The sequence below is a fragment of the Delphinus delphis genome, chromosome 4 (genome assembly GCF_949987515.2).
Source record: "Delphinus delphis chromosome 4, mDelDel1.2, whole genome shotgun sequence".
Classification (NCBI taxonomy): Eukaryota; Metazoa; Chordata; class Mammalia; order Artiodactyla; family Delphinidae; genus Delphinus; species Delphinus delphis.
In genome coordinates, this window is record NC_082686.1 from 115,477,884 (window position 1) to 115,599,970 (window position 122,087).

Below are 122,087 nucleotides of genomic sequence, written 5' to 3' on the forward strand. Positions count from 1 at the left end.
TCTGAAGTCGCTACTGCATACCCCTTAGAGTCTCCTTTTCTCCCCTTTTAGTAGGTAACTACCATTACTAGTTAGCCATTCTTGTTTTAAAATTTTCCTGTTAGGCTACCTGTGCAATGTAGTTTCTATCTCCTGACCTTGACTAAGTGTATATTAAAAATTTTAAGATAACCAATAAAATAGAGTAACAATAGAAAAATCAACAGAGCTGAAATATAAAACTTCCAAATCAGTAGTGAAGAAGAAAAAAAAATAAAGAGAAATTCAATACCCCCAAAAAAATAGGAAAGAAAAAAGTAGCATAGAAAAATATGATAAATAGAAAATACAAAAGAAGATAGGCAAAAGACTTCTAAATATATTTGTAATCACAATAAACCCACTATTAAAACCTGCAAGGGGGTCAAATTCCATGAAAATAAAAAGTACAGCTATATGCTATTTACAAGAGGTTCACTTCAAACACATAGAAGTGTTGAAAATAAAAGGATGAAAAAGATATACTCAAGGGTAGTTTAGATTTGTTTATAGTAATGGTAGCAAACATCATATTTAATGGTGAAACATTAAATGCTTTCCTTTTGAAATCTGGAATAAGAAAGGGCTGCTTGCTATCACCACTTCTACTCAGCCCTGTATTGTGGCATATGTAGTTGGGCAAGAAAAAATAGGTATATCTGACCAAAACTGTTGTTATATACAGATGATATGATCATGAGCATAAAAATCCAAAATAATCTAAAGGTATACTGCTAGAGTTAATCAGAGAGTTTCTAGCAAGATTGCTAACTGCAAAGTTAATATTTAAAAATCAACTGTAGTTCTCTGTTCCTGAAATAGTTGGAAAATGAAATTTTAAAAAGATAATTTATAAATGTATAAAAGATCAAATACTATGAATACATCCAACAATAACCCCTATGGGAAAATTATGAAACTTTATTAGAAATGTTAAAGGGAATCTAACCAGATGGAGAGCTATGCTGTATTTGGAGTTTGAAGACCCAACATTACAGATGCTGATTTTCCTCACTGATCCTATCCTTAATGAAAAAAGAATCTCAATATGTAGTGTGTGCGTGTGTGTAACTTGATAATCTGATTCAATACACATGGAAACATAAAGGGTGGGAGGCCGTCAACTGGATACCAAAGTTTATTTTAAAGTTAAAATAATGAAAACAGTGGGGTACTAGTGCAGGGAGAGACAACTGGACCAAAAGAATAGAAAAGAGAGTCCAGTAACAGACCCATTCACACACAGATATTCAATTCATGACAGAGGTAGCACTACGAGCAGAGGGGAAATAGATTTTTCAATAAATGGTGCTGAGATAACTGGGTATCTATGATGGAAAATGTAAAAATGGTCCTTTACTTATACCACATTTAAAAAATCAAACAACTGCAGGTATATTAGACTAAGTGTGAAAGGCAAAAGTGTACAGTTATAAGATAAGAGAATAACTTTACAACTTGTGACTAGAGAAAGGTTTCATAAGACACTTAGAGCACTAACTATAAATCTCTACATCTTTAACTATACTCTCTATATTAAAATTAAGTTTGTCAGTTCATAAAAAGAAACTAGAGGAAAATGGAAAGAGGACATAGAATGGAAGAAGACATTTGCAACACATATAACTGTCAAATGGCTCATGACCAGAATATATAAATAACTCTTACAAGTCAATAGGAAAAGACCGACTGTCCAATAGAAAAGTGAACCAAAGATACATACAAGCACTTCAAAAAATAAATACAAATGGCCAATAAACAAAGGAAAAGATGTTTAACTTCATTAGTAATCAGGAAAATGAACATTAAAACCACACTAAGAGCTCTATACACTATACTGGCAAAAATAAAAAATCTGACTTACCCAAAATTGGTCAAGATATGGAAAAATGGGAACTCTCATACATTAATGGTGGGAGTATAAACTGGTACAACCACTTTGGAAAAGAGTTTGGCATTTTCTTCTAAAGTTGAAATATACATTCTCCATCAAAGTTGCACACTATACAACCCCAGAGGCTCCATTCACATGGTTAGATGTGTTTTACTCTAGGACCCAGCAATTTTATTTCTTGGATATTGCTTCTAGAAAACCTGCACACATGCGAACAAGGATGCACATACAAGAATGTTCACAGCAGTAGCTCACAACAGCCAAGAACTAGAAACAACCCAAATGCCAATCTCTAGTAGAACAGACAAATGGATTATGGAACATTCATAGAGGAATACTAGACACCAATGAAAACAAATGACCTAGACCTACACACAACAACATAGATGAACAGTACAAACAATGTTGAACAAAAGAAGAATTAAAAAGAACATATACAATATGATTCCATTTTTATAAAGTTCAAAAATAGGCAAAACTAAACTATCTTGGTCTAGGTGTACACACAAAACTGGCAAAACTATTTAAAAAACCAAGTAAGTGATTAACATAAGTCAGGCTAATGGGGGAAGACACATATGGTATGTGGGGGAGGCCTTTGGGAGTGCTGGTGAATGTTCTGTTTCTTGATTGTTGCATGGGTGTGCACTTTATAATCATTCATTATACTTGACATTTATGGTTTTTATCATACTTAGCATATGTGTTATATTTATAACACACAAAACAGATTAGTGAAATAGGACTTCCCTGGTGGCACAGTGGTTAAGAATCCTCCTGCCAATGCAGGGGACACGGGTTTGAGCCCTGGTCTGGGAGGATCCCACATGCCGCGGAGCAACTATACATGTATGTCAACTATACATCAATAAAACTGTAAATAATCAAGAGCTAAACAATGGTTGCAGTACTTATATTTTAAATAATTAAAACTGGATAAAAGTAGACCTGATAGAGAGGGCCTAATGTTCTTCCTACTAGCAGCACTGTCCCTTCTCAGTGGCCCTCCAAAAAAACTCCTAGGCCTCTGAGGAAGAGTTTGAAAACCTCTGTTTTAAACTAAGAGTTAACCACAGGCTCTTAAACTAGCTGACAAAATTTAGATTAACATAATTTTAAAATTATATTTCTTCCATGCAAATCAAAACTATAATGAGGTACCACCTCACACCAGTCAGAATGGCCATCATTAAAAAGTCTACAGGGCTTCCCTGGTGGCGCAGTGGCTGAGAGTCCGCCTGCCGATGCAGGGGACGCGGGTTCGTGCCCCGGTCCAGGAAGATCCCGCATGCCGCGGAGCGGCTGGGCCCGTGAGCCATGGCCACTGAGCCTACGCGTCCGGAGCCTGTGCTCCGCAATGGGAGAGGCCGCAACAGTGAGAGGCCCGCGTACCGCAAAAAAAAAAAAAAAGTGGGGGTAGGGGGTGAGGGAGCAGCAGTAACCAAAAGTGGCCCGTACTCACAGATGTGAAGCCAAACACCTGTCCTTTAAGAAAATCAGAATGAATATGGAGAACAGAGGGTAAGTAGAAAACTACTCTTACGTAAAACACAGCAAAGGTGAACCAGGAAGGGTGCCCAAGGAAGGCTCAGCCTAGTAAGAGAATACGACTCATTATCGGTGAGGAATACAAGTAAGTCACTGAGAACATTTAGGTTTGGAAATTCATTACAAAAATTTTATTTAAGATTTCATGCCCTTATAAAAAGTACATCACATCAAGATAGCAAAAAGGACACTTTATGAGAGACTCACATCCACTCATCTATTTTACCTCATAATTCATTTCCTACCCTAACACGATAAAAACTTTTTTCCTTCTTCCTTTTGTTCCTTCTGCTCTGAAAGGGCAAGTGTCATGAGGGATATCTTAATAGTATGTGCCATTTCCTTGCCAGGAAAGCAACAGCTTCCTGCTGGCTGGACTAAAGAGAGCCACTGGCATTCCTTGTTCCCAGGCCAAAAAACTCTGAACTTAAATGCAACCTTTCTATTACTTGCACTCTCTCCCTGAGTGTCTCTCTTACACGCTGTACTTTAAAACAATCTTACATTTTAAGCACTCAAGAATTGCTTAAGAAATGATTAAAGGATCTAAAGTTAATTTAGTAATTAAACTTAGCAATGTTTTCTATAAAAGAATCTCAAAGTTAATAAAAATTATATGGATGGAGAAGGACCCAACAGAAAGAAGGGGGTGAATTCTGAGAGTATATACATTTTATAACCCTTGTCTCAGAGTAAGATCAATCCTACAAAATATTTAGAATGTTAAGAATGCAATTTACACAGTAAAAATGATTTGTTTTCAGCATGAAAGTATTTTTAATTTCCTTACTGCAGGTACAATGGCATCCAAGTCATCAATTTCTGTAACAGAAAAACAACAATAATAAAAGAATAGCTTTATCCACTGTTAGGCTCAGATGAAATGAGAATCTCTATTCAGAGGCAAACTTCAGACACAAAGGCAACATCACTAGTGCTTTCATGCACATGAAACTTTTCTCCAATAGTGGTGATGAGTGTATCGCTGATTCAGACACAGATGCTTCACAGGGCAAAAAAAAGGGTAAAAGCTATCACACACCTACAAAAGCACCCTCTGACTCTGATATTAATCTCATTAGCAGTGTGCTCTTATTAACAGATCCTACTAGCAACATTTATGATATTATGTTACTGCCTCTTTAACTACATGGGTGAGCCTACATGGTGAAATCCCCAGTAGAGGCACTATCTCTCATGGGCCCCCATCTAAGGACTTAGGGATTTCTTCTCTTGGAACACAGTCCTGTCCTAAATCTATGATAAAGATTTCTCATTAGTAGGATGGCTCTTAGGTCTACCTTTTAGGATGAAGCCTATCTACCTAATAAAAGGTGTGAGGTGTCTCAGAGTAAAATCTCAGATGCGATGTATTATAGAGCTTAGCCTGGTCCAGCCTACAAGATAGTTCAGGTTCTTCTCTGCCAGATTCTTTCTGAATTTGACTTCTCTTCCTAAGACTATCTTCTTCCAACCAGCCTAAGTTAGAATTCACCATCTGGAAGCTCCTAGCCACTAAGGAAGGTCCTTCCTCTGATTATGTAGACTCCAGCCCTACTTAAGGTAAACCCCAGTGGCAGGTTCTCTAAATTCTCACCACTTTTTTCTAGATTATTCTGCTAGTTCACTGTTCATAAACTCACTTCCTTTACATAAAACGTGATTCCTTGGATTCCATCTCTTTCCCTCCATGTTTAGCTGGATTTTGATTGTTCTTCCTTTAGCCAAAACACATGACCCATGCTGTTTAAGTTCCTGACTTCAGTCAGAATCCTTATCTGAATCCACTTATCAAAATATAGGAAAGGAAAAAAATATGAGCAAATCTACAGCAGAGAATTTGGTTCACATCTTACATTGTGGTAAGGTACAAAGATCAAGTTATTCCCTGACCTGCATTCTAAAATCACACCTGTTGAATTGAAGCAAATGATCCTACATGAACCATGCTGAGTATCCTATCTGAGGGGAAGTTTCTATAGAAGGATTCTGAAATAAGTGTTGCTAGCACACCTATTAAAATGTTTATTAATGACAAGAAACTCATTGTTTAATTGCTACGCCAAAGCAAGTAAAATCATATTATTGCAGGAAACAAGGCTCTCTGAGATACAAGGCAACACACTTATACAATTCCACATCTCAAGTTAAACTTTCAAATTACATTTTCCCAAACAACAACAAAAAAACACTTTCAATTTCAAATGAGCTATATGGGAAAAAAAAGAATTCATTAATAAATAAATCACTTTAACCTTTTTAAAAAGTGGGGGTTTTTTTGGCCACGCTGCGCAGCTTGCGGGATTTTAGTTCCCCTGCCAGGGATTGAACTTGCACCCTCGGCAGTGAAAGCCCAGAGTCCTAATGACCACTGGACCGCCAGGGAATTCCCTAAACAGTGTTCTTAACAGTAAGATAAATTATTTTTATAGCCATATATAATCACACTTAAAGAGAACTGGGTCTCTATTTTGCCTATGATTCCTAAGCTAATTACATTTTTTTTTCCCTGTAAGAGATATTACTACTGACGAATCCCTCAATCTGACCAAGAGTGTAAAATGTAACTCTTCCCTTCAACAGATTTATAAATTTATCTCCTTTCTACAGATGTTTACTTTATATTACTTCTCATCACCTTAGAAGGAAATTTAATTTGTATATCTAAAAAACACAGTAAGTAGGAACTATCTTTAAAAAAAAAAAAGAGAGAAGAAAAAGAAGGAGAAGGAGGAAGAAGAAAAAAAAAGACACCTTCCAAGATCATAAATTCTAAGGATATTTCTCATTAGCCAATGACAGAGTCAAGGTTACACTGGGCCTAGCCAGAGTAATGTCATTTCTCATTTTAAGGTCCTAAAACAAAGGCAGCCCCCAGCTCCTTAAAGGATATATATATGTTTCTCTGTTCTGCAGACTAATCCCAACCAACTTTAACTGCAAGTTAGAAGTTTGTTTCCAGAACTGTTAGTGGTTTCCAGACACTTTCTACAACTCTGGGTAAAAACACTAATACAGTGACTAAGGAGCACTGTTTCCTCAAACCCACTGACATCTTGAGACTCAAAATTTAACCACCACCAACAAAGATCTTACCTAAGACTTCAAGTAGATCATTAGTAAATGCCTGAAATGCTGGGAAAAATTCCTCATGTTCTTCCAATTTGTTGATAATGCTTTAAAAAAAATGCAGTTTACACTGAATTTCCAACTTGCATCTCACTGGACATAGAACATTTCAAAATGGAAAGAAATTGTCCTGCTAATTTAAATATAAGTTTAATGATCATTTACTGCAATCCATTCTTTTTCAGCTCTTTGTTCATCTAGTAACACTTTTCTAAAAAAAAAGTCTATTATCAGTGTAATCATCTGTTCTAAAGTTAAATCTATATAACATTCCTAATATAGGAATTTTCTATTTAGCTTGAGGATTCTTAAGAGACCATGCTTTTATAACATTTTCTAAAAAGAATTGGCTTTTATATCCTGTATTCTATTAAACATTAAGAATAAGTATCAGTAATCAGTAAAACTGTGGGAAGGAGAAAAAGACCAATAGTGAGACATACATTCCTTTTAAAAGCATTAAGTATCAGAAAACTCAAGGGTCAGGTAAGGGTTCTTGGAAAACTTGCAGAACATATGTTGAAGTATAAAATCTGGGGAAGGAGGGAGGAAGAGTATAGCTATAACATTTTGATATTTTAAAAAAACATTAGGTTTTATGTCAGAGATGCCTAGCTTTTTAAAAAAATCCTTAACATCTTCCTATCAAATAATACACATACTCTTAGTGATTATTTAGTGATCAGTGATTGATGGTAATGTACTAAAAATTGGACTTATATATTCTGAATTCACATAAAGTTGCTAATAAAGTATGAATTTCTCCATATATAATTTGGAAACAAGCTTATAGCAATAATGCTGGAGTCCTGACCCACCCTATGTAAACCTATAGGCCCTAGAGTCTACTTTTATCTTGAAAATACTTGACATTCTCTCCATCCCTAAGGTGTGAGATTATTTTAGATTGTCAAGTTATTTTAAAAAATGCTATTCCAAACAGGAAAGGTAAATAACTTATGAAGTTTTGGAAGTCTTTAATTTTACCACTCCAAACATTCTGGATGGTACTTTGCAACCTTTTCAAAATAAATACCTTTGGAGGTCTTCAGGTCCCAATACCTGCATAACCTGTTCATTCACATCTTCATTAACCAGCCTACACAATTTTCCAACTGTGCTCACCAGCACACACAATGAGGATGAACTATCTGCAAAAGAGAAATAAAAGGATAGGATATTTTAAAAGAGAGTTTTCAAAATCATTAAATCAAACACTTTATGCTTCAGTTAGCCTTGATTTTTTTAACTACTTTTTGTTGATTTATTAAAAATAATTCTTAAATGGGGGGCCAAAAAAACAAAGGGTCATCACCTAGTTCTAAGAGTTCCTGGAGGTTTCTCACAGCATTGTTCACTTCTCCAAGCCTAGTATAAACTTCATTCATTCGGGGATAGACTCCAGTTAAAGAAGGCACATCAAATAATTTTTGGAAGTGAGAAACAATAGCTTGCAAAATTTGAAAGTCTGGCATATTGCTGTCCTGCCCAAAAGAGAGAAAGAAAAAGATAGTTTACATCTTAAAATTATTCCAAATCTTTAATAAAAACTTTCAAAAGAGAAATAGAGTTCTAGTAGAATATCTATATCCATATCATTATTAGTTTCTAAGATAAAGAGTACATTAAAATGTGAACATTTATGTAAGTATTAGGTAGTATTACCTTTTCCTTATTTTCCACTTCTTCTAACATGGTATCTACTATAAACAACAGATCTTCAACTTTGACACCTTCATTTTCATCCTGCTTCTTTAAATTATGCCAAGGCACCAGTTCTGCAGATAGTATTTTCAAGGACTTATACAAATCCTTTACGAAAGAAACAATATGCTATTACTGATTTTTAAAGTTTTCATAATAATGCTAATAAAATATAATTATCCAAGCAGATTTAATATGTATATTAACCATCATCATTATTTTTTTAAAAAATACCATTATCAGTTTAGAAAAAGTCTGTTAAATTAGTTTTCTCCAGGCCTTACATATATATATATTGATTATCTGGAATCTGGATGTTTAAAGTAATTATACGTTATTTATTAGTAGCATATGTTATTCAAGTAATTATTTTGAAATATTGATGAATAAAAAATAAGCTTGTCCTTAATATTTTGCCCTTGATTTTTTAAATAAGATATACTGAGATGTAATTCACATACCATAAAATTCATCCTCTTTAAATGTGCAATTCAGTAGTTTTGACTTATTTACAGAGATGTGCAATCATCACCATTATCCAACTCTAGAACATTGTCATGACTCCAAAAAGAAACCCTGTATCCATTTACAGTCATTCCCCATTCTCTCCTGCTCTCAGCCCTTGGGTAACTACTAATCTACTTTCTGTTTCTATGGATTTGCCTATTCTGAGCATTTCATTAAAAAAAATGGAATCATACAATAAGCGGCCTTTTGTGACAGGCTTCTTTCACTTAGGATATTTTCAAGATTCATCCACGTTATAGTATGTATCTCCAGGAAAGTTTTTAATTCAAAAGGATGCCTGAAGTAATTCGACTTGATTTTCATGACAGCCTACTTAGTTTTCCTGGCCTAGATATGTTGTCCTAATCTATTTAAAACTGTGCACAAGAGGCCGGGCTCCTGGAATTTTAGAAGTCTAAGACTGGTCAATCTATAAACAAATATTTACTGAGCATCTACTATGTGCACGGCACAGTGCTTGGCCCTTTAGAACAATGCCATCCAGAAGGAATGTAATGTGTGTCACAGTAATATTGTCTAGTAGCCACATTTTAAAAAGTAAAAAGAAGTAGGTGACAATTTTAATAATATATTTAACCCAATATATCCAAAATATTATCATTTAAAAGATAATCAATATTTTAACTATTTTCCTCCATAATAACTCTTCTAAATCCAGTGTGTATTTTTATACTTGCAGCACATCTCAGTTGGGACGAGTCACATTTCAAGAGATCAAAAGCTACTTGTGGCTTAGTGATTATTGTATTAGACAGTGCAACTCTAGAATACAGAAAGAAATACAGGAAATTCTTACTTTTCTCAACTTCTTATTTTAGTCCTCCACTTATTTAACACTCTCCAATTAATACCCAGACCTCACATATTAATATCTTTAATCTTTCATTTGGTAAGAAGGCAGTTATCTATTTTAGCAATTCAAGGCAACACAATTCAGTGCCAAATAAATGTATTAAACAATACGTGCCACCAGAATTTGAAAAAAAGTCAGGAAGTCAGAGCATAACGATACTTTCATTAACCAATGTTTTTCATCAGTAAGGTGCAATTATAAAGAAAAAGTCTATGGTAAAAGCACATCAAATATAAAACTTTGCTTGAGAATAAAAGTATATAAAGCCCATGGACTCCTACAGATTTGCAAAGCCTGTAAAGAATATTCAACCCCTTACCTTTAAGGAAGCCAGCTGATCTGCCCACATTTCTATTATAGGAACAAGATGCTCAAATCCACAATCCTGAACAAGATCTTTATTAAAATGTTGGGCTCCTCCTTTGCTCTGTTTATAAATTATTACTGGAGCTCTTGGATTGTGAATAATTGAATTGATGCTCCTTAATACCTTTAAAAAAGACAGTGTTTTTAGTTGAAATGTTTACCACAGTCCTATCAAAGTGATATATGTTAAAGGAGTGCTTTACATATCAATGTAACATCATTACCGAGTTAGAGATTCATTGGACAGGATTCACCAAAACAAGTGTCTTTCAAAGGACTGTACAGAACAAGTGAGTGAAAAATGCTGTGTTATTTTTCTTTTTTTCCCATAGAAAGCTACAGGTCTCCTGAGAATTTGATTTCTGATGCTTATTAACAAGCAGTTTTGTTGTTGCTGTTGTTTGGTTTAGAACATGCATTTCAATGTTTTGCTTCTATTATATTTAAACTCTACTTTGAATTCCATTTTAATGGAAAAAATAATTAATTCGCCTTCATTAAATTATTAATGAGCACAGGAACATAGTATTTCTTCTCCCTCTGCCTCACACCAAAGATTAAGGAGGGCAGCAGAACTCCTAAAAGAAATCAGGGAGCTGATATTAGCTGAGTGCCAGAAGGTCATAGCACAATTCCCTTCCATGAGGGTGGCAGTGAACCAAGGGGGATTACATACATGTCTAGCAGTATGTATCCATACCTCGTAGTAGATTGTTAGCAAAAATTACTGCAATTATTACTCTTCCTTACATCCTCTCCCCTTGGCAGTATCACTGCAGGTTCTCCCATCAAGAGGTAGAGTATTTCCTGCTCCTTGAATCTGGGGTAATCTTGGGCCTTGCTTTGGCATACAGAAAAGGAAGTTATGGTGTGCCAGCTTGAAGCCCAAGACTCAAGGGGGCTTGATTATTTCTGCTCTCTCCCGTTGAGATCTGCTGCCACATGGACCAGCCCAGGCTAGATGGTGAATGATGAAAGACACATAACCCAGTCAACCCAATCACTCTAATACAACTCCAGAGCCACTTAGCTGACTTGTACCAGATTGCAGATGCATGAGGGAGCCCAGCTGCAATCAACAGAACTGCCCAGCTGTCCAAGCACCGTAATATTAAAGGGGTGTTATTTTAAGTCACTAAGTTTTAGAAAGGTTTGTTACACAGCAAAAATAAACTGATACGTATATAAAGTCAAAGATAGAATAGAGCAAGGAGAGGAGGCAGCAACAAGAGAAGTCTGCCCTTTTACTTCTTCTGGTATGGTAAGAATATACCCTGTGACCAAGTGGACACTTTGGAAGACAGTCAAGCTTTGCTTTCATGGAAAAAAAAAAAAAGCTACCTATAGCTGGAGGACCCTAAGGGAGTGTCACTTCAACAAGAGGAAGAGAGGGATTCATAAGAGATCAGCTGGAAAATGCATTGCCCACAGAATGAATGGTACGATGCCAAGGTCCCTAGTTGGTAGGGAGGAAATAACTGCACACACACACACACACACACACACACACACACACACACACACATTCTGTGATAGAGAAAAACAGGCAGTATTTGGTCATTAGCCACACAAAGGGCACCAGTGCTAGATTATACCAGCACCAGTCGAGAAAGATTCTACCCTTTTGCTTTGTGTTCTCACTCAACATTCACCCTCACTGACAACCTGGAAGAAGCTAGATATAGCAGAGGACTAGGAGTGAAGGGGAGCAATGAGAATAAAGAAACAGATCACACCCACTTGCCACACTGCTTATTTGGAGAAGCATAGGTCAGACATGAGATAAAGTAAGCATAAGGTAGAAGCCTTGAACTGGATGAGAGACTGAAGTTTTGACTGAGATTTGAATGACTTTTTCTCCCAACTTTTCAACAAGGAAACTTTGAAACATACAGAAAATAAAAAGAATATAAACAATAAATACTATATTATATAGTCAGTGTTCACCAGAAACAGAACCAATAGGATGTGTATGTGTGTGTGCAAATGTCTGTGTATTTATTTATTATAAGGAATTGGCTCACACAATTATAGGAGCTGACAAGTCCTGAGATCTGCAGTCAGCAATTGCTGAGATCTGCAGTCAGCAATGCAGCAATGCTGCAGTTAGCCAATGGCATAGTTCTAGTCTGAATTCCCACAAGCTTGAGACCAAGGAAGAGCCAATGTTTCAGTTCAACACTTGAAAGCTGGAAAAAAAATTGATGTCCCAGCTCAAAGGCAGTCAGGCAGGCAGAAAGTTCCTTCTTCCTCAGCCTTTTTGGTCTACTCAGGCCTTCAGGTGACGTGATGAGACCCAGCCACCACGAGGAGGGCTTTACCCAGTCCACCATTTCAAATGTTACTCTCCTCCAGAAACACCCTCACAGACACACCCAGAACAAGGCTTGACCAAATTATCTGGGCACCCTCTGGCCTAGTCAAGCTGACACATAAAATTAACCATCACAAGTCCACCCCTTGTCAACTTGGCACCCATACACTTTGCCTCAAACCATACTTAATCTCCAAATAAAGACAATAACAAGATCATGGATCACCTAACATGATACAACTGTGCTGTGTACAGCCAAAAATGTACTAACCCCTTTGCCAGAAGAAGAGGTAAAGTCCTAAAGTGAGGATTACTCTTCTCCTTGATACCCTGTAACTTAAAAACTATGATATAAAAATAACAGTACTCAAATATGATGACATAGTCATTATATGATAAGAGAATAAGAGCAGGAAAAGAACAAAGATATTTGCTATATATATATATATATATATATATATGTATTTACAAATATATACATACACCCATGTGAACATATTCATAACCAAATAAGGAGGAAATACACATGACAATTATAATCCTCATTTCTATAAGTCATCTTATGGTCACAGCTGGTATTTATCACTACTTTCTTCCATTACCTTTTTTTTATTATGTTTGCCTTCAGCAAGCACCTCAGCTGGTCCTGGTCCTTTACTTGCTGGGGTAATCCAAATCTTCATTCCTGAAGGGTCTGGGCCATTAGTAGTTCTGCCTAGACCAGGTTGTTGGAGTTTTCCATTGACCTTTATCACAAGGCATGGCAATACTAAGAGATGCCCTAAGGGATGGCCTGTATTCTAGACATTCTCTTCCTTTCCTTCCTTGTGGAGTGGTAGTACACTGCTCAAAGTTCTGCCCAGTGGGAGGATTTCCCTTCACTTCTTTCCTTCAGGGATGTCCCAGACAGAAGCTGTAGTGTTGCAGTTGTCTACTTTAATGTGGTCCCTACAGATTATGCAGAGCCACCTGTAAATCAGGCCTAAGTCTACCCTTCTTATGTCAATTGATCATAGGGAACTCCCCATGAGGCCACAGGTGCAGGCTGGGGGAGAGAAGGTAGTGCAGCAAGAGTGGGAAACCGCAGGCATTTGGCCACTGCTTCATGTAATTTATTGTGCCTTCAGGGCCTGCTCAGGCCCAATTTCACATGTACCACCTTCATTCGATGACAGAGTGCTGCTGTGCTCACCCAGTTTTATTGGCTTCGTGGGTCAGATGACACCCAGCTCATGACGGGTAATTCAAGTCACATGGTAACTTTGTGGCCCACCGTTAAGCCTTTTACTCAGGCCCCGCAGCAGGCCAAGAGTTATTACTTAAAAGGAAAGTAGTTATTTGCAGAGGATGACAGGATCCTTCTCCAAAATCCTAAGAGCCTGACTTATGATTCACCTACAGGGGCCGCCAAAGGCTACAAGCAGCATCCCTACCTGCCATGACAGTCTAAGCCCCATCGGATCTGCTGGATCCTGTTGTCCGAATGGCAGAGCAGCTTGCATGGCAGCCTGGACCGATGCAGAGCCTTCTCTTGTTCTGGGCCCCACTCAAAACTAGTGCCTTTTCAGATCACTCAGTAAATGGGTTGGAGTAACACATCACATGAGGAATATGTTACCTCCAAAATCCAAAGAGGCCTACTAGGTGCTGTGCCAGGTTTTTGGTTGTAAGAGGTGCCAGAGCAATAACTTATCCTTTACCTTAAAGGGAGATCTTGACATGCCCACACCACTTGAGCCCTAGAAGTTTCACTGAAGTAGAAGGCCCCTGAATTTTTGTTACATTTCTTTCCCATCCTTTAACATGCAAATGTCTTACCAATAAGTTGCTACTTCTTGCTCAGTAGGTCCAATCAGCGTAACATCATCAATGTAACTGGCCAGTGTGATATCTTATAGAAGGGAAAGGTGATCAAGATCCTTGTCAACTAAGTTATGATATAGGGCTGGAGAGCTGATATACCCCTAAGGCATGACAGTGAAGGTATATTATTGGCTTTGCCAGTTTAAGCAAACCACTAGTGGTGGTCCTTATTGACAGGTATGGAGAAAAAAGATTTTCTCATCTCATTCAGAAACATTCTCAGAAAAACCCAGAATAATGTTTGACCAAATATCTGGGCACCCTGTAGCCCAGTCAAGTTGATAAATAAAATGAACCATCACAAACACCCATATAATCACTACCTAGATTCAATAATTGTTAACATTTTGCCATATTTGCTCACTCTATCTATATTTTGAGCTGAACCATTTGAAGAAACTGCAGACATGATAACACTTCACTCTCATACATACTTAAGCATGCATCTCTTAAAAGTAGGCATATTCTTCTACAAAGTCATAATGCCATTATTATAAATAAGAAAATTAACAATAATTTCCCCACACACACACCTACAGTCAGTATTTGACAAAGAAGGCAAAATACACAATGGAGGAAAAAAAGTCTCTTCAGCAAGTGGTGCTGGGAAAGCTGGACAGCTGCATGTAAATCAATGAAGTTAGAACACTCCATCACACCAGAAACAAAAAATAAACTCAAAGTGGCTTAAAGACTTAAATATAAGACAGGACACCATAAGACTCCTAGAAGAGAACATAGGCAAAACATTCTCTGACATAAATTGTAGCAATGTTTTCTTAGGTCAGTCTCCCAAGGCAATAGAAATAAAAGCAAAAATAAACAAATGGGACCTAATCAACTTATAAGATTTTGCACAGCAAAAGAAACCATAAACAAAATGGACAACCTATGTACTGAGGGAAAATATTTGCCAATGATGTGACCAACAAGGGCTTAATTTCCAAAATATACAAACAGCTCATACAACTGAATAACAAAAAAGCAAACAACCCAATCAAAAAATGGGCAGAAGACCTAAATAGACATTTTTCCAAAGAAGACATACAGATGGCCAATAGGCACATGAAAAGGTGCTCAATACTGCTAATTGTTAGAGAAATGCAAATCAAAACTACAATGAGTGCTCGCTTCGGCAGCACATATACTAAAACTGGAACGGCACAGAGAAGATTAGCATGGACCCTGTGCAAGGATGACAAGCAAATTCGTGAAGCGTTCCATATTTTTTTGTTATAAAGCAGAAACTAACACACCATTGTAAAGCAATTATACTCCAATAAAGATGTTAAAAAAAAAGAACTACAATAAGGTACCACCTCATGCTGGTCAGAATGGCCATCATTAAAATCTACAAATAACAAATGTTGGAGAGGGTATGGAGGAAAGGGAACCTTCCTACACTGTTGGTGGGAATGTAAGGTGGTGCAGCTACTGTGGAAAACAGTATGAAGGTTCCACAGAAAACTAAAAATAGAGTTACCACATGATCCAGCAATCCCACTCTTGGGCATATATCCTGAGAAAACTATAATTCAAAAAGACACATGCACCCCAATGTTCACAGCAGCACTATTTACAACAGCCAAGACATGGAAACAACCTAAATGTCCATCGACAGGTGAATGGATAAAGAAGACATGGTACATATATATACACAATGGAATACTACTCAGCCATAAAAAAGAATGAAATAATACCATTCGCAGCAACATGGATGGACCTAGAGACTATCATACTAAGTGAAGTAAGTCAGACAGAAAAGACAAATATTATATGATATCACTTATATGTGGAAGCTAAAATATGATATAAATAAATGTGTTTACAAAACAGAAACAGACTCACAAACATACAAAACAAACTTATGGTTATCAAAGGGGAAAGTTGGGGGAGGGATAAACAAGGAGTTTCAGATTACCAGATACAAATTACTACATATAAAATAGATAAACAACAAGGCTGTACCGTATAGTACAGGGTACGGTACTATATTCAATATCTTGTAATAACCTATAATAAAAAAGAATATATATGGATATATACATAACTGAATAACTTTGCGGTACAACAGAAACTTAACGCATTGTAATCAACTATACTTCAAGAAAAAATAATAAAAATAAAATAAAAACCCAATAATTCCCTAACATCATCAATGCTTGGACTGAAGTTTAAATATACTGATATGTATAATATGTGACTATAACCCCCTTGCCAAAAGCTATGAGTTCTACTTTATATATTATTCAAGAACGGGAAAGGGAGACTCAAAACAACCACTTTAAAGAGAGAAGAGTTGGAGCTTCCCTGGTGGTGCAGTGGTTGAGAATCTGCCTGCCGATGCAGGGGACACATGGTTCAATCCCTGGTCCGGGAAGATCCCACATGCTGCGGAGCAACTAAGCCCGTACGCTACAACTACTGAGCCGGCGCCCTAGAGCCCATGAGCCACAACTACTGAGCCCACCTGTCACAACTACTGAAGCCCGCATGCTTAGAGCCTGTGCTCTGCAACAAAGAGAAGGCACCACAATGAGAAGCCTGCACACTGCAATGAAGAGTAGCCCCCACTCGCCACAACTAAAGAAAGCCCACGTGTAACAACGAAAACCCAATGCAGCCAAAAATAAATTAATAAATTTAAAAAATACTTCAAAAATAAACAGAGAGAAGAGTAAAGCCATTTCCTTTGTTTCCACCATCAAGCCCAGGCTATTTGATAAATAAAAATAATAAAAATAAATAAACGAATAATTCCCTAATATCAGGGAATTATAAAGTATAAAGACAACATACCGTTTTCATACTGAATTTTTGTCCCTACTCATACTTCAAGTTACAACTCACAGGTCTCCTGGTAATATGATTTGAGATGTTTATTTTGGAGCATTTTTATTATTTATTTATTTATTTAGTTCAACAGAGTGTATTCAACATTTCACTTCTATTTAAACACATTCCAGGGCTTCCCTGGTGGCACAGTTGTTAAGAAGCCGCCTGCCAATGCAGGGGACACAGGTTTGAGCCCTGGTCCGGGAAGATCCCACATGCCGCAGAGCAACTAAGCCCATGCGCCACAACTACTAGCCCGCGCTCTACATTTACTGAAGCCCATGCACCTAGAGCCCATGCTCTGCAACAAGAGAAGCCACCGCAATGAGAAGCCTGTGCACCGCAACGAACAGTAGTCCCCGCTAGTCACAACTAGAGAAAGCCTGCACACAGCAACAAAGACCCAACACAGCCAAAAAAAAAAGACCCTAAACACATCCCTTTAATGGAAAAATTAATTAATTCCCCTCCACGGAATTATTATTGACAACAGAGTATATTCTTCTTCTTTTATTTTTTCTGGGGGGCAGTGCTGAAGTATTAAAGGATAGCTTTATTACTTTGCCAGGCAATGGGGTCATACTGGACTTCTGCCTCGAAAACCTATGTGTCCTAATCCAGGAGGATTTTTTCTTTTTAATCTTTTTTTATTTTTTTAACACCGTTATTGGAGTATAATTGCTTTACAATGTTGTGTTAGTTTCTGCTGCATAACACAGTGAATCAGCTTTACATATAAATATATCCCCATATCTCTTCCCTCTTGCATCTCCCTCCCACCCTCCCTATCCCACCCCTCTAGGTGGTCACAAAGCACGAAGCTGATCTCCCTGTGCTATGCAGCTGCTTTCCAGTAGCTATCTATTTTACATTTGGTAGTGTATATATGTCAATGCTACTCTCTCACTTAGTCCCAGCTTACCCTTCCCCCTCCCCATGTCCTCAAGTCCATTCTCTACATCTCCATCTTTATTCCTGTCCTGCCCCTAGGTTCATGAGAACCATTCTTTTTTAGATTTCATATATATATGTTAGCATACGGTATTTATTTTTCTCTTTCTGACTTACTTCACTCTGTATAACACACAGACTCTAGGTCCATCCACATCACTACAAATAACTCAATTTCGTTTCTTTTTATGGCTGAATAATATTCCATTGTATATATGTGCCACATCTTCCTTATCCATTCATCTGTCGATGGACACTTAGGTTGCTTACACGTCCTGGCAACTGTAAACAGTGCTTCAATGAATATTGTGATACTTTTTTTTTTTTTTTTTTTTTTTTTGCAGTACGCGGGCCTCTCACTGTTGTGGCCTCTCCCGTTGCAGAGCACAGGCTCCGGACGCGCAGGCTCAGCAGCCATGGCTCACGGGCCCAGCCGCTCCACGGCATGTGGGATCTTCCTGGACCGGGGCACAAACCCGTGTCCCCTGCATCGGCAGGTGGTCTCTCAACCACTGCGCCACCAGGGAAGTCCACATGTCTTTTTGAATTATGGTTTTCTCAGGGAATATGCCCAGTAGTGGAATTGCTGGGTCATATGGTAGTTCTATTTTTATTTTGAGGAACCTCCATACTGTTCTCCATAGTGGCTGTATCAGTTTACATTCCCACCAAGAGTGCAAGAGGGTTCCCTTTTCTCCACACAATCTCCAGCATTTATTGTTTGTAGGCTTTTTGATGATGGCCATTCTGACTGGTGTGAGGTGATAGGTCATTGTGGTTTTGATTTGCCTTTCTCTAATGATTAGTGATGTTGAGTATCCTTTCATTTGTTTGTTGGCAATCTGTGTATCTTCTCTGCAGAAATGTCTATTGAGGTCTTCCGCCCACATTTGGATTGGACTGTTGTTTTGATACTGAGCTGCATGAGCTGCTTGTATATTCTGGAGATTAATCCTTTGTCAGTTGCTTCATCTGCAAATATTTTCTCCCATTCTGAGGGTTGTCTTTTCGTCTTGTTTATGGTTTCCTTTGCTGAGCAAAAGTTTTTAAGTTTCATTAGGTCCCATTTGTTTATTTTTGTTTTTATTTACATTTCTCTAGGAGGTGGGTCAAAAGGGATCTTGCTGTGATTTATCTCATAGATTGTTCGGCCAATGTTTTCCTCTAAGAGTTTGATAGTGTCTGGCCTTATATTTAGGTGTTTAAACCATTTTGAGTTTATTTTTTTGTATGGTGTTAGGAAGTGTTCTAATTTCATTCTTTTACATGTAGCTGCCCAGTTTTCTCAACACCACTTATTGAAGAGGCTGTCTTTTCTCCATTGTATATTCTTGCCTCCTTTATCAAACATAAGCTGACCATATGTGCATAGGTTTATCTCTGGGCTTTCTATCCTGTTCCATTGATCTATATGTCTGTTTTTGTGCCAGTACCATACTGTCTTGATTACTGTCACTTTGTAGTATAGTCTAAAGTCAGGGAGCCTGATTCCTCCAGCTCCGTTTTTCTTTCTCATGATTGCTTTGGGGGACTTCCCTGGTGACACAGTGGTTAAGAATCAGCCTCCCAATGCAGGGGACATGGGTTCGAGCCCCGGTGTGGGAAGATCCCACATGCTGCAGAGCAACTAAGCCCATGCTCCAAAACTACTGAGCCTGCACTCTAGCACCCATGAACCACAACTACTGAGCCCATGTGCCACAACTACCGAAGCCACATTGCACAACTTCTGAAGCCCGTGCACCTAGAGCCTGTGCTCCGCAACAAGAGAAGCCACTGCAATGAGAAGCCCACGCACCACAACAAAGAGTAGCCCTCGCTCACCACAACTAGAGAAAGCCCGCACCCAGCAATGAAGACTCAATGCTGCCATAAATAAATAAATTTATAAAGAAGAAGAAAAAGATTGCTTTGGCTACTCAGGGTCTTTTGTGTTTCCAAACAAATTAAAATTTTTTCTTCTAGTTCTGTGAAAAACGCCATTGGTAGTTTGATAGGGATTGCACTGAATCTGCAGATTGCTTTGGGTAGTATAGTCATTTTCACAATATTGATTCTTCCAATCCAAGAACACAGTATATCTCTCCATCTGTTTGTATCATCTTTAGTTTCTTTCATCAGTGTCTTACAGTTTTCTGCATACAGGCCTTTTGTCTCCTTAGGTAGGTTTATTCCTAGGTATTTTATTCTTTTTGTTGCAGTGGTAAATGGGGGTGTTTCCTCATTTTCTCCTTCAGATTTTTCGTCGTTAGTTTATAGGAATGCAACAGATTTCTGTGCATTAATTTTGTATCCTGCTACTTTACCAAATTCATTGATAGCTCTAGTAGTTTTCTGGTGGCATCTTTAGGATTCTCTATGTATAGTATGTCATCTGTAAAGAGCGACACTTTTAGTTCTTTTCCGATTTCGATTCCTTTTATTTCTTTTTCTTCTCTGACTGCCATAGCTAAAACTGCCAAAACTATGTTGAATAATAGTGGTGAGAGTGGGCAACCTTGTCTTGTTCCTGATCTTAGAGGAAATGGTTTCAGTTTCTCACCACTGAGAATGTTGGCTGTGGGTTTGTCATATATGGCCTTTATTATGTTGAGGTAGGTTCCCTCTATGCCCACTTTCTGGAGAGTTTTTATCATAAATGGGTGCTGAATTTTGTCAAAAGCTTTTTCTGCATCTATTGAGATTATCATATGGTTTTTATCCTTCAATTTGTTAATATGGTGTATCACATTGATTGATTTGTATATATTGAAGAATCCTTGCATTCCTGGGATAAACCACACTTGATCATGGTGTATGATCCTTTTAATGTGTTCTTGGATTCTGTTTGCTAGTATTCTGTTGTGGATTTTTGCATCTATGTTCATCAGTGATATTGGCCTGTAGTTTTCTTTTTTTGTGACAACTTTGTCTGGTTTTGGTATCAGGGTGATTGTGACCTCATAGAATGAGTTTGGGAGTGTTCCTTCCTCTGCTATATTTAGGAAGAGTTTGAGAAGGATAGGTGTTAGTTCTTCTCTAAATGTCTGATAGAATTCGCCTGTGAAGCTATCTGGTCCTGGACTTGTTTGTTGGAAGATTTTTAATCACGGTTTCAATTTCAGTGCTTGTGATTGGTCTGTTTATATTTTCTACTTTTTCCTGGTTCAGTCTTGGAAGGTTGTACTTTTCTAAGAATTTGTCCATTTCTTCCAGGTTTTCCATTTTATTGGCATAGAGTTGCTTGTAGTAATTACTCATGATTCTTTTATTTCTGTAATGTCAGTTGTTACTTTTCCTTATTCATTTCAAATTCTGTTGATTTGAGTCTTCTCCCTTTTTTTCTTGATGAGTCTGGCTAATGGTTTATCAATCTTGTTTATCTTCTCAAAGAACCAGCTGTTAATTTTATTGATTTTGCTATTGTTTCCTACATTTCTTTTTCATTGTTTTCTGTTCTGAAGTTCATGATTTCTTTCCTTCTGCTAACTCTGGGTTTTTTTTGTTCTTCTTTCTCTAATTGCTTTCAGTGTAAGGTTAGGTTGTTTGAGATTTTTCTTGTTTCTTGAGGTAGGACTGTATTGCTATAAACTTCCCTCTTAGAACTGCTTTTGCTGCATCCCACAGGTTTTGGGTCATAGCGTTTTCACTGTCATTTGTTTCTATGTATTTTTTTTTTTTTTTGCGGTATGCGGGCCTCTCACTGTTGTGGCCTCTCCCGTTGCGGAGCAGAGGCTCCGGATGCGCAGGCTCAGCGGCCGTGGTTCACAGGCCCAGCCACTCCACGGCATGTGGGATCTTCCCGGACCGGGGCACGAACCCGTGCCCCCTGCATCGGCTGGCGGACTCTCAACTACTGCGCCACCAGGGAAGCCCTGTTTCTATGTATTTTTTGATTTCCTCTTTGATTTATTCAGTGATCTCTTGGTTACTTAGTACTGTTTAGCCTCCATGTGTTTAAACTATTTTTTACAGTTTTTTTTTCCTGTAATTGATATCTAGTCTCATAGCTTTGTGGTCAGAATAGATACTTGATACTATTTCAATATTCTTAAATTTACCAAGGCTTGATTTGTGACTCAAGATGTGATCTATCCTGGAGAATATTCTATGAGTACTTGCAAAGAAAGTGTATGCTGTTGTTTTTGGATGGAATGTCCTATAAGTATCAATTAAGTCCATCTGGTCTATTGTGTCATTTAAAGCTTATGTTTCTGTATTAATTTTCTGTCTGGATGATCTGTCCATTGGTGTAAGTGAGGTGTTAAAGTCCCCCACTATGAATGTGTTACTGTTGATGTCCCCTTTTAGCTGTTAGCACTTGGCTTATGTATTGAGATACTCCTATGTTGGGTGCATAAATATTTACAATTGTTATATCTTCTTCTTGGATTGATCCCTTGATCATTATGTAGTGTCTTTCTTTGTCTCTTGTAATAATCTTTATTTTAAAGTCTATTTTGTCTGAGTATTGCTACTCCAGCTATTTTTTGATTTCCATTTGCATGGAATATCTTTTTCCCTCCCCTCACTTTCAGTCTGTATGTGTCCGTAGGTCTGAAGTGGGTTTCTTGTAGACATCATATATACAGGTCTTGTTTTTGCATCCATTCAGCCAGTCTGTGTCTTTTGGTTGGAACATTTAATCCATTTACATTTAAGGTAATTATCAATATGTATGTTCCTATTACCATTTTCTTAATTGTTTTGGGTTTGTTTTTGTAGGTCTTTTCCTTCTTTTGTGTTTCCTGCCTAGAGAAGTTCCTTTAGCATTTGTTGTAAAGCTGGTTTGGTGGTGCTGAATTCTCTTAACTTTTGCTTGTCTGTAAAGGTTTTAACTTCTCCTTTGAATCTGAATGAGATCCTTGCTGGGTAGAGTAATTTTGGTTGTAGGTTTTTCCCTTTCATCACTTTAAATATGTCCTGCCACTGCCTTCTGGCTTGCAGAGTTCCTGCTGGAAGGTCAGCTGTTAACCTTATGGGGATTCCCTTGTATGTTATTTGTTTTTTATCCCTTGCTGCTTTTAATATTTTTTCTTTGTATTTAATTTTTGATAGTTTGATTAATATGTGTCTTGGCGTGTTTCTCCTTGGATTTATCCTGTATGGGACTCTCTGCCCTTCCTGTACTTGATTGACTATTTCCTTTCCCATGTTAGGGAAGTTTTCGATTATAATCTCTTCAAATATTTTCTTTTCTTTTTTGTTTTTTAAATATCTTTATTGGAGTATAATTGCTTTACAATGTTGTGTTAGTTTCTGCTGTATAAGAAAGTGAATCAGCTATAGGTATACATGTATCCCCACATCCCTCCATCTTGCATCTCCCTGGAACCCTCCCTATCTAGGTGGTCACACAGCACCAAGCTGATCTCCCCATGCTATGCAGCTGCTTCCAACTAGCTATCTATTTTACATTCTTCAAATATTTTCTCAGAACCTTTCTTTTTCTCTTCTTCTTCTGGGGCCCCTATAATTCAAATGTTGGTGCATTTAATGTTGTCCTAGAGGTCCCTGAGACTGTCTTCAATTCTTTTCATTCTTTTTTCTTTATTCTGCTCTGTGGCAGTTATTTCCACTATTTTATCTTCTAGGTCAGTTATCCGTTCTTCTGCCTCAGTTATTTTGCTACTGATTCCTTCTAGAGAATTCTTAATTTCTCTATCTTCTCATTTTAACTTACTGTGTTTGGGGTCTCCTTTTTGCAGGCTGCAGGTTCATACAGTTCCTGTTATCTTTGGTGTCTGCCCCCAGTGGGTAAGGTTGGTTCAGTCACTTGTGTAGGCTTCCTGGTGGAGGGAACTGGTGCCTGTGCTCTGGTGGGTGGGGCTGGATCTTGTCCTTCAGGTGGGCAGAGCCACATCTGGTGGAACACCTGTGTACCTTTTTTTCTTTTCCTTTGTGTTTGTCTAGTTTCACTTGAATTGCACCCTGCTCTTCAGATGAGAGTTCCTAGTGTGAAACGGCTGTGCCCATCACCTCAGCTTGGCAGGCCATCTACTGGAGCACTACGCTCCACACTGCAATTGATCTGGGAGGATTTGATCAGGGGGTTTATAACGGTGGTTCAAAGGTGGGGTCTCTGACAAGATTAGGGTGTGAGCCGGGCCTGCACTCCTTTAATCTCATCTCAGGTCTCCTAATCTTGATGATCTTCTCTGGCTCCTTCAATCCTGCCTCAGGTGGTTTGTGGGCTACTCCTCTCTTGATTAGCAACTGTTTGAATCTGCCCTTTGGAATTCAGGGAAGGTCATGGATGCTGGAGTCTTGCCTTGGTTTGTAGAAGCCAAACCTCTAGACGGACAGATTAAGGGAGTGAGCATGTTGGGAATATCCAGTCTCAGTCTTCTCACTTGCATATCCACATAAGAAAGACGAAGGATAAATAAAAGGAAGATCATTTAAAATCCAATTTAGTGTGAATTTTGTTTTAATCTTGTGTCTTGAAGAGATGCAAATTCAAAGGAAAAAGAAGATGGAATTCATAGGTAATTCAGGGTATGGAGAGCAGCTCACAATGAGGAATCCAGAGTGATTATTCCATTTGCATGTGAGGTTAGTGGCTGGACTTTTTTTTTTTAATGCTTCTTCTGGCAATTACGGTATTTGATTTTTGGAGCTTTAGTGGAGAGGGCTCTGTGTAGAGAAGCTGGGGGCCGGCTCTGTCCCTCCACGGAGCATGGTCATTCCCAAAAAGTGCCCTTCCGGCTTGGAGCACCTGGGCGATAGCAGGGCCTCCGGAGAGGGGTGGCCAGTGGCCGAGAATGGAGAGCTTTCCTTTCCTGCAAAGCAGGATTACTAATCCATCTTGGAGGGTTTTGAAGTGCACAACTCTTCATTGCAAAGGAAAATGCATCTGGACACCAGCACTTCTGGATAGTGGTGCCCCAAAATCACCCAGTCGAGCACTTTCGATAGAGCAAAGCCCCAAGATTTCCTAGAGGTATATATTCTTCTTTATAACTTAGCCACACTCTGATGATTGGCAGCAAAAGATGTATTAACAATGAATAAATGGCAAAATAAAAAATTCCCAGAGAGACTAGAATTTATGAAAGAAAAGTCACAATACAGGTCTCATCTTATTCAGAAAGGGTTTGCAGGTACTGACAAACTCTTGGTATGGGTAAAAAAAAAACGTTTTTAAGGGTAATCATTAAAAGAATAGAAAATAATTAAGATGATGATTGTCCTACCTCCTTGAAGAGAAAAAAAGAGCAAAGGAATCTCCACCTAGCAAATGTCAGGAAAGAAAAGAATGGAACAAGAAACCATGTAAATAGAAAACAGAAAGTAAGATATCAGGAATAAAAGCAGATATATAAGTTGGTCTCAGTGTCTATGAATGGTTTAATTCCCCTGATAAAAGAACAAACCCTCTCAAAGTAAATCTAAGAAACAAAATGAAATTTAGTTATATAGTGGATACAAGAGAGTTATCTAAAACAAAACAGTTTTCACAAAGGTGCCTGAACATAAAGTCAACACAGAGATATACAAAGAACCAGCAACAATCAATTAGAAAATGTAATGGAAAAAGGATCCCATTCATAATAGCAATAAAAGTTATAAGATAACTAGATAACCTAGGAAATAAACAGAACAAAAAATATGCAAAAGCTAAATTTAAAAATATATAAAACTTTATTGAAAGCTAGAAAGGAAGACCCAAAGAAAATTAGAGACATATTTCTGAGTGAGATGATTCAAAACTGTAAATGTGGTGACTTCCCTGGTGGTCCAGTGGCTAAGACTCCACACTCCCAATGCATGGGCCCAGGTTCGATCCCTGTTCAGGGAACTAGATCCCACATGCCGCAACTAAGAGTTCTCATGCCGCAATAAAGATCCCACATGCCGCAACTAAAGATCCCGCATGCCACAACTAAAGATCCCACATGCCGCAACTAAGACCTGGCACAGCCAAACAAATAAATAAAGTTTTTAAAAAAACTGTAAATGTATTATTTTTCCAAATATTAATCTAAAACATTAACTCAATTTCAGCTCATCTCAATGGGATCTATTTTTGAATTTGACAAATTATTCATACAGGAAAATAAATGTGCTAAAAATATATCCAAGGAAAAAATTTAAAAGAACAATAACAAGACACTTACCTTAAAAGGTATCAAAACCTACTATAAAGCTACAGAAATTAGTATAGAAATGGAAGAGACTAGAGAGTCTAGAAACAAACCTATGCATCTAAGGGCATATGGTATATGATATACGTTTCAATTCAGTAAAGTAGAGAAAGAATAGTCAACTAGAAGCTGCAAACTCAAATGCCTATAGAAGCCAGGTAAGAGCATAAATGAGTGAAGCAAGGACGGGGTGGGACTGTGACTAACTGAAGAGCACATGCCCATATGTGACGGGGAAAGGCCTAATTCTGTGCTGATAACGACTATGCAAGAATTTGCTGCCAGATTCTTTGGTTTTTTAAGAGAAACTAGAAATAAGGACTTAAATAAAAATCTCTTAATTAAAAAAAAATTAGTAATTAATTCAAAGTTTAAAAAAACCTGTATGGGCCCAATAAAATATGAGTGCAGGCCCAGTTCAGTCAGTAAACTACCAGGCTTACTTGCTCATTTATTCAATAATAAATGGTCTATAAATCAAGTAAAGTTAGATCTTTACATCATACCACATAGAACATTAAATTTCAGATGGACTAAATATCTAAATTAAAAAAAAGCATACAAGGACCTTAAGAAATAGATTTACTTATGTAATAATATCAACAACAGCAAAAACAAAAACAATAAAAAGGGAAATGGTTTAAGTAGGTAGAGAAAAGGATTATAAAATCTGTTAAAATCTTATCAGCTTTTCACTACCCTACTCTGAACAGGCCAAAGTCTCTTTTCAAGGGTAAGACAAATTCTCAGTCAAGTTACCAACTTTTAGCCAAGTAGCATGTCATGGCAAGACAAGACAGGCTAAGCAACACAAATAAAGGATACAAGTATTCCTTACCAATTGATAATTTGTTATACTGTGATTGTAACCAAGGTTCACTGTAAACCCCAGTCTTTCTGTCAACTGTTCAATACCTGAAAGTATCTCTGGTCAGTTAGGGTCTGCTGCTGGTCATCTTTGCTGGGCTCATCTTTTCCGTCTTTGTCCTCAGCCTTTTTTTGACTGATAAGATCCTGTAATCTAAAGGGGAAAAAACCCAAGATAATACAAAATGCTTTACTAGACACTGGATTAAGATGACAAAAATAAGCCAATGATCCAGCTACCCTCCCAAAAGCTTTGTCATTTTCCATATATATGCGTGTTTATGTGCATGCACATACATGCATATATGCATAAATTTTTTTTTAATTTTAAGCCATGTTGTCACTGGAAAACAAGAAGACCCTCTTAACAGACACAATATAGAAGGAATCCCTGAAAACTAAAGGGATCAGACTGATGAAGAAAGTTCTAACCAGTCCCCAGCACTTATAAAAAATAGAATAGGAAAGAACTACAGTAAAGGATGAAAGCAACTTCCAAGGTACTCCAAGCTTGATGCTGTAGGTAAGGGAATCAACAAACAATGGGTAGGGAAAACAGTTTGGGCACTGCAGCAGCAAGAGCTAGGCAGTTTGGTCCTTCCTTCTTCATAGTCCTCTTGTGCCGAAGAGAAGACAACAGTGACACCTGCCAGTCAAGAGGGCATGAAAACCCAAGAGACCATTGTCCCAGGTGGCTACCAGAACTCTGGGGGAAAGTCTCTTTGTCCAGAAACCTAAAAACACGAGTGTATCCATCTAGTAGCCCTTCTCCAAATATCTCTGAAGTCAAGGCTGTAGTAAATATTTCTCCCCCACCCACCATGCCTTAGAAAAAAGTCTCTTATTAAACCCACTTCAAATTAACCAGTATGCCTATCAGTTTCCTGTGGAACCCTGACCCATTAAAACTGATTCCATGACTCGTTAGTAAGCTTTACTTGCTGTTTGTAAAATAGAATAGCGACATTCTATCGTGTCATTTGCCTACTAAAAAACAGTGGCTTCCCACTACTTTTAGAACTAAATCCAATCTCCTTGGGTTAGGTTTGAACTTCTCCATGCTGGTAGTCCTAACCCAATATTCCTCTGGACTCCTTTCTTACCTCATCTCTTACTACCACCTTACAATTATCTCCTTCACTCACATGTATTCCCCTTGATCTTCACTCAATTGCTTTTCTCTGCTCTCTGGTGAGCATATGCCAGAAACAAAATAAACAGAATTAGCTCTAGATAAAAAGTCAACCTCCTTCCTCTAATAGACACAGAGACCTCACAATCTATTTTCCACCTGACTTCCCATCTATTTACCATATTCACATATTTGACAGTTTTGCCTAAAGGCAGTGCCAGGAGCATACTGTCTAGAATACAAAAGTGACACAGAAAAGCCAACAGCTCTATAGTGGGACTACAAGTCAACTGACATATCTGAATTTAAATGTTAGTTAACCTTTCATTCAGGTGGAAAAGTTTAATTTATCAATGAACTGTTTGCAAGTATGATTAATAAATATTATACTATGGATATATAATATTTTAACTGTCAGTATAGTAACCTGAATATATATATCATTGCATGTACTAGCTTACAGTCACTCTGGGAAATGAAATGTGATTCAATTAATTAGGTGAATAAAGAGATACCCTCAATGTAATAACGATAATAACTAACATATATTGGGAGCCTGGTGACGACAATAATTAGTATTTATTGAGAAACTTCTCTATGCAGGAACTCTTCTAAGCACTCACATGTATTAATTTATTTAATCCCATTGTTTTTCTAAATTTACAGAAGGTAAGGATTAGTAAAAGCTAGGGATTCATGGGGAATGGACCTTTGGTTCACCTAGTCTCACAGTAAATATTTGCCACAGCATAATACTCCTGAAAACTTTTGTATTCTGCAAAACCACACGTGAAAATAACAGGGTTCAGGAGAAAAGGAAGTGTTAGCAACCAGACTATTTAAAACTGAGGCAGCTTTATAACTAGACAGCTAACAAAAACAATAATTGGTGCCTCAGGAGATAAGTTAGACAGCTCAAGTATGTCTGGAGGTTGCCTCAGGCGATATTACAAATGCACAGCCAACAGAGCAGAAACGTTGGCTTGAGGATGCCAAAACTATGAAGATGGAAGTGGAGCTCCTGGCCAAAGAAGCCGACGTTATAATAGGTGAGGAAAGAAGGGCAACCTGCTCCTGGCCAAAGAAGCTGAGGTTAAAATAGGTGAGGAAAGAAGCGCAACCTGCCTCCAGCCTATAGTCTGTCTAATGCTGAGGGTCAGGGAGGGAGCCCTGGGTGCAGTTTCTCATTTTAAATTTTCTTAAGATAGATCTGAAAGGGCAGGTGCCTATGTACTAGCAAAGCTTTCCCCTTTCTGAAGTCTATACTATACTGCTATTCTAACTCCTTGTACCTAGGAAAAAAGTGCATGTAAAGAATTCAACTTCTATGTTATACTATTAATCATTCCCTTATTTTCCAATTGCATATGACTTAATTGGTGTTTTAGAAACCTGTGTTTGAACAGAATATGCTGTACTCAGAAATATTCCAGGGTTGTTTTATAGTCTCCAGAGTAGTGAGCAGAGCCTGAAGGCCATAAAAGTCTCCTAAAATGGCTAAGGAATTCTTTACATACTTAGCAGACACCCATTCCACATAGCTAGCAGCAACAGCTATGTTTCTTTGTGGAGTCTGGAAATCCAGAAAACTGTACTCCCAACTTAAAAACTATGTTGATAAGTTTCTATGTGCAGACACTTCATAGCTTTTAACTGTGTCTGTTGAAGCCTTTCCATAATCTCATGGTGACTCCTGTTCTGGAGTTCTCTTTGGGGGATGGATGCGGGAGCCTTAACTAAAACACTTTTTCCACTCTGACTCAGTATTTTTCCACTTCCTGCCCTTCCCCTAGGCCCATGAAAAAACAGGAGTCATCTGTGCAGCATGTCATTTATTGACCCTTACCTGATGCCATTCTATGGGGAAAAACGGAACACCAAGGAGCCAGTCCTGTTTTGGCCTCTTTCTTATATTACTGCAGTAAGTCAGTAAAGCCTTGATTGTTAATTTCAGTTTGGCTCATTTTCCTAACTGACCACCTCAACTCCTGTCAGCTCAACACTAGGGTGATGAAATTCTGATTTTATTTTCTTCTAGCAAAATATAAATACCACTGAAAAATTAAATGGAATTAGTGTAGTACCTTTGGTTATCTTGCACTGGCAGACCTATTTGATCACTTCCCAGCAACAGAATTTTATAACCAACTTGTTTGTAATATTAACTCAAACAAGAAGCTTTCCCATGTTAAATTAATTTGATATTTGAAGACTGGTTAGTTGAAAGGTAACTACAGACTAAAGAAAAAAATTAATTTTCTCTAGTTATAAAAGGGAAAGAGGGACGTCCCTGGTGGCGCCATGGTTAAGAATCCGCCCGCCAATACAGGGGACACAGGTTCAAGGCCTGGTCCGGAAAGATCCCACATGCTGCGGAGCAACTAAGCCTGTACGCCACAACTACTGAGCCTGCGCTCTAGAGCCCGGATGCCACAACTCCTGAAGCCCATGCGCGTAGCCTAGAGCCTGTGCTCCGCAACAAGAGAAGCCAGTGCAATGAGAAGCCCGCGCACCGCAACGAAGAGTAGCTCCCGCTCGCCGCAACTAGAAAAAGCCTGTGCACAGCAACGAAGACCCAATGCAGCCATAAATAAATAAATAAATTTCTAAAAATAAGGGTGGGGGGAGAGACTTTCCTCTCCTTTTCTTGTAGCATTTCCTTTGGAAAACCTGTAGTTATAAATCCTAAGAAGTATGTAGATCTTGTTAAAATTTACGTAAGCCTCCTGCCAATTTTATACCTAGCAATGTCTTTCTTGGGAACCTTAGAACCATCTCTTCAAAGGTGGACATCAGGGAAGAGGGTGCCTTGTCTCCTTTTCCCTGTTGGAGCTTAGCCTATGCTCCTGGCTCTAACTTGTAACTTCCTCCTTGTCATGAAGATACAATACGTTTCATTTTTCCTTTGGCTAAAGACAATTCCATGTATGTAATGGACTGCATATCTGCCTGGCTATATTAAAGGGTGAGATTTCTTTCGGTCTTTGAAATCTCTTTAGCAGATTGCCTCTAATGCACACTGCAGTCTGGCTGGATATTTATTCCAACTGTTATATAAAACTGTTTCTTTTTTTTCCTACATATGTGGAGAGGATTCACTGGGTTGACAGGAGATTTTTTTTAAATTTTTTGAGTAAGTCATACTTTTATTTTTCAGAAGCGAAAAGGACAAGTGGCAACTTGCCTTTGGAAAATACATTAATATCAGAGTAATAAGCTATCTATCTCATAGAGACAGTAGCCTAAGAAAGACTGTATTATCATATAAATCTCAAAGTTCTATTAAATAAATCGCAGAATAATATGTTTTTAACTGACACAACAAAACAAAAACATCAGCAACAAAAAATTAAACAGAATCCATAATGTGGTATGTGAAGACGGAAAAAGGAAAATCTGGAAATCTACACACAGAGAGCTCTCTATTAAAATCAAGGAGGCCCAAATCTGTTTCTTTTAAACAATATTCATGGATCTAACTGCATTTTTCTAAATGTCTCATTGGTAATACTCAGTCTCGTAAGTCTGGTTCCATAATAATCTATAATGTAACTATTTCCATTTGAAGGTCCAACAATCTGCATTGAAATAAGAATGAAATCAATTAGGTTCCCAATTCCACAAAATCCTACAGTGTAAAACTTTAACAAACACATTTCGGTAATATATGGACTTGAGAAAACCAATTTCGTTTCCAGTAAAATGTGTTTCATTGCCACCAAAATCCTTACAAGTTATGTTGGGTGCTGGAAAACATGGAACATGAGCGGTGTAGTTTGTACAGTTAACTGGTTCTTGTGTAGCATCATTTATTTTTGGATCTTTATAAATATACTGTCCCACTTTGAGGGACAGTATATTAAGTGACTCCTTGCTGCCGCCGGCGGCAGCTCCCCAAGGTCCTATGGTTACTGACACAGCCCACAGGACAGCCAGGAGCCAAGCAGCAGCAGTCTTGGAAGCAACCAGCCCGGAGGGCCAAGCGGCCGCCATGCTGGGGACCCCTGGAGATTTTTATTTTTGATTATTTCCCTAACATCACAGTAGTTCTTTGAAAAAAATATTCTACCTCTGCCCCAGCAGAAAATAAAAATTTGAAAATTTTTTACATTGAAAAAGTTTTTTTCATTGGGTGTTCTGTTTGGTTTTAGTTATCAGTGTGGTGGTTAAGAGTGTGAGCTTGAGAGTCCAAATGCTTGGGTATGGACCTGATTTCTTTCCAAGTTCTTCCACATACCACCTCCTGTGCAATATGGGCAAGTTATCTAACATTCCTAATTCTGTTTCACATCTAGATACTACAAAAGTTCCAAACTTAAAAATAAATTAATGACAGATTTTTTTAAATTCCAAATGTAAATTTCTAAAAAAAAACACAAATCCTTTATTCAAAATGCAAATCATTTCTTCAAAATTCAACAGGAATACATAGCAGGGATTGGTTCTGAATCACAATTTTAAAGTCTAATAGTGAAGTCACTCTAAAAACCAGTTCCCAAATGAATAACAAAAAACATATACACAATCAAATCTCATTATTCATGGTAGTTATACTCTATAAAGTCACCATGTACACTGAATTAGTGAAGACTGAACCACTGCTGCTAGGGGAAATACAGGATCAGGTTCCTGCATGCCTCTGGTCACATTTTCCTCAACTGATCAATATATATAACCTTGTTTTATGTGTGTTAATGTTTATAAAGACATCTTTTTAAATACTGTTGTTTCATTAACATTGGACTCATGGCTAACAGCACTATAACTCATGCCTAAATGAAGTTTCTCTAACACATGTATATTCTCTGCAAGGTACATCACAGCCTTCTTGTGTGTAGAACACTACACAGCACTTCAGTACCATGCTTGGGACCATCTTGGAGAAATCACCAACAAAAAGCAAAAAATGAAAAAATAAAAGTGGCATATGACAGCAAAAAGAATGACTGTTTACATTATGAAAGCTGAAACAAAAGGGCAGAGCATCACGTTGTTCCGCAGCTGAAAATGTGTATACTGGGAACATCCATGAATGATTGTGCAAGTGCCACCACTACTGATTTGGGGATTAAAAACAAATTTTAGCAGATAGGCAAATTCACAAATATGCAATCTGTGAATAATGAGGAAACGACTAGATATCTCTATGAATATATGTGCATGCCTTTGTGTGTGTGAGTATCTTCACTGATACATTTACATTGAAGTCCTAAGATTCCTTTGAAGGGGATCAGGATATGCCACTCCAAAATATGCCACTTTGAGGGATGGCCTAGTGCTTAGGATTCCGGGCTTCACTGCCGTGGCCCAGGTTCAATCCCTGGTTGGGGAACTAAGAGCCCACAATCCCCATGGTGTGGCCAAAAACAAAAACAAACAAAAAACCCAAAATATGCAACTTTGACATAAGAAATGTTTTAAGCTAAAGGAATTTGAGAAATGGCAGGAGCAGGAAGGACTCTGACCTCCCCCTTCTCCCCTGAAGCAGACCATAAGACCCTCATGCAACAGGTGCCCTCCCTGTACCCAGAGGAAAGGAGCATCTTTATCTCTGAAGACAAGGAATCTGAATTTCCCCCCGTTTATTACCCTTAGCTCATACCCTTTTGTACTATCACATTTTCCCACAACTTTCCACTCTTCATCAAACCTAGTAAATGCTCAAGCCTAACAATTTCTTCAAGTCTTCATTTCTTCTCAGGTCAGGTAAAACTTACATTAAATAAATTTACATACTTTTCTCATGTTAATCTGTCTTTGTCAGTTTAATTTTCAGGCCCAGCCAGAGACCCTACGAAGGCTGAGAAGTTTTCCTCCCTTACACCTTCTCTGACTTTTTATCTCCCTTACATCCTCCTTTTCCCAGCTGCTCCTTGACCAATTTTCCTATCTCAGCTAATGCCCCAACAACTACCTAGTTATTCAGGACTAAAACTTAGTCTTGATGAGTGGATTTTTGGATTTTTTGACTCTTGATTTTTCTCCCCCCGTCAGCTGCCTATATCCCCAATCCATCACCAAGTCCTATCAGTTCTATCTCCACTACTGCCACCTTTGACCATGTCACTACCACTTCTTGTCCAAACTCATACAATAGCAACTCTCACACTATTTCACCTTTAGTACTTATACTATATCTAAATTGTCATTTATTTTTTCATTGCCCTTCCCCCTTCACATAACCTTCATGAGAGCAAGAACCTTTTCTACTTGATTTACCACTGTAATTTCAGTATGCAGAATGCCAAGCATATAGGAAGAGGTACTACAGGTACCTAAAATATCAAGCAATCGTAGGAAGGGAAAAAATATTAATTGAATGAATGAAGGCAACCTTTCCAAACCTTTCACTTCTCTTTTCTTTTTTAGTTTTCCTTCCTTAATTTAACTTAATATGTAATTCCTGGATGGCCAGAATACTATACTTCCCTTTCACTGTGGCATGTGCTGCCACAAGGAGGAAACAGCTGTCACTGAAAATTGAATCAACATATGCTAATACAACTGACTTAATACACCTAATGCATATTTTAACTCATGTCATTTTTAAAATATTTCATCTCAGTGCTCACTGCACTACTTCAAGTCCCATTCCCTTGAATCAAAGAGTACACGTAGCTAATCTTCAGAAAATACTATCACTATTTGAAGACCAACTTTTTGAAACTCCTCTGAGTACATGCTTTTCAAAGTCATAAAAGAGAGGTGGTGGATATGAATGACACACTGCATTCATTCTGGGACCTTTAGTTGTTTTTTTTTTTTTGCCGTCGCAGACCTCTCACTGTTGTGGCCTCTCCCGTTGCGGAGCACAGGCTCCGGACGCGCAGGCTCAGCGGCCATTGCTCATGGGCCTAGCCGCTCCGCGGCATGTGGGATCTTCCCACACCGGGGCACGAACCCGTGTTCCCTGCATCGGCAGGCAGACGCTCAATCACTGCACCACCAGGGAAGCCCCAACCTTTAGTTTTAAAATACAATGAGGCTATATATTATTCATGTCATAACTACCACCAACAAAAATTTGGGCCTTGTCACCTCTAATTTCAATGATTCTCTTGCAATTCCTCCATGACTTTCAAAGACAACTTTCTAATTAAAATCTTTGCCTTTTATTATATCAGACAATTACCTTTTCCTTGTTCTTATTTAAGATGCATATACAGCCAAATGCAATACAGTAGAAACCTTTAAAACTGTGGAACCAGAAATACCCATTTTTAATGTCATTTCCCCCCATCAGCCTGGTAATTTTGAGCCACGGTCACTATGGGGTAAGCTGACAGATAATAAAAATAAATAATAAGATACAAAATCTTAATAAATTTTTAACTTTGGTAAAATATAATTACTTGATGCTTTTCTTAAGGGCTTTCTCCAGCTTCTTCACCTGTTGTTGATAAAGTCTTAATTCATGCTGTGTGGGCCTGTAGAAGATAAATCATGTTGAACGCACTTATTTTTATTTAATAAAACTATACCGTAAAGATATTTAATAATAAACAATAGTGTATACCCTGTTACTTGTCACAAATATGCTTAAAAATTCTTAAAATATTTCATGATTGCTGGGCTTCCCTGGTGGCACAGTGGTTAAGAATCCGCCTGCCACTGCAGGGGACACGGGTTCCAGCCCTGGTCCAGGAAGATCCCACATGCCATGGAGCAACTAAGCCCGTGCACCACAACTACTGAGTCTGTGCTCTAGAGCCCGCAAGCCACAACTATTGAGCCCGCGTGCCACAACTACTTAAGTCCACATGCAGCAACTAAGACCCAACACAACCAAAATAAATTAATTAGTTAATTAAAAAAAAATTTCATGATTGCTAATGAGGTATTTATTGGCCATTGGGTTTCTTCTTCTGTGTATTCCCTGTTCAAAACTTTCTACCCATTTTTATTGTTATTAATCTATTACTTGTTTCTATAGTAAATTATCTCAAATGCACGGACAAGAATAGAGAATAGTAAGACAAATAGTACTGTGTCCACCCCTCAAGCTTTATCAAAGGTGAATAGTAATTTGTTTCAAATATTTTAACTAAAACATTATACATGTACTTAAAACTCCATGTGTGACCCTGATTACTGTCATTGCTCTCCTTCCCATACCACAGGTGACCACTATCTGAAATTCATTCTTCATTCTTCCCATGCATGTTTTATAAATTTTTACCTCATATTCAAATAACCATAAATTTACACATTATTATGTGGCAGGCTTTTAAACTTTATAGAAATGGTTTTTACTGTAGGTATCAGTCTCCTCTCCATTAAAGTATAAGATTTACAAGAACAAGGTATTTGTTTTGCTTATTATACATTATCCCAGAACTTAAGGCCATGTCTAACTTACAATAGGTATTCAACAAATATTTGTTGAATAAAAAAGTCTCAGCAGTGTGCCTTCCTTATTACTCTCTGTTAACAGGTAGAGTGCCATCCTTTTGTGGTTGTATGATGTACATAAATAAACCTTTCTGTTGTATGCCATTTAAACTTTTTAATTCCCCCCCTTCCCACAACACGGGCATATGATGAGGTAATAAGACATTCTAAAGTAATTTGGAAAAAACAATTGAAATAAAAAATAAAGTTATTTGGGAAAGGGAAACCTGCTGGCATAAGACTGAATATATTCTGAGTTCCTACCCAGTTTTATCTTCTTCCTATTTTCTCACTTTCCTTGCCTATGTATGTATTTTTGCTCTTTCCATGATATGAGAGACAAATGACTAAAATAAGCATGAGTATGAGGTCCCCAACATTAGTTTTAGAGTAAAGGGGACAGAATGATTTATTTAATATTCAAAATTCCAGTTTATGCTTAAATGGAAGTTAAATAAAAATGACAAGTTTCTCTCACCTGCTTTCCAAATCTTTTTGGAGATTCAGCTTTTCAATTAAAAGTGCATCTATCTTAGATTTCGATTCCTTGAGTTGATTCTGTAATGACTGCAACACATTTCATAAAAATATGGTTAACTTTCCTGGGAGATTATTTAGATTATCATTTTGCTTTATAAAAAAAGTATTTATCAGTCATATAGTCCCCATACCATTAGAAGGCCTTTATAAGTGGGTGAAGCACTCAGACTCCTGTAGTCTTCTTCTGACTCACTTTCATCTTCTTCATATTGCCTATGAAAAGATACATGCAGTGTATTTATGAAAAAAAAATCTAGCTAACAAAAATCAAATCAACACAATAAGCGTTTGATAACCTAAACATGAACTAAAATTTAAGCTAAATTTCCTACTTATTCTCACAGAAAATGGTATTAGAACATACTACTTACTACCTAGTGCTATAGTGTATATTTGTTCACTAATGCCTTAATTGGAAGGTAAGATCCATGAAGACCAGAACTTTGTCTTGTTCACCATTGTATCTCACTGCCCAGAAGAATATGGGGCATAAGAGGTGGTGAAAAAACACTTCTTGAATGAATAAACAAAGCATATTGTTTTTTCCTTCTAGTACTTTTAGGTCACAAAAATATCTATATCAAAAAATGCAGGGACTTCCCTGGTGGCACAGTGGTTGAGAATCTGCCTGCCAATGCAGGGGACACGGGTTTGAGCTCTGACCTGGGAAGATCCCACATGCTGCGGAGCAACTAAGCCTGTGTGCCACAACTATTGAGCCTGCGCTCTAGAGCCCACAAGCCAAAACTACTGAGCCCACGAGCCACAACTACTGAGCCCGCGTGCCACAACTACTGAAGCCTGTGCACCTAGAGCCCAAGCTCTACAACAAGAGAAGCCACCGCAATGAGAAGCCCACACACCGCAATGAAGACTAGCCCCTGCTTGCCGCAACTAGAGAAAGCCCGCGTGCAGCAACTAAGACCCAGCAACGAAGACCCAATGCAGCCAAAAATAAATAAATAAATTTATTTTTTAAAAAAATGCAGAGTATAAGTGGACAAGGCCACAGACTTAGTGTCCCTGATTCAAGTCTTGACATCACCATTAACCAGTTGTGTTATTTGGGTAGGTCAGTCTCTCAAAATTTGTTTTCTCATCTATAAAATAGATAATTTTATCTATTAATTAATTTTATCTATTAATTAATTGATTTTATCTATCAATTAATTAATAATCTGATAATTAATTATCTGATAATTTCTGTCACATCTACCTCACAGAATTGGTGTTAAAAGTTAAAAAGATATCAAAGCATTCTGTGAGCTATAAAGTACTAGAAAATCAGTATTAATGTTTTTTAAAATCCTGATACACTTAACACAGGGCTGTCTGATACGGTAAACGCTAGGTACACACGGGCAATGAGCACTTGAAATATAGCTAATGTAACTGAAGAGCTAGACTTTTGATTCTATTTCATTTTTTCTTTTTTAATAAATTTATTTATTTATTTTTGGCTGTGTTGGGTCTTCGTTTCTGTGCGAGGGCTTTCTCTAGTTGCGGTGAGCTGGGGCCACTCTTCATCGCGGTGCGCGGGCATCTCACTGTCGTGGCCTCTCTTGTTGAGAAGCACAGGCTCCAGACACACAGGCTCAGTAGTTGTGGCTCACGGGCCCAGTCGCTCCGCGGCATGTGGGATCTTCCCAGACCAGGGCTCGAACCCGTGTCCCCTGAATTGGCAGGCAGATTCTCAACTACTGCGCCACCAGGGAAGTCCAATTCTATTTCATTTTAATTAAAATTTAAAAACTGAAGCAGTGTAAAATATTCTTCTGTTAAACACGACTTTATTGTTTAGGACTACATACCACTACCATGCATCATGTTAAGGTATTAATGTTGTGGCCTAGCTGTGCACTGGGTGCGTGGGTAGTTTGTAGTACTATATACAAACACACCACCAGTCTAGTCAGTATCAAAGGACTGATTCAGTTAGAATGTTTTTTTTCTATATACCAATATAACATTGTAAGGTGCTTGTTATGATACTATATTTATGGTGATGCCTCTATAAATCATAATTGATAATTAATATAGTTATTATTTTAATTATAAGAACTAAACTTTTTTAGTTTAAAAAATAATTATGGACAGATTTTTAACAGAATCAGGTGGAGATGATAACATCTGAGAGTACAATAATTGGAACAGCAAAGAAAAGAGACTGAAAGAACGTATGCCACAAATTTCCTAATGAATGCTACTATAATTTGCTATAAAGAACTCTTATAATTCAACAATAAAAGACAAAAAAGTCAATTTAAAAATGGGCAAAGGATGTGAGTAGGCATTTCTCCAAAACAGATATGCAAATGGACAATAAGCCTATAAAAAGACACTCATCATTAGTCCTTAGGGGAACACAAATCAAAACCACAATGAGATATCCCTTTAGGATATTCACAAAGTTGTGTCACCATCTCGACAATCAATTTTAGAACATGTTCATCACCTCACTGAGAAATACCATACCCATTATCAATCACTCCCCATATCTCCTCTCTGCCCTGAGTCCCTACTCCACTACAATCCAATTCCTAGGCAACCACTCATCTACTTTCTGTCTTTATGGACTTGCAGATTCTGGACATTCCATGTAAATGGAATTGTATATTTTGTGATGTTGTGTTGCAGCAGAGTAGGGGCTCAGGGCGGGGAGTGATTGCCAATGGGGTTTCTCAATGGGGTGATGAACATGTTCTAAAATTGACTGTGGAGATGATGACACACTCTGTGAATATCCTAAAAATCATTGAATTGTATGCTTTAAAATGGTGAATTTTATGGCATGTGAATTATATCTCAATAAAGCTGTTATTTTAAAAAGTTGTTATATAAAAAATCTTTTAGGATAATAAAGTAGATGACGATAGGACGCATTTTCAGCAAATACATAATGAACATATTAAGAAGTTTCCTTTCAACAGTCAAAAAAGAATTAAAGTCACCGAAACCAAAATTAACCATACAACAAAAACTTTTAAAATAATTTTTTAGCAAAATCTGAGCTTATAATTTTGGCCACCTATAAAACATTTTGAAGTGTTGCACAAAAACAGAAACTGTCCTTACATGAAATAAATTGTTATGGAAATTTTGTTGGAAAATTATGAGAAAACAAAAGTTATTTTTATAAAAAAGTGAAAGATCTTCAATTAAGCCCATGAACAACTGCCTGGAGAATACAAGACCTTTCTTATAACATCAAAGATGAACTGATTTAATTTTAAAAACTGCAAATACGTTTCTTTATCTTTAGATGAATCATATCTCAATTAACACTTTGGGAATGTTCTGTCTCAAAGGACTTCCAGATTTACCAAGAAATGTTGACAGTTTGAGGTCTTAAAATAAAAATATCACACTTATGGTGTGTCTTTGAATTTTACATATCTATCAAAGAAGAATTTCAGCTAGATATGAAAAAATCATTTTTTTCCACAATGGAAGGTGCTCTAGCTTTGTAACGTCAAAAATCCAGATTTACTGGAATGTTCAAAAGACTGATGTTTCTCATTGCTTTGTTATACTGTATAATACATATTAGAAATGTGCTCAGTTTTCTGAAGCAGACTATGACAGTGTCATGAATATAGTTGTTAAAATTATACAGCACCTGTGTAAATACTATACCAGTTTGCAGAACCACTGAAACAAAATGACTTTAACAATCTTGTGTTTTTTGCCAATGCTTATTGGTTGAGCCATGGAAGGGTTACAAAGACTAACTGTACTGTTAACCTGGATATTAAATAAAATATATTAAAATGTATTTCATTGGTTTCTTTTTACTTTTCAACTTGGCTACATGAAAATGCGAAATTATATATGTGGCTTGCATTACATTTCTATTCGAGACAGCTGTACTAATGTATCCCTCAGACCTTCTTCTAAAACACATGCTAGCCTTGAACAAATGACCATTTTAGGAAAGGTGACTAAAATAAGGATGACTGAGTAGCCTCTATATAACAAGTACTAAAATAGATGTTTTATACAAACTATTTCACATTTAACAGGTGAGGAGTTTGAGTAGTTATTTAACTTGCTCAAAGTCACGCAAATAGTTGGTAGTAGTAGTGAGATTCAAATTGAAATCTCTCTGGTTCCAAAGCCTATGCACTCGCATCATTCCCTATATATACTCTAAAATACCTGCCACTATGGCTATACTTGTTCTCAAGAGCAACCTAATATATGAATATAGTAGAGGAGACCAATTTTAAATGTATGCAGACCTAAAGGGAAATGAGTTTCAGTAAAGAATCCTCACTTTCTTTTCCTGTAGTTCTTTATTTAGCATTGACAGATTTCGTGGTTTTCTTGAAGTAAAAACATAATTCTAAGCATCCACAAACTCTCATTTGGACATGGGATCCCCACAGCCAAATTCCTCCCACCCTTTCTCCAATGGCCTCCAGAAGCCTCAGGAGGGGCCCAGTGTTGAAGATCGTGCTCCTTAGGGGTAGAGAGAAAGAGCAAAACTAGAGAAATCCTGTGTTTTATTCTCTTCCCTAATCCAAACCATGTTCAGTCAGAGGTTAATCTCAAATCCACCTGCCTCCATTTCCCAAGACCAATTTAAAAATTTCTATCTAAAAAGAAGGATGGAATTAGACAAGGGGACTTCACTTTACTAATTCATTATAGAACTATTTTCCTTGGGGTAACTTTCCAAATGTCTCTGACATCTCAGAAGAAATTCAATCTGAGGCCTGTAGGTTTTATTCCTACGTTACTTTCCTTGGCTCTTTAATCTATCTACCAAGCCAGGGAAATACTAATAGAAAAAGCCAGCAATATATTCCATGTAATCTACAGTGATATATTAATCTATATTACCATATAGTGATATAGTAATCTACAGTGATATATATTTCTGGGTAAAGAAAAGTAGGTAGGGGCTTCCCTGGTGGTGCAGTGGTTAAGAATCCACCTGCCAATGCAGGGGACACAGGTTCGAGCCCTGGTCCGGGAAGATCCCACATGCTGCGGAGCAGCTAAGCCCGTGAGCCACAACTATTGAGCCTGCGCTCTAGAGCCCGCAAGCCACAACTACTGAAGCCCACACGCCTAGAGCTTGTGCTCCGCAACAAGAGAAGCCACCACAATGAGAAGTCTGCACACTGCAACGAAGAGTAGCCTCTGCTCGCCACAACTAGAGAAAGCCCGTGTGCAGCAATGAAGACCCAATGCAGCCAAAAATAAATTCAATAAATTTTTTTTTAAAAAGTAGGTAAAGTAACAACATAGCTGAGAGCCTATCGTTTTAAAATTTACTTTTCCTCTATTTCAGAGGTTACACCATGTTTGCAGTCTTCTAAGATTTCCAACTGCTTAACACTTGTATTCAAATATCTGCTGCCTTGATTGCAGCTTCCTTTGCTTTTCCTGAGTTTTCTCATGTATGGAGGCAGAAAGGAATACCAGTCCACAGTATTCAGAAACTGCCTTTCATGAGCTCTCTGGAGGCCTTCTCAAGCCTGCGCCCTAAAATGAGGGTCCAGATGGTGTGCCATAGGTGTGCTGTGCAAAGGGATTACAAAGGTGCCAAGATATTCATCTCTCTCAGCCCTCAGGACAACTGGACAGACCCCAGTGTGGTACACAAACATCACTTTCTGTGTTTCATGATGAGAAAAACTTTGGACAACACTGCCTTTAAAAAGTGGGTGTTTGGGCTTCCCTGGTGTCGCAGTGGTTGAGAGTCCGCCTGCCGATGCAGGGGACACGGGTTCATGCCCTGGTATGTGAAGATCCCACATGCCACAGAGAGGCTAGGCCCGTGAGCCATGGCCGCTGAACCTGCGCTCTGCAACGGGAGAGGCCACAACAGTGAGAGGCCCACGTACCGAAAAAAAAAAAAAAAAAAAAAGTGAGTGTTAAACAGAGGGCTTCTACCTCTGCAAGAGGCCCATGTCCCATCTGTCTTCCTCCTTTGGTCTTGCTCCCCTAGCTCTACAGGTGTATACGTCCTCCTCCTGTGCTTCCTGTTTATCCCACTTAGGCCTCCAAATCACAGCCCATCTTCCTTCATTTTCCCTTCTCTTTCGCCTTCTTTTTTTAGTAATATAATACTTGTCAGTTAATTCTACACCCTCCTTTTAGAGTACTCCTGCTTCTTCAGGTGATACTAATATCCTATTTGCAGATCTCAAAATCCACCTTGAAGTTCCTACAATCTATCAAGTTAGTATTTACTCTTAGAAAAAAGACTGATAAGCTTTGTTCAGTCAATGAACTATGAAAAACTCTCCTCAGGGCAGACTCTTCATCACTGCAAAGTATAAGTGACTTCTAATTTTCCACCTGTGAGAACATTATGTATAATGCAGCCCCTATTTTCTTCCTATATCCTTCTCCCTTAATGAGACATTCAGTCCAAGTATCTGACCTGAGCGTAGTTTGCACCGGCCAAAGTATTATATTTCACTTCAGCTAGACCAATGATGATAGGATTGCTAAGCAAAAAAGTAATTCCTTTCCTCCAAGGTCCTCATTCCTCAATCCCAGATTTTCACTACAAATTCATGACAACCAGATTCAACACCACCCCCCACCAATGGCCTCAATCCTTTTATTATTTTTAGTCAGAGAATGCCAGTTTGCACAACTTCAGAGGCAACCTCTCACACCACATTCTACACAAGACATTTCAATGATGGCTATACTAAATCTTCTCTACTCTTACTACAAATCCCAAATGTTCTCTCTTCATCATCTAGATTGGTGGTCAGCAAACTGTTGCCTGTGGGCTACATCTAGCAGGCGTTTTTAAATTAATGTTTTATGGAACACAGCCATGCCAATTCATTTACTTATTGTCTATGGCTCATTTCATGCTACAACAGCAGAGTTGAGCAGCGGTGAGAGACTATACAGACTAAAATGCCTAAATACATACAGTCTGGCCCTTTACAGAAAAAAAGTCAACCAAGTCCTGAATCCAGATTACAACTTATTAAAGATATAGAGCAAAGGTTTCAAATAATATCAGCCTGGACTGTATAATATGTTGTAGAGCACTGAGTTTTAGTTGCAAACATTAAAAGTCTGATTTCATTTATAAACCTAACATTCTAACTTCTCAAAAAAGCAGATTTAGCTACAGTGGGCTCACATTCCTCACAGAGTGTACAGTTTAACTGCCCCCTTGAGACTGATGGTACACAGCTCTCCAATTTGCCACAGTTCCCACCTAACCTGCTTTACTCATTTTCATTATTTTCCTGATTCTGCAAGCTTAACAGTTTACAACCTCTCAAATGAAATTATTCATTTGCCTTCTCTTTACTCTTACATACTATGACTGTTCATTTTAGGCTAGGCTATGGTACCCTGCTACTTGGTCAAACACCAGTTTAGATATGGCCATAAGGTATTCTTTAGATGTGATATTTAAATCAAGAGACTTTGAATAAAACAGATTACCCTTCATAATGTGGGTGGGCCTTGTGCAATTAGTTAAAGACCTTAAGAGCAGAGACTGAAATCTTCAAGAAGGGAGGTATTCTGCCTTCAGGTTGCCTTCACCCTCAACAGTGCAACATCAACTCTTCCCTGGGTCTCTGGCCTGCATGCCAGCCTCACAGATTTCAGACTTGCCAGCTTCACAATCGCATGAACCAACTCCTTTAAAATAAATATCTCTCTGCATATAAATGTACATTCTATTGCTTCTGTTTCTCTCTAGAACCCCACCTAATACACATACCTACAACCTCATCACCAGCTTTTCTGTATCAAAGGAAAAAGCGCCTTCCTTCTTTCCAAGGCAAATGATGTCTTTTTGTTCATTTATAGCTCACTCTTGGTCCTGTATGAAGCCCAGCCAAACTGGCTTATAGTACCATAAAAAAGTCTACTCTCTTACATCTATGAACTTTTGCTCAAAGCATACAAGCAGTGGGGTTTTTTTGCCTTTCTGCTTTCCCAAATTTTACTTATTCTTCAACCTCAAGCACAACCCCCATCTGCTTTGTAATGGCTTTCCTGGTTACTCCATCTAAAACAAATTTGCTCCCGTTATCGACTCCTGTATTACTTACTGTCTGTACAGTTTTTAGTAATTACTCTATTGTGACATTATGCCTTAATGTCTTTTAAGTCTCATATTATTTTTAACTATTAATGTGTTTACATTTAATTTCCCTTACTAGATTGCAAACTCCTGGAAGCTAAGAATTGTGTTCAAAACGTTGTCCTAGGGACTTCCCTGGTGGTCCAGTGGTAAAGAATCCAATCAGCCTTCCAATGCAGGGGACGCAGGTTCGATCCCTAGTGGGGGAACTAAGATCCCACATGCCGCAGGGCAGCTAAGTCTGCGTGCCTCAACTAGAGAGCCCATGTACTCTGAAGCCCACGCGATACAACTGAAGAGAGAAAAAAACCCAGCACGCCACAACTAAAGAGAAGCCCACGCACCTCAACGAAGAGCCTGTGTGCCGCAAAAAAAAAAAAAAAAAAAAAAAAAAAATCCCGTATGCTGCAAGGAAGAGCTGATGCAGCCAAGATAAACAAAGAAACAAAACTTTGTCCTGTCTCTAGAATCTATCTAACACCATGCCTACCATCTAAAAGACACAGTTTTGAAAATCAGAAGGTCCCTGAAGTTAATTGGTATAATACTACTTTCTGAATAGAACAAAGCAAGGAGTTGCTCTATCATTAGTTGTTCTCTTCTCATCTTCCCTTCCTTCCTTTTTCACTTCTTTCTTCCCTTCTTCCCTCCATCCCGCTCTTTTTTAAGAGTCCCCAAGGTGCTTGAAGGAATCAGCAACCAGCACAGCTCTGCCATCAGTCCTACTGAGTTTCTGGAGTCAGTACTCTTGGGGCAAGAATACTAGACAATGTACGCTTAATGAAAGCAGATATGCTTAATGAAAGCAGAGAACTTATCTGCTTTATTCTAGTTTATCTATTTTATCTGTTCAGTAACAAAAACAGAACTTGGCAGAAAGTAGGTGCTCAAATATTTGTTAAAAGAACTGTTCCATTTATAAACAATGAAACAGAATAGCCACTGTTTTAATGACTATATTAAAGCACTTTAGATTATTTGGCCTTAGATATCTTTCAGCTATTTTTGGTTAGTCAAAGACCATTATTTTTAAACTTTACCATTATTTCTTTAATCAGAGGCGACAACTGTGTTTTACTCTATATACTTGATTTTTCACTATGACATTTAATCTTTATCTCATATAAATCTGCATACTAATTAGGCTGTACTTTGGCAGGCAGCTAATCCAACCCTACACACTTTGTGGATATACTCAGTAACTATCTAGTGGTTAGATGACATCAGTAGAACAAATTATAATACTTCAACAAAAGAAAAATACTATTTCTTCTGTGACCGATACTTTGGTGATTATTAAATATACATATTTTAATATAAATGCAACAATATACTTTAACATAAGTGGTAAAGTACAGTCTTGAAAATCTTTATAAAAAAAGAAATATGTAGTTAAACATTAGGTAAATTACACATATATCAGGTAGATTTCCAAAGTATATTTGTTTCAAAAGCCCATAGAAACTTTTGTTGTAATTCATGACTCGATAATAACTTTAAAAATTGTAATACAGGACTAGTCGTACCTTTGTTTATGAAATTTTCTAATTTTAGATTCATAGTAATCAATTAGGCAAAGCAACCTAGAAAACAGATAAGTTGAATTATTTTCAAAATGTGGTATTGGAACATTTACTATTCTCTCTATACAATTTCAAATTACAGTGATAAACATACATGTTATCTGCAAATTTATAAAAAATTTAAGTGATTTTTGCCAGAAGCAAGTATCACACTATGCCATATATTTTAATTTTAATGTATATATTTTTAAATAACCACAGACATTAAATCTCAACATATTAAATGCATATTGTCCAAACAGTTCTACCTCTAGCAATCACTCCCACAGAAATATGTGCCTAAGGCTGTAACTCAAGATGAACGAAGTTGCTTGATGCACCATTATTTATGAGTGAAAACTCAGATACAATCTAAATATTTGTCAACAAGGGAAAAGTTAAATAAATAATGGCACATCCATATTATAGAAAATGAAGAGGCATGAGAAGAGACAATGTAAATTTCTACATCCTAATGCGAACTGATAAGGTTTAAAAATGTTGCATAGCAAAATGTATATTACTCTATTTTTTTAGGAAAATAGTTATAAATGAATCTGTATATGTATTGAAAATGAACTCTATGGGTTCTTAGCTGAGGGATAATACCACAGCTAGGGGACAGTGTTGGTTGTCACACTGAATAGTTGGGGAGGGGGCGACGATGCTTAAAAGTTCATCCATGAACATGATGAATGCTCATCATGCCCTACACAGTGAAGAACGGTCCCACCCAAAAGCCAACAGCACTATTGCTGTGAAACACTAGGAAGGACAAAAACCAAACTGTTAAAAGTGGTTATCTCTGGGATGTGGAAATTAGGAGGGGTAAGCAGGTCTATAACATTTTACTTTACATACTTTTATATTGTTTGAATTTCTAAAAGCACATATTGCTTTTGTAATTCAAAAAATCCTCAAAGAAAAATAAAATAACACTATACTTTCACATATTATTCTTTTTAAAGCAAGAATGTATAGTATTTCACTCCTATCTTGGGAAACTTTTTTTTTCAGCGCTAATTCAACCAACTGTGCTTTTGATATCATAACTTTCCGGATTATCCTTCCTCTTCAACTTTCCCCATTCCAACACGTACCAGCTTTCATATTATCCTGCAAATGTGCTTTAATTTCCTTTATATACTTCACAAGCCCTCTCACCCCTTCCTTCCCCCATGCTACCATTCCATTTCTACCTTCTTCCTTCATAGCAAACTTCATTCATCCTGAATGACTGTTACCTCTACCTTCAATAAACTTTTAAAGAGGACTTACCAGGAATTCTGAGCAAATAAGACAGTGGGAAGGCAAACACAAACCAATGAGGTGGCATGTAACACTTCTTACCACCCTCTCCTTCTTCAAACACTCTTGTTCCTTGGTTAGCCTGACACTCAAACGTAACTCCTCTTCTGTCTCTTCTTTCTCTCTCTAAATTTTAAAGTTCTCTGGAGTTCAGCCTTTCTAACTGTAGGCCTGATATCTCTCTGTGGCTGACATAAAGTACCTAATGTTCGTAAATGAACCCATTATCCTCCTTCCCCATTCCCCAAACCTAGCTTGAAATCTGGCTATCTTTGACTGCCCTCCTTCTTTCAACATCTACAGTCAGTCAGTCTAGACAATTCCTGTCCATCTCTGCAGTATCTCTCTCCTTTCTTTTTCTTTATAGACCTCTGTTATCTACCAACTAGACTATTAAAACCGATCACTAATTTTGTCTGTCTCTGGGTTTAATTTCTTTGCTCATAAATCCTGGGCTTTTTTAATCCTGCTACACAGAAAGTAGAACCTAAACTCTTCAGCCTGGAGTTGAAGCCCCTCCAAGTTTCAGCACACCTTTCCTTCCATACTGTCTCCTAAGATACCATCACCTTGTGTACCCTACGCTCCAGACCTCTAGGACTACCTGGACTACTTGCCACTCCCAAATACGTTTTGTTTCCCAGACACCATATTTCTCTAACTAGAATACCTTTTCCTCATTAACGTCTATTAAAACTCTACAATTCCTCTTGGACATGCACTAGAACACAGCAGGGAATGACACGGAGTCTTTGGCTTCATTGAGCTTACAGCATCATGGGGAATACAGATGCCAGAACAAATTAATACAAATGTAATGAGAATTACAACACACAAAATTCAAACTACCATCAACTGCTCCCTTTAAGGAACATGATATGTCTTCCCATCTGCAAATAAATTTTAAAGCATTCATCTAGGACTTCAACACACCTCAGGAGAATTGTTCCTGGGTATTGCATATTTACTGTTATGACTGTGTATGGAATTTTCCTCCCATTACATTTTCTGCTAGGTTATTATTGGTGTAAAACAAAAGCTATTGATTTTTATAGATTTATTTTGTAAACTGGACACCTTATTAAACTCTTCTATTGTGTTTTTAAAAAATTCTACAGTTCCTAACAATCTAGTTTACAAGTTACCTCCTTCATGAAGTCTTTCTGGTCATCCCCATCTTTCTCAGTGGAAACTAAGCTCTCCTTATGCCACGCCCAGTTAGTATCCTGTCTGCCTTACCATTACAGCACATACCAATGTGCCTTTTATTTTACTTACCTGAGTATGTGTCTATCTACCCAACAAGCTATCAGGTCCATAAATGCAGCAAACATCGCTTTACTCATCTGTGTATGTCCTATACTGTTTTGTCCCAATGCCTTTGTAACTTTTGACAATAGCTGTAGTGGCTACAACTGATGCATTTTTATATAAGGGTTAATTCACAATTTTTAAGTTCTGTGCTCAAACTGAAAATTTGTTTTATTAAAAACCAAATAAAGTGGAGAATCTCTAGGCCATCAGACAAATTCACACCTGAATTAGCTTGACTTCATCTGGTACTTGGTAAGTTTTCTCAATGCTTCTCTCCCTTTTTCTTGCCCTCTCACTCATTCAAAGTGCCTGTTATTTTGTTTTTGTTTTCATTCCTCTTCCTCCATCTCTCTTCTTACCTTATTCTCCCACTGTAATTATCTCTCTCCTTCTTTTTGTTCTTCCTTACTCCTATTTTCCTTTCTTTGCTTTTCTATTTATTCACACCTAGCTCCAACTACATTTTGTTATTTAAATTATTTATTATTTATATTTTTATCCTAGTTTGTCCTTCAAAAGGATAAAAATTGTATATATATATTTGTGTACATGTATATGTGTGCATTATCTCTCAAATAATTATTGAAACAATCTATAGTTTCAACTTGTTTTTAACTTATATGTGACTTCATTTATTTTTATAGTATAAAACAGACATACCTAATTAGTAAAACTCCCCAATCCTACTATGTAAACACATAAGACTAGTTAAAATGTAACTAGTTTATACTATTAAGTGAAAAGAACAAGGTGCTATCTTTTATACAAAGAAATATAATATCCATACTGTTTGTATTTGCTAAAAATAACACTAAAAAAATTATCTATAGGGAGAAGTAAGGAATAGGTTAAGGGGACGGGAATGAAAACAAAACCTCTCCAAATATAAATAATTACAGTTTTGACTTTATAATTGTATAAACGTCTTACATATTCAAAAGTAAATAAATTTTAAAAGCCAGCCCTAAAAACTGAAGACAAACTGAAACAAGTAAACCTAACTGTATATTAATTTGGTGCCACAAACACACAGAAAAGAAATATTTCAAGATATTTTAGAACACTATATTTTGACTGTACCCATAGTGGAATATATTATTAATGTCAAAGATAATTGCAAAGAAATTTAAATTTCATTCAGTTGGCTTACTGTTAGTAGCAATACTGGTATTATTATTTTGAAACTTTTTCTATATTATAGGATAAAGCAAATAAATAATTATGATATTATTCTTAGGAATAAGGAATTTCAGTGTAAAAGAAAACCGTTACAAATGTAAAATCAGAGTTTAAATAAAAACCCAGTAGTGTTAACTTCAGTTAGAAATTTTTCTCAGAAATATATATAGTTCCTGGTACTTGCCACTAAAAAGCCCTAAAATCAATGACAACGTAAGATAAGCAACCTAAACACTCAAACTGTGGTCTCTAAAATCCATTCCTGACTAAAAGGAACGAGAGCTCTTTTGAGAAATGTCTAATTAATTCATTTTAAATGAGTTAATTTTAAATGTTCAGTGTTAGTTTTAACAAATACCTAACTCCATTCCTCAAAAGAGCTCCTAGGGCAAAACAATGTACAGGATGTATCTTCTGCCTAAAAGTAAGAAATCTAACAAAGATTAATGGAGTTGGGTCTAAGGGATATAATACCAACATGATAAAGATCCCACCCGCCAAAGACAAGATAATTTGATCATTAAAAGCCCACGAGTTAATAACAACCTTTGAAAAAAAGAGAGATAGGCACAAACAAAAAATCTTATTGCTTATCATTGGAGATCATTAGGGCAACCACTGCTTACTCTAAAAAATTAAAATTAAAATGAAAGAACTGAGCATTGCACTTCCCTGTAACAAACCATATAGGGCAACCAAATAGCCCCTATTCAAAAGGAAAGGTTCTTTTTTTTAATGGAAGACTTCTGGGAAAAAAAGAAAAAGAAAAAAAAGGGGTAGCAGAATTGAAAATAAGATCATCAATGGGGGAAACCATTAGATGAAAGGATGATGAGAAATTTTATAGTGGAAGGATCAGATTGTTATTATTTAAACCCCTGAACAATCTCATCATCCCTGAGAGTAGGTCAACTAGACATTATGTGCCTCCTGATATGTTATAATTAGAAGCATAAATTACCACCTATGAAGTATTTCGCCAAAAATACTTGCATCGGACTTTAGCTCTAACTTCCAGTTTAGAGGGAACATAGGAGATAGAAGAATAAATTAAATGACATAGTAGGGAAGCAAACAGACAAATCTAGCATGTACTTCTCCAGGACAACTGACCATTTTCTTCAAAAAGTTAATGACATTTAAAACAAACAAACAAACAGCAGAGAAGAGGGAGAGGAATACTTCACCAGTTTAAAAGAGATATAACCACACCCAAGATGAAATCTGTCTTTAAAAAAGTGATGACTCTCGCTACATATCAATTTACGTAGCAAATATTACTGTCTATCCAAGATGGTATGAGGAACTCTCTTGCAGAGATAGGAGAACACTCTGTTTTGAGTGATGATGCGCTCTTCGTCCTCCTTTGTTAATCTACAGATATCCTTCTGCAAAGAAGCAATGGTCTCTTGCTGCTCCATTCGTTTTTTCTTATAATGCTCACATTTTGCCTGTAAGAAATTTTTCAAAAAATATAATTATGATATATACATCAAGGACATGCTGTCCTAACAATATTGTACACAAAGCTATCCTCACAATTTCTATCAGGCTGCTTCATTCAAGAACCTCAGTACTGAGCCTGTCTTTAAATGGGTGCAAGCTCCAGGAACACTGATATGTCAGAAATGCAAAAACTATAACAAGTAAAATCAGTGTAAAATGGGGAAAATATAGCTTATAATTGCATGCATTCAAGGTTTCATAATAAGTAAAAGAACTCAATCTCCATAAAACTGATATAATTTTATATATATGTTTAGATGAAAATAATAATCAGAAAGAGACCAATATTAAGGATGTCAAAAAGAACCAAGAATTAAAATTAATATTCTTAAGTGATCAACGATAATTCAGGATTTCAGATGGTTTAATCACCTTAGGCATTCATGTAATGTGGTAGACCGCAAACTCAGAGAAACCAGGAATTTGTTCAGAAATAATATGTACCCCAAGATTTATACAAGGGAATGTAAATCTTGAATACTCTCTTGCCTTCAGTGAAATATCACCAGCCTGGTTTTCCTTTATTCGATAGTTTCCATCCCTCAGTGTCCTTAGAAAGCTCATAATCAACAGTACCATCATTGTTATTATTAATACACTTTTTATAAAGCTCAGTGAGAAACCCTATCCCCATCTGGCCTGCACAATACTAAGACACACCACTTTCAGAAGACAATGCCATATCTAAGCACATGTTCACCTGCTGATAGGGTCAAGTTTGCACAGACTTAAGAGACCCTCAGGGGAAAAAGGAGACTCAGCTCCTGGTACCATACCATCTGTCAGTAACCACCAGCTATACCCAGAACTTATCCTCTGCCTCAGCCCCACCTTGGAAGCCAGGCAGGAGCTCTACAGCCAAGTGACTTGGGTCCCAATTCCATCTCTATAAATTAGCCATGAAACTAGAATGATTGAATTTTTCAAGGTTGCAGGGTGTAAAAGCAAGATACAAGAATCAACTGTATCTCTCCTAAGACATTCTATGAGGTTAGTGTTACCCTAATACCAAAACCAGACAACACACAAAAAAGAGAACCACAAACCAATATCCCTTAAACAATGATGCAAAAACTCAACAAAATACTAGCAAACCAAACTCAGCAGCATATTAAAAGGATGATACACCATGACCAAATGGGATTTATTCCTGGAATGCAAGAAAGGGTTTTTCATACATTGAACCAATGTAATAGACTACATTAACAGAATAAAAGGAAAAAAAACATGATCATCTCAATTGATGGGGTCTATGTGCTGCAACTACTGAGCCTGTGTGCTGCAACAACTGAAGCCCATGTGCCTAGAGCCCGTGCTCCACAACAAGAGAAGCCACTGCAATGAGAAGCCATGCACCGCAACGAAGAGTAGCCCCTGCTCGTCACAACTAGAGAAAGCCCAGGCACAGCCACAAAGACCCAACGCAGCTAATAAATAAATAAATAACAAAACAACAAAAAAACAAAAAAAACCAAATTGCCTAAAGGCTTGGGCCTCTGAGATAATACCCAAAGACCCACAGGAATAAAAGATTATCTCTGTTCCACTGATGTTATGTACATAGTTTCCAAAAGACAAAAGTGGAACTATAAATCTGCCACACAGCAGTCACTGAACTCCCAGTTCCTTGACAGATACAGATAAAGGCCTGACACACATTCCTAAGTTATTTTTGCAGGAAGCAGACCCCCGCCAGAGGAAAACTGCTGACTGCAAGCATGTAGACACCAGACTGGTTGAAACTAGAAGGTTGATGATACTTGAAACTTCACCTTGATGCCAACCAGTGCAAGAATTGAGCACAAGCTGATCAGGCACTGTGCGGCCCCCTCCCTCACCCAGCCTTGAAAACCCTTTCCCTGAAAGTCCTCAAGGAGTTGGCACTCTTTTCCACCTTCTCCCTTGTACTCAAGCTATCCTTTCAATAAAAAGCTTTGCTTGCCTAAGAATCTTGAGGGAGCAATATTCATTTCTATGGTATTACTGTCCAAGAATCTGGAGAGGGCACAGTAACAATTTTAACAGCCCATGCCATCCTTCCTATATCTCCTTCCTCCCTACCTAGATATCAGTTACTTATAAGGCAGTCATGTATTAGGAATATCTTGCTGACTTTAATATACATTAGATCTATTTTTTCATTTGGCCCTAAAAAACACTCAATTTCATGGCTCCCTGTGTATTTTAGAAAGCTAAAGTCAATAGAGGAATCCAACACAAAGTAAAAAAAAAAAAATTGAAGCTAAAGAACTTGTGGAGAAGTGTAAAAAAGAGCTTGGTGGCTTTACACCAGATAGTTTGGATAATACATAATAATTAGGGCACAGAATATAGAGCTAAATTTTTTTCCTACTTTTTAAAAGTTTCAATAATAACAGGAAGGAAGTATTTTGTGCTATTTCAATTGTCAGCAGTAAATACATGTATGGAGAGAAAATAAAAATAAATATGGAATTGAAATATACACTAATAATATAAGTTGGAGAATGTCAAAAATTGTTTTATGATTGTTACAATGTCATGGAATAAGGTAAAAAATACAAAGTAAAATTACATTTTGAGAAGTCAAGAGTGCATATTTTAATCTTTGGGGTAACCACTAAAAGAATAGTAAAAATCTGTTTCCTGATCCATATACTCTCTATGAAGAAAGAAGAGGGAGAACTACCTGATACTGTTCACATTGACTTAAAGCTGAAATTATCTGCTTAGATCTTTAGAGGACCCAAACGTTTATCAAACTTTATTCACAGAAGCTAAGTACAGAAAAAGGGAAACTGTACTGAAGAACAAAGAAACTGCAAATACAATGTTGTCTTTTAGTTTCTGCATTTCCCCAGCAATCTCTCAACAGCAATCTCTCAAGAGCAATCTTTCAAAATATTATTGTCAAACATCTGTTAATTTCCTAGATGTCTTTGCCACATACACACAAAATCAATGTTTCCTTTCTCTCAACTGCAAAATATGCAGCACTAAACCATTCTAAAATTGGAAACAAGCATATGCCAAAAAAAGAAAAATGTGCCTCAAACTGTGAAATAATTGTTCTCCAGGAGCACTTCCATCTTCCCCAAGAAAGCACAGATTAACTAGTACAGTACAGAATATATGACTAGTCTGTAATAGAACTGGACAATCAGGCAACATTGAGGGGCAGCAGTTCCTTGGGTTTGCCAATTTCTGTTACATTCTATAAAAAGTACCCTTTAGAGGCTTCCCTGATGGCTCAGTGGTTGAGAGTCTGCCTGCCAATGCAGGGGACATGGGTTCGTGCCCCGGTCTGGGAAGATCCTACATGCCGCGGAGCGGCTGGGCCCGTGAGCCATGGCTGCTGAGCCTGTGCGTCCGGAGCTTGTGCTCCGCGACGGGAGAGGCCACAGCGGTGAGAGGCCCGTGTACCGCAAAAAAAAAAAAAAAAAAGTACCCTTTAGGTACTTAAAAAACAAACAAACAAGCAACTAATTTCAGTTGAGCAAAATAGCATAGACACCCTACCCCAAAACCAGGTTTTAACACCCCAATCCTAATTCTGTCTGTCCCCCACGGCAGACTGGAACATGAGACCTCCTCTGTACCAATTTATAAGCTATATAACAAATCTCTGGGACCTGAAACAAAAAGTTAATGGCCCATAATTCATTTAAAACAGATGAACTACTTGACAGAAAATACATGCCACTCCAAGTCACTTCTTACCAATGAATCCTCAAGCATCTATTCTTTCAACTGCCTAAAACCCTGGTACATTCATAAGTCTTATATTTTAATAATTTGACTTCGTGATTTTTTATAGATCAACCTCTCTGAAAAAAAAATAGGCATTGTCCTTAAAAAAAAAAAACACTGCTCTCCCCTGCCCTCATCTCCCTCTCTCAGTACCACCTGATGGCTGCTTTCTCACATCAGTAAGTTGATGAGTTAAAGAGCTTCAGGTTTCCGCATGGTCCTATATCTGAGAGCAAGGTCAAAATCAAATGCATACAGACATATTTCCAAAATCCCCCTCCCTGTAGAGAGAGTTTGAATGTACCGCTGATGAGGAAAGCAACCTAACAAAGCAAACCTAAAAATGTAAAGTTCTGGGCTTCCTTGGTGGAGCAGCGGTTAAGAATCTGCCTGCCAATGCAGGGGACACGGGTTCGAGCCCTGGTCCAGGAAGATCCCACATGCCGCGGAGCAACTAAGCCCATGCGCCACAACTAATGAGCCTGCACTCTAGAGCCCGTGAGCCACAACTACTGAGCCCACGTGCCACAACTACTGAAGCCCGCGTGCCTAGAGCCCGTGCTCCACAACAGAAGCCACCGCAATGAGAAGCCCGTGCACCGCAATGGAGAGTAGCCCCCGTTCGCCGCAACTAGAGAAAGCCCGCGCCCAGCAACAAAGACCCAACACAGCCAAAAATAAATAAATAAAATAAATAAATTTATTAAAAAAAAAAAAGTAAAGTTCTAACAGTAAAAGATTTTGTTGACTGATGAATAACAGAAACAGACTTGGCCATCAAAGAATGACAGTGTCTTCTCCAGAACGACGATCAATACCAGCAGGTAGAGTACTGTCCACCCCAAGCTGGCAGCCTAAATGAGGGCAGAACACCAACTGTCTGAGGCCTCATACCAGAACTTCTTAGTATCTCTGGCTGATTCTCTCTGGCTCCTGAAATTTATATTAACTCATCAGATCCTTTCAATGCTGCCAGTATAAACTGAGGGGACATCCAGACGCTGCCTTGAGGAGTAGTGGTCCCTTTTAGGCAGCCTGAACTCTCTGTGTGCAATAGTGTTGTGCCGACAAAAAGCCTCTATAATGATATAATGTTTCTAAGTATCTGTAATGTCTCATAAAACTAAATACTGGTTATCACTACAAAAAATTTATTTCGTTTAATCATAATAAACACCAGAGGTTTGAAATAAGAGGTTTTTTACATTAGGAAATTAAGTATTCAATGTTATAACATTGTTATTTCAATAAAAAGTAATAAAACAACTTAAAATCACAAAGTATATTCCATATAAATATTATGTAAATTTAACTCAATAATTCAAGTATTTATTGAGCATCTACAACTAATAATAAAGAAGACACTTTCTTAGCCCTAACCAAAATAGACAAAAATATTTGCCCTCATGGAGCTTACATTCTAACACAGAGATATATAAACAAAACAAAGTGTATATAGTATATTAGCATATTAGATGGTGCTAAGAACTATGGATAAAACAAAGCACAGAAGGCAATATGATATGTGGGGGATAGGACTGCCAACTGTAAGCAAAGTAGTCAAAAAAGGAATCCCTGAGAGATTGTGATGTGACACTTGAGTAAGGAGACAGAAAACAAACCATGCAGCTATCTCTAAAAAAGCATGCATGGCAGAGGGAAAAAGAAGAACAAAATGTACAAAATCCCTGAGGTGAGAATGGTCAAGGAAAATTTCAAAGAAAAGCAAGAATGTCATCGTGGCTGGAGGAGAATATGCAAGAGGTATAGTAGATGAAGTCAGAAGGTAACACGGGGCCAGATCATGTAAGGCCATGGTAAGAGTTTTGGATTTTCCTCTTAAAAAACAAAAAGGAAAGTCATTGGAGTGTTTTGAGCTACTATGTTGAGAGCACATTGAAAAAGGCAAGGGTGGGAGTAGGGAAACCAAGAGAGAAGCAGGAAAGAAATGAAGGTGACTTGGACCAGAATGGAGACTAGAAGAAGAAAGTTTGGGAAGGAAATTCAGGAACTCAGTTTTAGACATGTAAAAAAGTTCTAGATGTCTATTAGACATCCAGTAGAGATATCAAGTAGGGTGCAGGATGTGAGTCTGAAATTAAGGGAAGAGGTGTGTGCTATGGATTTAAAAGTGCTGTGAATTGGACTGAGCATCACCAAGGGAGTTAGAATTTACAGGAAAGAGAAAGGTCTGGGGAATCCAACACTAAGAGGTTAGGAAGATGAGAAGAATCAGCAAAGGAGCTGAAAAATAACCAGTGGGGTTGAGGAAAACCAGAAGAGAGGATGTTCTGGAAACGAAACAAATAAAGTATTTCAAGGCAACAACGATAGGTCAAGTAAGATAAGGACCACTGAATTAAGCAACATGAAGTCACCTGTAACCCTGACAAGCTGTCTTAATACCATCGTGTAAGAAAATGTTTAGCTCAGTACCTGTAAAGCTTTATGCTCCTTTTGAAGTTCTTTTATTTTATTCTGTTGCTGACAAACCCTATTTAGGGATTCATCCTCCATTTCACCAATTTTGGATTTCACACTCTCCATAATTTGTTCCAAGTCATTAGCTCGTTGTTCCTGATCTGCTGCTCGGCTGTGTTGTAGCTGAAGTTCATTTCTAATAACACATACACAATTCCTCCCTTAGTAATAAAAATAAAACATATCAACAAACATATCCATCTAACAACACAATGAGTTTCTAAAATTTCTTTGCATTCTTAAAATTTCTATCCTATAACACAAACCAACTGAAGAAATATAGGATACCATTACATATCTAAGCTAAGCTATTACCAAAAGATTTACCTACTAAAAACATTTTTAATTTAATATTTAATCACAATGGAAAATTAAATTTTAAGATTTTTTTCAAGGGAGTTATTTTTAGAATGCATACCACTTGTACACAAACAATTGAAAAGAGATCTTTTTTTTCCATTTTCTTACTTAAGCTGCTTATTAGTTTCTATGAGCTCCCGGATCATGTTCTGTTGACGTGATGTTTCTTCCATCAAAGTTTTTAAATTCTCCCTCATCCTTTGTGATGATTGTTTGTCAAAAATGATGAGATCTACATTTTTTGAAATGTAATACACATAGTAAAAATAAAGATAAGGAAAAAAATTTAACATCAAAAATTTTTTAACAGAAAAAGAACATTTTTATCTTAAGAAGCAAGAATAGGACCTGATTACCTTTCGTATCTGTTCTTTTGTCTAGAGATAAAGGTTTTAAGCCATGCATCAGCAACAGCACGTTTATGCTTTCCCATTCTGCTTCTTCCCGCTACAATTACGAGGGAGAAAAGGATCAACTTTAAGATATAAGGTGAAGAAATACCCTTGTATATAATTTCCTTTGTTTCCAAAATAACAGACTTTCTCCAAAAGCTTTAATAGGAATTTTTATACACATATAATGATTAAAATTAAAACAAATTTGTTTCTAACAAAATTAAGAGACTAAAAAGGATGCAAAGAAGCACAGATAATTACATTATATAATTCCAGAATACTCATATATAGGCCTTCATGGATAAATTAAATAAAAATAAAAAACCTTGCAATTTCAGTGAAACAAACAGAATTTAGGTTTTTTGTTTTTTGTTTTTTTAAAGTCTTTATTGAATTTGTTACAATATTGTTTCTGTTTTATGTTTTGGTTTTTTGGCCGCGAGGCATGTGGGTTCTTAGCTCCCCAACCAGGGATCGAACCCACACCCCCTGCATTGGAAGGCCAAGTCTTAACCACTGGACCACCAGGGAAGTCCCACCCTTAGGTTTTTTATTTAACTGAACCAGACCAGGCCCCAATCAAAATAAAAAGCTGCAAATTAGGTTATATTAATTGAAGAGTAAAGGAAGGTTGAGTCACTAAGAAACAAGTGTCACTTTAATCCTGACTAGGATCACAACAAAATCAAAACATATCTGACTTGACAGAGCCAGTAATTTAGATAGAACTTGTCCATCATACAAGGAACTAACTATGAAAAGGAGTCTGCCCATCCAGGGAACTGATTCTAGTAGAATCATTCTGAAAGACACTCAAGTTTTGTATTGCTGATTCTAAATATGTATTTACACCATAAACCTGAGAGGGTAAGTAACTCTCACTCTCTAGATTAAAAAAGAATAAAAACTAAAATAAATAAAAACCTAACAATGGGAAGAAAAATAAGAACATAAAATATAGATAAGAACAGAAATGGAGATTTTTTTTAAATGACACATTTAAATCCATGATCTTAACAGTTTTATAACAGGCTCTTAATTTAAGTACAATGATCAATTTTGAAATCACTGTGTGAGTACTTTGTGTTCTTTTTAAAAATACCTTAAGTATCTTATTTATTTGTGAAAACATAATTTGAGTGAATTTTCAATCTATTTAAATGCTTGAAAAAATATATTTTATACATTTTCATTAGTGTAGAGTATGTAAATATCATAATAACTTCAAGATTAATAATTTAGACAACTTCTCCCCTCCCACCCACCTAGGCAATTTTTAAAAGTATTCTCCACATCCAAATGCCCCTCAGACATTAAAATATCTACCAAGACAGATAAGCAACAAGGATACACCATATAGCTAGAGAATTATAACCATTATCTTATAATATATATATATATATATATATATATTTTTTTTTTTTTTTTTTTTTGCGGTACACGGGCCTCTCACTGTTGTGGCCTCTCCCGTTGCGGAGCACAGGCTCCGGACGCGCAGGCTCAGCGGCCATGGCTCACGGGCCCAGCCGCTCCGCGGCATGTGGGATCTTCCCAGACCGGGGCACGAACCCGTGTCCCCTGCATCAGCAGGCGGACTCCCAACCACTGTGCCACCAGGGAAGCCCTTATAATATTTTTTAATGGAGTAAAATTTGTAAAAATACTGATTCACTGTGTTGTACTGTGTTGTACACCTGAAGCTAATATAGTACTGTAAATCAACTATACTTCAACTATACTTCAATTTTAAAAAAATCTATCAAGACAAAAAACAAATTATTATGATGACTCTCTGATAGCACTATGACTCACAGTGCCAAACAAATCTTTCCTTTTGACTGCTGACTTTCTTCCCTTTCTTTATCCTTTCTATAATCCTCCTCCCTCCCACAACCTTTTCCCTTATTTATGTCTTCTGGTCACAAAGATTAATGACACAGAACTAAAATTATGCTGATAAGCCAAAAGCTCTGTGTGGGTATTTAAGTGGATGCCTACTATGACTCATAAAAACAAAATGCTCTATAAATAACAATGTCACACATTTTGAATGACCCAATTACACATATCGTTCTTTGATAGCTCTTTTAAGAGAAAATAAAACATAACTGTTCGCAAATTCTGAAAATAGTTGAGAATGGTATTTTCCAAAGTATGTGCTGCAGAACACCAGTCTAATGAAATATTCATCAGATTAGTGTTAAATAAGTAGGAAATACTGTATACTAAAGCCTCTTTTTGGAGACTGATAGTACAGTAAGTCCCCTACATACAAACGAGTTCTGTTCCGAGAGCGTGTTCATAAGTCCAATTTGTTCTTAAGTCCAACAAAGTTAGCCTAGGTACCCAACTAACACAATCGGCTATACAGCACTGTACTGTAATAAGTTTCTAATACTTTTCACACAAATAATACATAAAAAACAAACAAACACAAAAAATAAACATTTTTAATCTTACAGTACAGTACCTTGAAAAGTACACTAGTACAGTACAACAGCTGGCATACAGGAGCTGGCATCGAGTGAACAGGCAGGAAGAGTTACTGACTGGAGGAGGGAGAGGAGGTGGGAGATGGTAGAGCTGAACAATCAGCAGCAGGAGACGGAGGGCGAGATGCAATTTCACTCACGCCTGACGTTGATGGCACAGGTTCTGGTTCCTTGCTGGCACCAGATGCACGTTCGCATCTTTGAAAGTTCGCAACTTGAAGGTTTGTATGTAGGGGACTTACTGTATTGTGAAGTCTTAGAATAATGGTATCACTTAATAGTCTTTAACTCATCATTTCCCAAAATGATTTTACTAAAGCAGCCTTTGAAAGTAAGATTTTTCACATTTGTAGATGTGGTATCCTTTGACATATATTTTGACAAACACTGGCTTCAAATATTTTAGGTTTACCTGTTTTTCAGTCATGAGTCCGTCTGATGATTTGCTGGACTCCTGGGCTTCAGGGGCTGCTGTAGATACAATTTTCTTTGTAGAGTCAAAGGAAGTAGAGGTTGGCAATAAAAATTTGTGAGTTGCCTAAATTAAGAAAAAAGTGCAGCAGTTGTTAAAGGAAATTACATCTAAAAGAACCTACTACTCTTAGGCAATTTAAGTATTCCTGTGTCAAAACTTTTATGACCTCTAAGAAAACTGATTTCAGGAATTTTATAATGTTCTCCTCCAGAAATAAAGCATTATGGGGTTTTACATACATACACACAAAGAAAACTATTTGTTTTAACTAGATAATATGAAAAGCAAGTGATGCTAATAAATAAATTGATGTTTTTTGGAAGCTGCTTCCCCAAAAAACTAAAAGAACTGTGTCTGACCCAAAGTTACAGGCCAGTCTAACAATTCACTGGACTAATTCGAAGGGTAAATGACGTGCCCCATTCTTAGGTGGTCTTTATTTATTAAGTAGCTAAGAAGCTAGCAACAAAGGATTCTGTATGGCACACACAAAGGTTTATATTAAGTTTACCCTCCCATCACTTGCTCTTGTTGTCTAAGACTGTGCCACTCTGTAGGAAAATATTTCCTTGGATTTTTTGATATCTAACTGCTCCTTTGCAGAGGCACAATCACACACACACATTCATTAGCATCATGGAATCTCAGAGCTTGAGAGAACCTCGGAAATTGTTTAATCCAAAATCTATAGCTGCCCAGAGCTGGCAAGAGAGAGTGCTGGGAGAATTGTACCAGTATATCAGATGCTAAAACCATCTGAGACCCAGAGAGGTAAAATGATCTTCCCAAGATTCCTTAGAAGTAGGTCTCCCAGCTGCTAGTTCAGTATTTCTTGCAAAGCACTATTCTGTCCTTTTATATCTGCTTCAGGTAGTGAAATCCAACTAAACAATTTACTAGCCACCAATAATTCATTTTCAGCTAAACCTAGTAACATATTACAAATTCTCAAATTCTGCCATTTTTGCTGCTTGACATCACAGAGTACTCTCTCCCCTTTAAATTCTGGTCTCCAACAACTAAGTCACCCACTATGTTACCCCTCCCACCTTTATTTTAAATAAAGATACGTCTCAAAAATATCAGCCAACTTCAACGGCTATCACCTTTCAGCTAGTTTTTAAACTTTTCATTAGAGAAATTTTCAAAAATACATAAAAGTAGAGAAAGAGTACAATGAACCCAAGTATCCATTAATTCAGGTTCAATGATAACCAACATTCTTCCATACTTGTTTCATTTCTTCCTTACCCAATTATATTTCAGTATTCATCTCTAATAAATACAGACCCTTTTTAAACATAACTTCAATACCACTGTCACACCCAATTATAGTAATAATTCCTTACTATAACTTAATATCTAGCCCATGTTCAATTCTCCCCCAAATGTCTTAAAAATGTCTTTTGGGGTTTTTATTCAAGGAATGCATATAGCATTCCTAAATTTCTTTTAATCTGTAACAATCTCACTCATCTCCCCCACCCTCTTTTTTTTTAACCTGACATTTATTTGTTGAAGAAATAGGCCATTTGTCTTATAGAATTACTCACATTTCAGATTTGGCTTATTGTATTCTTATCATTTAACATATTTCTTCATCCCCTGTATTTCTTGTAAACTAGTTACATCTAAATTCAGGTTCAGTATTTTTTGGCAAGAATACTTCAGAGGTGATGCTGTGTTCTTCCTACTGCATCACCAACAGGAGTCAGCCAGTTTTAAAGTGGGAAGAATACGTCTGTAGCAGACATAAGGGGAGTAAATATCAATGTAAGAGAATCCCCCAAGAGTGTGGAGCCACATAGTCTAACAATCTCCCTAACAGCCACACCAGACTTCTTTCAGATCTTCAAAGTGTCATCTCCCTCCAGGTTCTAGGCCTAGGCACTCTTATCCTCTTCACTTAGTTAACTCATACTTGACCTCCAGCTCTCGACTCATATTTCCTTCTTCAGGGAAATCTCCCCTGATCCCATGACTAGATCAGGTCCTCTTTTTATATGCTCTTCTAGCACTACAAAGAGTAAAGTATAAAGGTTTAGAGGTTCAGAGTCAGGTGGCCTGAGTGACTAGCAGCTTAACCATTTATTAAACTGTGTGACATGGACAAACTCAACATCTTTGAGCCTTGATTTCTTCATCTGTAAAAGAGAAAACACAGTAATACCTGTATCTCATAGGTTGAATTAAGTCAGACAACATATAGAAAGTATGTAGAACCTGAAACATAGAAACTTATAGATAATTGGTGTCATTGCCATATATTAGTATGCTGAATGAAACAGATCTTACCTAATCATACCACTGTATATTATCTTAGACTTTTTCTACAAATTACACAGCTTAATTACCTGTGTAATTTGTTTTATATGAACACGTCTACATAAAACTAAATTCCATGAGGTGAGTAGCCTCCTTTTTGGTAATAGTACAGCAGAAAACTCTGCCTCCAAAGACAATGAAAAAAGTTGAATAAACTATGTTAAAGAAATGTCTTCTTCTTAAAAGCATTAAAGAACTAATAAGATAATGACGAATTATCAAGGGAAAAAAATCAAGAAGATTAAAATTCACTTTTTCCCTGAAGGCATTTGCCAAATCCAAAGAAAAATCTGTGAAAATGAATGCTAAAATCAAAGTCACTCCCCCATTTAAAATTGTTACCTAGATGGGCTATAACTCTCAGAGTAAGGGTGAACCAGACGCAAACCAGCTCTGAAACCTAGCTTCCTCTCCTCTGGGTCGTTCTTATATGTCAAGAAGGTCCCACATTAATAGTGCTTCCATTGATTTACCAATTTTCAAGAAAATGAATTGGTTCCTTATCTTCTGAAGATAATCCTGTTTTAAAAATCTAATATTAGTATGAGGTTGTGAATTTAAACATATTTTATACATTTCAGTTCACTGCAATTATTATTATTAATAATAATATTAAAATGGATTATAGACCTAAATGTAAGACCAGATACCATAAAATTCTTAGAGGAAAACATAGGCATAACACTCTGACATAAATTACAGCAATATCTTTTTCGATCCATCTCCTAGAGTAATGGAAATAAAAATAAAAATAAACAAATGGGACCTAATTAAACTCAAAACCTTTTGCACAGCAAAGGAAGCCACAGACAAAATGAAAAGACAACCCACAGAATGGGAGAAAATATTCACAAACAATGCGACCGACAAGGAATTAGTCTCAAAAATTTACAAACAGCTCATGCGGCTCAACATCCAAAAAACAAACAACCCAGTAAAAAAATAGGCAGAAGACCTAAACAGACATTTCTCCAAAGAAGACATACAGGGACTTCCCTGATGATGCAGTGGTTGAGAGTCCGCCTGCCAACGCATGGGACACGGGTTCAAGCCTGGTCTGGGAAGATCCCACATGCCACGGAGCAACTAAGCCCGTGTGCCACCACTACTGAGCCTGCACGTCACAAATGCTGAGCCAACATGCCACAGCTACTGAAGCCTGCATACCTGGAGCCCGTGCTTCTGCAACAAGAGAGGCCACTGCAATGAGAAGTCCGCACACAGCAACAAAGACTAGCCCCAGCTTGCTGCGACTAGAGAAAGCCCACACGCAGCAACGAAGACCCAACGAAGCCAAAGATAGATAAATTTTTTTTTACAAAAAGAAGACATACAGATGGGCAAGAGGTACCTGAAAAGATGTCCACCATTGCTAACTATTAGAGAAATGCAAATCAAAACTACGAGATATCGCCTCACACCAGTCAGAATGGCCATCATCAAAAAATCTACAAACAATAAATGCTGGAGAGGGTGTGGAGAAAAGGGAACCCTCCTACACTGTTGGTGGGAATGTAAATTGATACAGCCACTGTGGAGAACAGTATGGAGGTTCCTTAAAAAATTAAAATATAAAGCTATCATATGATCCAGCATTTCCACTCCTGGGCATATATCTGCAGAAAAACACAGTTCGAAAAGATACATACACCCCAGTGTTCACTGCAGCACTGTTTACAATGGCCAAGGCATGGAAGAAAATCTAAATGTCCATCAATAAAGAAGATGTGGTATATATAAAATGGAATATTACTCAGCCATTAAAAAGAATGAAATAATGCCACTTGCAGCAACCTGGATGGACGTGGAGATTATCATACTAAGTGAAGTTAAGTCCAACAGAGAAAGACAAATATCATATGATAACACTTATATGTGGAATCTAAAAAAAATGATACAAATGAACTCATTTGCAAAACAGAAAGAGACTCATGGACTTACAGAATGAACTTATGGTTGGGGGAGCAGGGATAGATTGGGAGTTTGGGACTGACATAAACACACTGCTATATATATATATATATATATATATATATATATATATATTTCTTTTTTTTTTTTTTTTTTTTTTTTGCAGTACGCGGGCCTCTCACTGTTGTGGCCTCTCCCGTTGCGGAGCACAGGCTCCGGACGCGCAGGCTCAGCGGCCATGGCTCACGGGCCCAGCCGCTCCGCGGCATGTGGGATCTTCCCAGACCGGGGCATGAACCCATGTCCCCTGCATTGGCAGGCGGACTCTCAACCACTGCGCCACCAGGGAAGCCCCACACTGCTATATTTAAAATAGATAACCAACAAGGACCTACTGTAAAAAAAAATTTTTAATCTAATATCAGTATGAGGTCATTAATTTAAACATATTTTATGGATTTCAGTTCACTATTATTATTATTATTATTATTATTATTGAAGCTTATGTGGTCTCATCTTTGGCTGGGGGAAGGCTATTCAAGCCTATCCTTTTGATATGACTCCACTAGTAGCTTCCTTGTTGTCTGATATCTTGAACCAGTTCTGCTCCAAATCTGAAATCATCCACTTTTTCAAGATCAGGAAGAGATGATTCTGGGAAGATGGCAGCATAGGAAGCATAAGGAATGAGTCTCCCCAACTAGAAAAAAACTTCACTGGCAGAATCTGTCTCATGTTAACTATTTTGGAACTCTGAGTCTATTGAGGCTTGCAAATTCCACTGAAGTATTAAATGATGATTTGTGGTTAATTTCACTCTATTTCACCTCTCAGCAGGGTAAAAGTTACCTATTCCCCACCCTCAGCTTTAAGGCAGGCAGCTGTGCACAATGTACCAGGAGCAGGTTATACCCAGTTTGTGTGAGTCAGGGTGGGCAAAAAGGACCTTGTCCTCCAAATTCCGGGGTTCTGTGATCTGACTGATTGCTGCTTCTGATCTCAGAGGAGCAGAAAAAGAAGCAGGGGTCTTATTGTACTTCCTCCCATTGTTATAAGCTCCTCTCACGCTGGTTAAAGTGACGTACAGGGGATTTAAAGGACCATTGTCCTTTTCTTCTCTTCATTCTTCTCTTTTCCCCTTTTGGAAACCGTACATTTAAAAACTAGGACATTTAAAAACAAATGCAGGGACTTCCCTGGTGGCACAGTGGTTAAGAATCCGCCTGCCAATGCAGGGGACACGGGTTTGATCCCTGGCCTGGGGAGATCCCACATGCCGTGGAGCAACTAAGCCCATGCACCACAACTACTGAGCCTGCACTCTAGAGCCCATGAGCCACAACTACTGAGCCCATGCACCACAACAGAAGCCACCACAAATGAGAAGCCCGTGCACCACAATGAAGAGTAGGCCCCACTTGCCGCAACTAGAGAAACCACACATGCAGCAACAAAGACCCAATGCAGACAAAATTTTAAAAATAATAATTTAAAAAAATAAAAGTAAATGCACATATGGGAAATTAGAAAGTCACTGCACATGACCAAGAAAGGTGTAGGCTAAAAAAAGACCTTAAGTTTATACCTCAGGCTGATCCTCAGCACAGAGACAGCCATGACAATTTAAAACAAACAAAAACAAAACCCAGAAAACCTTGGTGAAGGAAGAGAATCTTACTTCCAGACATACCCAATTATTAGATTGAAATGTTCAGTTTTCAACAAAAAATAAGGGATACAAAGAATCGGGAAAGTATGGCCCATTCAAAGGAAAAATAACAAATCTACAAAAACTGTCCCTGAAAAAGAAGACCTGATGGCAGAACTACTAGACAAAGATTTTAAAACAACCATCTTAAAAATATTCAAAGAACTGGGCTTCCCTGGTGGCACAGTGGTTGAGAGTCCGCCTGCCGATTCAGGAGATACAGGTTCGTGCCCCAGTTCGGGAAGATCCCACATGCTGCGGAGCAGCTAGGCCTGTGAGCCATGGCTGCTGAGCCTGCGTGTCCGGAGCCTGTGCTCCGCAATGGGAGAGGCCACAACAGTGAGAGGCCCGCGTACTGCAAAAAAAAAAAAAAAAATTCAAAGAACTAAAGGAAGATGTGGAGAAAAATTAAGAGAAAATATATGAACAGAATGGAAATATCAATAAAGAGATGGGAAACCTGAAAAGAAATCAAAAAAATTCTGGAGTTGAAAAGTACAATAACTGAAATGAAAAATTCACTAGAGGCATTCAAAGGCAATTTGAACAAGCAAAAGAAAGAATGAGTAAAAGTGACACTAAAACAATATAAAATATCGACTCTAAAGAACAGAAAAAAAAGACTGAATAAAAGTGAACAGTGTGGGACCTCCCTGATGGTCCAGTGGCTAAGAACCCATCTTTCAGGGACTTCCCTGGTGGTACAGTGGTTAAGAATCCACCTGCTAATGCAGGGGACACAGGTTCAATCCCTGGTCTGGGAATATCCCACATACTACGGAGCAACTAAGCCTGTACACCACAGCTACTGAGCCCATGTGCTGCAACAACTGCAGCCCACAAGCCTAGAGCCTGTGCTCTGCAACAAGAGAAGTCACCACAATGAGAAGTCCGTGCACCACAACAAAGAGTAGCCAGCACTTGCCGGAACTAGAGAAAGCCCGCGTGCAGCAACAAAGACCCAATGCAGCCAAAATATAAATAAATTTTTTAATTTAAAAAAAAAAAAAAGAACCCATCTTGCAATGCAGGGGATGCTGGTTCTATCACTGGTCAGGGAACTAAGATCCCACATGCCGCAGGGCAATTAAGCCTGCGTGCCACAACTAGAGAGCCAAAGTGCTGCAACTACAGAGCCCACGGGCTTTGGTGCCCATGCACCACAACTAGAGAGAAGCCCAAATGTCGCAAGCCTGCATACTGCAAAGAAGAGCCCGCACACTGCAACAAAAGATCCCACATGCCAGGGCTTCCCTGGTGGCGCAGTGGCAGAGAATCTGCCTGCTAATGCAGGGGACACGGGTTCGAGCCCTGGTCTGGGAGGATCCCACATGCTGCGGAGCAACTAAGCCCGTGAGCCACAACTACTGAGACTGCATGTCTGGAGCCTGTGCTCCGCAACAAGAGAGGCCGCGATAGTGAGAGGTCCGCGCACCACGATGAAGAGTGGCCCCCGCTTGCCACAACTAGAGAAAGCCCTCGCACAGAAACGAAGACCCAGCACAGCCAAAATAAATTAAAAAATAATGGTAATAAAATAAATAAATAAAATTTTTAAAAAAAGATCCCACATGCCGCAACTAAGACCCGACACAGCCAAATAAATAAATAAATAAATATTTCTTTTAAAAAGTGAACAGTGCCTAAAGGACTGTGAGACACCATCAAGCAGGCCAACATACAAACTGTGGGAGTCCTAGAAGGAGAAAAGGGAGAGAGAGTGGCAGAGAGAATATTTAAAGAAATGATGGCTGAAAACTTCCCTAATTTGTTGAAAGATACAAATATATATATTCAAGAAGCTCAACAAACTCCCAAGAAATGTAAACTCACAGAGACCTACACCAGGAAGTACTATAATCAAACTTCTGAAAGACACAAAGAGAGGATCTTGAAAGCAGCAAGGGAGAAGTGACATATCACATACAAGGAATCATCAATAAGATTACCAGCATGTTTCTCAACAGAAACTTTGGAGTCCAGAAGGTAGTGAGATGATGCATTCAAAGTGCTGAAAGAAAGAAACTGTCAATCAAAAATCCCATATCTGGCAAAACTGTCCTTCAAAAGAGAGAACAAAATTAAGACATTCTCAGATAAACAAAAGCTGAGGAGTTCGTTACCATTAGACCTGCCCTACAAGAAATGGTAAAGGGAGTCCTGCAGGTTGAAATGAAAGGACACTAGACAGTAAATTGAAGCCATATGAAAAACTAAAGCTCTCAGTAAATGGCATGGTAAATATGGTAAATACATGAGCAATTATAAAAGCTACTATTATTATGACAAAGATGTGTAACTCCACTTTTTGTTTTCTATATGATTTAACACATTACTGACCAGGGGAGTTTTATAGAAACTAACGTCTGTGGCCATCAATTTGTTATGTAAGTGAATACTGAAACACCCGTGTTTGAGTAAATATCAACAACTTTTTTTGCACTTAATGTATTCATTTGAAACTAAAGCATCCTATTATTTCGTTAGAGTGTGACAGGGAGTATAGCAGGCACCTCTGTGCAGGGGAACAGAACATCTATTACAAATACACCATGTTTCACTGCACTTTCCCCTGGAAGAGCAGACTCTACACTATCTGGCAGCATTTTTTTTTTAGTCCTGTGGGGATTATTTTCTCTAGGATATGTTCTTTTATTTTACCTGAGAATTGACAAGGTGGATCTTTGTGCGGGGGCTCTTTTAGAAATGCCACAAAAAGGACCAGGTGCAGGACTACCACTACCTTCACCAGAATGGTGAATGAATGAACTACATTCACCAGTTACCCATTCTCTAGTTACTGCTAACAAAAACTGCTTGTAAGTAATTTTATTCTGTGCCTTAAGGCTACAATAAATTTTAAATGCATTGAATAAACTGAAATTACTCAAATAGAAACCCACTTTCTTATACCATTTTCAAGTTTTCCAGAGGATATTGAAGTTTGCCAGATATTGATTGGATCAATCAACTCCTTTCATACATTATACTCTAATACACAAGTAGGCTTACTTATCTGATGGCCAGTCCTCCTGTCTTCCTTTCCTGTAGATGCTATGCAGGCATCATGAATAGTTGTCACCATGCGGACTAGCTTCTTATCTTTCCATATAAGAATCACTTCTCCCTTCTGTAAGAATGTCATTTCTCCCCACTGTAGATTTTTAGATTTCTCCTTTAATTCGTTTGGTAGACACGATTCTCTCCTATGGTCCCACAAACTCTGGTTTTATTTTTCAACAATATTTCAGATGTGGACACACTGTTGTAATAATTGTCTTAGTAAATATGGTGCCATAAATCAAGATAAGGTTGTAGGACCCATAATATTGTTTCTTGCAGTTTCTTTCCTTCACCTGTGTAAATCTCAAGGTTGCATAGATATCCGATTTCACTTTCACTAACCATCCTGACCAAAATTTCATATTTTGTAAGTTTTTTGGGATTATAGGTTTTGAATCTGAGCCGTCCTCTCCACTTTATGATTGCCTCATCAAGTGATAGTTCTTGTTTGGGTATTATAGATCGATTGAAATTTTGGTAGAAAATAATCCAAAAGAGGTTTAACTTTTGAAATTCTGTCTGCAGGAAGTGGAGTTTCTGAGTTAAAGTGAAGAAATGTCATTATTTGTTCAAACCTTCTTCTCGTCATAATCTTTGGAAAGATAGGTGTTTCAAGTAAGGGATCAACCAACCAATATTCTTTCCAGTGTGACTTTCTTATTTGTCCCACCAAAATTATTAATCCAAGAAACTTCTTCATGTCACTATCAGTTACATCAGTCCATTTCGAAGACTTATCACACTTTTTATATGATTTTTCATTCTGTTGGTGATACAAGTTTGTCTGAGAAGTGACCAACTCAAAAAAGTAGTTACCAAAAATTAATTGTTATTTCACTAACACTTTGTGGGTTATTACACTCAATAGTTACACCTGACACATCTGTAAGTCTTCTAATTTTCGTGAAATGTTGTCTTCAATCCACTCTTTTGTAGAAGCAAAGGAGCACTCTCCAGCACCATGAGCTTCATTTTCACTTTCTGTATCAGAATCAATCACTAAGGTTTTTTGTCTTTTTGTTGGCCTAATATTCACATCATCTAAATCAGAACTATATTCTGAAGAACTATCATCTTCTGAGACACTAGTATATACGTCACTTGGAAAATCAGAGAAAGTACCTGCATAAATTCATTGAAAAATTCTTCTTCACTCAAAATTTCACAATGCGTCATTTTTGAAAATTTTACCATAATAAAATTGCATTTATAATATACACAAGATTGGAACAAAAACTTAAAGGAGCAAAATGTGAATGATAATGACAATCATAAGTTGTATAAAGAACCTTTGATCAATTTTAAGTTCTAACAGCTTGGCACAGTGATGTTAATTGTATCACTCTCTAAAAACATATTGATACATCTCCAGTCAATAACATTTGGGTAATAAAAGACACATTAATAAGTCTCCAGTCAATAATGTGTTAAGAAATAGATAATTTTTTTAAAAAAATCACTAGTCTAAAAGCTAATATTATTGTAACTTTGGTATGTAATGTCATATCTCATTTTCCACCTAATTTAGGAGACTAGGGTCTTCCCTGGTGGTGCAGCGGTTAAGAATCTGCCTGCCAATGCAGGGGACATGGGTTCGAGCCCTGGTCTGGGAAGATTTCACATGCCGCAGAGCAACTAAGCTTGTGCACCACAAATACTGAGCCTGCGCTCTAGAGCCTGTGAGCCACAACTACTGAAGCCCACACACCTAAAGCCTGTGCTCCGCAACAAGAGAAGCCACTGCAAGGAGAAGCCTGCGCACTGCAATGATGAGTAGACCCTGCTCTTCGCAACTAGAGAAAGCCCACGCACAGCAACGAAGATCCAATGCAGCCAAAAATAAAAATAAAAAATAAATAAGAGACTAAATTAATTTAAAATAATTATTAATTTATGTTTTGGGGCACACATGTATAAAGATGTAATTGTGCAACATCGACAACTAAAAGAGGTGGGGGAGTGTTATAATTTATAATGTTAAATGTAATCTCCATGGTAACTGCAAAGAAAACAGTGATAAAATATATAGAAAAGGAAATGAGAAAAATGAAGAGAAAAACATTTCACTACAAAAAAATCAACTAAACACCAAGACAGTAATACAGGAAATGAGAAAAAAAAAAAGGCCATAAGATATTACTAACAATAGCAAAATGAGAGAAATAATCCCTACCTATGAGTAATCACTTTAAATGTAAGTGGGTTAAACTCCTGACAGATTGGCAGAATGAATTTAAGAAATCCAACTACATGTATCTAAAACAGGACCCACTTTAGATCCAGCAACACAAAGACGTTGAAAGTGAAAGGATGGTAAAAGATATTCCATGAAAATAATAACCAAGAGAAAGCAAGGGTAGCTATATTAGTATCAGACAAAATAGACTTTAAATCAAAAAAGGTTACTAGAGACAAAGAAGGACATTACATATTAATAAAAGATTCAATACAGCAAGAATATATAACAGTTACAAACACTTATGCACTTAATAACAGATCACCAAAACATATGAAGTGAAAATTGACAGAATTGAAGGAAGAAATAGTTCTACAATAGTAGTTGGAGACTTTAACACCCCATTCTCAATAATAGATATAACAACCAGATAGAAGAAAAGTAATGAAACAGGAAGAAAAGTAATGAAACAGGATGTGACACAGTAAACCAACCAGATCTAACAGATTTATAAAGAACACTCTGGGAATTCCCTGGTGGTCCAGTGTTTAGGACTCTGAGCTTCCACTGCAGTGAGCACGGGTTTGATCCCTGGTCAGGGAACTAAGATCCCACAAGCTGTGTGGTGTGGCCAAAAAAAAAAAAAAAAAACAACAAAAACACTCTACTGAACAACTACAGAATACACAGTCTTCCAAGTGCACATGGAACATTTTCCAGGATACACTATAAGTTAGGCCACAAATTAAGTCACCACAAATGGACAAAGTTAGAAATCAATAACATAAATAAAAAATTCATAAATTTATGGAAACTAAATACAACACATTTGTAAATAACCAATGGATGAAAGAAGAAATCACAAGAGAAATTAGAAAATACTTAAGATATTAATGAAAATGAAAACACAAAACTTACGGGACACAGTGAAAGCAGTGCTAAGGGGGAAATTTATAGCTATAAAAGTTTACATTAAAAAATGTGAAAGGTCTCAAATTAACAACCTAACTTTACAACTTAAGAAACTAGAAAAAGAATAACAAACTAAACCTAAAGCTAGCAAAGGAAAGAAAATAATACAGATTAATTAGAGCAGAAACAAAGGAAATAGAGAATAGGAAAGCAATAGAGGAAGTCAATGAAAGACAGCTGAAAAGATCAACAAAAATGACAGATGTTTAGCTAGATGAACAGAAAAAAAGAAGATTCAAATTATTAAAATCAGAAATGAAAGTGGGGACATTACTATCAATTATACAGAAATATAAACTATAAAACAATACTATGAACAATGGTATGCCAACAAATTAGAAAACCAAAATGAAATGGATAAATTCCTAGAAATACAAAACTTACCAAGACTGAATCACAAAGAAATAGAAAATCTCAGTACACCTATAACTAGTAAGGAGATTGAATCAGTAACCAAAAAACTCCAAACAAAGAAAAGCCTTGGACATGGTGGCTTCACTGAGGAATTCTACCAAAACATCTCAAACTTTTCCAAAACATTAAAGAGGAGGGAACACTTCCTAACTCATTCCTGGAGGTTAGCATTACCCTAATATCAAAACCAGACAAAGACAATACAAGAAAAGAAAACTAAAGACTAATATTCCTATAAGCATCAATGCAAAAATCCTCAACAAAATAACTAGTAAACCAAATTCAGCAGCGTATTAAAAGGATTACACACCATTTCCAAGTGGGAGTTATAGCTGGAATGTAGGAACAGTTCAACATATGAAAAGAAATCAACGTATTACACTACATTAATGGAATGAAGGAAAAAAAATATCATCTCAACTGATGCAGAAAAAGCATTTGACAAAACCCAACACCCTTTCATGATAAAAACACTCAACAAACTAGGAATAGAAGGAAACTAACTCAACAAAAGCCATATATAAAAAAAGCTACAGTAAACATCATACTCAATGGTGAAAGACTGAAAGCTTTCCAAGATGAGGAACAAGGCAAGGATGTCCACATTCACCACTTCTTTTTTTTTTTTTTGGAGTATAATTGCTTTACAATGTTGTGTTAGTTTCTGGTGTACAACATAGTGAATCAGCTATATGTATACATATATCCCCTCCCTCTTGGACCTCCCTCCCACTCCACCCCATTCTCACCCATCCAGGTCATCACAGAGCATGGAGCTGAGCTCCCTGGGCTATACAGCAGGTTCCCACTAGCTATTTTACACATGGTAGTGTATTTATGTCAATCCTAATCTCCCAATTCGTCCCACCCTGCCCTTCCCCCCACCATGTCCACATATCCATTCTCTACAACTACATCTCTATTTCTGCCCTGGAAATAGGTTCATTTGTACCATTTTTCTGGATTCCATATATGAGTTAATATACAATATTTGTTTTTCTCTTTCTGACTTACTTCACTCTGTATGACACACTCTAGGTCCACCCACATCTCCAAAAATGACCCAATTTTGTTCCTTTTTATGGCTGAGTAATATTCCATTGTACATAAGTACTACATCTTCTATATCCATTCATCTGTCATTGGACACTTAGGTTGTTTCCATGTCCTGGCTATTGTAAGTAGTGCTGCAATGAACATTGGGGTACATGTGTCATTTTGAATTATGGTTTTCTCAGGCTGTATGCCCAGTAGTGGGATTGCTAGATCATATGGTAGTCCTATATTTAGTTTTCTAAGGAACCTCCATACTGTTCTCCATGGTGGCTGTATCAATTTACATTCCCTCCAACAGTGCAAGAGGGTTCCCTTTTCTCCACACCCTCTCCAGCATTTATTGTTTTTAGATTTTTTGATGATGGCCATTCTGACCGGTGTGAGGTGATACCTCATTGTAGTTTTGATTTGCATTTCTCTAATAATTTAGTGACGCTGACCATCTTTTCATGTGCCTCTTGGCCATCTGTATGTTTCCTTTGGAGAAATGTCTATTTAGGTCTTCTGCCCAATTTTTGATTGGGTTGTTTGGTTTTTTGATATTGAGCTCCATGAGCTGTTTGTATATTTCGGAGATTAATCCTTTGTCCGTTGCTTCGTTTGCAAATATTTTTTCCCATTCTGAGGGTTGTCTTTTCATCTTGTTTATGGTTTCCTTTGCTGTGTAAAAGCTTTTTAAGTTTAATTAGGTCACATTTGTTTATTTTTGTTTTTATATTCATTACTCTAGGACGTGGGTCAAAAAAGATCTTGCTGTGGTTTATGTCAGAGTGTTTTTCCTATGTTTTCCTCTAAGAGTTTTATAGTGTCTGGTCTATTTAGGTCTTTAATCCATTTTGAAAACTTTTGTGTATGGCATTAGGTATGGTGTTCTAATTTCATTCTTTTACATGTAGCTGTCCAGTTTTCCCAGCACCAATTATTGAAGAGGCTGTCTTTTCTCCATTGTATATTCTTGCCTCCTCTGTCATAGATTAGGTGACCATAGGTGCATGGGTTTATCTCTGGGCTTTCTATCCTGTACCATTGATCTATAGTTCTGTTTTTGTGCCACTACCATACTGTCTTGATTACTGTAGCTTTGTAGTATAGTCTGAAGTTGGAGAGCCTGCTCCTCCAGCTCTGTTTTTCTTTCTCAAGATTGCTTTGGCTATTCAGGGTCTTTTGTGTTTCCATACAAATTGTAAAATTTTTTGATCTAATTCTGTGAAGAAGGTCATTGGTAATGTGATAGGGATTGCACTGAATCTGTAGATTGCTTTGGGTAGTACAGTCATTTTCACAATATTGATTATTCCAATCCAAGAACATAGTATATTTCTCCATCTGTCTGTGTCATCTTTCATTTCTTTCATCAGTGTTTTATAGTTTTCTGTGTAAAGGCCTTTTTATTCCATGTAGAATTGGAAGTTCTCACCAAGCAATTAAGCAAGAAATAGAAATAAAAGGCATCCAAATTGGAAAGGAAGAAGTAAAATTACCTCTATGTGCAGATGATATTATATGCAGAAAACCCTAAAGAATACACACACACACACACACACACACACAGAGAGAAAACTGTTAGAATAAATGAATTCAGCAAAGTAGCAGGATACAAAAATCAACATATAAAAATCGGTACATTTCTACACACTAACAATGAATAACCCAAAAAGGAAATTAACAACTCCATTTACAACAGCATAAAAATGAATAAAAACGGCAGTAAACTTAACCAAGGAAGTGAAAGCCTTGTATGATGAAAACTACAAAACATTGCTCAAAGAAATTAAACAGACATAAATAAATGGGACTATATCCTATGTTCATGGATCATAAGACTTAATATTAAGACATCAATACTAACTAAAGCAATCTACAGATTCAGTGTAATCCCCATCAAAATCCCAATGACACTTTTTGCAGAAATAGAGAACCCATCCTAAAATACATAGGGAATCTCAAGGGACCCTGAATAGCCAATACAATCTTGAAAAAGAAGAAAGAAGCTGGAGAAGTCACACTTCCTGATTTTAAAACTCACTGCAAAGCTATAAAAATCAAAACATAGCGGTATTGGCATATAGACAAATGGAGGAGAATAAAAAGCCCAGATATAATTCCCCACATTTATTGTCAAATGATTTTCAACAAGAGTGCCAAAAATCCAAAGGGGAATGGTCAGCCTCTTCCTCTTCTGGGAAAACTGTAAAAAGAATGAAGTTGGAGCCTTACTTAAGACCACACACAAAAATTAACTCAAAATGGGGCTTCCCTGGTGGCTCAGTGGTTGAGAGTCCGCCTGCCTATGCGGGGGACACGGGTTCGTGCCCCGGTCCGGGAAGATCCCACATGCTGTGGAGCGGCTGGGCCCGTGAGCCATGGCCACTGAGCCTGCACGTCTGGAGCCTGTGCTCCACAGCGGGAGAGGCCAGAACAGTGAGAGGCCCGTGCACCACAAAAAAAAAAAAAAATTAACTCAAAATGGATCAAAGATCTAAATGTAAGAGCCAAAACTATCAAACTCTTAGAAGAAAACATAGGGTAAAAGCTTCACAATCCTGGATTTGGCAATGCTTTCATGGATATGACAGGAAAGGCGCAGGCAACAAATGTAAAAACAGACAAATTGGACTTCACAAAAATTTAAAACTTTTGTGCATCAAAACATATTGTCAACAGAGTAAACAGGCAATCCATGGAATGGGAGAAAATATTTGCAAATCATTTGTGATAAGGGATTAATACCCAGAATATATAGAGAATTCCTGAAACTCAACAACAAAAATTCTGATTAAAAAATGGGCAAGGAACTTGCACTTATCTAAAGAATATATAAAAATGCCCATAAACACATGAAAAGATTTCAATATCACTACCCATTAGGTAAATGCAAATCAAAACTACAACGAGATACCACCTCATACCCATTAGGATGGCTACTATCAAAAAAACAGAGAGTGAGGATGTTGGTGAGCATGTGGAAAAATTGAAACCCTTGTGCACTGTTGGTAGGAATGTGAAATGGTACACCTGCTGTGAAAAATAGCATGGTGGTTCTTCAAAAATCTAAATGTAGAACTGCCCTTACGATTCAGCAATTCTACTTCTGGGTATATTCAAAAGAATTGAAAGCAGGGTCTTGAAGAGATATTTGTACATCCATGTTCACAGCAGCACTATTCACAATAGCTAAAATGTGGAAGCAACCCAAGTTCCAACAAGAGATGAATGGATAAGCAATATATGGTATATCCATACAGTGGAATATTATTCATCCTTAAACAGGAAGGAAATGTTTACATATGCTACAACATGGATGAACTTTAAGGACATTAGCTAATCTCAAAAAAACAAATGCTGTATGATTCCACTTATACAGAAAGTAGAATGGTGGTTGCCAGGGTCTTGGGGGGATGGTGAGTTATTGTTTAACGGGTATAACGTTTCAGCTTTACAAGATGAAAAGAGTTCTGTGTGCGTCTACAGATAGAGCTAGGATACTTATATCTGCCTGTCTACTGAAAGCCCTCAAACAGTGACTGACTCAGTATCCCTAGAATACAGATTATGATCTTGAAATGCTATTTCCTTCTTTAAAAAAACAGAGTTTCTTGAAGAAATGATGATTTCAGATTTGGGACAGAACTGATTTAAGATATCAGACAACAAGGAAGCTATTAAAGACTAGTAGGGTCATATCAAAAGGATAGGCTTGAATAGGCTCCCCCCAGCCAAAGATGAGACCACATGAGCTTTGATAATAATAATTGCAATGAACTGAAACACGTAAAATGTTTAAATTCATGACCTCATACTGATATTAGATTTTTAAAAAGAATTGTCTCAAAAACAAAACAAAAAAGAATTGTCTTCAGAAGATAAAAAATCGATTCACTTTCTCAAAAATTGGTAAATAAATGGAAAGAATCAAACACTTATGCTGCCTTTCCTAAAGGAATTGTACTGCTGCATATTCAAATGATAGATAAAGGACTAATATTCCAACTAATAAGTAAAAAAGCCACGATAGAATACCACTATTTTGCAACCTTCAATGAACAGATATAGGCATCAAGTACAAACAGGTGCTGAAAACACAAAGAGAAACAATGCGACATTCCACACCTCCTATGGTCTTGGCAAACACCACCTAGAGAATTACCAAAGGGATTGAATCTGAGTCTGATCCAGTCTTGGATCCAGCTACTAATATACAAGAATTACCCAGGGCAGAGAAACATAATTAACTGTACATCAGTGTGCAATCTGCAAAATCCAGACTGTAGGGTATACACGTCAAATGACCCAAGTTCTTCATCAGATAAATTGTAAGAAAAGAAAGGAATAGGGAGAAAACCTACAGATTAAAAGAGATTTTTTTAAAAATGTAATGACAAGACTACATTATAGTGCTGAAGAATACAGATTTATGAAAAAACTTTTTTTAACACAAGGAAGCAATTACTATAAAAGTCAGAAGAATGGCTACTAATGGGAGTACACGAGTGGTTGTAATTGGGATGGAGCAAAGTTTTAACACAGCTAGCACGGTTCTTCACCCTGACCTAGGTGGTATCGTCTTTTAGTAATTCATTAAGCTACACATTTTTACGTATGTTCTTTTGTTTGACTTCATAATAAAAATTCATTTTTTAATAAAAAATTTTGTTAAATAACAATAAAAGCAAAAGGAAAGGAAATACTAACTAAAAGAAGGCTGGTATAGCCAGAATGCCTAGGTTCGAATCATGGATTCTGCCACGCAACCAAGAAAGTACTAATCTCTGTGCCTCAATTTCCTTATCATAAAATGAAGATAATAAAAGTACTTAGCTCATAGGTTCTTGTGAAGATTAGGAAAGTTAATATAGAAAGGACAAATAGAACAGTGCCTGGCACACAGAAGTGGTGATCAGAGTTGGTGACCAGCTATCTGTGTTATCTTAAAAAGTTATTTAACCATTCTGGGCTTCAGTTTCCTTAATTGAGTTTAAAAAATCTGATAGGAGGGACTTCCCTGACAGTCCAGTGGTTAAGCCTCTGAACTTCCAATGCAGGGGCATAGGTTCGATCCCTGGTTGGGGAACTAAGATTCCCACATGCTGTGGTGGGGTGTGGCCAAAAAAAAAAAAAAATACAGTATCTGATAGGATTATGAGGAGGTCAAAATATACATATAGTATTCCACAATTAGCAGATCCTTTCCAGTCTCTCAACATCCAGAGAGAGTTATCTGTCACATCAGACATACCTCAGTCATAGCACAGTCCTCTTGCACTTTTCACCTGGTCATTCAAGTTGATCTCAATGAAATGATCACTCAGTGACTCTCATATCTGAAACTGGATCTTCATCTAAGTTTCAAAAAGATAAAGAGACCCAAATCTTAAAAAGTTCATCTCCTAGTAAGAATGGTCATGTGTTATTCCCAGAACAGGCATCTGTCTTACTGGTGGTAACCACTAAACAGAAGCTGGAACAACTGAATTAGCTAATGGACTCCGATGCTCACCACCACATGCCTTCACCATTGTCTTCTTTCCCCTTATCTTTCCTGTCCCCGCTCTGTTGAAACATTTACCTGGGAGTCCAATTCTATCATCATCTAGCATCAATTCTGATTCTGGCTTCAAAGGTAGAATGTGGGAAGCAGTCAGCCTTGAGAGCAAGCTGCAGACATACCATGCATGCCGCCGCTGCTCGAAGGGACTGTGCCTACTTGTTCCCCTCCTTGTTCCATTCTATGGGAGATAAATCACCAAGGCCCAGAGATCAGAAAGAATGTAAAATGAGACAAGCAAAGCTGTCTCCCCCCTGCACGTGCAGGTTATTTTTGATGATTCTGGGTTTATGGGTTTTCTCCCAGGGAAGTTAACCTTGAGCCGGACAGTCTGTAGATAATGTAAACCACCATCTGGCAACCTTCCTTTTTCTATTCTATATAATCTGCCACTGTAGCATAATAAAATTTGCCTTGCAACTATCAGTTGTCTTGGTCCTTCTGACCCCATTCGTCGGTGCTACTTCAGTTCCTTACCCCTTCCCTTCTGACCGTGGGTGGTGAAATCCTCTTTCTCTGGCTGGTCTGCGGCAGTAGAATAATTCTCACAGGCAGGCGTACTCTCAGACGATACCACTGAACACAAAAAGCAAAGGCAGGGAGAACAACTTTCACAATTTCACCTGTGACCAAGCCCTCCTTTTCAGAAGTCCATACTGTGAAATTAATGTGCCAATAGTTTGCAGCTGCCTTTACCCCACTACAAGCTGTAACAGGACATAGGTCTGGAACTCTGAGTCAGAAGAGACCCAATGCTTCCCAAAGCCAAAGCAGAAGGTGCAGCTTGCTTTAATCAGTGTCATAACACACCTAAAGTAAGACTGTGAGAATAGGAGTTGCAGGGTTGGAGTTCATTTGTACACAGCATAGAAAGCCAAGTGCATAGAAGCAAAACACATTTCTATCTCCTTGCACTGAGATCTCCCAAGAGTCCTTTGGTAACTTGCCCTTTATAGGTCTGAAGCCCCTGTAACATGCACCATAAATTAAAATGTAATTATTTTTCACTACTTTGGGGGGGGGGGAACTGTAAATAAAGCATGGCCAGTAGCTGTTCTTTCTCAAGTGAGTCACATCAAAATGTGCAATTAGCTTTCTCAAAAGTACGTATTTCACTTTACTGCAATAAATGGAACATCCAATGCTTTCAAAGTCTCTATTGTCTATTAAATGCAAAAGCTCTATTCCAAAAATATGCCAACATGCTGTTTAACGTTCCTAAAAAGAACTGAATCTACCGCAAATAAGGAAACGGAATTAGTACTGGATCTCATCTCAACCAAATCATTCTGCCCCGCGAGAGGTTACATAAAGGGTCAGAACACGCCTCCAAGCAGAAGCTGCGGGCAAAACCCTAGTCAGCCACCTCTTCCCCAAAGTGGGGCGGGGAAGGCCCGGGTCTACTTGGCAATACCAAAAGTAAAACAACACAACAAAACAAAACCTCATACAGAGGACTGAAACCAACAGAGGTAATGCGTGCCCAGTGTTTAACATTATCACGGTTAGAAAACAAAGTGGTACAAAAACCTGTTTGGTCTGCGTGTTACGGGTCTCTTAGCCTTGCAATATTTTCACCTCATTGATTTTCTTAATAAAATCAAATTAGGCTCCGCATAAAGAGGCCCCTCCGATTCTGAAATGGTCCTAATAAACCGGAGAAGGAGATACCTACTCTACCCGTCCGCGGAGCCCCCACCTTTTGCTACGGGCCTTCACTAGCCAAGCGACCTTCTCAGACACCTTGACAACTGCAAAGCGGAGCGGGTCGGCCCTAGTGGACGCTTGGGAACGGAGTAACTACAACCTATCCAGAATCCAGGCTGCGCCGGCAATCATTCCACGCTTCACACTCACTGCCTCATCTAACCTTCTCAACCACCATATAAGGCAAGAATTACCAGCTGTGTCCTACAAATGAAGAAACTGAGGCGCCGAGACGTTAAATGGGAAGCCAAAGATCACAAAGCGCGGGAAGCCAGACTTGAACCAGGTTTCTCAGGTCACCCCGCTCCCCCCGGCCTTTACACTGGGATTTTCATTGCTCCTCTCTGGGAACCCCAGCAAGGGTCAGTCTGACCACTCGCAGGGCGCAGGTGTGGTCAGTTCCCGGGATTCCTCAGGCAGGAGCTCCAGCCGCCGCTTCTGTAAACCCCAAGAGCCGCTCACCTTACTCAGTCGCCGCCGCTCAGCAGCAGCGCGCCCAGCCCCGCCGGCTCAGCGGCCTCCGGCCCCGCCTCTGCGACCGTTACCACGCCGTGGGAGGCCGGCCAATCGAGCCCGAGCGCGTCGAGAGGCCTACCTCTGCTCTGGCTTAAACGCCGGAGCGATTTTCTCGGACCGCCCGGGAAGGCTGGGCCTGCCCCGCGCCCTCTGGTTGGCTCCGCTTCTGCGGGTGGGGCCTAACTTTGACTTAGACCTGTGTGTGCCGGGCCGGCTTTGTCGTCTGCGCCTGCGCACTTCCATTGCAGCTGAAAATAGGCTCTGGCTCAAGTTGTCTCTCTCACTTACCTGGATCACACACGCACGCGCGCGCACACACACACACACACACACACACACACACACACACACGTCGTGTCTGCTAGCTCCTGCGGGTCACGTCAGCGTGTTCTCTATGTTCAGGACCTGGCTGAGCGGTGCAGCGCCTGGCATTTGGAGGACGCAAATAAGTGTTTGTTGATGACGTTTTACCCTCCCATTAAACATTTTCCAAATCTCCACGAAGTGTCAGGCCATACATCGAGCTCCAAAAATGCAAAAGTGTCTGGCTGGAGATGTTCAAAATCTAGTTAGGGAGATAGGTATACACCCTGAAATTAAGGTGCAGTGTGATAGGCATGATCAGAGAAAGGTGTCTAGGGCACAGAAGGGAAAGAAAAGGAGGATTTACCTAGGTCCCTGAAGTCTTCCTCGACCAGTGCGTCTCAACCCTGGCTGCACATTAGAATCACCTGGGGAGCTTTGGAAACAATGTTCAGACCCCAAGTTAAGTATATCAGAATCTGCTGGGTAGGACCCAGGCATTGGTAGTTTGTAAAGCTCCCCAGGTGATTCCAATGTGCAGCCAAGTTAGAGAACTACAAACCTAGAGAGATGCATAAGAAGAATGATTCTGAACGGTGAAGAGTTCCCCAGCAATACAGATAGGAAAGGCAGAAATGCGTGGAGGGAGAGGAGGTTCAAGGACCTGCTGTTCTTTATGTCTCAGCACAGAAAGAATTCATTGAGAGGCAAAGTGATAGATCAGAAGTGTTTTATTAGAGTAGGACGCTTGCGAGGCTTACAAGCTGGTGGGCAAGGGAATGCCGCTCCGAGAACTTAGTGGGCTACAGTTTTATAATCAAAGAAAAAGAAGACCACCTTCTTCCTCATTCTTGAGTAGATATCAAGCTTCCATCATCAGTTCCACCTCCACATCAGGTGGAGGAGTTTTCTTGTCCCCACATGGTTGAACTGGGACTGTCATGGTGCAATGGAAATGAGCAAAAAGGCAGTAACATATACTAAAATATGATAAATCATCTCGGGTTTCAGTATAATGTCACCTTTTCCTTATATTTTTGTTTTTAGTGTGCACAGAGAAGCATGTCCTAGGAATCATTAATTTACTGACCTCACTGGGCAGGATGTGTGTCTCATGCCACCACTGTTTTGTTTTGGGGCAAGTCATGCTTCTGTTGCATGCATGGTTTTGTTGCTAAGCAAGCCTGCTTTCTTGAGTGATCATTAACTTACAGGCGTCTCCCATACTTTTTCCTTACAATCCCCTAGTGGAGTTAACTATTTAATCACCTACTTTGGCCGTTTACTCTGTCCCTATCAGTATTTAGAGAAAACTTCATGTGCAAATTAAGATAACAACTCCAAAGCACGTTATTATAATGCCTAGTTCACAAGTTCTCAGTAAACCTTACTTTTTTTTTTATCTTTCTGTAATTAAACCTAGACTTCTTTGGTACAGCTCATATCTGCCCTCCCCAAAAACCTAACTCCCAAAGCATTGGCCAATATAATGGGCTTCCTGAGGAAGCTGAGGAGCATGTTGAATCATTGGAGAATCAGAGAAGGAAGGCCTTTAGCAGGTGTGCTAAGGAGCTGGGACTTTGTACTGGAGGCGATGGGGAACCATAGATGAGTTTTCAAAAGGAGTATAAAATGAAAAGGCTTTTGTTTGGGTCTTTTCAAGCCTAACTTTCTTGCATCCTGATATATAAGTAAAAACTGTAAAAAAAAAAACCAAAAAAAAGGCGGGGGGAGGGCTCCACAGTGTACAAATATGATCAGTGTTCTTTTTCTCCACAAAAGGAAATCATCTCAATCCTCTCTGTATCACCTTAATAAATTCAGAATCTACAAATAGGGCCCCTTCCCACCTTTTTCAAAAACTTATAGCAGGTTAAGCGATCCAAAAATTCCCAGAGGAAAATCCAGCTGTGACACACCTGAAGGGAAGGCCTGGTGGCCTTTGTCATTGCATCTGATAGCCACACGATGTCACTGTTCGCAACCTGTACTTTCCAATTGGTCAAATGATGCAAGTCTGTAGCACAGCAGGTCCCACAAAGGCCAACAGGGATCTCCCACGGAGGGCATGGTGTCTCTCACAAGGAGGTCTCAGGGTCACAGCTTTTAGGGTTCAACTTTCAGGCCCATACTCAGCCTTCTTCCAGGCAGCTGGAGCCACTATGAGTTTGATCTCTGTGTCTGTCTGCCCCATGTAAACATGTCCTCACCCCACCGCCACCCCCTGCCCTTTCCATACTTAGCTATTCACACTAGCCTGGTTGGCAGATTTTCATTTTTAACACTTGGAACACAAACAGTCTCACTGCTTGACTTTTCCAGGGTAATATGGTGACTTACCCACTTTTCTGAGTGTAGCTGCCCTAATTATAGCTAGGAGGCCAAACATCATTGGTCAATTAGGATTATTTGCCTGCAAATAGAATACAAAATCTGATTTTAAAAAAAAATCTGATTCAAACTGTCTTCTTAAGCAATAAGGAAATTGATTATCTCACATAACAGGAAGTCCAGGGGCAAGATAGACTTTGGACTTGTTTGATGCAGTGGTTCAACAAGTTACCAAGACAAGTTATTGGAAAGTACAGGATATCAAGTTTACCAAGTTACCAAGGAAAAGTTTACCCTCTGGGGTGGGTGCTCCTTGAGTCACATGGATTACAAGAAGGAAACATGGCTACTTGGGTAAAATTGGAGTTCTGTAAGGATCAAGAGGAAAATGGACGCTAGACGGATGATCACCAGTATCCTTCACAATCTTCAAAGCAAAAAAGGCTGTTTATTCTCTAATTCCTAACAATAGAACCTCTCTCCCACCACTCCTGGATTTTGTATGTAGCAAGGGGAGGGGAGGAAGCTCTAGAGCACTGTCCTCCAAAGGAATCCCTTCTTCTGAACCCCTAAGGCTTTTCTAGCATCTCTCTGCCAGAAAAGGAAAGGGCCCTGCACACAAGTTCAGCCTTTAGGTCAGCATCCTGCTGCACTGGTCTCAAGAGTCTTCTGTGGACCTCATCTACCCACCAGGATTCTAATGGTTCTAACACTCATTTAACATTCGTTCATTTACAAAAACTTATTAAGCACCTGTTACGTACCACGGATTGAACTAGATACGTTCTACGGTGGTGAGTAAACCCACCCTCATGGAGCTTACAGTATAGTTGGCAAGAGAAATATGGAATACAAATAAGCATATAATTATAATAATTGTTATGAAGGAAGAGAATAGGGTTACATACAGGAGACCTCCCTGAGGAGGTGACATTTAAGCTGAGATCCAAAGCCTATCTTCATTTCGTCGTACTGCTTTCCTCTGTGTTTTGACTTCCCAGTATAATTTTTTTAAGGTTTTATGTATGTATGTATTTAATATGGCTGCATCGGGTCTTAGTTGCAACACGTGGGATCTTTGTTGCCGTGTGCATGATCTTTGTTGCAGCATGAGGGATATTTTAGTTGCGGCTTGTGAACTCTTAGTTGCGGCATGTGGGATCTAGTTCCCTGACCAGGGATCAAACCCGGGCTCCTTGATTGGGAGCGCAGAGTCTTAGCCACTGGACCATCAGGGAAGTCCCCGCAGTGTAATTTATAGCCTACATTAGCAATTAAAATAGATCTATTTCTAAATTTCTAAACTGATTCTCAAATTTTCTCCTGAGTATAGAACTATCAGGTGCCTCCCCACAATAAGAAGTATAGCAAATATGAATGGCATTTGGTGAAGAATTCTTGCAGATTCTTCGACTCACAAGTCTTTTAGACTTAGAATCCTTTATTACACTAATACATTTGCTCTGCCTCCCCTGGGGAGGTATGATCTATGGGGACATGGATCATACCTCACTAATCTTTTTCCAGTACCTAGCTTAGTCCCTGGCACATAGTAGGTGCTCAATACAGTGTTGAACTATATTGTTAAATTTGAGTCAGATTTATACAGCAGCATTCACCTTCAGTAGCCATTTTCCAGTATGAAAGACAATAAGCAAACAGCTCAGGTAAATATATTAATAACAAATGCTTAAGAATCCATACAGCATAACAACAGTTAAATGAATTGAGCCCTTACAATGTGTCAGGCTCTGGGCTAAGCACTTTCATTTTCTAACTTGTTGACGCTTCACAACTTTAATGTAAGTACCGTTATTATCTTTGTTTTACAAATGATCAAATTAGAAAATAGAAGTTTAGAGAAATGACTTGCTAAGGTCACACTGCTAGTATGTGGCTGAGCCAGGATCCAGGATCTGAAACCAGCATTCAGGCTCCATGAACCAATGGGCATCTGCTCTACTGTAAGATTGGTGTAGGCACTTATTCCAACTTGCAATTATTTCACCTGTCTCTGTATTAGTTATCTATTGATGCATAACAAATTACCCCTACTCATAGCAGCTTAAGCCAAACATTTATTACCTGGAAGTTTCTGTGGGTCAGGAATACAGGAGTAGGCTAACTGCATGGTCTGGACAGACTCTTTCGTGATGGTGCACTCAACGGGTTGGCCCGGGGCTAGAGTCATCTCAAGGTTCAAGCGGACTGAAGGATCCATTTCCAAGCTCACTCACGTGGTTGCTGGCTGGCCTTAGTTCATTCCTTGTCAAGTGGACCTCTCCACAGGCTGCCCGAGTGTCCACATACATAGCAGCTTCCCACAGAGGAAGTGATGAAGAGAATGTGTGAGCACCTAAGACGGAAGCTGAAGTATTTTTTATAACCTGATCTTGGGTGTGATATAGCATCACTTCTGCTGTATGCTACTGATTGCACAAACCAACCTTGCTAACACTTGGACAAGGGCTATACAAGGATGTGGATACTAGGAAGTAGGGAGCTCTGGGAGCCACCGTGGAGGCAACCTACCTCGTTGCACCCGTTTGCTAATTTTTGTGACTGTCTTCTCCACTAGAATGTAAACTTCACGGGTGGGGAAAAGCCATCAGTGATTCTCGTTGTCATATCCCCTCACACGCTGCCTGCCATATAAGAGATTGTCAATGAATAGTGAATAAATGTGATGATGGTGATACTGTTACTGAATTAAGTTGTATGGACCCTACTCAGGCCATAGCCCGGCCAAGGCTCTCTGCCTTGTCAGGGGAGGGTTCTTTTTCCGTTTGGGTTCGAGTGAATAATGAAACAGAAGCTGAGATGAACACAGCACAGGCTTTATTCAGTGGCCAAAGAATAGAGAAGCGGGGAACTAAGTTCACAGATCATCTTCTCACCCACCTGGCAAGAGGGCTTTAATGTTAAAGAGTACTGTAGGGCTTCCCTGGTGGCACAGTGGTTGGGAGTCCGCCTGCCGATGCAGGGGACACGGGTTCGTGCCCCGGTCCGGGAAGATCCCACATGCCGCGGAGCGGCTGGGCCCGTGAGCCGTGGTGGCCGCTGAGCCTGCAGGTCCGGTGCTCCGCAACAGGAGAGGCCAAAAAAAAAAAAAAAAAGTACTGTAAAGACAAAGGGAGGAGGAGTGAGGCTAATGATAGGGGGGCATATGCGTAAGTCTACCAGGGAAGGGGCAGGGCTTTTTCCAAAGGAGTGGCATACCACCCGTTTCGATCCTTTTTGTTCTATAAAGTCCAGCCCTGGTGGCTGGTAGGGTGTATCATTTAATATGCTAAAGTAGTTAAATCAACATATAATGAGACTCAGGGTCTGTTGTAGGTCAGATTCATCACCATCTTGGTCCCAGCTGGTTCCCTCTGTTTTTTTTGTTTATAGATTCCTTTCTTATCTCTGGACCCTTTAACTTAAAGATTTAGGTAAACTCGTGCTAAAGGTGGGGGGTTGAAGGGTTGTGAGCAGAGACCAGGATCAGCTCTGGCAACAACAGGAATTCCAAAGGGTGGCTTCCTATAATCCCGTCCCGCTCTCACACAAATTCCCAGTTGCCATGCATGGTACCATGTAAATACTTTTTTAAGGCAGAACTATATCATGCCCTAAAACATGTACTCATGTATATAATTTCTATATAACTATAGAAGGTGGACTTGGAAGCAAACACACCAAATCCATGAGAACGTTGGCCTTTGGGGAGGAGAAGAAAGTAATGGTGCTGTGGGTGAAAGTCAGGTAGGGCTTTATCTTCTACTGGGATTTTTTTTATTGAGCCAATATTTAACGATGGTCAATTCTGGGTGGTGGGAATATGGGTATTTTTCTCTGTACTTTTCCATATTTTTAAAATTTCTCAAAATAAACTAGATATAGATTTCTAGTCTTAAGCAATTGGAACATGTGCCTTGGAATGATCCTTAGGCACTTCAAAAGTGCCTTCCTTTGGCTCTTTGCTCTAATTAAGGGTGTATCTACAAACCCCGCTGTCCAGATGCCTCAGACCAAAACCTATTTCCTCCTGAAATTGTCAAACTTTTCTGGTTTGAAGTTCTACAAAATCACCTTGGTTCGCTGCTTCTCCACTTTCTGTGTTTTGTGTAGATAGAGCCAGAGCCTCCATGGGCTGAAGGAGAGAGACCCAAGCAGCAGCAGCAGCCTGGCTGGCAACAGAAGGCTGTGGTTCCTGGCACTGGTGCTGACATACAATCCTCTGAGGCCAGAGTCCTGGACCCCGGGCCCGTTTGAAAAGCACTGGTGCCTCTTCCTTTTACACACAGACAACAGTCACGCTGGACCAACACTGGAAGGGTGCATGGAAAGTTTTAAACCTGTAGGTATCAGATTATGCAACTTTTCCCTTTTTTTGTTTTTGTTTTTTTGTGGTACACGGGCCTCTCACTGCTGTGGCCTCTCCTGTTGCGGAGCACAGGCTCCGGAGGCGCAGGCTCAGCGGCCATGGCTCACGGGCCCAGCTGCTCCGTGGCATGTGGGATCTTCCCGGACCGGGGCACGAACCCGTGTCCCAAACCCGTGTCCCCTGCATTGGCAGGCGGACTCTTAACCACTGCGCCACCAGGGAAGCCCTTTCCCTTTTATTTTGATGTCCATTCATGCTGTTTAAGTAGTAAGTTCAGAAAATCAGTCAATCCATTAACAATTTCCTTTTCCAATGGAGGCCCGACGAAAACATGGACTATTGTGAATGAAAGCACTTTTAGCTGCTGTCTTAACATAAATCACTGACGTCCATGGGCAGGTTGGTGAGAGGCAGCTTAAGAGGTTAGAGCAACATTTAGGTACTTCTTGGGTAACAAGAAGACACTCTGAGAGTGGAAATAAAGTCAAAAGCAGGATCAGCCAGATGAGTACGTTTCACACTCAGTTCAATACCTTTCACAGTATTTTGTTCAGACTTTATTTCTTTCCATGACAATCCTGTTTGATAACAAGCGACTATTCCTATCTCCAGTGTCCTGGACCCAGGGAATGAGTAGGTAGAAAATGCAGCCCAAACTGGTGTGTTCCTTAATTCCAGGTACCCCAGAACCTATACCCAAGGAAGAAACAGTGGCACAGAAGAAGCCAGTGGAGAAATCTGACTGCCTCGCCTATTCTGGGGACAGACTTGGGTACACTTCACGAGTGGGCTGACCCCCACTACATTCTGGGGCCCCTGGGAAGAGGGGCTCCCCAGGCCTCTAAGACAGGACCTATATTTCTGTTCATGCACAATTAATACTTTTCTAATAACAGGCCTTGTTAATATGAACTTTTCAAATCCCACAGGCCTGGCTCCACAACTTCTGAAGGGCTTTGGGTCTCTCTGCAAAATGGGTGTAAGTATAATCACTGGACTGTTGTGAGAACGACAGGCAATGATACACAAGGCACAAAGCAAGCATTCGATAAATTACACATCATTGGTCTTGTAAAAGATATTCTGATTCCCAAAGTTTTACAAGAAAATATGATTCTTCATTAAACAATACTTTTGAGCTGCTGCCCAACCAGGGTTTCCTGGTCCCAGCCCAACAACTCACAGCTGTTTCTCAGAAGAACTAAGGATTGGGAGAAAGGAATTAGGGAGGTATCTTCAGCTAGCCTTGTCTCATCTCTGGAAATCACCACTCTGAGGCCTTTTACCTTTGCCCCCTAATTTATTCTTTTAACAATAATTTATTGAAAACTCTCTTTTCAGGACACTAGTGCAGAAAAAAACACAAATATGAAAAGTCTTTGTCTTCAGGGAGCTTTCAATACAGGGTGGCAAACAAGAAATCAGTGCTCTCTGAGATCCAGTCTACTACTCTGCAGACAGGTTGACCTAATCAATAGATTGTTCTTTATTGTTTCCCAACTCCCCTTCTCTCACATACTTGCTCAGCACCCTCACTACCAATCCCAGAGGTGAAACTATCCTTTTTAACGTTAACATCAAGCTGCAGGAAGAAATTACACAATGGGGCCTAGATGTCCCTGTTCCTCCAAATCTTCAGAGCCCCAGGACCCCCGGAGAATCCCTTCACATGTCTCTATTTTGTTGCTGGGGCCCACTCTCCACAGGGACCACTCACTGCTCTTCTCAGATGGCCCACTCACCCACGGTCCTCCCTCCCTGCAGTGATGCTGTCTCTTCCTTAATGTGAAAAAAATCGAGGCCACCTAAAACATTACTCAGGCCTGCTCTTCATTCATTCATTTAACAAATATTTATCAGAGCCTAATACAAGCCTGCACTGTGCAGACGTGGGAGATGCTAGAGTGAGGACCCATCAGCCACCGTCCCGCCTTCTCGGACCTCGGTGTACAATTACACTGCACATTCAGCAAAGATTACAAAGAATACTTGCACACCCTGAATGGAGCTGAGAAGGAGAATTTCAGGTGTTGCAAGCCTTAGGGGCCAGCGTAGTTTTCCTTAAGAAATGATATTTGAAGAACAATCTCAACAGCAAAATGGAGGTTAACTAAGGGAAGAGGCAGGGAGGAGCGTCCAGGCAGAGGGAAGAGCACGTGCAGAGGCCCTGGGTGAGAAGGACTTTGCAACATTTGAGGATCTAAATGAAGCCAGAGGAGGCAGGGGCAACATCAAACACAGGGCCTTGCGCCAACCCTAAGGAGTTTTGATGTTTAAAGAAATAGCCAGCAGCCTTACAGGGTTTCAAGGAGCGAATGCCACGATCGGATTTACCTGCCCCGCGGCTACAGAGCAGGTAGGGGGGTTTGGCCCACCTGGTTTTCCCCGGCGTCCGACCAACGCCGGCTATCCGCTGTTTCTTACCGAGGAGCCTAGGGAGGGGGTGAGACCGCAAAGCCGGCGGCGGGAGAAGCGGGCGGGGTTGGGTCGCCGCGGGCGGGGTTGGGTCGCCGCGCGGGGAGGAGGAAGGCGGCCTGCGCGGGGCACCCCTGGGGACCTGAAGCGCGACAGAGTGTCGGCGCGCTCGGGACTTGCGCCTGCCGAGCTCTCGCTTCCGCGGAGGCTGCGTCTGGTTCTCGGCGACGGGACGAGGCCACGCTGCCTAAGTGGCCGAGTCGGCGGAACCCACCGGTCTCTGGGCCCAGAGCCCCGCCGCGGCCCACAGCGCTCAGGTGAGCCCCACACTTCAGGTGGGGAGGCCCGGCCGCCCCGGAAGCCCCTGCCCGCAGCCCCAGGCGACCCCGCCGCGGCGCTGGCGGCCGCCATCTCCGGGCGGCGGCGGTGGCGGCGGGCGCGCCGAGCGGTGGGCGGTGTCTCCGTGGCCTGGCGACCCTGCGGTGAGGCCCGGGCCCGCACGGGGGGCGGGGAGGGGGCTCCTGGTGTCTCCCGGCGGCCGGGCCGCGGGCGGGGCAGGGACCGGGGTGGGCGGCGGGGCCCCCCTACCCGGCCAGACCCCGCGACCCGCGGCTCCGGCCTCTCCCCGAGTATAAATTCATACTTGTCGCTGTCGGAAAAGTGGAGCAGAAAAGCACAAGCAAGGAAGCGCAGGAGCCGATCCCCCTCTCCCGGGAGACACTCGGGTTAACATTAAGGTGTATTTCCTTCCAGTCCCCTCTTCCCTGCAAGCATGAGCGAGCTGCAGTTTCGCTGAACATGGATCGTAAAGTGCCGCAGCTCGGCTTCTGTGTCTTACTAATACATCCCACGCGTCTGCGCGCGGCTTTCGATGTTTTTCTCCATCCTTTTCATTGGCCGCGCTAGTCTGTGTTGGGGCCAGGTTGACCGCGCCTGGCCGGGGCTTGACGCTCGCTGAGTGACAGGACTGTGATTTACATAATGGATTATCTCTCTGATGGTGAGCATACAGGTGGTTTTCAGTTCTTAGCTATTACAAAAAGCAATTTGTTGAGCACTGTTCCGTCTGGTTTTTTGAGCACGATTATTTGTGTAGAGAGAATCCCTCGTAAGGCTTGTGGTATACGTTGCAAAAATGCACCTCGGAAAAGTTATTTCCGTTTTTGTGCCTCGCATTTGGGAACACCTGGCTTAGGGAGCTTTCTGACAGACTTTGCTGGAGATCCCAGTGCTTCACAAGGGACCCGCCGGACGGTGTCAACACCTCTTTAAGTTTGACCTGCCTTGTAGCTGGCCTTACCTAGAGCTTTGCTGAAAAGGAACTGTGAGTACCTTAGTAATTTTTAAAACTGACTTAGGTTTAGCTTGGATAAACCATTACAGTCTCCAATACGACTAAACCTAAGTTAAAGCAAAATTCAAGCTGGGGTTAGTTAGATGAACAGTGGAAACTGTTTATATTTGTCATACTTTCTGATACATGGATGCTGGGTTGCTAGGGGAGGGATTTTAAAGGATTATGCTGATGGGTATGTCACCAGATACTCAGAAAGCTTCCTTTGAAGACATGTAAAGTTTCAAGTGAGTGAGTGACATTGTCCTTATCAGTGAAAATAAATGGAATTTGTTTCTCCATCCTTTTTATTTACATCCTTAAAACTTTGTGTTGAAACACAGGGGATTTTTCTTTGTAATAATCATTTTCCAGTTTGGTCACATGGTCGTGATAATTAAATGTATGTATGGTGGATAAATTTAGAATATGACATGTGTTTATTAAGTCCAATTTGTAGCTTAGAGATCTGTGTGAGACAGATACATGGACAGCTGTGATCATCTCTTGGTTATAGGTGTAATCATATTCCAAGAAACACTACTGGCAGGGCACCTGGGGTTTTTTTTTTTATATAGTAATCTTTTATTTATTTATTTATTTTTATATTTATTTTTGGCTGTGTTGGGCCTTCATTTCTGTGCGAGGGCTTTCTCTAGTTGCGGCAAGCGGGGGCCACTCTTCATCGCGGTGCGCGGGCCTCTTCACTATTGCGGCCTCTCTTGTTGCGAAGCACAGGCTCCAGACGCGCAGGCTCAGTAGTTGTGGCTCACGGGCCTAGTTGCTCCACGGCATGTGGGATCTTCCCAGACCAGGGCTCGAACCCCTGTCCCCTGCATTAGCAGTCAGATTCTCAACCACTGCACCACCTGGGAAGCCCTGGGTGTTTTTTTTTAAAACAGTTTTGTTGAGATATAATTAATATAGCATACAATTCCCCCATTTAAAGGGTATAATTCAACGGGTTTTTTGTGTATTACAGTATTAATTTTTTAAGTTGTGGTAAAATATATATGACATAAAATTTGCCATTTTAAAATGTACAGTTCAGTGGCATAAAGTACATCCATGATGTTGTGCAACCGTCACCACTATTTCCAAAACTTCTTCAACACCTTAAACTGATACTCTATAAATAAATGTTGAACGTATAAGTGAATGCTGATAGTTGAGGGAAAAAGTTTTTTTCTGTGATCTTGATTTCTAACCTTTCTAATTTGCTGTGTTGTCTTTTATACTTTATATGAAATATAATTATAATTAATATGGTACGATGCCTTATGTTAGTGTGATAATATTTGAAGTTCCTTATAATGGAAAATTGGGCAGTTCTTTCAAGTTTGCTGAATTACTGAACTTTCTAGAGTCTCTAAAAGTTGTAGAGCAAATTTTGAATGATATCCCAAAATCTACTCTGATTTACAAAGGATGCTTATTTAAGTTTATATTATGCTGTTGGCTTACTCTATTGCTATGTATTCTCTTTGCTTTGATAGTTGCAGGATACCCTCCGCTTTCATAGGAGATATCCTAAGAATTTTTTTTAAAGATTTTTTTTGATGTGGACCATTTTTGAAGTCTTTACTGAATTTGTTACAGTATTGCTTCTGTTTCATGTTTTGGTTTTTTGGCCATGAGGCATGCGGGATCTTAGCTCCCCGATCAAGGATGGATCCCGCACCCCCTGCATTGGAAGGCAAAGCCTTAACCACTGGACCACCAGGGAAGTTCCCCTAAGAAATATTTTTAAGACTAGAAAAATCCACAAATATATAAGGTGCTAAAAAAACGAGGGATTTATTTTGGGTACAGTGTGTTTTGAATCTTTAGCTTTCATTCCAAAATGCTTAGCTTTTCTTTGCCTGCTGGATCGCTTTTATGGATGCTAAGGTCTTTAATATCTTTAAAATTTTTTAATTAATTAATTAATTTATGGCTACGTTGGGTCTTCGTTGCTGCGCGCGGGCTTTCTCTAGTTGCGGGGAGCGGGGGCTACTCTTCGTTGCGGTGCGCAGGCTTCTCATTGCGGTGGTTTCTCTTGTTGCGGAGCACGGGCTCTAGGCGCACGGGCTTCAGTAGTTGCAGCACTTGGGCTCAGTAGTTGTGGCTCACGGGCTCTAGAGCGCAGGCTCAGTAGTTGTGGCATACGGGCTTAGTTGCTCCGCGGCATGTGGGATCTTCCCGGACCAGGACTCGAACCCGTGTCCCCTGCATTGGCAGGCGGATTCTTAACCACTGCGCCACTAGGGAAGCCCTTAATATCTTTTAAAAAACAATTTGTGGCTTCTGGCTGTTTCCAGACCAAAACGATTGTCAATCTCCCGTTTTTTACAAGGAGTGAGCACCCTTGGACATCTATACAGAAAAGGCTAGACTGGAGTAGGTCTTGGGAGCAAAAAATAGTTGAAATTATTTTTCAGTAGGTTTGGCAGGGGTACAACTGTTAATCCCAAATATTCAAATGTGGGGGGTTTCCTATGTGTGTGAGTATTATGTGTGCTTCTGATTTTAGCATTACAGCCCAGATGCTGTTTAGTTAATTACACAGGAGTTCTGGACTTCAGTTTTGGCTTGGGCTCTTCTAGTGACCTGAGCAAACTACGTAACTTTTATGGATTCATTATTGGCACTAGTAAATTAAGTGGGCTTGAGTAAGTGCGCAAATTACGTTTGCTCTTAGAAAGCAAACTGGCATATCCCTGGATGCTTCTTGCAAGCTTAACACATATACCATACATTTCACCCATTTAAAGGGTATATAATTCAATGGGCTTTTTATATATTACAGTATTAATTTTTTAAGTTGTGATAAAATATATATGACATAAAATTTGCCATTTTAAAATATACAGTTCAGGGGGCTTCCCTGGCTTCCCTAGTTCAGTGGCATAAACTAGAGTTTATTCTCTGGTTTTAGGAAATTATAAATCCATAACAGGTAAAAATATGATTGGCTAATTTGCGTGATTTAACTTCTTTCCCTGAAAATTAGATATTGCAATTCTATTGTATGTAAACGCTGTTTCATCAGAAACTGCGTGCAATTTAAGAAATGGATTGCAGGGTTAGAAAAACTCTTTGCAGATGTCATCTTTGTTGCTCTCTTTGCAGATGTCATCTTTGTTGCTCTCTTTGTCTTTCTTTGCTGCAATTCTCTTTGTCTTTCTTTGCTGCAATTCTCCTTTTCTCTTTCCTGGCTGCTAATTGGATTAAAGACTGTTTTGCCAACCATGGCATCTGGAGATGACAGTCCTATCTTTGAAGATGACGAAAGGTAAATGTCTTGCATTGCAATAAAACTAGCTTATGAAAATTTCAAGAAAGTTTTAATCATTCAGGAGAGGTATTTATGCAGGCTACTTTTTAAAGGACACATTTTGTAATATTGCAGAACACATAGTTTTGCTTTTCTGTGATTTCGAGCAAGGGTGGTAAACACCTGGCATGGAGGTAGCCAGCACTAATGTGGCATCCTTTCCCATAGGACCTGGAGGTAAGGTCTCCAAATCCATCCCAGCACAAAATTCTTGGCAGTCACTTCAAAATGATATAAAATCCATTTACTGTCTTTGATTTAGACCCTACAGAGGAGATTAGAGTGAATGAAGAGTAGGATGTAGTCAAGAGACAGACTCTGGAGCCAGAGTCCTAAGTTTACATCCCATCTGCCACTTACTGTCATTGTGACCTTAAACAAGCCCTTGGCCTCTCTGAGCCTCAGTTTCCTCATCTATAAATAGAGATAATGATAGTACCCACCTCATGGTGAGGATTCTTTGAGTTAATATATATAAAGCTCTTAGCACAGTGACTGACACACAGTAAGTACTAAATAACTGTTAGCTATGATCATTATTGCTGTAATAAATGTTACTTCTCTCAAAGCTAAAGATCTATATCAGTATCAAAATAGTACTTACATGTTACATATTCATTATACATAACAGGTTATTCACATAGGACACACATATAATATATATTTTATATTAAATTGTGCCAGAAACTTGACAAAACAGAATCCTTTATATTTTTAATAAGATTTCCCATAATAATGACAAGATTACTATCTTCCATAACATTTTTATATCTATTATAGAACATTTCTTCCATGACTTCTTTTTCCTCAGTCTTAGTGTTATAAATTAGAACCTTTTTTGTTAAAATTAATCCCTAGTTATTGGTTTAAGTATAAAATGTTTTGAGAATTCTTGCTTTAGAGTGATTGGATCTGAAAAAGTAAAACCAAAATTAAATACTGTGCTTTTTAAGTGACGGGAGGGAGAAGTAGAAACTTTTTACTGACCTTTCCAAGCATTATTCTGTGGCCTAGCTTAGAATACTTTCGTGGATAAACTGACTGATTCTTAATCCTATTATATTAAGGTGACTTTGGAATTATCTGACTATATACCCATATATAGTAATTTCATCTTAAAAGAAGAATGCATAAGAGGGAGAAGATAGTTACATGTACTGTAAGTAGGCTTTCTTAGCTAATATCACTTTAATATTTTATAATTTCAGGGCTTTTTGAAATCTGATATTTTCACCTTGGAAGGATTAATTGGTTATTCTATTACTGTTTTGGCCTATTATAATTGCTTAATTTTATTCCCTTAGCCCTCCTTACAGCCTGGAAAAAATGACAGATCTCGTAGCTGTTTGGGATGTTGCTTTAAGTGATGGAGTCCATAAGATTGAATTCGAACATGGGACCACATCAGGCAAACGAGTGGTATATGTAGATGGGAAGGTAGGAAAAACTGTTACTTTGTAAATATGGTGTACAGGGAAGCTTGATTTTGCTAATGTAGATTCTTCATATGTGAATGCAAGGCTTTTCTCTTACAGTGGTTATCTTTATATATTGGCCTGTATCATTTTGCCATACAAAGTAAACTAATAATAGTTGTGCAATTCATAGACTATAACATCTAATATTTAAACTTAAAATGACTTTATTTTCTAAAACCTTTGTATCGTGAAAATATTAAATTTTCTTCCATTTATGTGTTTTCAACTTTTATATTTTATTACTTAGGAAGAGATAAGAAAAGAATGGATGTTCAAATTAGTGGGCAAAGAAACCTTCTGTGTTGGAGCTTCAAAGATGAAAGCAAGCATAAATATAGATGCTGTCAGTGGGTTTGCTTATGAATATACTCTGGAAATTAATGGGAAAAGTCTCAAGAAGTATATGGAGAACAGATCAAAAACCACCAATACTTGGGTATTACATTTGGATGGTGAGGACTTTAGAGTTGTGCTGGGTAAGTGAGAGCCGTTTCTGCAGAATTTGTTGGCTTTTTATGGTGGCCATTTAATTAGTTCCTCTAACTGTCCAGACCTTTTATGGGAGCTTTGAATAGGAGAGAATGTTAAGTGCAGTTATATTTCTCACGTGTCCTGTGGAAATGAAGTATTCATTGAATCGACTGATTTATATGGAAAATATGAGAGCCAGATTTTATAGTGATGGATTCGAGGATTATAAACTTGGGTTTAAAGAAAGAAATATTGATGTAGACATTTGTTATTATTTGATATTTCTCTTTAAAACCATGTCTAAAGGCAGTTGGAAATTAAAGATTCATCAGTAAAAAGGGAATTTTTCTCTAGATAGCAATAGGTTTAGGACTGCAGCAGATCAAAATCATCAGTCCAGATAAAGTAGATTAAAAAATAAAAAGTAGGGCTTCCCTGGTGGCGCAGTGGTTGAGAGTCTGCCTGCGAATGCAGGGGACACGGGTTCGAGCCCTGGTCTGGGAGGATCCCGCATGCCGCGGAGCAACTGGGCCGTGAGCCACGGTTGCTGAGCCTGCGCGTCTGGAGCCTGTGCTCCACAGAGAACAAGAGAGGCAGCGATAGTGAGAGGCCCGCGCACGGTGATGAAGAGTGGACCCCGCTTGCCACAACTAGAGAAAGCCCTCGCACAGAAACGAGGACCCAACACAGCCATAAATAAATTAATTAATTAAAAAAAAAAATAAATAAAAAAATAAAAAGTAAGCCATTGCTCTTTGAGCTAAGTTCTGCTATTATAGATTGCCATCTGTGTTCTCAGTTTCTATTGGGCCTACAAAACTTGCAAGACAAATATTTACTACCTTTTCACTCTTCTGGTTACTCTTATTATTTCCTGCTTCTCATATCACTAAGTTAAGACTATGTAGATCATCTCATTAATTCATTGATTCATTTATTAGGTAATATTGAGAACCTCTTAAAGGGCAGTTTGTGTACCAGGCCTTGAGGATCCATAAATGAAGAGACTTTGTCTGTGTCTTTTAAGAGTATATAGTCTAGGGCTTCCCTGGTGGCGCAGTGGTTAAGAGTCCGCCTGCCAAGGCAGGGGACACGGGTTTGAGCCCTGGTCTGGGAAGATCCCACATGCCACGGAGCAACTAAGCCCGTGCGCCACAACTACTGAGCCTGTGCTCTAGAGCCCGCGAGCCACAACTACTGAGCCCACGTGCCACAACTACTGAAGCCCTTGCACTTAGAGCCCGTGCTCCTCAACAAGAGAAGCCACCGCAATGAGAAGCCCACACACCGCAACAAAGAGTAGCCCCTGCTCGCCGCAGCTAGAGAAAGCCTGCATGCAGCAACGAAGACCCAACACGGCCAAAAATAAATAAATTTATTAAAAAACATAGTATATAGTCTAGTTGAATGCTAGAAAATACCTTAAAATTTTTTTTTAAGAATGAAAAATGTTTATCAGGTAATAAATGCACATAGTTGGAAAAAAAAAAGGAAACCAAAAAACTCCTGTATGGTTTATTTATTAAAGAAATTGGGTCCATTTTTCTTGAAGAGGATAGGAAACCACCAAATTGTCTTCCAAAATGGCTGTACCATTTTGTGTTCCTCCCAGCAATGAGTGAGAGTTCCTGTTACTACACATCTTTGCCAGCAGTGTTGCCAGTGTTTTGGATTTTGGTCATTCTAGTAAGTGTGTAATGATATCTCACTTTTAATTTGCAAGTCCCTAATAATATGTGGTGTTGAGCATCTTTTCATATGCTTATTTGCCATCTGTGTATCTTCTTTGGGGAGCTGTTTCTATAGAGCTTTTGCCCATTTTTCAATTGGGTGGTTTGTTTTCCTACTGTTGAGTTTTAAGAGTTCTTAGTATATTTTAGATAACGAGTTAAAAAAAATTGGAACCATAATCTTTAGTGCATTATGAGATTTACGTATCATGAGAAAAAAGCAGATTAATGTTTTCAACCATTTTGGCTTCAGTTATATTTAAAAGACAATGTCTAGGTTGCCATTTAAATACTTCCTGTCAGTCAATAATTCTAAAAATGTAACAAAGATATTTAGATACACATTCTTTATCGGATATGTTTTGCAGTTATTTTCTTCCAGCCTGTGACTTGTACTGTCATCTTTATTTCTTTTTGATTTAAAAAATTTTCCTCCTCTTCATTTTCTGTTTCTATTAAGGAGTTATTTATTGTGTTTGTTTTGTGTTCCTTTTAGTTGAGTCCTCATTTATGAAATTATTTTTATTTCTAATTTTTACTGAGTTCTGTATACTTCATTTCTCAGAGTTTCTCTAATCATTGTTTAGTCATTCTTTCATATCTTGTATGATTTTCTTAATTTCTTTCAGCTCGTTTTGAAGTAGTATTTTACAGCTTTACCTTTCATGTAAGCATGTCTTTCTGATACTTCTATTATCTATAATGATGGTAGTCTGTTCTTTTTTCTTACAATTTTGTGTGGATCTAGAGCTCAGTACCTCTCTTTGATAATTCTTATATGATCTTAGTTTTTCTGAATTTATAGAAGGGAGTGTGTAGCTTTTTAAACTTCAGGTTCTTGAGTTCCCTTTTCTGTCGTTTTTGGATGATGTTAAAAATCATTGGGGCACACTTTCTGAGATGGCTGCTGTTTCCTTACCCCGTTTTTTGTAGATTTTCTTTTACTCTCGTTTCCCTGGGTGCTCAGTTTGGGGTTTGTACTGGAAGGGAGCTTCGGCGGGTTGGTTTGAGGGTTCCTGGGGCCCAGACTGCTGTAGCCCTTTCAGACCCCTCCCGCTGCTCCCACACCCCGTCCACTGTCAGGATGTAAAACCCCTTATAGTTCAGCTGCTCTTCACACATCCCCACTCCGAACGCTCCAGTTAGAACCGGGACTGCTGTCTGGGGATTCTTAGGTCCACCAGAGGCTCTGCTGCTTCCCTCTGCTTCTTTCTGCATGGTTGCCGATACTACAGCTACGGTCTTGGAGTTGCCCGTGGTTCCCCCACCTATTGGTACTGTAGAGTTTGTGGTGTAGATACTGTCCATCGGGTCTTTGGTTCTGTTCTGTTGCCCTGTCTGTTTTAGCAGGGGAAATTTGGAGACAGTAAAAAACTCATGCCTCTGCTACCGCTATCACCATCTTCATCATCAGCTTTCAAATTTACTTCATCCCCTGTTGAGTAAGATGAGGCTGTGAACATATAGTTCTCCCGCCGCTCCTCTCCCACCTTTACCACCTTCAACTTCTGTCTTCTCTACCTTTTCTTTGACATCATCAGAGTAGTTAATATTTGTATTCTGTTCTGTAGCCATAACTGTGTTCTCCTGTGTTTTTTCTATAGGTTGATTCTAAAATTAAAAACCAATAAATAACATTTATATTACTGTGATTTTGTAAATATTTTTGGAGTGGGCCACGGTTACATTCTTTCTCTGTATTATTGTCACACCCCCTGTGCCACTCAAAGGAAGTTGTTTTTAGTGTCAAGGTCAAGTGAGTTTTCTGTTCTATAATCTACCAGTTTCTCAAAATTATACCTCATTTTTTGTTTACTTCACAATTGGACCTTGATTTTTTTTTTTTTTTTTTTTTTAGTCATTTGTTTTTCTGGGCTCTTCTGGTGGCTTTTCTCTTTTCTTGTTGGAAATGGAAATATATCTTCTTTGCTCATGTTCCTAATGTCTGTTTGCATTTTTTACTCATATTATCTATTGCTTTGAAAACTTCTCATTCTTAATGACAGTATTCTTGGGCGTCTGTTGACTTCCTGTTCAAAACTAGATAGCTGCTTCCCAGGCCTGCTGCCCAGTGGCTGTCCTGGGCTTGCTTTCGTGGAACCCTGGCTTTAGTTCCATCAGTTATTGAATCCCACAGCTGCCAGTTTTACCTTTGTTTACTGGAAAATATCCTTAAGTGATTTCCTAATAAAGGGTGTCTAGGAGCTAAATATTATATGAACCTTATATGAAGTTGATACTTTTGTGGAGTATAGAGTTCTAGCTTTAAAATGTGGAGTTTTTTTCCCCTGAGAAATTTTGAAAGCCTTGTTCCATTGTCTCCTATTCTCCATTGTTTTGAATGAGAAGTTCTATGCAGTCTGAATCCCATTAGTTTTTTCTTTCTGGAAGCTTTTGGGGGCTCATCTTTATGTTCCAGAATTTTACAGTGTTGTGTTTAGAAATGTAGTGGCTCACCAGCTACTTTACTTTTAGGTGAAAAATGGTATTTCAGCATGTTTTTTATTTGCCCCTTTCAGAATTGGGTGAGGTTGAGCCTCTTTTCATGTGTTTAAGGTCCTTTTGTGTTTCTTTTCTGATAATGCCTGTACGTGTCCTTTGACCTGTTTTCTCTTGGGTCGTTGGTCTTTTTCTCCTTGATTGCTAGGAGTCCTTCTGTTACTAAAATTAGCTCTTTGTATTGTGAGCTTAAGTATTTTTCCCAGTCTGTCATTTATTATATGACTTTGCTTATACGTATGCATGTGTTTTTTTAATCATGCAGAAATCTTTTTTACTTTCATGTAGTCAGATTTACTTACCCCTTTTCTTTTATGGCTTCTGGATTAGCAATGTTCTTCAGAGGCATGTTAATAACAGCTATTATAGAAAATCTGAGTACATGTACACATTCAGTTGGCCCACTAAATAAAATTCCGATTGTCACCACCGTCATGGTTTATTTGAGCACCCTGTGCTCTGATCCAGGTGGCTGAGCTGGGTTTCCCCACAACTGTGGCCGTAGATGCTCCCCACTCAGGCTGCCATTGGGCTTCCCCTCCCGTACCTCCTGGGCCCCTCTGCTCTTCTCTTTCCCTCTAGCCCAGTTCAAAGTCCTTTCTCCACTCTCTAAGTGAGGCTCACATCTCGAGGTACGGGGAGAAGAGACCGTGTTCCTGGAGTAGACGGCTTGTCAGTGTCAAGGCATCCAGCCTTGACACCCAGGCAGGTTTGTTTTTGTTTTTTTTTTAATATGAATAGTACTTTTTCTTTTTAAGAAGATGTTGGGGGTAGGAGTTTATTAATTTATTGTTTTTGCTGTGTTGGGTCTTCGTTTCTGTGCAAGAGCATTCTCTAGTTGTGGCAAGCGGGGGCCACTCTTCATGGCGGTGTGCGGGCCTCTCACTATCACGGCCTGTCTTGTTGCAGAGCACAGGCTCCAGACGCACAGGCTCAGTAGTTGTGGCTCACGGGCCTAGCTGCTCTGCAGCATGTGGGATGCTCCCAGACCAGGGCTCGAACCCATGTCCCCTGCATTAGGAGTCAGATTCTCAATCACTGCGCCACCAGGGAAGCCCATGAATAGTACTTTTTAATGATTTGAAATTTAAATGCAAACAATTACCAGAAGAAAGCATGTAATTTTTTTTTGAATTGAATTTTTTAATTTATTTTTTATACAGCAGGTTCTTATTAGTTATCTATTTTATACATATTAGTGTATATGTGTCAATCCCAATCTCCCAATTCATCCCACCACCACCCCTCCTTTCTCCCCTTGGTGGCCATAAGTTTGTTCTCTACGTCTGTGTCTCTATTTCTGCCTTGCAAACCGGTTCATCTGTACCATTTTTCTAGATTCCACATATATGCGTTAAAATACGATACTTGTTTTTCTCTTTCTGACTTACTTCACTCTGTATGACAGTCTCTAGGTTCATCCACGTCTCTTCAAATGACCCAATTTCGTTCCTTTTTATGGCTGAGTAATATTTCATTGTATATATGCACCACATCTTCTTTATCCATTCATCTGTTGATGGGCATTTAGGTTGCTTCCATGACCTGGCAATTGTAAATAGTGCTGCAGTGAACATTGGGGCCCTGGCAGGTTTTGACCCCTGGGCTCCGTATGCACACACAGGTCCCGCTTCTCTCTAGTCTTCGTTATAACACCCAAAGCTCGTCTTCTGGCTGCTTAATGAGTACAGTCCTCCCACCTGCCACTCCCTGGGACGCTGACATTCACAAGTGGCTCTAGGGATCCTTCCCCAAAATGCATATGCATTTGTGACACGCGCACACATGTACACACCTCCCTGGAGTGAGCTGCGGCCGCTTAGCTAATGCCCAAGTGTATCGTGGCAGCATTTTGCTCTATCATGTCAGCACTGTAATCTGAACAGTCTATCAAGTACTATGCCTGTGTTTTTTTCTTATGATCCAGTAATTTTCCTCAAAGTGAAACCATAACAAAATGAATAGAGATTACTGTGCTATCCAGTATGAAATTTAAGGCTAAATTGCTATCTATCCTGTATGAACAGCAGGGTAGCCTTTTCTGGCGGTCTCTTTGTGCCATCATCCAGTCGGGTTAGTGAGAGGCAGGAGGAATCATCTAGTCACTGGTGTTAGAGGACATTCTAGGAGGGATAAATTAGGAGTCTGGGATTAGCAAATACACACTACTATATATGAAATAGATAAATGACAAGGTCCTACTGTATAGCACAGGGAACTCTACTCGATATTCTGTAATAACCTATAAGGGAAAAGAATCTGAAAAAGTGTGTGTGTGTGTGTGTGTGTGTGTGTGTGTGTAAATGAATCACTGTGCTGTACACCTGAAACTAACACAACATTGTAAATCAACTATACTCCAATAAAAAAAAGAAAAGCAATACTTGCTATAATCCAAAAAATAAAAATAAAAAAGGGATAAGGTCAAATATTGCATTACTTAAAGTACGTATGTTTTTAAAAGGCCAAAAACACTCTTTAATTTGCTAAAATATATTGGTATCCTAAATGGAAACACATTGTAATCCTGGGAGTGTGTAAACCCTTCTTTGATTCACAACGAGACCTTAAAATTTTATTAAAACATTTCAGATGATATGAAAAAAAAGACATTCTGTGTGGAAAGGTCCCTCTTCGCATTCATTTGTCTGCATCCTCCTTTAAAGATTTTCTTTAACAAGTCTTCATTAATTTGTATTGGGATCATGATTTTTTCTTAGAAGATTGCTTTCATTTTTATTTCGTCTGCGAACAAAAGATAAACATAATTTCTTCAAATTTGGAAGAATTTCAAAGCCATGAATGGAATTAATGGAGTTTTCAAAATCCAGTGTAACAGACTCTTCTTAAAATAATGAAGTGTTAACTTTAAATCACAGATTATAATTTTTTTTTCATCTGTTACTTTTACAGAAAAAGACACTATGGATGTATGGTGCAATGGTAAAAAAATGGAGACAGCAGTAAGTTGACCTTTTGATTACCCTCACCATGTGCGTGAGTGACCATTGAAATGTTGCTGTGTTTCCTAACTGGAGATTTTATAAGTAATGAAGGTCCTCTTGGTTAAAAACAAAAAAGAGATGAAGTAATACTGACTCCAAAATCTGAAGAACTTCCCTGGGCAGTGCCTGGGGCAGTGAGAGTTTGGTAACAACTTATGTGTGGCACCAAGCTCATACTCTACCTTTCCTCTCCTGGACCAGCCTCTACCCTGAAAAGAGTTCCCACATTTACAAAATCCTCCCCGGCGCGGTGCAGCACAGCGCAACCTGCTGCACGTCGGGACCAGGGTCCGGTGCGGAGAATCCTTCGTCCTGGGACACGGGCGCGCGGCTAGAAAGGTTGCCGCCCCCTCGCCCATCACGCCCGTTTCATGAGGACCCTGGTGCTAAACCATTCGTAGACGATCTCCTTTTGGGTCTGGGTTTCGTACCTAGCAGAGCAGCTCCCTTGCTGCAAACTTACTGAAAGTCAGTCCTCGACACAAGGGTTTGTAAAAAAAAAAAAAAGAAAGAAAAAAAAGTCCTCCCCAAAGGTTGAGTCCTCCTGTGTTTATCCAGGTTAAAGAGGTGCTTTATATCACTGCTTCTCAAACTTGCATGCATAGAATCAGTTGGGATCTTGTTAAAGTGCATATTCTAACATGTCCTCAGGTGCTGCCAGAGCTGCTGGTCCACAGGTCACACTCTGAATAGGAAGGCTTTACACCATACACTCAAAAAGCAGATAGTACTTTTCTAAAAGCAAAGATTGTGAAAAAGAAATGATGCACACAATGTCAGGTGACACAAAGGCAGGTAGGAAAGGGCACTGTCACGAACCCCAGAAGACAAGTGGAATTTGTAGAGTAGCAGTGCTAAGAGGCTACCCCACCCATTGAAGCCAAGCACAATGAAATCCCCATCCAAACCCCAGTGTGTTGGGCTTTTGCTGCTTGCACTGTTAGGGCTGTGGTGGGATGAATATAGGAGTGCATCTCAAGTGGGAAGGAAGTAATGGTATGTACAGCAGGGGAGGAAGTGAAGCAGGGGAGGCGGTCCTGGACAGCTGGGAGTGTGGAAGCAGGAGCTGAAATCTTTGGGTGGAAATTCCCATGTGTTCTGGGGTCAGCTGGCAAGCAGGTGGTATACCAGCCCTGGTGTCCCCTTTCATGGCTTCAGACGTGAACACCAGGGCGAGAGATCGTGAGAAGGTCTCTTCCCCGGCACAGTTTAGCTAGTTGCAAGTTGTGGTTGCTGCTGTTATCTCCCTTCTCTATTGTGGGTCTGGGAAGGTGAGGAGATGTGCTTGGAGGGAAGGTCTGGGATGAATGTATTCAGCAGACTAGCTGGGTTTTATAGCCAATCTGCTTCTAAGGAAGTGCCCAAGCCAGAAATCAAAGGTTACAAAGATTAATGCTTTTCTCTTTATTAATCCTAGTTTTAATTCTTGAAGGGAAATGTAACCAGGGCTCACTCAAAATTGATCCTCCAGAGTTTGATCCACCCTCTGGGTTAAACCTACCCATCGAGACTTTTATGCAGAGAGGCTTGGAGAGCTCTTCAGTATTTTATGTCTCCTTTTGGACCAGCTTAAGTTTCCATGCCTACTGTGTGCCCGATGCCACATCTACTAGTCCTTCCTATTCTCCCTTTCCTACCCTGGAATTCCCTAGATGGAGTCTGCAGTTTGGGATCACATTCCTTCCACCCTCCAGGAATTCTCCAGTGCAAATGTAAAGAGAGATTTAAGAATGTGGTTGTAAATAAGTAGGGAGTTGAAAATAATGTCCATCCACAATGTCTTTGTTCCTCAGTAATTGACAAGAAACCACAAGTGTTTGGACAATAGCTCTGTCTCACCCAGTTGCCTCCTCATTGTAACTACGACCTAGTTTGCCGGGCAGTCTTCCCCAGCACTATGCACACCTGCTCTTGCTGCCTGTGAGTTACGGCTTATTTTCTCCATTTCCTTTTCATCTCAAAGCACCGTGACCAAGACCATGTATCTGTCAAATTACCAAGAAGCTACTGACAAGGATTGTATTACTCAACCCTTCCTCTGCCCTCTAAATTGATTTTTACAGAAGTATGACCTGAGGGATTTTTTCAAAGCTCAATGTGAAAAGGGGTAAAAAGAACACACTAGACTCCAGGGCCAGCACCCCCAGTCCTTGTGGTCAGTACACCTCCGTGTTGGCCAGATTCTTCCCAGAGCTAAGAAAAAGCTTCCCTCTCTGATGCCTCCTGTGCTTTCTTTGGTTAGATAATGTTAGCTACGGGGCCTTGCTCTGTCTGCTTTGGCTGCCAGGAAGCTCATAGCCAAGTTGTGAGTCTGATGGTGCTTGCTTGCATAATCCACTTTTATCCTCTAAGCCTCCTGTTCTTCATTCCTTCTCTGTACCACTTGGCCCCTATCTTTTTACTCTAGATCAGTGCTGTTCAATAGAAATATGAGCCACAGATATGAGCTTCATATATAACTTTTCTAGTAGCCAGATTTCAGAAGTTTTACAGTGAAGTTCATCTTAATAAAAATTTGATTTAAATCAGTATATCAAAAATATTATCATTTAACATGTAATAAATATAAAAAGTTTCTACTGAGTCATTTTACATTCTTTGTTTCATACTAAGTCTTCCAAATCCAGTGTATATTTTACCCTTAACATAGTATCTCATTTTAGACCCACCTCATTACATGCTCAGTTGCCACATGTGGCCAGTGGCTACTGTACTGGACAGAGCAAGTCTAGACTCAGTAGTGTTTGGTTTTATGTTATTTTTAATGTATTTATTGTAAGCCACCTTATACACTGGGGAATCAGATGTTCAGAGTGGTTAAGAACACTCCATCCCTTACTGACTGGGGCCTTCAGCAAGTAATTTAACTACTCTGTGCCTCAGTTTCCTCACATATCAAATGTGGATAGTAATCGTACTCCAATCAGGTTATTGTGAGGATGCAATAAAATAATGCATGTAAACCATTCTTTGTATAGAATAAATCACTAATAAATGTTTGCTATCAGGTTTATTATTTTTACTTTTGAAAATGGTCTACATTGTCTACATAGTGTATGTTATAGACACATAGCCATTAGGTACACTTTTTTTTTTTCTCTGAAACTTAAGATTCTTAAAGATTGTAGGGGGTACAAATAAGAAACCTTCATAACAGAGACGTAACAGCATCTAAATACAAGCTTCTAACTTTAATCTTGCCAAGTTTAACATTGAACTAATATGTACTTCATTATACCTCCCTTTTTGGGTGATGTTAATGCTCTAGACAAAGACAAATGTTTCTGGAACACTAATTCCTCCTTCTTTTGTTTGCCCAGGGTGAGTTTGTAGATGACGGAACTGAAACTCACTTCAGTATTGGGAACCATGACTGTTACATAAAGGCTGTCAGTAGTGGGAAGCGGAAAGAAGGGATTATTCATACTCTCATTGTGGATAATAGAGAAATCCCAGAGATTCCTGAATGACTTCATGTTAATGAATTTTAATCTTAAGAAGTAAAGATCAGGACTTTTAAATTACTGTGGTGATTAAATATGTTCAGTATATACTTTTCAGTACATCTAGTCGCCATGTTTTTATTTTTTAGTTACTTGAAACTGTAATAATGTTCCAAAGGTCAGGAAAAAAAATTATGTATCATAAATATTGCAATTTATTTTGTAAATAATGTAAAATGTTTTAACATCAAATGGAAAATAAGATATGGACCAAAAATCACTAGTGTTTTACAAGAGCAACTTTTACTATAATAAATGCTATAAAATAAAATTGGTGCTGCTTGATTTGTGTTTCTTAAAATGGATGTCTTTGTATATTTTTAACCTGTGCAGATAGATTGTCTAGTTTAAAGCAATTGATATACAATGATATTATTAGTTTAACTGAAATGAGAAACATTTTCTATCTGGAAACAATGTTGAGATGTCAAAGAGTGTCACGTAAGAATTTAATTAAAAATAGGCTTCTGAAAAAAAAAGTTTTCTGAAAATCCAATTGTTTAATCAGCATGATCAGGACAAAAAAAAAAGGAAGAAGCAAACTTCTTTACACCAGATAGCATCAGTTGCATTGTCAGGCAGTGTTTAGAAAGTCAGAGTTGCACACCTGTGTGGAGGTAGCTAGCACCAGTGTTAGCGCTTTGTGACTAAAGCAGACCCACCCAGGCAGATTCACAGAGATGCCGCCTCAGTACGGGAAGTGGTCCAGATTGTGTCAGTACTCGTTTCTGAAGGTCTTTCAGGGCAGGACCTGGTTTAATAGTAGAGCCTTTTATCGGGGTATTTCATGTCCATTATCACATGGGGATCCTCCATAAGAGGGAGAATTCTCCATTTTCTAGACTTGCTCTGTCCACTAGGGTAGCCATTAGTCATGTAGCTATTTAAGTTAAATTAACTAAAATGAAACAATTAAAAATTCCTCTATCACACTAGCCACATTTCAGGTCCTCAGCAGTCACATGAGGCTAGCAGTCACCACATTGGACAGTGCAGATACAGAACATTTCCATCATCATACCAAGTCTGATTGGACAGCACTGGCCTGGAGACATTGTCTCAAGCTTAGTGAGCTGTTCTGTACTGGAACAGGCAGGACTTAGACCCAGGTTTTTCTGACGCTAAAACCTATGTGCTGTACTACCTTCTCCCTGCCGCTCACGTATTTCTAAGAGATTTGGGGCAGAACAGAGGCACAACCACGCTCTAACATCAGGCACGAGGAACTGAGGGGCAGGACAGCAGCGAGGGAACGTGGCTCAGACAGGCGGGGCCCCCGCAGGCAACATGCGTGGTGGCAGAGCATATTAAAATTAGCCTGTGAGTTACCTACTCTGACATTTGTTTTATTTGAAGTCTTACGACTGGAAGGTTAGCATACCACATGTATAGAAATCATCCCCCTGCTCTCCCCATGCCACCCCCCCAGCCTTCCTTCACTGCCACTGGAAGATTAGGACATGAATGAACTAAGAGGGACTCTTCTGAGGCTTAAACTCATTTTGGGGTTTGCTTTCAAGTGTTTGGGTGTGGTCGTTTTCACTTCCCTTGAATAAAGGACGTTATTTATTTATTTATTTATTTAATTTATTTAATGGCTGTGTTGGGTCTTCGTTGCTGTGAGTGGGCTTTCTCTAGTTGCAGCAAACAGGGGCTACTCTTCGTTGCGGTGCGCGGGCTTCTCATTGCAGTGGCTTCTCATTGTGGAGCACGGGCTCTAGGCATGTGGTCTTCAGCAGTTGAGGCATACGGGCTCAGTTGTGGCTCGCGGGCTCTAGAGCACAGGCTCAGTAGTTGTGGCGCATGGGCTTAGTTGCTCCACGGCATGTGGGATCTTCCCGGACCAGGGCTCGAACCCATATCTCCTGCATTGGCAGGCGGATTCTTAACCGCTGCACCACCAGGGAAGCCCCTAAAGGGCGACTTTTAATGGCCATATTTTATCTGGTACAAAAAATGTTTTGTGCCATGTCCAAAAGCAAAGCAATTATTTTTAGGCACTTTGTTTTGAACTCTAGCTATTAGCAGTCAGAACTGTACTTTGCAGTGTGTTATTATGTTCCTCAGCAAACACATGGGGATACAGTTTGATTCAGTCTTTTGGAGACCAAACCTTGAGAATGTAGTTTGCCTTTGACTTGGTGAACCCATGTTTTTTGTTTTGTTAATTTAAAGCAGCTTGGGGGAATTCCCTGGCAGTCCAGTGGTTAAGACTCAGCGCTTTCACTGCCGAGGGCCCGGGTTCAATCCCTGGTCGGGGAATTAAGATCCCACAAGCCTTGCGGTGCAGCCAAACAAACAAACAAACAAAAAACCCAGCAGGGTCACGAGGAAGGTGTACAGCCTGGGTTTGAAGTTCGGCACCAAAGGTTAAGTTCTTCAGCCTCTGTTTCTCCAACCTAAAAAATAAGGCTATTTGTTTTGTTGTTTTGCTTAATGAGATATTTTAAATGTAGAAAAAATAGAAAATAATAAAACAAACACTTGTATTATTTAACTGGGTTTACCTATCATCCAGTTTAATAAGTAAAGCATTAAAATACAACCGAAGAGCCATATACCCTTGCTATTCCCATACCCCTCCCTTGCCAAAGTAATCACTATCGTGAACTTGACGTTTACCATTCCCATGCAAGTCTATATTAACTGTGTAGGTATATATCCCTAAAAAAATACAGTATTACTTAAAATTTTAAATGTTATATTCTATGAATCCTTCCTGCAACTTGCTTTTTTTCCATTCAGTATTGATTTTGAGATTGATCTAGGTTGGTACACGTAACTCCAGTTCCTTTTAACTCTTGCATTCAACCATATGAATTTAGCCATCCACTCGCCGCAGTAGTTTTCAGATGATCATTATACCATCAAAGCTCTAATGAACATCTTTGTGTCTCTGTGTGTCCCTTGACAATATGCTCCAGTTTCTCTAGGGCTTTGCTGTTTAAAGTGTGTCCCTGGACCAGCAGCAATGACATCACCTAGGAGTTTGTTAGAAATTAAGAATCTCAGATCTTTCCAGCCTACCGAATCAGAATCTGGGTTTTAATAAGATCCCATGGTGATTTGTATGTACATCAAGGATTGAGAAGCACTGCTTTAGGTATGCTAAGAAGTAGAATTGCTGAATGAAAGAGTAGTGTAAATCATATTAAAGATTTGCCAAATTGCTCTCAAAGGTGGTTGTACCATTATAAACTTTGACCAGCAGCTTTTTTTTTTTTTTTTGCGGTACGCGGGCCTCTCACTGCTGTGGCCTCTCCTGTTGCCGGATGTGCAGGCTCAGCAGCCATGGCTCACGAGCCCAGCCGCTCCGCGGCATGTGGGATCTTCCCAGACCAGGGCACGAACCCACGTCTCCTGCATCCGCAGGCAGACTCTCAACCACTGCACCACCAGGGAAGCCCTGACCAGCAGAATTCTTTACCTCGAATCTTCAAAGCTTGATACTGTCAGGATTTCAGAGTTTTGCCAATCCAATCGTTTTTTTAAAAATGGTATGTCATGGGAATTCCCTGGTGGTCCGGTGGTTAGGACTCCACGTTTTCACTGCCAAGGGTGCGGGTTCAATCCCCGGTCAGGGAACTAAGATCCTGAAAGCTGTGGGATGCGGCCTAAATAAATAAAATGGTGTATCTTTTGAATTTTCTCTGATTACTAGTTGAGTGTCTTACATGTTTATTGGCCATTCAGGCTTCCTTTTCCAAGAATTACCTTTTCATTTCTTTTACTTATTTTTCTGTTGTCTTCATTCTCTAATAGATATGTAGTCCTTTGACTGTAGTCTTTCCCTCGAAGCAGTACAAAATGTGCAGTAGATCAGCAAGTATCCCAGTCATCCCTTCCATTTCACACAATACATCCTCTAACAAGCTCTGAGGGCAGGGACAGCATTCTGCTGTATCCCCCAGGACCTAACACGCCCCTCACAGATGGCGGGCAGGGAGATTTGTATTACTGCAGCTCAGAGGAGAGGTCTGGGATGGAGATAAACCTGTGAGCATCATTAACATATACAGGAGATTTCATGCAATGGAAATGAATAACATCAACTAGGAAGGTTGTAGAGAGAGAAAAAAAGAAGGGACGGTTAAACCCTGAAGGGCTACAGCATTTAGGCAAGGGAGATCTTCATTAGGTAAGAAAATCCTGAAGCTATCAAACAACCACCTATTTGATTATCTAGAAGTTTAAAAGTTGTATGGTAAAAGATACCATAAGCAAAGTCAATAAACAAACAATAGATATGGGGAAGACACTTATAATGTAGATGACAAGGTCCAACATATATGTAAAGAGCTTTTAAAAATTGATAAGAAAAGTCAGGCTAATTGTAAAATGGATAAAGGATGTTAATAGCCTATTTACAGAAAAGGAAATCCAAATAGCCAACAAATATATCTTTTAAATGCTCAAATTAATTTATAGCTGGGGTATTATTTTAACAATGAAAACAGCAAAAAATATTTAAAAGAGCAATGACATATTACTGACTGAGATATGGAAGAAAGGGTACCCCTTCACACTTTGGTGATGAAAATAAGTTCTTAGGAAAGCAATTTATTAAATTGAAAGTTCCATTTATATAAAACTCAAAAACAGGCAGAAACTAATATATAGTCTTAGAAGTCCACATAATGCTCACTTTAGGGTGTAGTTAGTAACTAGGAGCACGAGAGAAATTTCTGGGATAAAGGTAATTTTTGTTGTGAATGCCGTTTACAAAGATGTATTCACTTTGTGAAAATTAATGAAGATATATACCAATATGATTTTTACCTTTCTGTCTGTATGTTATGTTCTGTATGAATGCTTACATTTCAGTAAAGATTTTAAAGCGTACTTATAAAGTTTTTAAAAACACAACTCACACACACACACACCCCTCTCACACACCCTTCTCTTTGAGAATCTATCCCATAAAAACAAAGCCTTCAGTATCAGCATAAGGATATTTTTACAAGGATGTTTACTGCAGCATTGTGCATAGTGGGGGGAAAAAACTGGAAATTGTGAATGCTTATCTACAGAGAAATAATTGAATAAATTATTATACACCATTAACTACAATTCAGCCATTTAGAAGAATGAACTGGAGAGCTTTCCTTAAAGTATTTTTGAATAAAAACACAGTAGGGCTTCCCTGGTGGCGCAGTGGTTGAGAGTCCGCCTGCCGATGCAGGGGACGCGGGTTCGTGCCCCGGTCTGGGAGGATCCCGCATGCTGCGGAGCGGCTGGGCCCGTGATCCATGGCCACTGGGCCTGCGCGTCCGGAGCCTGTGCTCCGCAACGGGAGAGGCCACAGCGGTGAGAGGCCCGCGTACCGCAAAAAAAAAAAAAAAAAAAAAAATACAGTAAACCAAAATAAAAGCAAGTTGCAGAAAAGTGGGCATAATATAGTCCAATTGTGTAAAAAAAAAGAAAAAGAAAAATAGACACCTTGTATAATGTGTGTGTGTGTATATATCTTTTTCTGTATATGATTATACAAGCATGGAGAGAAATATGAAAGGTTAGAAACAGGTGACATGAGCTACCTAACGGGGATAGAGAATGAGGCTGACAGTGGGGTGGGGATAACCAAACAAAATTCAATAAAAAAAAATAAGATTTCAATTTTAAAAAAGAAAGCATTTATGATCACATTTATGCATCTGTTAAAAAATTTTTGTAAGAAATGTACAAAGGAAAAACAGATTGTATAGAAGAGAAAGTGTTAGAAAAACAGACTGAGGAATGTTTTGAGACAGTGGAAAATCTTAAGGTGTACAAAGTATTACAAAACAGGAATAGTTAACTATGTCAAATTGCTGCTGAGAAGATGAGAAGCATGAGAACTGAAAAGTGTCCATCTGATTTGGCAACATCAAGGATGCTGGTGAAAAAATTAATAAACTCGGTCTCAGTGAAACGAGGAAGAAGCCATATGAAAGTGGATGAAGAGTTAGTAGAGAAAGGAGTAAAGGTGGACAAGGTAATGCTGACAAATCTCTTGCCAACAACTGAAAAATTGGTCAAAATATAAAACATATCTTCTTGAAGGCACCAGAAAGCAAAAGAGGCAGTGATGAATTTCTATGCCAAGTTGCAGGAGGAAACAGAAACCAGAGTAGTAATCCAGGCGTTTGGATTACTAGCAATCCTGGGAATGTTTACTGATTCCACAACAGGAGGTCAGGCATCTAAACAGCACTTTGGACAGCCTTGCAGGGTTAGGGAGATGAATGTGGGGTCCAGGAATGCCAATGTTGGGGGACTCTAGCAAAACTCCCACATTCTGGGCTGGGACCCAAAAGACCATAACTTAAGAAATAAGAGGAACTTCCCTGGTGGTCCTGTGGTTAAGAATCCACCTTCCAGTGTGGGGGACACGGGTTTGATCCCTGGTCGGGGAACTGAGATCCCACATGCCGTTGGGCAACTAAGCCCATGCGCTGCAACTACTGAGCACACAGGCCACAACTAGATAGCCTGCATGTCACAGCGGAGGATCCTGCATGCTGCAACAAAGATCCTAACGAAGATCCCGCGTGCTGCAACTAAGACCTGATGCAGCCATAAATAAATAAATAAATAAATATTTTTAAAAAAAGAATAAAGAGTTGATCTGTTCTTGAAATAAGAGTTACCTTGGATGTGAGTATACAGCATAAATAAATAAATGAGCAAACAAGGCAGGGCAACATGAATGGGCATCAACAGAAATAACCAACAATAGAAAGAGGCCCACAGGGTCTGCAGATTAAGAATTCATTAGATGTAAAGCTTAACATAATTATGTTTAAAATGTTCAGGGTAATGAAAAGACAACTCTGAGAATTTCACAGAGAACAGAAAAATATAAAAAGACACAGCAGAATTTAAAAAGAACCAAATAGAAACTGTAGAACTGAAAAACGCAATAATGAAATTAATAACTCAAAATCAGAGAAATAATAAACTGGGAAATAGGTGAAAAGAAAATAGGAGAAAAATACAAAGAGATTATAGAGAAAGGAGTAATTAAAGTATAGACTACATAATTAAAGGTCAAATACATGTAAATGGAGTTCCAAAAGGACAGAGAATTATGCAAAAGCAGATTTGAAGCGAATTTTCCAAATGATGAAAGGTAGCAAGCTATAGATTCAAGATCTGCAGACACCAAGCAGGAAGAATAGAAAGAAAACCAGCCCTCAGTATATCATAGGAAAACTGCTAATAACAAAAGACAAACAAAATCTTTAAAAGTGGCTAGTAGAAAATAAATACACATTAAAATACTGTTAACTTTTTTGTGTGTGAGTGTGGTACGCGGGCCTCTCACTGTTGTGGCCTCTCCCGTTGCGGAGCACAGGCTCCGGACGCGCAGGCTCAGCGGCCATGGCTCACGGGCCCAGCCGCTCCGCGGCATGTGGGATTTTCCCGGACCGGGGCACGAACCCGTGTCCCCTGCATCGGCAGGCGGACTCTCAACCACTGCGCCACCAGGGAAGCCCAATACTGTTAACTTTATAAAAGAAATGATATAAACAAGAGGACAATGGAAAAATCCCTTCAACGTGCTGAAATAAGCAACTGCCAACCTAAATTTCTGGGCCCAGACAAACAAAAGTTGAAGGAATTAACCAAGAGTAGAACAACTTAAAAAAATATGAAATGGTATTCCTTGGTCTAAGAAACAAATGATCCCAAATGAAAGCTTGAAAATGCAGGAAAAAAGATAAAAAGCAATGATAAGAGTAAAAATGTATATACATTTGACCCTTGAAAAACATGGATTGGAACTGCACAGGTCCACTTATAATAAACTTTTTTCCCAATAAATACGTACTAAACAATTCACAGTTGACTGAATCCGTGGATATGGAACCACATATAGGGAGGGGTGACTGTAAAGTTATATTCAGATTTCTGACTGTGCAGGAGGTTGGCCCCCTCAACCCCCATGTTGTTCAAGGGTTAACTGTATATTTAATGACAGTGGCTGTATAAAACAATACTTTCTTGTGGGATTTAACACTGATATATCATTAAAATCCAACAACGATAGCATATAGGTTGAGTGAGAAATAAACAGATTTAAAGAGTTCTAAGGTTCTTGCATTGTCTGGGAAGATGATAAAAGTACCAATAAACATTAGACTCAGATAAGTCTAATACGCAAGTTGTCATCTAGTGTAATCAATAAAAGAACGGTAAAAGAGTGTATGATTTCCAAATTAATGGTAAAAGTTATTTCAGCATTCCATTAAAATGGGAAAGAAAATAACTCAAAAAAGAACACAAAGAAAGAAAATCTTGGAAAAATAAAACTACAGAGTAAGGTGGTTCACTTAACCCCAAATACATAGGCAATTACATTAAATATAAATAGACTAAATGTTTCAATTCACAGGTAAAGACTGTCAGAGTGGATTAAAACAAAACAAAACAAAACTATATCCTATTTACAAGAGAGACATTTATAATATAAGGATTCCAAAAGGTTGCAAGAACACACCATGCAAACACTAACCAAATGAAAGCTAATATAACTCTATTGATATCAGTTAAGCAGACATTGAGGCAAAACACATTATCAGAAACGGTTTAACACTTTAAAATAATTTTTTAAAATGGTTCAATTCACCAGGGATATAAATTATCTCTAAATTTGGATGCACCTAATTATATTGCTTCAAACTCTATAAGATAAAAATTGACATAACTAGAATAAGCAAATCCAAAATCATAGTAGGGTATTTTAACTTACCGCTTTCATAAATGCTAGGCAAAAATTCAGTAAAAATATATAAATTTAAACAACATAGCAGAATTGATCTAATGAACATATGTAAAACAGCTGATCAAAAGCTGCAAAATGTGGATTTTTTCATGTGCACACTGAACATTTATAAAACTTGACGATACTGTGAGTCATAAAAAAATAAGTCCCACAAATTTGAAAGAATTTAACTCATAGATAAGTTTTGTGAATGCCATCCAATCTAGAAATCAATTTAAAAAATAAGAAAATCCATCTGTATTGGGAAATTAATAAATACTTTGAAGTAACCAGCACGTCACAAAGAAACCAAAATGATAATCAGAAAATATTTTCTATTGAATGGTTTTGAAAAGACTTCGTATCAAAACTTACGGGATGCAGATAAAGACTGTTATTATAAAAGCTAAAATTGATCAGCTAAGCAACCATTTTATAAAGTTGTAGGAGAGGAATAACAGCAAAATAAACACAAATAAAGTAGAAGGAAGGAAATAATAAAGGTAAAAGCAGAGTAGAAAACAAACATACAACAGAGGATCAAAAAGGCCAAAAGCTTATTTTTGTAAAAACCAATACAATTAAAAAACCTCTAGTGAGACTAAAAAGAGAGAAGGCACTATCCAAAACCAAGAATGAAAAGAGGACATCACTATCAATCCTGCAACATTAATGAACTCTTTAACACACGGATTACTTTATAAAAATAAATTTGAAAAGGTGTATGAAATGGACACATACCTAGAAAATCACAACTCTTCAAAACAAACACAGTAAGATATAAAAATCTGAATATTCCTCTAGCTATTAAAGAAATTAAATCCATACCTCAAAGAAACATCAGACATAAAGTCACTAGCAAAATTCTATCAAACTTTTAAGTAAGAAATAATGCCAATCTTACCTGGGTTATAAGGTCACCAAAACCTTGATAACAAAATCTGAAACAGACCTTAAAAGAAATTTATGGACCAATCCCACTGATGAAAATAGACATAAAAATCCCAAATGAATTATTGGCGAATCAAATCCAGCAATATATTTTTTAAAAGATAATACATCACAATCAAGTTGGGCTCATTCAAGGAATGTAAATATTTGGTTAAATATTTGAACATCAATCAATATAACTCACCAAATGAGTAAAACCATATGATCGTCTTTGTAAAATGCAGAAAATAACTTGATAAAATTCAGCATCACTTCATGATTTTTGAAACAAATTCAGTGGGAATTGAAACATGCTTCCTTAACCTAGTAAAAAATCCAGGTTCCAGAGCAAACACCATACCTAATATGGAAGACTTTCCCTTTGAGATCGGCAAAAGGTAGAATATTGCTTCTATTCAACCTTTTCTTGGAATTCCTAACCAGTGCAGAAGGTCAAGAAAAAGAAATAAAATGTTGAAGGGAATGGAAAGAAAGAAATAAAGCTACTAATCATTTGTAGATGATACAAGCAAAATCAAAATAATTTCTATAAATAGGATTAATTAGAATGTTTCATATGTCTGAGAAATAGAAACATTATTTGTATATCTATTGATTGCTCTGAAACTTTAGTTAAAACTATTAAAATACAGGTTGCTCTATTCCATCTCCCAAGTTTCTGATTTGGTAGGTCTGGGGTGGGGGTCAAGACTTTGCATTCTAATCAGTTCCCAGGTGATGCTAATACTCCTAAGTCAGAGGACCACACTTTGAGAACAATTGCTATATAACAGATCAACAACAAGGAAACTTAAAATCACTTACCCAGGCAGGACAGGAACAAAGACGCAGATGTAGAGAATGGACTTGAGGACACGGGGATGGGGAAGGGTAAGCTGGGAAGAAGTGAGAATGGCAAGGACATATATACACTACCAGATGTAAAATAGATAGCTAGTGGGAAGCAGCCACATAGCACAGGGAGATCAGCTTGGTGCTTTGTGACCACCTAGAGGGGAGGGAGGGTGGGAGGGAGACACAAGAGGGAGGAGGGGGCTTCCCTGGTGGCGCAGTGGTTGAGAGTCCGCCTACCGATGCAGGCGACATGGGTTCATGCCCCGGTCCAGGAAGATCCCACATGCCGCGAAGCGGTTGGGCCCGTGAGCCATGGCCACTGAGCCTGCGCGTCCGGAGCCTGTGCTCCGCAACGGGAGAGGCCACAATGGTGAGAGGCCCGCGTACCGTAAAAAAAAAAAAAAAGGAGGGAGGAGATATGGGGATATATGTTTACGTATAGCTAATTCACTTTGTTATACAGCAGAAACACCATTGTAAAGCAATTATACTCCAATAAATATGTTTAAAAAAATCACTTACCCAGGAATCTAACAAAATATAGACAAGGCTCTCCATAGAAAACTATAAATCACAGTGGATATAAACTGAAGAGGATCTAAATAAAAGATACTCCACTGTCATGGATTTTAAGAGTCAATATTCTGAAGATGTCAATTTGACTCAACCTAATCTACAAGTTAGTGCAATTCCATTTAAAATTTCCATATTTTGGGCATCTCGACAAGCAGATTCTGAAATGTATACTGAGGCATCATTGATAACTGTGAATAAAGAGCATGGACACTTAAGACAGACTCCCTGAGTTTGAATACTGGCTCCTACTTTGTGGACAAAGTGCCTCCATTTTCTCATTTGCAAAGTGGGAAAGAACAACTGTACCTATCATACAACATTGTTAAAAGGGTTAAATATATATAGTTTAGATGCATGCCTAGCACACAATATGTACTATGCATGAGTTTAATAATTAAGTAAAATAAAACAGGGAGCTGAAATCTACTGGATATCTTCTGGAGTCCAGAAGCAGACTCATGCATATATGGACAGATGGTTTATGACCAAGGGGGATATAGAACAGTGGAGAAAGAATAATTATCTTTCCAAATAAAAGATACTAGGAAAAAACACTTCATACTATATATAAAAAGCAATTCCAGGTAGACTACAGATCTAAATGGATTAGGAAAAAAATGAAGCTTTCATAAGGTATTCCAGGAGAATATCTTCATGACCTTGGAATAGGGAAAGATTTCTTAAATACCACATAAGGGATATTAACCACAAAGGAAAATAATAATAAGTTTGACATTAAAATTAAGATCTTGTGTTATTAGAAGGCTTGCAGACAAAATATATACAGAATTTCACACAACAAAAACGAAAAAGCAAAATTAAAAAATCCTTCCTTAAAACAAAAAACCAAAATGACAGGTAACCAAATTAATAAATGGATAAAGGACTTAA

At 38.8% G+C, this 122,087-nt stretch overlaps 2 protein-coding genes, 1 non-coding gene and 1 pseudogene across 18 annotated transcripts; 2 read left to right on the forward strand and 2 right to left on the reverse strand.

The window, feature by feature from the left end:
- Window positions 1-3,574: 3,574 nt before the first annotated feature.
- Window positions 3,575-83,361, reverse strand: CEP70 (centrosomal protein 70). 8 transcript variants are annotated; one of them, XM_060011325.1, is made up of 20 exons: window positions 83,283-83,361; window positions 81,591-81,689; window positions 80,805-80,907; window positions 63,497-63,684; window positions 61,881-62,006; window positions 58,938-59,028; window positions 58,690-58,813; window positions 58,177-58,357; window positions 51,787-51,956; window positions 46,669-46,725; window positions 37,191-37,272; window positions 36,998-37,086; window positions 35,481-35,555; window positions 27,045-27,150; window positions 9,994-10,164; window positions 8,255-8,401; window positions 7,905-8,073; window positions 7,626-7,740; window positions 6,557-6,636; window positions 3,575-4,282 (listed from the first exon to the last, which is right to left on the reverse strand). In XM_060011325.1, the coding sequence occupies exons 5-20, from the start codon at window positions 61,893-61,895 to the stop codon at window positions 4,221-4,223; spliced, it is 1,734 nt and encodes a 577-aa protein (XP_059867308.1). In that variant the 5' UTR covers window positions 61,896-62,006; window positions 63,497-63,684; window positions 80,805-80,907; window positions 81,591-81,689; window positions 83,283-83,361; the 3' UTR covers window positions 3,575-4,220. The 8 variants fall into 8 exon arrangements, with proteins under 8 accessions (XP_059867308.1, XP_069396749.1, XP_059867303.1 ...); XM_069540648.1 differs by lacking the exon at window positions 63,497-63,684 and having other exon boundaries at window positions 81,606-81,689; XM_060011320.1 differs by lacking the exon at window positions 63,497-63,684.
- LOC132425193 (U6 spliceosomal RNA) lies at window positions 15,341-15,447 on the forward strand. The gene has a single exon (XR_009519386.1). It is a non-coding gene; the product is annotated as a U6 spliceosomal RNA (small nuclear RNA).
- LOC132424267 (TM2 domain-containing protein 1 pseudogene) lies at window positions 31,545-32,127 on the reverse strand (annotated as a pseudogene).
- Window positions 83,362-92,448: 9,087 nt separating the features above from the next.
- Window positions 92,449-110,353, forward strand: FAIM (Fas apoptotic inhibitory molecule). Of its 9 annotated transcripts, none has more exons than XM_060010055.1 (6): window positions 92,449-92,695; window positions 97,303-97,361; window positions 98,708-98,840; window positions 99,129-99,357; window positions 106,495-106,544; window positions 109,907-110,353. In XM_060010055.1, the coding sequence occupies exons 1-6, from the start codon at window positions 92,609-92,611 to the stop codon at window positions 110,054-110,056; spliced, it is 708 nt and encodes a 235-aa protein (XP_059866038.1). In that variant the 5' UTR covers window positions 92,449-92,608; the 3' UTR covers window positions 110,057-110,353. The 9 variants fall into 9 exon arrangements, with proteins under 9 accessions (XP_059866038.1, XP_059866046.1, XP_059866040.1 ...); XM_060010057.1 differs by lacking the exon at window positions 92,449-92,695 and adding an exon at window positions 92,942-93,071; XM_060010058.1 differs by lacking the exons at window positions 92,449-92,695; window positions 97,303-97,361 and adding exons at window positions 93,190-93,236; window positions 98,471-98,562.
- Window positions 110,354-122,087: the final 11,734 nt, after the last annotated feature.

What these genes read in the sequence shown, in the direction of transcription:
- CEP70 (XM_069540648.1), bottom strand. An exon ending in AGGAGCATAAAGCTTTACAG is followed by an intron (nt 51,957 to 58,176) that starts GTACTGAGCTAA and finishes AATTTCTTACAG; the next exon opens with GCAAAATGTGAGCATTATAA. An exon ending in GCCCTTAAGAAAAGCATCAA is followed by an intron (nt 27,151 to 35,480) that starts GTAATTATATTT and finishes TTTCCCCTTTAG; the next exon opens with ATTACAGGATCTTATCAGTC.
- FAIM (XM_060010055.1), top strand. Translation starts at nt 92,609, where the DNA reads ATGTTTAAAGAAATAGCCAGCAGCCTTACAGGGTTTCAAGGAGCGAAT. An exon ending in GCCCCGCGGCTACAGAGCAG is followed by an intron (nt 92,696 to 97,302) that starts GTAGGGGGGTTT and finishes ATTGGATTAAAG; the next exon opens with ACTGTTTTGCCAACCATGGC. An exon ending in TGGTATATGTAGATGGGAAG is followed by an intron (nt 98,841 to 99,128) that starts GTAGGAAAAACT and finishes TTTATTACTTAG; the next exon opens with GAAGAGATAAGAAAAGAATG.